Source organism: Schistocerca gregaria, chromosome 1 (genome assembly GCF_023897955.1).
Source record: "Schistocerca gregaria isolate iqSchGreg1 chromosome 1, iqSchGreg1.2, whole genome shotgun sequence".
NCBI lineage: Eukaryota > Metazoa > Arthropoda > Insecta > Orthoptera > Acrididae > Schistocerca > Schistocerca gregaria.
This window is the reverse complement of record NC_064920.1, coordinates 507,060,672-507,204,850: the sequence shown is the minus strand read 5'-3', so window position 1 is coordinate 507,204,850 and position 144,179 is coordinate 507,060,672. Positions and strand designations below refer to the sequence as shown.

General features: G+C 42.5%; 1 protein-coding gene across 1 annotated transcript; it reads left to right on the top strand.

Annotated features, from left to right (window-relative positions):
* Positions 1–71,977: 71,977 nt before the first annotated feature.
* Positions 71,978–126,094, top strand: LOC126355504 (dynein axonemal intermediate chain 4). Its single transcript, XM_050005878.1, has 7 exons — positions 71,978–72,052; positions 72,369–72,450; positions 92,350–92,561; positions 92,640–92,861; positions 96,916–97,418; positions 108,541–108,889; positions 125,074–126,094. Exons 1-7 carry the CDS (start codon positions 71,978–71,980, stop codon positions 125,491–125,493), a joined length of 1,863 nt encoding a protein of 620 aa, XP_049861835.1. The 3' UTR covers positions 125,494–126,094.
* Positions 126,095–144,179: the final 18,085 nt, after the last annotated feature.

Here is a 144,179-nt window from a genome sequence, read left to right as displayed (position 1 = left end):
TTAATTTTGAGGGACCTTTGGCGGGTACTGTCTTGACACTGTAAATTACAGAATTCCCTTCACGATTCAGAAACCTGAATTCGTCTGCTACTGAGGCATGGCACCCACACATTGGGATACATTCGTTTGGGATAAAAATCCAGACGCACTCATTTATGTCTGAATGCTGCTGTATCCGTACTCATGATGAGAAACATACCGGATAGTAATAATTGAAGTGGAGCTACTCAAAGGCGCCGTTATCCTGTAAGCTGATAAGCGTGCTACAAACAGCGTGCAGAGTGGCCTGCAGGTGGCAACATAGTGCAGATGCACACATACCGTCGCAGTATCAGTATAAAAATGTCCGCCTCACTTGCGACTTGCACCAGGTAAGAACAGCTTTCTGTTATTCTGTTTTTGCGTAGTGAAGGTGTGAAACCTATTGAAATTCATCGAAGAATGAAGGTTCAGTACGGTGATGCATGTTTGTCACAGCAGCAAGTCTACGAATGGAGCAGGAAGTTCGCAAATGGTGTGACTTCAGTGGAAGATGGTCCTCCTCCAGGTCAGGCACGAGTTGTGACTCCACAGAACATTGCAGCAGTTGAAACCATAGTGAAGGAAAACAGCCGAGTGACACTGAATGACATTGCAGCATGTTTACAGATTAGTCTTGGGTCAGCACACCACATTGTGCATGATGTGCTCCAGTTTCACAAAGTGTCTGCAAGACGGGTGCCATGGCAGCTGACTCCGGAAATGAGAGAACAACATGTTGACGCTTGTGAAGAACTTCTTCGGAACTTTGAACAAGAAAGTGATGGCTTCCTTGAAAGAATGTTACTGGGGACGAAACCTGGGTTCACTTCCACCAATCGGAAACGAAGAGAGTGAGCAAGGAATGGCGCCATTCCTCAGCACAAAAACCAAAGAAGTTTCGAACAGAACCATCAGCAGGGAAGGTTATGCTGACTCTCTTTTGGGACGAAAAAGGCGTCATTTTGGAGCATTACATGCCTAGAGGGACCACTGTCACCAGCGCATCATACACAGATCTCCTAAAAAATCATCTGCAGCCTGCAATCAAATCAAAGCCATGTGGATTGCTGTCAGCAGGTATCCTTGCACAACAAGACAATGCAAGGCCTCACACTGCCCGTACAACAATTGCAACAATCACAGACCTGCATTTTCAGTGTCTTCCTTATCCACCATACTCACCAGACCTTGCCCCAAGTGTTTCCATATGTTTGGACCACTCAAAGACGCAATGGGATGAAAGAAGTTGCGTTCTAATGAAGAGGTACGCCACACGGTGCATGATGGTTGCGCGGACTACCAAAAGAATTTTTTTCTAAAGGAATTTATGCACTTTGTAAGCGCTGGAGGACTTGCATTGAGTGTGGGGGAGATTATGTTGAAACGTGATACAGCTTTGTACCACTTCTGTACAATAAATAATATTTAAAAAATATTTAAGGTTTTCCTTTGACTCACCTTCATAATTATCGTATGGCAGCGAAACTTGGTAGGTATTCCAATGCATCAATGAGAAACAGATTTATGCTAGGAAAAATTTAGTCCCAATTTTGGCCACCAAGGGCAAATCTGACTCCGTGAATGCAATAAATAGAAATGTTTCCATATGTAATGCATTAAGAGCAGAATGTGGGCAGAAAAGGTCATAGAAGTAAGAAAGGCATAATGTTGATTATATTATTAAGTGCCACTTACACAATTTGTTCAGTATGAGCACTGGAGACATCGACAAGAAGCTGCATCCGTAAAACGACATTATCAACGATTCCTCACAGCAGCTGCAGTGGAAACTGAGGAACAATGTTCCTGTACACTGGCCTTCAGATTGGGTAGAAACCAAACGTGTCACTCGTAAACACCTTATTTTAGATATCACCAGAGCCAAAAGTCAAATGTATTCAAATCAGGCGAACTTGCAGGCCATGCATCTGGAAAATCTCTGGAGATATGTTTTTGGAAATTCGCATTAAGCATGTCTTCCACTGGGCGTGTGACTTGAGGTGTTGCCCCATCTTGTACGAAAACTGTGGTTTCTACGCAGTTGCGCTCTTCCAAAGCAGGAATCACATGGTTTTCAAGGAGGTCTCGATAATGTGTAGATGTTATGGCACACATGACAGATACGGTGGCTGAATTTTCTTCAAAGAAGAACAGAAGTGCCTGTGGATTCACATTGCACAGCGACGTACGGCGAGTGCAATGGCTCTTCGTGCATCACATGTAGTTTAATAGTGCCCCAAATCGGTCGGGTCTGTGTATTCACTGCACCCTCTGGTGTAATACGTACCCCATCATCCCACATAGTATTACTCAGCCCCGTGTCATCATTGATCCATACCAGATCCCAAAATGCAAATTCAGAATGTTGCTGCGGATTGTGAAGTTTCAGTTGCTGCGCTACCTGGATCTTATACGGGTACCAGTGTAAAATACACTCCTGGAAATTGAAATAAGAACACCGTGAATTCATTGTCCCAGGAAGGGGAAACTTTATAGACACATTCCTGGGGTCAGATACATCACATGATCACACTGACAGAACCACACGCACATAGATACAGGCAACAGAGCATGCACAATGTCGGCACTAGTACAGTGTATATCCACCTTTCGCATCAATGTAGGCTACTATTCTCCCATGGAGACGATCGTAGAGATGCTGGATGTAGTCCTGTGGAACGGCTTGCCATGCCATTTCCACCTGGCGCCTCAGTTGGACCAGCGTTCGTGCTGGACGTGCAGACTGCGTGAGACGACGCTTCATCCAGTCCCAAACATGCTCAATGGGGGACAGATCCGGAGATCTTGCTGGCCAGGATAGTTGACTTACACATTCTAGAGCACGTTGGGAGGCACGGGAAACATGCGGACGTGCATTGTCCTGTCCGGTCTAGGAATGGTAGAACGATGGGTTCGATGACGGTTTGGATGTACCGTGCACTATTCAGTGTCCTCTCGACGATCACCAGAGGTGTACGGCCAGTGTAGGAGATCGCTCCCCACACCATGATGCCGGGTGTTGGCCCTGTGTGCCTCGGTCATATGCAGTCCTGATTGTGGCGCTCACCTGCACGGCGCCAAACACGCATACGACCATCATTGGCACCAAGGCAGAAGCTACTCTCATCGCTGAAGACGACACGTCTCCATTCGTCCCTCCATTCACGCCTGTCGTGACACCATTGGAGGCGGGCTGCACGATGTTGGGGCGTGAGCAGAAGACGGCCTAACGGTGTGCGGGACCGTAGCCCAGCTTCATGGAGACGGTTTGCGAATGGTTCTCGCCGATACCCCAGGAGCAACAGTGTCCCTAATTTGCTGGGAAGTGGCGGTGCGGTCCCCTACGGCACTGCGTGGGATCCTACGGTCTTGGCGTGCATCCGTGCGTCGCTGCGGTCCAGTCCCAGGTCGACGGGCACGTGCACCTTCCGCCGACCACTGGCGACAACATCGATGTACTGTGGAGACCTCACGCCCCACGTGTTGAGCAATTCGGCGGTACGTCCACCCGGCCTCCCGCATGCCCACTATACGCCCTCGCTCAAAGTCCGTCAACTGCACATACGGTTCACGTCCACGCTGTCGCGGCATGCTACCAGTGTTAAAGACTGCGATGGAGCTCCGTATGCCACAGCAAACTGGCTGACACTGACGGCGGCGGTGCACAAATGCTGCGCAGCTAGCGCCATTCGACGACCAACACCGCGGTTCCTGGTGTGTCCGCTGTGCCGTGCGTGTGATCATTGCTTGTACAGCCCTCTCGCAGTGTCCGGAGCACGTATGGTGAGTCTGACACACCGGTGTCAATGTGTTCTTTTTTCCATTTCCAGGAGTGTAGTTCGCAGAACTTTTCCTACTGCTGCTCATCGGATGAACAGTTGTCGCGACACCGCACGAGCACTGGCACTGCATCGCGCACGTGCTGCATGGTCATTTACAGCAACAACATTTTCAATAACTGGAATAGGACGCCTTGCTCTTCCAAGTGTCAACCAAATTTAATAGTTTTTCCGAATTGCTTTATCATCTTATTTAAAATATTTTATGACATCCAACCTCTCCTCAGACCTTTCAGTCGGCGATATTCTCCCAATGGAGCACAGTAATTGCTGCCGTTCACATAAAACGGTTTCGCTAACAGCACAAGCTCTTTATTCTCGGTAGACATACCGTTCATTCACATTGTGGCTTTTCAAGTGAGCGTGGATGTCACACCATTACACAATAGTGTCCAAAGCCAGATTTGTTGACACTGGAAGTAATTTTTTCCCAGCGTAAATGGGTTCCACATTAACGCATTAACACATCTACCAAGTTTTGCTGCCATACGATAATTACAGCCCACACTGGACTTCTGTGAGAAGCTACACTTTAATTATAACCACCCAGTATTTTCATTTTCTTTGTTAGGCCATAAAATTCAGGAAACGTCGTTAATAGTATAACACTAACATTTTTCAGGTTAAAACCGAGAGGAAATACGTTTTCTTTCACTGTCAGAAAGAGGTACACTACCGACCATTAAAACTGCAACACCATGAAGGCAGTGTGCATCAAACCCTTAACATAGACAAATGTAGTGTATTGCGAATACATAGAAAGAAGGATCCTTTATTGTATGATTATATGATAGCAGAACAAACACTGGTAGCAGTTACTTCTGTAAAATATCTGGGAGTATGCGTGTGGAACGATTTGAAGTGGAATGGTCATATAAAATTAATTGTTGGTAAGGCGGGTACCAGGTTGAGATTCATTGGGAGAGTCCTTAGAAAATGTAGTCCATCAACAAAGGAGGTGGCTTACAAAACACTCGTTCGACCTATACTTGAGTATTGCTCATCAGTGTGGGATCCGTACCAGATCGGGTTGTTGGAAGAGATAGAGAAGGTCCAAAGAAGAGCGGTTCGTTTAGTCACAGGCTTATTTGGTAAGCGTGATAACGTTACGGAGATGTTTAGCAAACTCAAGTGGCAGACTCTGCAAGAGAGGCGCTCTGCATCGCTGTGTAGCTTGCTGTCCAGGTTTCGAGAGGGTGCGTTTCTGGATGAGGTATCAAATATATGGCTTCCCCCTACTTATACCTCCCGAGGAGATAACGAATGTAAAATTAGAGGGATGCGAGCGCGCACGTAGGCTTTCCGGCTGTCATTCTTCCCGCGAACCATACGCGACTGGAACAGAAAAGGGAGGTGATGACAGTGGCACGTAAAGTGCCCTCCGTCACACACCGTTGGGTGGCTTGCGGACTCTGAACGTAGATATAGATACGTCAAATTAGCATGAAGCGAACTACATGCTTGGATATGTAAATGACTAACACTGCAGTGCTACCATACAAAGTAGTTAGGGGTAAAGCCATTTGCATTCCGTGAATACGGAAAGTGGGTTTCTCATTCAGAAATCACATTTTAATATTGTTTGTTGGTGAGAAGATCGTCCTGCGCCTTGTGTAAAGAGGGGGAACGTCCGCCTGCGAGTGTCTGGATTCGACAGCGCCACAATCGTAGCCTATTGAGACTGCGCTTTATCGTTCCGCAGCTACCCGCGTTGTTGAGGTCCTGCAACTGTCATGCGAATATCGATTCGATGTGTACCGGAGGGCCGTAATCGACATCATATGGAATCGCAGTGGCCGCATACGTATTGTGGCCAAGAGAACAGAATCTCACTCAACCTTAAAGGATCCTGTAGACATGTCACATATCTCATGTCAGAAAATGGACTTACTTGTGACCAGACAAGTATCGACACGGACAGTACGGCAGCGGGTGGAGCTCAACAGGCCGTCAGCATGGTGACAGTTCGTGATGTGGCAGCGTAAAGAGGCACACCGAAAGTGGTGCGCACAGCGACAACTCTGGACACGGGATGGGCACTACATCATCGTTTCAGATGAGCACCGGTTCTGTGTACATAAACGTGATGGGCATTTCTCGGTGTGGGGGCTCTGTGGGCGAACAAGTTCCGTGTGAATTCCCATTGTAATCTTGGAAATGCCATAGGTTTGTGTTGAAATTCTGAACGTACTTTCTCCTAAGACTCCTTGGAGTTCAATTGCAAGAATCCACTGCAAGAATAAATATACAGTGTAGTTAGTTTTAGTTATGTCATCTTCCATAGATAATTTTCCCGATTATTTTATCGATATGATGTGGAGCAGGTCAGATTACTAGATATATATACACACATGACAAGTGCTAATATTAATATTACAGAAATTTTTAGTTCTACACATGCAACTACATTTAGAGGTACAATCTTTTTTTTAATTACCATTTCTGTAACAGAAACTTGACCATGGAGTAGAAGGAGTTGTCCAAAAGAAATGATTTTAAGCTAGATTTAAAGCATGATCTGCTACCTGCCAGACACCTTATGTTGTTGGGCAAATGATCAAAGATTTTTGTTGCTGAATAATGTACTCCTTTTTGAGCAACTGACAGCTTCAATAATGGATAGGAAAGGTCATTTTTCCCTCTAGTGTTGTACGTATGAACATCACTGGTCTTCGCGAATTGACATGGATTATTTGTAACGAATTTCATTAGCAAAATACCTACTCTGATGGCGCAGTTAAAATACATAACTCCTTGAAAAGGTGCCTACACGACGTCCTTGGGTGAACGCCACTAATTATTCTCACTGCTCTCTTTCGTGCAATCAATACTTTGTGTCTAAGTGGTGAGTTACCCCAGAAAACTACTCAATAAGACATTATCGAGTGGAAATACGCAAAGTACTTTAGGAGGCTGATTTGTTTATTACCAAGAATAGCGATTATACGAAGAGTGGAAGAAGCTGAACTTAGTTGTTTGAGAAGCTCAGTAATATTCTTCTTCCAGTTCAATTTGCCATCAATGTGAACACCCAAAAATTTGGAGAAATCTACCCTGTTAACTGAGCCCTGTTCATATGCTACATCAATTGTCGGTATGACTATTCGGTGTACAGAGCTGAATATAGAGAGTTTTTTTTTCAAAATTAAGGGAGAGTCCATTTTCTGAGAACCACTTCATAATTCTTTGAAAGACAACCCGAACAATATCTTCAGCTGCTTTTTCTGGAATGGGATTTATTATAACACTCGTGTCATCTGCAAAAAGTACTAGTTCCGCTTGCTTAACGTTAAGTGGGAGGTCATTCACATGAATAAGGAACAGCGGAGGACCTAAAATTGAACCCTGTGGGTCTCCCTTTGTGATAACTCCCCGTTCGCTAGAATTTACCACCCTCCCAACATTATTTGTGCTATTCAGCACAACTTGTTGCTTTCTGTTCATTAAGTGTGAATCAATATCTATTATATGAGAAATTTTGTCGATTTCCTAATGCAGCAGCAAGAGTTTGCCACTACTGGTACCTGTGCCTTCCTCTAAGTATATAATGGACAGTCAAATGAAAACGAGATTGGTGGAAAGAAGTAAGTAAACTATTCATTATTTCAAAAGTAAGCGCCATAACTATTAAGACGTTTATCCCACTGTGAGCGAAGATGGTCAGAGCTTTCATGGATAAAATTTTTACAATTGCTTGCAGAACCATGGTCGTAACCAGGAGTGCACCTCTTCGTCCAAAACAAATCGACGGCCACGAACGTCTTTCTTCAAGGCTCCAAAAACATGGAAATCACATAAGGAGAGATCAGGTCTGTATGGAGATCTGTAAGGGCTTCCCAGCGGACCTCCTGCAGCGTAGTCGAAACAACCTAGGCAACATGTCTGCCCGCCCACGTGTTCGATTTGTTTTGGACGAAGAGATGTGCTCCTGGGTACAATCACGGTTTCGCAGCAACTGCAAAACATTTTTCCATGAAGGCTTTGACCGTCCTGTCTCACAGTGGGATAAATAATCAACAGTTGTGGCCCTTACTTTTGAAATAATGAACAGTTTGCTTGCTTTTTTCATCCGTCTCGTTTTTATTTGATTGCCCCTTATAGTTGAAAACTTACACCTGACACATTTTTTATTCGCTACATACAACAACAATCATAAAATAACCGAATAAGTTTTCAGTGGGACGCTAATATTTGTAATTAGGCAAGTTTCAGAAGCATCCTCTTTTGATTAGGTTTGCCCACTACAGACGAACATATTATGCGCGTTAAAATGTGTCAGTTTCGCACGTTTTAGACTCCGAAAAGAAACACGAAATAATGACTGAAGTAGAAACTAGATCTGCGTTGTTTCGGGTTTCTGTGTTAAAGATCTGACAATGATTCCTGTAGAAAGCTGGTTAATAAGCATAAGGTATTCACAGAAAGTTCAGAAACATGTAAAGAAAATCGAAACCTCTCAGAAACTTCTATTTGTAATATTCTAAAGGTTGCTTGTCGCATTGTTTCTTAACATTTATACACGGCCCGATAAAAGTAAAATGAGTTCACTGCAAGCAGGACGAGGAGTTACAATAATTTGTATTCTTCAAGTCTGTACAGAGGCACAAAATATTTGTTTCTAACAAAAATGATGACACTGAAAGTTCGTTCTTAAGCGGCGCAAATAACGGATAAGAGTTTAAACAGATGCAGGACAATGCAGTTGACTCCTCTGAAACATGTGCTTCTAGTAAAGATGTGGAAGAAACGACAATTTAAAAAAAAAGGCACATAGCACAATGATTTCTTAACTATTATTCCAAAATAATGGTTGGGTTGTTTTTGGGGGAGGAGACCAAACACCGAGGCCATCGGATTAGGGAGAGACGGGGAAGGAAGTCGACTGTGCCCTTTCAAAGGAACCATCCCGGCATTAGCCTGGAACGATTTAGGGAAATCACGGTAAACCTAAATCAGAATGGCCAGATGCGGGGTTGAACCGTCGTCCAAAATAAGGAATCGCTGCCTTGTAAACAACAGCAGACGGAAGCTACTCATATTTTCAAACTGAATGCAGACTTCTGTGCAGTGGCATGTGCTTTCCTTACTGATCTCGCTACTGTTGCCCTGTACCAGGCGATTTGAAAGCTGCGTTTTTTACACCGGATCAAGCTCCAACGCGCAAATTTCACAAAACCTCGAAACTGACGCGAGTAATTGCTTTGAACGTGAGTTGTGATTACAGTAATATTCCTGAAGAGCCCGGAATGAGATTTTCACTCTGCAGCGGAGTGTGCGCTGATATGAAACTTCCTGGCAGATTAAAACTGTGTGCCCGACCGAGACTCAAACTCGGGACCTTTGCCTTTCGCGGGCAAGTGCTCTACCATCTGAGCTACCGAAGCACGACTCACGCCCAGTACTCACAGCTTTACTTTTGCCAGTCGTTCTTCGGTAGCTCAGATGGTAGAGCACTTGCCCGCGAAAGGCAAAGGTCCCGAGTTCGAGTCTCGGTCGGGCACACAGTTTTAATCTGCCAGGAAGTTTCATTCCTGAAGAACGTTTATAGTTTGCACTCCCGCTTCTCAGTTCCTCTATAGGAATACTTAATATGCATGAAATGCGCAATATATACTATGCAGTCACATTAATGTGGCCACAAGTAGGAATAACCATCTTTTGCAGTGCAGATCGTAGCGAGATGTTCAAGAAGAGGATCAGTGACATCGTGGATGGTATTGACATGGATGTGGAGCCGTTCCGACTCGTGCTGGCCAGCTGCACTAGGTTTCTCGGTTGAAAATCCATGGCACGAACAGCCCGATCCAGCTGTTCGCACAGATTCTCGATTGGGTTTAAATCCGTGGAGTTTGATGGCCAGGGTAGTACGACAAACTCATCCCGGTACTCTTCGAACCACGCACGTTCACCGAAAACTGTGTGACATTTCACTTTGTTCTGCTGGAAGTGCCGTGGTGCCGAGCCAAAACTAACTGTATAGCAATGGACATGGTCTCCACGGAGAGGTGCCTACTTGTGTTGATCCATTGTGCCTTCCAGAATGATGAGATCACCCAGAGAATGCCATGAAAACATTTTCCAGACCGTAACACTCCCTGCTGCAGCCTGGACCCTTCTGACGATTGATACAGATGTTTCACGCTGGACAGGCCAACGGCCATGTGTTCGTTGGAGCATAATATGTGATTCGTCTGAAAAGACCGCCTTCCGCCACTCGTTGGACGTCGTCAATGAACAGCAGTCAGCGTGGGTGCACGAATCAGGCAACTACAGCAGAGGCCCATACACAGCAAAGTCCGCTGGACGGTCGTTGAGCAGTCACTCTTGGTAGCCTCTTGGCTCATCTGGGTGGTCAGCTGCTCAACAGTTGCACGCCCATTCGCCCGTACACATCTCCGCAGCCATCGTTCACCCTTTTTGTCTGCCATCCGTGCTGTACCACAGTTGCCTCGGCCCCGGTTTCGGATAGCAGCATTTTTCCATGCACGGTATAATTTTAACCACGGCGACATGCGAACAGTTCACAGACTTAGCCGTTTTGGAAATGCTTCCACCCTTTGCTCGAAAGCTAATTATCATGCCCTTTTGGACGATACATAAATCGCTCTATTTCCACATTACGACAACGACTGCACTGTTTTCTTCATCGCTATGACATGGTTTATATACCCTCCACTGCTATGGCTGTCATCTGTGAATGATTATTACACGTTGGCGTCGAACATAGGTGGCGTTTATATTAATGTGACTGGAATGTGTATAACAGTTTACACGTTTGCAGTAAAATTTCATTCTGGATTTTGCACCATGATCTTATAGCAGTGGCACACTTGTGGCTGTACCTATCTTCGAGTTTTCCGTTGACTTTATCTTTCAACAAGATAACACAATATCACAAGTTTCCTGTGATATCTTGACGTAACTCTATGCAAAGGATGCCTGATTGTTGCACTGGTCTTCACGTTCTCCAGGTATCTCACACACTGAAAACATCCGGCCATGGTTTACCAAGAGGCTGTCTCACCAGCGCTCTCCAGTCACCAGACTGATGAGTTCTGGCACAGAGCTTAAGTGTAATATCGTGAAGGTAGCTGTCATCCATGGTCAATTAGACTCAGCATCCAGCTGGGTGAGAGCCATTGATGCTGCAGTTCTATGAAATAAATTTCGTACCCTATATACCCACAAATCAGTTGCAATTTTAAACAAATATTCTTCTTCTATAGTGTTTATGCACAAAAATAAAATTTTCGTTATTTACTAATCTTCCTGGTGTTGCAGTTATAGTGTGTTTTGTTTGGATGTATAGCTGTAGCTGTTGCTGGTGTCGCTGTTGTCTCTCTTCATAAGAATCTGAACTAATACAGATTATCGAAAGATGGGAGAAATGGCTTTCGAAGATGTACCAGCTATCATTCTTCCCTAGCAGATCACTCACTTGCTGATCTTCTGTCCCACGTGTCGGACTTCATTTCTTGCAGCAGTTGGTTCGTCGCCTAATGAAGAACTGATTAACAAAAAGGGGCAGCAGGGACGCTACAGACCAATTAAAGTCAGAATAAAAATCTTCCTGGCAGATTAAAACTGTGTGCCGGGCCGAGACTCGAACTCTGCACTTTTGCCTTTCGCTCTGCCAGCTGATCTACCCATGCATGACTCAAGGCCAGTACACGCAGCTTTAATTGCGCCAGTTCCTTATCTCCTACCTTCCAAACTCGAACTGAGGAATTGGGACGTGCGAACGGGACGTGAGTCGTGCTTGGAGCGCTTGCCCGCTAAAGGCAAAGGTCCTGAGTTCGAGTCTCGGTCCGGCACAAAGTTTTAATATGCCAGGAAATTTCGTAGGGGGCACATTCCACTACAGAGTGAAAAATTCGTCCTGGAAAGTCAGTATAGTCTGCCAGCGCTGGTCTCTCGCGATGCAAATATAGCGACAGCACTGTCGTAACCATTGTAGTTTGTTTCCTTCTTAATTCTAAACATCACGAGCAGCTCGCAGATGCAACCATACTGCTCGCAAGGTAGTGAGAAACTATACTTGTCACTAAATGGTGATAATTGCTGCACAATGAACCTCACAGTGTCCACACCTTTAGAAATTGCAATGTAATGGGGTGGAGAGCTGCTCTCTGGAGTAATTAAAGGTTCGGTTGATGAAATACAGTGCAAGGCCACAGTAGCCAACCAAACAGAAGTTGGAGGTGTGCTGTTCTGGGTGGCTGTAACGGCCAAGTTCCTGGGTTCAAGTTGGGTGGCCCGAATTTTCGCGGATTCCCAGAACGCGGGAGAATTGTGTGGGTCTCCACCACCGCGTGGCTTCAGCGACGATTCGAAACAATGGCCAGGAAACCAAGCCAGACTTCGCCACATTTGGCGTTTTCTATATTAAAAAAAGCAGGAAATGCTAAAATTATACTACGCACCCTCAATGATCCTCCTGTAGACAATACCTTGGAGGCGTCTGCGGACCTGGGAAAATTATGTGCATGTCAGGATGTAGCTGTGGGGTCTAAAAAAGAACAAGTGTTAATTTTTCAACTCCGATCGGCAAACTGCCACCCGTTTATTGAGAAAACATTTACTGATTGACCTAGCCGGGATACATTATGTGAGTTTAGCGGCCCTAAGGCGCAAGCAGATTGAGCCGGGGCTTGAAAAGTGCACGGAGGCAACCGGCCAATGCGTCTGATCTCGTCGGGAGCCTGTCAGTAAAAGAGAGTGATCCACAAGCCTCGTCCGCGCACCTCGGCGCGCTGGGCGCTCACACGTGATCTCCTGGACCTTTCTGATTGGCTGCTGTAGGAGCTCTGCCTAGGCAAGCGACGCTTCACTAAGCGTCACCCCGTCAGCAGAAAGGTTGTTTGTTCGTCGAGCACGTAAACAAGCCGTGGGATAGCGGCACATACTGGAAAAATCTGTGTCGCCAACCCAGGACCCGTGCACGGCTTTGTGAAGATCCATTGCCATCCATAGCTCACGCTTTAAAAAAAAAATCCCTTTTCTTTTATTGAAAATAAAGAATTCCCGTACTCAAATTGTCAGCACCTGTTCAATTAATTTAGTAATATTAACTGAGTAATTAAGATTGACAACTTCTCAATTAACTAACAGAGCCGTTTGAGTTTGGTATCAATTCACTCGGAATTATAATGGTAGTTCGAATTGTAATAAAATTAATGGATTAATTTTATTACTCTCTTCCCTTTGTATCGGGTACCGGGCTGGACAGAAGTTGTGGCCTCATCGTATGCATTTACTTGATTACGTCACTGCATTACATAGTTTTAGTGGGCAGCAGTGTAAATTATTCCTACGTAATGCATCGCACAAATCTCTCAACGTCTGTATTACTGTCTATCGCAGCACACACAATTTTCCATGTTGCAAGTGGGTCTTATTTAGCAGATATGGTTTTGTCTACAGAAACCGCTTTGGGGGCATTGCCAATGCCGTTCGAGATATTCACCAGTTTGTTGATACCATCACTGTAGAATGTTTGACTTTCTTGATGGAGCTACAACCTCGCCTTTGGTTGCACCGCCTCATCACTATCAAATTGAAGTCCTCGAAAGTTTTCTTTAAGTTCTGGAAACAGATGAAAATCGGATGGGGCCAAGTTGGGACTGTATGGAGGATGATCGATGACCGTGAAACCAAGGCGTCGGATTGTTGTCGATGTTGCAGCACTCATGAGTGGTTTGGTATTGTCATGGCGAAGAAGAGGATGCTCCATGTGTGGACTAATTCTTCTGAGGCTACAAATTCGATTACAGTACGCCGTTTCTCACGCACCGACATAGTTACGTAACATACCGCCAACTTACAAGCTACAATTCGGAGCCCTATAGTGATAAAGAGCCTCGATTTGCGTCAGCAAAATGGCAGAGTTGATCGAGTAAGATGCATGACATGTAATACATCAACCCTCACGCCCTCGCACATATTCGGCATCTTCTGACAGTTATTATGTTTCACTTTTATAAGAACCTCCGAATGAAGTGGAATTTACTGTTTCTATGGTGCTTTCAGTAGAACGGAACCCACAGTCATTAAAGTTAACTGGCGATCATAACAGATTCGCCGAATATCTGCCCACCATCCTCGCAGATACTGATACCAGTGTTACACGGGTGGTGAAATTTTGTGAACTGCCAGGTCTCATCCCTAAATTGGTGGGAAAGGGTGGCGGGCTTTAATACATTATGAACTGCTCCGCATGTGGGACAGCCTTCGTCCCAACCCACGAGATTTGCATGCTGATGACCATGTTGTCGAGCGGTCCTCACCCCAAATCATCATCATCATAATCGTAACAGATTTTCGACCCCTACTTAATGTGCAACAAAGTCTCGGTGTGCTGAGTAATCTGGAATCTCTTTTACAATCAATCTGCAATTCACACAAATGCGTTTCACTACAAAATGCAAGAATTATTATTAAATTACTAGTTTCATTTTTAAATTTATTTTGGCAGCGTATAGGCCTACCTAATCTGTTCACGCTTAACGCTACATCTGCAGCAATTCATTGACGTAGCAAGTTTCCTTTAGTTGCCTCTTTCTTGGGCCTGACATCACAAACAGAACGTAAACTTATAATAATTATACAGGTACCCCTGAACATCTATCACCAGACTGCAGCACAATCTTCACCTGTCTGCTAAATAAATTCTATGTAATCATAGCGGTGATAGTTTCGTATCAGTCTCAGGCTAATAGTGCTGGCTTTCCGTGACCTGCCAACTTGTTGTTCAGAACAAAAGAAGACCTGTTTGTAAAAGCAACACACAAGGTGCTAAAAGTACGCGACTTAGCACGTTGGCTTTCCGTGACCTGCCAACTTGTTGTTCAGAACAAAAGAAGACATGTTTGTAAAAGCAACACAAAAGGTGCTAAAAGTACGCGACTTAGCACGTGACCAAGTCAAACGTATAGTTTAACAATTTTCCTTTCTTAATCGATGTCCTTTTTATGGTCAGTCAGAGAACAAGACAAATTTGACGGGATATGTGTTTAAAAGAAACGACATGAACTCAAAAAGTAATGTAGACTAATGATGTGCACGCACATATGGGACTGCGGTATGTATGCACACAGACAAAAAATCTGCGCTCTAGTCACGACTATAGAGCTGACGATGATCGCTATACATTAAAAACGCTTATTTTATTTCTTAGTAAATCACAAATGTAACTGTGACGCAGATGAACAACGATTAATACATTAACAATTTCTGAAAAGCTATAGACAATACATAGTCGCTAATTAACTACGTCGAAGTGCAAGGGGTCTCTCAAAGGAAGAGAAACAATCAATTTTATATTCTCTCCGGACTAATCTATTTTAAGAACATTTCTCTGCTTGTTAATATGCTTACTTAAGAGGTGACTGTGACTTTAATTTCGTTGTTAGATACTTCTCATTATCATAACCTTCAATATCGCTAAAATGTACCTCCTTCAAAATTTCCTGAGGATTGACGGCTACAAGGAAAATAGTGGGATGAGGCTTATTCAGGAGGTACGCCACGCAACCGACCAACCCACTGATCTCTAGATCGATCTATTTGCGCGGCAAATTGAAGTCTTGGCACACTCAGCGTTGGTACTTGGTGGGCTGACGTCATTAGCCACGACCCGAGCGAACCCCACGAGAAAGACAGGCCGTGGTGCGTACGTCACGAAAGAAGGGCGAGGTCGCTCAGCTCAGCAGGCAAACTGCTTTCCTACACCTGTTAGCTCGTAACTAGACGTGTGTGTACAAACGAGAATTGCATCTTCTACTGGAAGCCACTGTTATGGAGTCTTACTGTTATTAGTTCCACAATGGTAGGAAGTCCACAAGCCTATTGATAATTTGTTACTGCTGTACCGGGGTATAATAAAATTAAAATCATGCCAAAATGATAATATGTTGCATTCGGCACATGTTGTATGACATGAGGAATGTTAATCAGAAGAGACTAAATGCTCTAAACAAGACGTTATGCCATTTATGTTGAGGATTTATCTTAAATTTTATTGCACGACTAGTAATCAGTACGGGAGGACGACGGTTCAATCCCGTCTCCGGCCATCCTGATTTAGGTTTTCCGTGATTTCCCTAAATCGTTTCAGGCAAATGCCGGGATGGTTCCTTTGAAAAGGGCACGGCCGATTTCCTTCCCAATCCTTCCCTAACCCGAGCTTGCGCTCCGTCTCTAATGACCTCGTTGTCGACGGGACGTTAAACACTAACCACCACCACTAGTAATCAGTAAGACCTCGTAAATAGCAGATTCCAGTAGAAGACGCAATCTCGTTTGTACGTACACACCCATTTGCGAGTTAACAGGTTTAGAAACGCATTTTGTCTGCAGAGTTGAGCGAGCGAGCGAGTTCAGACGTACGTTCGTGACGTACGCGCCGCGGCCTGTCTTTCTCGTGGGCCTCACGACCCCAAGATGTTCAGCATTTAACTTCAAGTTTCTAACGTGGCTGGGCACCGAGTTAAACTGAGCTTGCGTGAAGAAACAGATACGGCATTCCATGTTACTTCATCAACCTAGTGGCTGGGGACTGGTGTAGTGTCCTACCCTGGCCAGATATTTTCATTGAGTGATAGACCTGGAAATGTGCAGGTCAGGACAAGAGTGAAACACCCTCTATATCGACGTAGGCCAGGACAGTCGGACAAACTTGTGACTTTGTGTTATCTTGTTAAAAGACAACGTCAACGGAGCCCTCGAAGACAGGGCACAGGCACAGGCACAGGCCTTAACACGTCGTAACTTTTAAAGCGTCAGATTACAATTATGCGAAACAGGGTTGATACTGTGCACCCATCAGCGCCCCATACGTTTCACGCCAAGTGCTGAGCTCGTATGAGCGTGAGGTAAATTATCACGTAACGTTTGTTCTTCTTGGGGACTACACACACACACACACACACTACCTTCGTGAAAAGAAACAAAAACTAAATGTATAACGTCATCTGATAAAGCCAATAGCATGGTAAAGATGCGTGCCGCTCAGGAAGACGAATTTATGCTCCATCTGTGCATTACGTCACGCGTAACCCAACTGATCGCAGTAGCCAACGTAAGTAACGAGCGTGAAGTTCATTTAAGAACTATTTTTCATGATTTGTACATTGTGAGAATGTTGTTACAATTAAAACACAATATTAGAGGCAACTTATAAAAGTAGCCTACACTAAACTTCAGATCGCGATCATACTAAGAAATTTGACGTTTTTAGTGTTTTAGCATAATTGTGCATTTCCTTTTACAGTACCAGTACATAAATGTTCAAATGTGTGTGAACTCCTAAGGGACCAAACTACTGAGGTCATCGGTCCCTAGACTTACACACTAATTACGCTAAGAACAACACAAACACACACACACCGCCCGAGGGAGGACTCGAACCTCCGCCGGGAGGGGCCGCGAAAGCCGTGACAGGGCGCCTTAAACGACGCGGCCACTAAGCGGGACCAGTACATAAATTTCACACTTACTATACACGAATGTAACATTCTTATTTGCTTCTTTAACTACACTTGTAACACATCGTGTGGCTAGCGCATGAGTGCCCACGCAAGGCCAGAAACAAAGGATGAGTCAAGAAGTAATTAAAGACTGCGAAATTAGGTGACAGATTTGGGACCTTTTGACGAGGAATAAACCGCTGCTCTTCCATTATTTGCATATCAGTTTTCTTTCTAAGTATCTAAAGATTCAACCGCGAATTAAAGCAGTTAAATAATTTCAGAAACGAGGAATCGAAATCTGTAAACAGACCTCAGCTGTCGTCATTTTGATGGGAATTAATAAATTGTTCAAAATGGTGGCGGCCGTTAAAAATCTTATTTTTAGACGGAGTGTCTTCTTCACCTTGGGGCACGCATGAACACAGAACATCCTGCCATCCCAGCGGCCGAAGCTACGCCTGGTTAAGAAACTTCTGGGGCAAAGAGGAAGTGGACAAGTCTTGGGCCCAGCAGGCGACAGCTAGCCGCTTGACCACACAGCTAGTTGGCACCGGAACTACCTTTTCGAGCCGTAGACATACTTGTGTTGGGTGCCGACCATCTAAAAAAAGTTCCTAAGCATCACTGCTCCAGCATATTCTGGAACATATTCTTACCTACTGTCTCTTCTGCGACTGCCTATCGTCCATTAGAATGCTCCACCACACGACAGTAAAGCTTAACAGATCGTGACTCTGGTTACAGTCTCATAATGATGCTCGGATTCGATCACTGTTTCAGTTGTTTGACGATCGCGAGTATTTCTTGGTACTTACGGACAGCAACAGCGCCAGCCATGTGGTGATGGTTCAAATGGCTGTAAGCACTATGAGACTTAACATCTGAGGCCATCAGTCCCCTAGACGTAAAACTACTTCAACCTAAGGACATCGCACACATCCTTGCCCGAGGCAGGATTCCAACCTGCGACCGTAGCAGCACTGCAGTTCGGACTGAAGCGTCTAGAACCACTCGGCCACATCGGCCGGCCATGCGGTGATGTTCACCAAATTCTGCTACCATCCCTTTTGTTTCCAAAACCTTGTTCTCATAGTTCAGTATTCTCTTCCGAAGTGCTTTGAGTTAAACTTGTGTAGCTATAGGTGAATGACATTTCTACATGTCATTCAGTGAATGTGTCAATGTCAGTGGAGGCTGCCCTCAGTTAAGAGTACGTTGTTATGCGCTTATTTCAGAATATATCTTTTTGTGTTACTTTTTAAATCTTTTATTTTCTGTTGCGATTTCTATCATCTTCTCCTAGTACTTAAAAATCAGTGGCTCTCTGCAACTAGGATCGTAGTCCATGCCTTTCTACAATCTGATACTTGGTAGAATAATAACATGAAAACCCAGTAGCCTATTAATATTTACTTCACTTTTCATTCAGGCCACCTGGGATACGAAAACTGTGGCATTCAGTTTAGGTGTAGTAGTTCACTGTTCACTTGGATTAACATGGCACCTGTGAAAAGCTTAAATAACTACCCTTTATAGCGCAGACTGCTGTTAGACGTACAGGAAGAGTTGATGAGTTTCTCAAAGATATCGAAAGGAATGCGGAACCATGCCAACTTCAGTGCTGTGCCGGCTGTGTTACATTTCTCACATCTTTGGTATGAATGGCTCACTCATGGTCGACCCACAGATTCTCGATTGGATTTAAATCTGGGGAGTCTGGTGGGCAGGAGAGTACAGTAAACTCATCCTGGTGCTCTTTAAACTACGCATGTACGCTGTGAACTGTTTGACATGTTGCATTGTCCTGCTGGTAGATGCCATCTTGCGAGGAAAAACAAACTAGTATGGGTGGACATGGTTCTCATGGATAGATGCATACTTCTATTGATTCATTGTGCCTTACAGAATGACGAGATCACCCAGGGAATGCTGTCCGACTGGCCCTTCCGACAATTGTTGCATTGTGTTTGCTTTCTGATATTTCACGCCATAAGTGCCAACAGCCATCATATACCCTAGGGTATATATTCACCACAAAATTGCAGAAATCATAAATTTGGGTGCAGTATATTTGCCTGATATTGGTCCCCACTCCTCACAAGGATGCCTGCTCCCCTTGCTACGCAATGTAATCTCAACAGTAATATACACTACTAGAAATTGAAATAAGAACACCGTGAATTCATTGTCCGAGGAAGGGGAAACTTTATTGACACATTCCTGGGGTCAGATACATCACATGATCACACTGACAGAACCACAGGCACATAGACACAGGCAACAGAGCATGCACAATGTCGGCACTAGTACAGTGTATCTCCACCTTTCGCAGCAATGCAGGCTGCTATTCTCCCATGGAGACGATCGTAGAGATGCTGGATGTAGTCCTGTGGAACGGCTTGCCATGCTATTTCCACCTGGCGCCTCAGTTGGACCAGCGTTCGTGCTGGACGTGCAGACCGCGTGAGACGACGCTTCATCCAGTCCCAAACATGCTCAATGGGGGACAGATCCGGAGATCTTGCTGGCCAGGGTAGTTGACTTACACCTTCTAGAGCACGTTGGGTGGCACGGGATACATGCGGACGTGCACTGTCCTGTTGGAACAGCAAGTTCCCTTACCGGTCTAGGAATGGTAGAACGATGGGTTCGATGACGGTTTGGATGTACCGTGCACTATTCAGAGTCCCCTCGACGATCACCAGAGGTGTACGACCAGTGTAGGAGATCGCTCCCCACACCATGATGCCGGGTGTTGTCCCTGTGTGCCTCGGTCGTATGCAGTCCTGATTGTGGCGCTCACCTGCACAGCGCCAAACACGCATACGACCATCATTGGCACCAAGGCAGAAGCGACTCTCATCGCTGAAGACGACACGTCTCCATTCGTCCCTCCATTCACGCCTGTCGCGACACCACTGGAGGCGGGCTGCACCATGTTAGGGCGTGAGCGGAAGACGGCCTAACGGTGTGCGGGGCCGTAGCCCAGCTTCATGGAGACGGTTGCGAATGGTCCTCGCCGATACCCCAGGAGCAACAGTGTCCCTAATTTGCTGGGAAGTGGCGGTGCTGTCCCCTACGGCACTGCGTAGGATCCTACGGTCTTGGCGTGCATCCGTGCGTCGCTGCGGTCCGGTCCGAGGTCGACGGGCACGTGCACCTTCCGCCGACCACTGGCGACAACATCGATGTACTGTGGAGACCTCACACCCCACGTGTTGAGCAATTCGGCGGTACGTCCACCCGGCTTTCCGTATGCCCACTATATGCCCTCGCTCAAAGTCCATCAACTGCACATACGGTTCACGTCCACGCTGTCGCGGCATGCTACCAGTGTTAAAGACTGCGATGGAGCTCCGTATGCCACGGCAAACTGGCTGACACTGACGGCGGCGGTGCACAAATGCTGCACAGCTAGCGCCATTTGACGGCCAACACCGCGGTTCCTGGTGTGTCCGCTGTGCTGTGCGTGTGATCATTGCTTGTACAGCCCTCTCGCAGTGTCGCGAGCAAGTATGGTGGGTCTGACACACCGGTGTCAATGTGTTCTTTTTTCCATTTCCAGGAGTGTACAAACAAAGTGTATGTGCTACAGTACTGCATAGACAAAGAAGATTTGTGATAGCTTACTGAGTCTTCATTCTGTTTTACATGCCAGAGCTGTTGTAATAGACTCTGAAGAACTTGGTTGAGCTAAACTGTAGGTGTGTTCATTTGTAGGTCCAAATGCACCAGCTGAGAAAGACATAGAGATACAAAATTTAAACAATGAAAATAATGAAATAGGAAAATTTGTTGGCTGTCAAGAGAGCAATGCGTGAAGCCTTCCATGACTACTACAGCAGAACATTGTCGAAGGATCATTCACAAAATCCAGAGAAGTTCTGGTTGTACATAAAGGCTGTTAGTGGCACTGAATTAAGTGTTCAGCCAATCATCGACAAGACAGGAACTGAGACTGAGAGTAGCAAAGCAAAGCAGAAATGCTTAAATCTGTTTTTAAATGTTCTTTTGCAAAAGAAAGCCCAGGAGTATTGCCCTAGTTTAATTGTCATGCCACTGAAAAGATGAATGGCATAGAGAAATAGCTAAAATTGTTAAAACTGAACAAAGCCCCAGCACCCTATTGAATACCTGTCAGATTCTATACCCAATTTAGTCGCACTATTAAGTATAATCCATCATAGATTCCTTGAACCAAAAAACAAGCCCAGGAGTTAGAAGAAAGCACATGCTGGGTGCAGCTGAGATTAGGGCTCCTCAACTTTGTTAAGTGCACTTCTACCAGCTGCCAGAGCATATAAACATGATCCACTCTTGATTAACTTGGAACAATAATTTTATTTATTGAAGAGTAAAATAGTTGTATCCAGTCCATTACACTAGTGAGAAGACATCTTACATGAGCATAATGTCGTCCTCAACACTCTGGCATGGCAAACAGAAAATAATAGTAGAGCTAAAATTGTAACTATGCACAATTACACGGAGAATGAATGAAAGGCGTAGAATAAAAACACTGTTGCTGTAGCATCACATGTGGTGGTGTGCACAATTTCACTTGACTGACAGCCACAAACAGCAGATGACTGCAGATAATGATGTCTTGCTACACACAAGTCACACCCGTATACAAGAAAGGCAGCAGAAGTGGTCCACAAAATCATCATCCAATATCTTTCATATCCACTTTTTTGTAGAATCTTAAAACATATTCTGAGCTAGAATGCAATGAGGTACCTTGCACAGGACTTACATGTCAACCAGAACAGATCCCGAAAACATTGCTTATGTGAAACCTAACTTCCAATATTCCCAATCTCACTGAAGGCCTTAGATCAAGGCAGTCAGGTAGATGCAATACTTCTCGATTTTTGACAAAATCTAACGCAGTACTACACCTATGTTTATTTCCAAAAGTAAGAATGTATTTGTGACTGGACTGGGGACTTCTTGATTGGGATGATGCAGTAAGTTATCTTGGACGGAGAGTGATTGACAGATGCAGGAGTAACTTCAGTGTGTGCAGGGAACTGTGTTGGGTCCATTGCTGTTCATATTGTATATTAATGACCTTATGGACAATTTGAATAATAACTTCAGATTTTGGCAGATGATGCTATTATGAATGAAGTCTGAAAGAAGCTGCTCAAATATTTGGCTAGATCTTGATGGATTTCAAAGTGGTGCAAAGACTACCAACTTGCTTTAAATGTTCAGAAATATAAAACAGTGTGCTTCACAAAGCCTAAATTTATAATATCCTATGACTATGATGTTAATGAGTCACAACTGGAATAACACTGGTAGTACGACAACTGTGTAACACCATGTAGGGACATGAAATGGAGCAGTCACATAGGTTCAGTCATGGGTAAGGCATGTAGCAGACTTCAGTTTATTAGAAGAATACTATAGAAATGCAGTAGGTCTGCAAGGGAGACTGCTTACAAATGACTCATATGACTCTTCTTAAAATATTGCCTTTGTATGTGGGGTCTGTACCAAATAGTACTGTCAGGGGATATTTAAAGTACGAGGGTGGTTTGAAAAGTTCTCATACTCACCAAGAGAGGTCAGTGAAAGTGCAACGAGTTGTTTACATGATATTCATTGGACTGTGGCCTGTAAACATCTGTCATGTAAGTGATCTAGGGAGAGAGCCGTGGCAGTGATGTGGCTCTGTTAATGTTCACGCATAGTGATTTGTGAAGATGGAAAAAAAATCAAGATTCAAACAGTGATTAATTACCTCGTAAAGAAAGGTATGAAACCAAAGGACATTCATGACAATTTCCAGAATACACTGGGCGACCCTGCTCCTTCAACTATTACCAAGTGGACAAACGAATTTAAATTTGGTTGGGAGAGCTTACATGATATCCGCACAGTGTTCGGCCAAGATTTGTCACTACTCCAGAAATCCTGGCAAAAGTGCACAAAACAGTCATGAAAAATCACTGATTGAAAGTGCATGAAATTGCTTAGGCTTGCCAGATGTCATCTGAAACGGTATATCACATTTTAACTGATGAATTAGAAATGAAAAAATTATCTGCAAGATGGGTGCCATGACTCTTGATGATGGATCAAAGACGCATGAGAATGGACATATTGGAACAATGTTTGGCCCATTTTAGGAGAAACAAACAAGCTTTTTTGCATCAGTTTTTGACCACAGATGAAACTTGGGTGCACTACTAAATCCAAGAGACGAAGCAACAGTCACAGCAGTGGAAACATGCTGATTCTCCGCCACCAAAGAAAGCAAGGACAATTCCTTTGGCGAGAAAGGTCATGGCATCAGTGTTCTGGGAAGTGAAGGAAATTCTCTTTGTAGATTATCTCCCGACTGGGCAAACAATTACTGGAGAACACTACACTAACCTCTTGGACAAATTGCAACAAAAGCTATGTGAAAAAAAGGCCAGGTTTAGCAAGAAAGAAAGTAATCTTCCATCAAGACAATGTGTACCGCACACATGGGCCATCACCATGGTAAAATTACATGAACTAAGGTATGAATTGCTGTCACACCCACCTGCTATGGCTCCATCAGACTTCCATCTCTTCCCAAAACTAAAATTTTTTCTTGGTGGATGAAGTTGACAACCATTTTGCAGGCATGGAGGAAACTCATTTTTGAGATGAGATTAAGGCACTGGAACATTGTTGGACAAATTGCATTAATCTACAAGGAGACTATATTGAAAAATATAAAGAACATCAGTTATGTAGGTACTTTTTTTCTATTCCATTCCAAGAACGTTTCAAACCACTCTCGTATACAGAGAAGGGCAGGATGAATGGTCACAGGTCTGTTTGACTCATGGGAGACACGCACAGAGATTTTCAAGAAACTGAACTGGCAGACGTTGAAGACAAACACAAACTATCCCAAAAGTGCTTACTTATGAAGCCTCAAGAAGAAGCTTTAAATGATGGATCTAGGAATAAACTACAACCCCCTACAAATTTCTCTTGTTGGGATCAGAACAAGATTGACCAACTATAGTACCCAAAGAGGTGTTGAAACAATCATTCTTCCTGTGTTCTGTATGTGAATAGAACTGAAGAAAGTCCTAATAATTGGTACCATGGGAAGTTTTTTCTGCCATGCTCTTCACAATGATTTACAGAGGATGGATACAGATGTAGATACAGGCTCTGTGGGAAATGGGACTTTCTCAAACCTTATGGTGTACTACAAAGCACAGTAAGCAGTCACAGAGTTATGAATCTGGTAGTCCAATTGGTATAGCTTTAAAGAACATGTCAAACTGGAGAGATGATGACTGCCATGATTCAGTCTTAGGCTGTTACAGGTTGATTCTACCCTCCAATTACACAGTGATTTTTGGAGATTTTCCACATTTATCTCCTTGAATATTGGTGTTGAGTTATACTTTACCGAAACAACCCCAAAACACATTATTACAAATTTAATTATACTAGTCAACATTAAATAAACAGTAGAAGACAGGAAGATATAGTAATAGACCTATTTACATGGTCAAAGGTGAAAGTTTGTGAACATTCACATTTTTATACACTGCATTATAGTTGAAAATGTATTTTTAGAAAGTTTATTTCCTGTTCCTTCTCTTATGTTGTCAAATAGATGTAGTCTAGGTCATCCAATATATCTTTGTCCTGATGGTGTTCAGTATACCAATGTGTTATGTGTAACAGAACATAATATGATTCCAAGACTTACCAAGCGGGAAAGCGCCGGTAGACAGGCACAATAAAATAACACACACACAAAATTTCGAGCTTTCGCAACCGGCGGTTGCTTCGTCAGGAAAGAGGGAAGGAAAAGGAAAGATGAAAGGATGTGGGTTTTAAGGGAGAGGGTAAGGAGTCATTCCAATCCCGGGATTTTGTGTGTGTGTTTGTGTGTTATTTTATTGTGCCTGTCTACCGGCGCTTTCTCGCTTGGTAAGTCTTGGAATCATTGTTTTTAATATATTTTTCCTATGTGGAAGTTTCTTTCTATTTAAGAACATAATATGATAATCACAGAAATTGAACAGATACACCTAGATGGGTACAATTTGTATTCCATAACTGCAGTCTTACTATAAGAAAAACAGAAGGGACAATATACACAAAAATTTTAATAAATTTCCAGGCCACAGACCTAAGCAAGAACTTCAGAGAGAAACTTTCCGGAACTCTTCAGCAACAGACTTGGAAACATACAAGATGACACTTATGACAGTGTACAGGCTCTCATCAGGAATTTTTTTCCTGTTCTCAGGTTAAAAGAAATAGTACTAATAACCTGCAGTAAAAATAACTGAGAAGTCATTGCATATGGTGATTTCAATATTGATTTTATTTTTTACAGTACTGATTGAGGGCACCTACATTATTTTAGTGATGTCCAAGTTTGTTGAATCTCGTTTTCCTTCACAGGAAAGGTACAATTACAGTGGAAGTGGAAAGAAAGGGTGGCTAACATCAAGGACCAAATTATCTTGTGTCAGGAAGAGTGAGCTTTATTTGGCATTGGAGAGCAGCTCTAACGAAGAATAAAACCTATAATAAAAGCAAGGGCATTTTCACAAATGTGTTAATTTCAAAATTCACAACAAAAACACAGGGTGATTTTGTCAGACATAAGGACACAGCACATAAATTTTCACCACATTTCCTGTCTTAATAACTTTTAAACCTTTTCATAAATGCTTTGATAGATATCACAAGAAATAAGTGTTTCACAAACTTCACCACATACTGAACAAAAACCTTCTGTCTGTCCCAGTGCGCAGCAAACCAATAACAGATTCAAAACAAGGCCTCAGCAAGAAAACAGCTCACTGTGTAACAACTGTCTTAAGATGAATTTGCAAAAAAAAAAAAAAAAAAAAAAAAAAAATAAATAAATAAATAAATAAATATTTAATACAAAACAAACACAATTTCGTGGATTATTAGGCATGAAAGGAATAAACTTGGTTAGATAAATAAAGCTTAATTCCCTGATGGAAAAGCCACAACACAAATAAGGTAGGAGAAATAAACACACCACTAGTTCAGCCAAGGTTTGACAACAGCAGTGATGGCACCGTGCAGCCAGCAGACTTTGACATATACATATTTTTTATCAATGATTATAACAAGAAGAGTGTTGATCATTCTTCTCTTGCCCATGTGATGCCATCACTACACTCCTGGAAATGTCACATGCCACAAGTCAAGTCTCGCACACTCAGTGAAGTAATAAGGTGATGCAATAGTGCTCTCAGCCATTCTCTCTCGACTACATTGTTTTCACCACCTCTTTTTATGCTTGTGTGATGTAATCACACATGACTGGAGTGGACAGTTTTAGGGACTAATAGTACCATTTATTGTGAAAGGATAGGTGGCAGCCTAACATCAAAATTTCTGTGCTAAGTGTAATAAGAGGTATACCAAGGAACATTTAGGATTTCAGGAGGAGTATGTGGGAGTTGATTTGAGTTTGGGCAAAGACAATATAATGAAATCATAGAGTTAGAGTGATCAAACTCTGATGGTGATCCTAGTCGCAGAAATATGTGTGAAGAGATTGTTGTTATAATAAATAGTGAATATTTTGAGACTGTTGATAAAATAGATAGGGCACTGTAGAAGGAACACAATTCAAAAAGAAGTATAAATGTAGTACATAATGATTTATAAATGAGAAGATGGGTACACCATCATATGTGCTGTCAAGAAGTTGGGATGACACCATGAGCTATGAATAAATTTTGTTATGTATGTTGAAAGGGAATAGTAAATATATTAAAGATGAAAACAGTTCAACAGATAATTAATTGCAGGAACAGAAACTGTGATTAAAATAAGTTCTGTGACTAAGAAGTAGGAAGAGGATAGCCATATAGCACTCATTTGCGTGACTGCCCATTACAACAGTAGGTGTTCAAATTGTACACCAATGGATGGTTGTTACATACTGTATCTGGTAAACATGTATGGTGGAGAAAAGGGAAAAAAATTGGAGGTAAGAATGAGCAGAAAATAGACAGTAAGCCTAGACAACAGAAAATAACAATGTATAAAACAAGTGCAGGAATCGAAAGAAGTAAAATTGGAAGAAATATTAAGAAAATGGAATTTTCAGAACAAAAACAATAAGCAGAAATGGAGGGAAAGGAAAATCATGCCCTGTTAATGATAAGGGATGAAGCAGAAAAACACACACACACATACACACACACACACACACACACACACACACACACACACACACACACAGATAGATATGCGCGCGCACATATATACAAATGCACACTGTCAACACGTCAGCGCAACAATGGCCATTTATGAGTGAATGTATCTCTTCCTAAAGTTTCTATAAGAAAATCATCAACAAGAAATTGGTCAAAGGTAAAATAAGTGATGTACTTAAACTGTTTGTGAATGGACTTGAAATAGTTGTATGGACTCATGTAGTGAATATAGTGCCACAAAACAAGCAGCTACAAAGCCAACAGAAGATCGATTCATCACCAATTGGTTGTTCACCATCAACTATTGTGCATTGTGGGGTCAACTACCGGACATTGTTAATGTAAATCCGAAACAGCATTGGATTCAGCACAATCTAACAGGCAGTTATATGTTTACATATTCTGGACCTGAACGGTGTACCACTCTGTATTTTCAGCGACTTGAAGTTGGGCACATGTTATCTACTATATATGATGTATGTGATCTATACAATTTATTTACTACCCCCTTATTTCTGGTGAATCAAGGTTATACAGAAGTATCTCATAATAAAATATGCAAACTGTTCTACTAAAGTCCAGGAAGATGGCTTTTAGAAGTTGTCCTTTATCCAAAGCTTCAAACACTATTGTTATGAATTTTATTGGATTTAGCCTTGTGTTACTGATTTATTGTTTACAGGCGGTCCCTATTGTTTACTGTTTTGTGTTCTGAATCATTTTGAAAATTTTACCAGCAAGCATCATTACACCTTTTTTTTTGTTGAGATAAAACTGTATGAAGGTTAGGTCACTCTGTTTGTCTTTGATGAAGCTGAGGTATTTGAGTTTTTCAGACAAATCTCTAACACCTTTTAGTCACCATTTTCTTATCATTTGATATCCATTGGAATTTTATACTTCAGAAATTCTTCAAATTTTAATTTCAATAAAAATATAAAGTTCCTGAATTTATCAGTCAAATGTGTTTCTGAGTAAGCTTTGTTCCATATCTGGTCCGCTAACTGCATGGTAGACTTGTACCTTTTTTTTATGTTCTTTTAGTTTTATTAATGAATTTTCAGTTTTTAAAAATTCTTCATGGGACAGTGGTAAACAAAGAATGTTATAGCTGTGTAGCTTTATATTAGCTTGTCTACATACTTCTACTTCAGTATGCTGAAAGGTCAGATATCCATCTCCTCCACTCTTTGTTTACACCTATACTCCTTTGTTTCCTTCACCCATTTCTTCCAATAGAATCTTTCTCTCTTACTTTTATTCAGTTACTACATAAGGCAACAATATCCCTGTAGATAACTAGGAAGAAATAAAGAAATACTATTTAACTAATTAATGGAAAATCTCATATAAAGATGTGAAACAATTACTAACAAAGAGATAGAGGGGTTGGCCAGTACTTACCTCGGCTCAGTACAGCCTATAGAAACACAAAAAACAACCGAAAATATAAGTTCCTAGCTTTCGGAATAAATGTTCCTTCATCAGGGAGGAGAGAGGGGAAAGAAAGGGAAGAAGGGAAAGTGGATTTAGTTACTCACAACCCAGGTTATGAAGCAACAGGGAAAGGAAAACAGGGAGGGTAGCAAGTATGGAGACATGGTTGTCAGAGGGAAGCCAAAGATATTCTACTGTAGGTACTGTGCCAGCTTCAAACCAAAGAGGATGCATACAGAAGTAAAGAGGTGTATAGTATAAAGATGTAGGATGAAAAGATGCATGAATGGCTAAAGAGGAAAGGGAAAGAGGAGAAGACTGAAAAGTAAATGGGAGTGAGGTTGTTTAACGTAGGTTCAGTCCAGGGGGATGGTGGGATGAAAGGATGTGCTGGAGTTCCCATATCCGCAGTTCAGAGGAACTGATGTTGGGTGGGAGAAGCCAAATGGCACATACGATGTAGCAGGTTCCTAGGTCCCTAGAATTATGCTGGAGGGCATGCTCCACTACTGGGTATTGGACATCTCCTAGGCGGACAGTTCATCTGTGTCCGTTCATGCGCTCAGCCAGTTTAGTTGTTGTCATACCAATGTAAAAGGCTGTGCAGTGCAGGCATGTCAGCTGATAAATGACATGTGTAGTTTCACACGTGGCCCTGCCTTGAATTGTGTATGTTTTACCAGTAGCAGGGCTGGAGTAGGTGGTTGTGGGGGGATGCATGGGGCAGGTTTTGCAGCGGGGTCGGTTAGAGGGGTAGGAACCGCTGGGTAGAGAAGGTAGTTTGGGAATATTGTAGGGTTTAACAAGGATGTTACGGAGGTTAGGGGGACGACGAAAGGCAACTCTGTGTGGTGTGGGGAGAATTTTGTCAAGGGATGATCTCATTTCAGGGGTTGACTTGAGAAAGTCATATCCCTGGCGGAGTAATTTATTGATGTATTCGAGGCCAGGATAATATTGGGTGACAAGGGGGATGCTTCTGTGTGGTCTGAGGGTAGGAATATTGTTGTTGGACGAGGAGGAATGTATTGCTCGGGAGATCTGTTTGTGGAGAAGGTCTGCAGGATAGTAACGGGAGAGGAAAGCACTGGTCAGCTTATTGGTGTAATTGTTGAGGGATTCGTCACTGGAGCAGATACGTTTGCCACGAATACCTAGGCTGTAGGGAAGGGAGTGTTTGATGTGGAATGGATGGCAGCTATCAAAGTGAAGGTACTGTTGTTTTTTGGTGGGTTTGATATGGACAGAGGTGTGGATGTGAGCTTCAACAAGATGAAGGTCAACATCCAGGAAGGTGGCTTGGGTTTTGGAGAAGGACCAGGTGAAATTCAGATTCGAAAAGGAGTTGGGGTTATGGAGGAAATTAAGGAGTGTTTCTTCACCATGAGTCCAGACCACAAAGATGTCATCTATAAACCTATACCAGGCCAGGGGAAGCAGCTGTTGGGTCTTCAGGAAAGCCTCCTCCATGCGGCCCATGAAGAGGTTGGCATAGGATGGAGCCATCCTGGTTCCCATGGCAGTTCCCCTGATTTGTTTGTAGGTCTGGCCTTCAAAAGTGAAGTAATTATGGGTGAGGATGAAGTTGGTAAGTGTGATAAGGAACGAGGTTTTTGGAAGATCTTCGTGTGGGCGTTGGGAGAGGTAGTGCTCAAGGGCAGAGAGACCATGGGTGTGTGGGATGTTTGTGTAAAGGGATGTAGCATCTATGGTGACAAGAAAGGTTTCAGGTGGGAGAGGAGTGGGAATGGATTTGAGGCATTCTAGGAAGTGGTTTGTGTCCTTGATGTAGGATGGGGGTCTGCGGGTGATAGGTTGGAGGTGTTGGTCTACCAGAGCTGAGATACGTTCTGTTGGGGCTTTGAAGCATGCTACAATGGGACGGCCAGGATGGTTCTCTTTGTGGATTTTGGGTAATAGGTAGAAGGTAGGGGTACGTGGTTCAGGTGGAGTGAGTAAGTCTATGGAAGCCGTTGTGAGGCCTTGTGAGGGACCTTGGATTTTTAGGATTTTGTGCAGCTCAGTCTGGATGGAGGGAATGGGATCCTGGGTAACAGCTTCGTAGGTTGAGGTGTCGGAGAGTTGACGCAGTCCTTCTGCCACATACTCCACATGGTCAAGTACCACTATTTTATAGTTGCTACAAAGATCTGGGATCAAATTTCTGCATACCAATGGGTAACATGCTTTTCAAGATTTTTTGTGTAATTTTCTCTTACTTTTGATTTACTGATTTCTATAAGAGAAGAAGATGTCTTACATGCATATACAAAGCAAAACATGAACATAACTTCTGGATCCTGCTAATAAGTGCAAAAAAGTTAAAGCTGAGAGGGTTTCTATGGATGAATATCAAATGGGGGAAAATACACAGTATTTTGGTGAAGTTGGTTGGTTGATTTGGGGGAGGGGACCAAACAGCAAGGTCAGCAGTCATTTTGGTAAATGGATTTTCATACAAATTTTGTTAGGACAGCTTGTCCATTTACAGTTATCTCAAAACTTAATCATCCCTTAGAAAGGAGATAAATATTCATTAGGACAATGATATTTTGAGGATGAAATATGTCTCTCAAACAGCATTTTATGTTTTCATTTAACTCATTCAATTATCTGAAAAGTAGATGTATTCGGTCATCGACAGGTGCATAAACAAGACTCCCCTCTCTCACTCTACCCAACATAACCACATTCCATTTAGCATGTAGAACTGCTGTCGTAGCATTGTATATTCAGCTTGCACAATCTTTCTGTGACTGGTTTGATTTCTCTTTCATCCTCTTAAATTACATCAGGAATTTTATATCTTTACTGAAATTAAAATTTGAGGAAGCATTTTCTAAAGTATAAAATTGTACTATAATGTAGGGCAATTCAATGAATACAGTATTACATGGGCAAAAAGAGAAGAAAAATAAACAATACTGTAAACAATATAAATTCAAGGTACACAATATTACATCCAAGTTTCAATAAAAACAACAATATTGCATACAACATAATTGCAAGATGTATAGTATTACATACATTAGCATACAAATTACATAATTTACAACATAATACATATTTTACAATACCTGAAGCTCTACAAATTATTTTCAAATATATGCAGTGTGGTTTGTGAGGAATTGTTTTGGTCTACTCTTGAATACATGAGGGTTGTCAATGTGCTTTTTTACATTCAGTGTGAGCATATTTTGAATTCTTATGCCAGACTGGATAATTCCTTTTTGTACTATATTGATAATTACTGCGACTTTGAAAAGCCTTTGCTTCTACCTTGTGTCATGACTGTGAATATCGCAGTTACTTTGTAAATATTTTTTGTTGTTGTTTACAAATAATACCAATAAGTAGTTGTACAGACTTTTGTCTGTCAATATCCCAAAGAGTTGCCTACAGGATGTCTGATATGTAGCATCACAGATCATTATATTTTTAAAAATGTTTTCACTTTTGCAGCATTTCCCCAGATTATTATACCATACAAGATCAGAGAGTGTAAATATGAAAACATTATTATTTCCCAATCAATATATGGCAAAACAGTTCTTACTGAAAAGCATACTGGGCTTAGTTCCTCGAGCAGATAATCAATATGGCCGTTCAATCTTAATTTGTTATTCATTCATGTTCCTAGAAATATTATACACTGATAGGAAAAAATCACAACAACAAAAAATAATTGATGTAGAAAATGAAATTTTGGGAATACACTTGTCTAGGTAACATATGTAAGTGGTTAACTTTGCGAGATTATAGGTTACAGTAGGCGTGAGAAAAGCCATTACAAATGTGAAAAGTTGAACATTAATGACCGGTGTAACTACCAGAATAGTGAATACAAGCATGCAAACATGCATACTTTGTGTTGTATAGGTGCCCAATGTCTGTTTGTGAGATGGAATTCCGTGCCTGTTGCACATGGTCAGTCAATACGGCAATGGTTAATGCTGGTTGTGGATGACGCTAGAGTTGCCATCCAATGATGTCCATATGTGCTCAATGGGAGACAGGTCTGGTGATTGAGCAGGCCAAGAAAAGGTGTCAACACTCTGTAGAGCATGGTGGGCTCTGACAGTGGTATGTGGAGTTTGAATACACCACCTGGAATGCTGTACATCAGTAGAGCACAGTAGGTCATATCATCAGATAGATGTACAAATTTGCAGTGAGGGTGCATTGAATAAGCATGAGAGCACTCCTGTCGTTGTATGAAATCGCACCCCAGACTGTAATTTCAGGTGTAGGTCCAGAGTGTCTAGTATGCAGACAGGTTGGTTGCAAACCCTCAGCTGGCTTCCTTCTAACCAACACATGGCCATCATTGGCACTGAGGCAGAACCCGCTTTCATCAGAAAACAGAACAGAGCTCCACCCTGCCCTCCAATGAGTTCTTGCTTGACTACACTGAAGTTGAAAATGGCCATGATGTAGGGTCAGTGGAATGCACGCTACAGAGCACTTGGCTTGGAACTGTCCTTAAAGTAATGGACTTGTAACAGTTTATTGTGTCAGGGTGGTGCCAACTGCTGCTCGAAATGCAGCTGTAGCTGCAGTAAAATGTGCAAGAGCCATACACTGAATAAGATGGTCTTCCCTCTCGGTAGTGCCACGTAGCCGTCTGGAGCTCATTATTCTTGTGACCATATATTTAATGACCATCACTGCCAGCAATGGCAATGGCTACATTCCTGCCAAATCTTTCTGCAGTTTCGCACAAGGAACATCCAGCTTCTTAAAGCCCTATTACATGACCTTGTTTAAACTCAGTGAGGTGCTGCTGAAGGCATCTTTGTCTTTAAAGCATTCTTGACTAACATCAACTCACCACATCCAATCTGAAAGGTAACTAGTGCTCATGACTGTTATAGCATGTATTTAAAGCAAACTTAATTTACATCATCATAGTGGTGCTGTTAGTGCCTCTCTTTATGTGACTAGCAAGGAATCTGAATAGAAATCATCCTTCAGATGTTGAAACACACATACCAACTTTTGTTTATGTCATACAACTGCTTCTTGGTGTTGCGATTTCATTTCTTTTCAGGCCATTAATATCTCATGAGCTTGTAGCTTGTTAACTGGTGTCTGAAACTCCATCAATTTTTTTCTGAGACTTTACTGATAGACTGTTTGCTGTGAACTATTTATATACTTGTTATGTTATACTTTCAGTTGAGGATTTGACACTCTAATCAAGATACTTGTATCATCAGCAAAAATTACTATGTTTACATTGTTAAAGCCAAAGTGGGAAGGTGTTAGGTGTTCATACAGCCTGCTGAATACTAGACTCTCAAATATTTTTGAAAGAAGTGGAAGCAGAGAGGTAGTACGATGGTTAGATATTACATGTCTCTCATGAACTTTGTGAACTGACATCACTGCAGCATGTTTTTACCTATAGGGAAATACCCCAGTTTTCATAGACTGGTTATGTAAATATTGTGATATGTTGCTGATTAAGTCACCCTGTTGATATTCTACTACACCCAGAAAAGCTGGTGCTTTTTACGAATCTGATTATTTTTATAATTTCATTGGACATTATGGGTTCAAAGTGCAGTGTCATTGTTGGTGTATGTTTGGGAAGAGTAAGTACATTGTTTTAAGGCTTCTGAGGGAGGCTGAATTTTCTGTATTCCTGTGTTTTTAGCTCATGTCAGAGGCTGTCCTTTTCAGATTATTGAGGTCTGTCCCATTTTCTATGAACTGTGTTAGCCATGATAAGTCTGTTATTTTGTCCCTTTTTGTTTCAGAGTTTATGATTTTCCATGGAGTTTTTATTTTATTGTTTAACCTGTTAATTTGCTGTGCACAATGCATGTTTTATTCTGTCCTGATTACACAGCTTAAGATTTTATAGTATCTCTTAGAGAGTATTTTCATTGCTTTGTATGTATTGTTCCCCTTTCCTGGGTAAAATCCCCTTTTTCTGGTATGTGATGCGCTAATCCCAGATGTCATACAGTTCTTCTGCTTGCTTACATTTGATTTGTATTTGGCACAAGATGTGTGTGTGTGTGTGTGTGTGTGTGTGTGTGTGTGTGTGTGTGTGTGTGCCATCTTCATTTAATTCTTCATATCAATAAAATCCTCATTGAGAATAACATGTACTTCTATTGTTTTTTCCAGAAATCTACTTTAGTTCCTCACTGATGCACCCCTTCTACAACATCTTATTATCATATCTTGGTCAGGACAGGCATATTTTCAGAATTTATCTTTGACAAGCAGTTATGAGATGGGATTTGTGAGATTCTTGTTACAAATTCCATGGAGTGATTTCTAAGATGCACTGCACAGTTTTTTAACTACCAACATTAAACTAACAAAATATCGCTTTTAAACATACTAGCAGTTTTTTCTCCGGTGTTATCTGTGTAAAGAACAAAAAGTTATGGTGATTTGTACAGAGCAGATGCACATATAGTTGTTGATCAGATAAACCAAAGATCAGAACTGGAGCAGAATGCAGCAATCGAGATAGGATAACATTGGGTACCATATTATAATACTAAGTTTGAGCATGGCATCAGAGAAAGAAAAATAAATAATTGCAGTTTTGATGAAGATTTTGTTGTTTTGTGTGTTGCTGAAGAGCACTATAATTTACACTTTTATGTTGTGCACCACACTTTCAAACTAATACTGATGAAAAACTGGCATCCTGCACTTCATGTAATATACCACAGTATGTGAAGAATACTTTTTATTCATTTTATTCTTTGGTTTTTTCGCCATGTATTCAAAACTAGATTTGTACTTTGTATGTGCACTTAACAAGCAATATACTGTATATAACTGTTTTGTAGCTCATAATTAGTTACTAATTGCTACAAGTTGATTGTGCATGTTTAAAGTTTAGTATGGGCTTAAAGATTTTTTCTTTCAATTTCTCATTAAATGGACTTGCAGTGCATGTTTGCCATATTCTTCAATTTAAGTAGTGTCTTCTACTTTATTAATGCATCTAATGTCATGACTGTATTGCAGATATATTCTTAGGAGTTAATCACTTCTTGCACTGTTTTTCCTCAGTTCTGGATGTCATTTTTATACCATCACAGTGACAATATCCACTATGTTAGGTGATGTTCAATGAACAAAAATATACAAGAGTTGGAACTTAAATAGTGGCAACAATTTATTCACAACTGAAACAAAAGAGTTACATGTTTGCACCTGTTACTGGCCTTCAAAGTAGTCACCAGTGTTGTGTAGAATCTGTTGCCAGCGATGTGAAAGGCATAGTATACCATTAGCAAGTCTGTTCAGTTGATGGTACAAATGGAGAGCGGTCTACTGCATGTAGAATCTCTGGAATAGTTCTGAAGGGAATGCCACAAAGTGGCTCCTTCATCTTCAGAATCAAATGAAAGTCACAAGGACTTAAGTTGCATTACTGTTCATTTTTGGAGCATCACCTGCAACCAGCTTTGTGAAAGAAGCAGAGACACTTTGTGTGAAACCCACACACAATTTTGAACAACAACGCGTGGGCACATACAGCGCAGGCTGCGGCTGCTCTGTGTGTTCAATGGCACTGGGAAGTACTGTACCATCCACCACTTCAAGGCCTTGTGGCTTTGGTTTGATTCCAAAGATGAAGGAACCACTTCATAGCATTCGCTTCAGAGCTGTTCCAGAGATTCGACAGGCAGCAGACCACTTCATTGCCACCACCAACAGAACAGGCTCTGTGAATAGTATACTACGCCTTCCATATCACTGGCAATGGGTTCTACACAAAGCTTGCTATCACACCTTGCAGTTCCTCGTTACCACAGTGAAAACAACTTCAATCAGTTGAATATCTGATTATGAACTGGTCTGTAAATCATATTGGCTGAGACAATTTCTTTATAGTTTAAATGACTAACATAAAACTATTTATTTCTTAACAAAGTATAGATGAAACATGAAGTTCAAACCAAAAAATGTTGTTTTTGTTTCATTGTTTATTGGAAGTACGTAAAAGCACATTTATTACGCCATAAAAATATTTCTTTTTTAAAACTGAAGCTAATAAACAGATCTAAATTAATAGATTATTTCACATAAACAAGATGGACACAAATCTTATGCATGCATATGCCCTGCTGCCAATGTGTGGCATACTATCGTAAAATATACTGTACTTTTATTCATCACGATGACAGATTAGTCCATTGAAATAATGGGAAGGCTTTTTGAATTGTTTTAACTTGAAGTTTTCTGTGATACATTTGCTGAAGGGAATCTAAGCTGAAAAATTATATTTTTGTATCTGTCTACATCAGGTTGTGGAATTTGATAATTTTATACTTCGCTTGAGAACAACAGGTTTGAAAGTTTTTGGAGAATTCTTGGTAGATACTTTATTAGTTGCAAAGTGTCTGGAAACTAATGGTGCAGAAATGTTTACTTGCAGTGGGTTAACTTCCAACGGTAGCTTATTTTCAGATTTTGCTTGGGGATTTATGTTATTGTTATCTGAAAAGGAAAGAACTACAGACTTCTGTTTTGTAGGGTGCAAACGGTGAGTCATTGTACCTTTCTTCTTCTCTTGCATTTCTCTCCTATTTAGCGATTCTGTATTTGACTTTTTTTGTTTATCAGCTTGAGTGTTTTGGAATTTTATCGCAATTTGTGAGTTGTACAGTGTTGCTGGGTGTGTCATTTTGAGCCTGCTAACGTTTCGATTTGTTTCTTGTATCTTTAATTTTGTACCGCTGTATGATAATCCTGGTGATCTCTTCGCTGAAGAACTTTGTAACACAGTTTGCATTTTTGGCGTACTGACTGAGGGAGTTGACTGAGGCATTGTTAATACTACACTCTGTTCACATGTTTCTGTCTCTCTGTTTTCAAATTCTTCATTCATTTCATATACTGCGTCCTTGAAACGCTGCAGCTCCGTGAGCTCATACGTAATTTTATCCACTTCACAGAGCATTTGAGTGAAGTTACTGTAAAGAAGCTTATTGTCTATGCCTAAGATTTGATTTTGTGTGGCTGTATGCAACGCGCTATCCATATTTTCCTCTTTTCTTACCTCGGAAATCACATTCATCATGTTGACTGCTTCCTTTGATGTATGGCTTACAGCCCCTTTGCATGCATCTGCAGCTGGTGTTATATTTGTTGGTATTTCAATAACCTTTTGCTGTAATTTTCCGTTGTCACCGAACTGTTTTACGTGGTAAGATGGAGGTATTTTGTGCCCCCTATTCGTTTCGGTCACCTCATTTCTGAACGAAGACTGCCGCTGTTGGAAAAGCTCCGTAGGCGTTAATGTTGTACTCTGCGTTCCAGCTATATTTTGACGGTACTTGGAAACACATAGCTCTATATTGGAGGGTATTTTCCTTGGAAGTTGTTCTGTTGTAATCGTACGCGTCTTCTTGTCAACATGCGCGACTTGATTGCGATTTCTGTTTTTGTCGTTAGATTTACGCATGTCAGTAAACCACTGGCTATTGTATAGTGACCGAAGGGACTCTAGTTCACTGTTTATATCCTTCAGTGCCTCCGCAAATGCTTTTTCATCATATATATTCGATTGCCTCGGTTCTCCAGGTTCTTGGGAAGAAAATTCGTGGTCACTAAGAGTGTTTGCTTTTGCTGCTTCCACATTTTCACATTCTACTACTGAAAAGTTATTTTCTGATAGAGTTCGGTACAGTTGTAACTTTCTAGCCGCAATCCTATCGTTGCTAGCGGCGGTGATCTTTGACCATGCTCTTGACCGCGGAGTTTGTAATGACATTGCGGCTTGAGGGCTGATTCGGGTAATTTCTTACATAAAAAACGGCTCACACGCAACACACCACACACTTTAATTGACTGTTACTGCATCTGACACCGAAGAAAAATCGAATGGTTTATCTGTAGACACAACTAAAAATTCATAACATTCACAAAGTGGTACATTATCTCTCAGTAGTTGATTTTATGGTCTACGGTACATATTACCCATTCCGAGAACTCCACATCACCTGCTTTCAGAGAACATCTATAGTTGAGGCAGTGATATGTATACGATATTACCCACAGAGCTAATGTAACTGCGATATGATTCGTCTGTGGAAAGTTTAGAATGTTTATTTTAATCAGCCGGCAGTACATTTTGAAACAATTGGCGTTGTCAGTAAGGAGCTGAATCAATCACAGAATTTGCAGTGAAAGTTTTACGACGCAGTTATGATCAAGAATAATGAAACAGAATTCCAAATTCTATTAATAAATAAGAAAACAGATATGGAAAGAATAATATGAATATTTAGTTTCAGTGATCCAGTGAAAAGAGAGCAATCTAACTTGGACTATTTACCGATTTCCGTGCATCATATTTCTTTTCCAATAAAATGTTTTTGAGGAACTGTTTGTTTGCATTTGTTCACACTAAATGTTGCCTGACTGAAGTTGGGACAGATTTCCGTAGGGGCATATTGCCCTTTACTGTGACCAAATTTTCTCTCTAACACATAACATTTTTGAGTCGGTAAATAGCAAAGTGTCACCTATTGGAATTTTCTGTGACTTTTCAAACGCCTTTGACCTTGTAGACCACAACATAGTCTTAGGAAAGGCCAGTTTTTACGGTGTGAATGGTAGCACTGGTAGATTCTGGAACTTCTCTAGGCTCATTTTATCTAATGGTTTTTGTCTGTAATAACCATTCTCTCTTTACATCTAATAGTGCATGCCATGACCACAACACAAGATCTAAAATGATTTACATAGGGATCTTGCACAAAAAGGTGTCACTGTTCTGCCATAAAAGTTTTCAGTTCTCTTTTGTCAGACATTAAAGCTCACATTAATGACCCACCTGGATTTTAATCTTAAGAAAATGTCTTACGAATAACTCATTTTACTCTGTTGATGAATATATGAAGATTAACCAGTGGTTAATTTTTGTAAACTAGTATTGTCATTTGTATTTACATGTTGAGACTTTCAGTTTCTGATTGCTGGCCATTATTTGTCTTCCGGGTATGTGACAGTTAGTGTGTATATATTTATTTCTGTACCTTAAGATGTTCTCAATAATGAACATTACTTTATTATGCACTGTTTATTGTATCTATATAATAATGTAAACCCCATTCCACATCCTTGTGATTCATGAATTAAAAATTAAAAATAAATAAAAGATAATCCCTTGTGTGAAGTTGGCTCTGACTATGGGTTACAGGAGAATATCCCAACATATTCCCTGAACATTAGTTCTGGAAATGCCTTAAGTACATTTTCAGAGATTAGGCGAACACATCTTTCTTCAAGTGTGTGGCAATTTAATTTTTCAGAATTTCTGTATCCTCATGTTTGAGTTGCTTAAACCAAAGTGTTTTATTTATACATGTAGTAGTAGTAGTAGTAGTAGTTTTATTCATCCGTAGATCTCTTTTTACAAGGATATAGGACATGTCAAAGTATTTACAAGCGTAGATCAATTTACAATAAGCTAATTCGTATACACATATATTTACAGACTTCTAGTTAGAGACAATCATTAGATTTTACTCCTGGTATACAATAATTTATTTACAAATAACTCATTAAATAATGTAATGCCACACTATTCACTCATATTTCACTATCAGTCACTGCACACACTATACACACATTGTTTCATAACACTTCACTCACTACACACACACACACACACACACACACACACACACACACACACAGGTGATCCTTGGGCCATTTTCTGTACTGCAAGTTCCCATTTGCTATCCTGAAAAACTGAGTCAGCATCCCTTCATAATGAGTGAGATGTTGAGCTCAGAAAGAGGAAGAGGTGTTAGTATTGTGCTATGCATAGCTTGAGGGGAGAGTGTCTCTAGAAAGGAAAAAAGAAGAAAAATAATAAAGTGAAGGTGTTATGTGGAATATTGGATGTTTTATAATCATCATTATTATTATTATTTGTTTGTATAACATTTTTTTATCAAACCCCTACTCTGCTTTATCTAAGTAATCCTTCAGTGTATAAAATGTATTGCATAACAGGTACTTTTTAGCTGCCTTCTTAAATAAGTGTATTTTTGAAATTTCTTTAATCTCTTTTGGTAATTTATTGTACAGTTTTATTCCTTGGTAGAAAATGCTGTTTTGAGTTTTATGTTTATTTTTTCTTGGTAAATGTAAGTTGAGTCTATCTCTTGTTGCATGGTCATGGACAGAGCTGTTTGTGCAGTAATTGCCAATGTTACTTTTGATGTGTACAACTGACTGGTAAATGTGTTCACATGGAGCAGTTAAAATTCCCAGTGTTTTGAACAGATCTTTACAATGAGCTCGACTACTATTTCTGGTTATTATTCTTATGGCTCTTTTCTGGAGTTTGAAAATTGTGTTCATATTTTGTGGATTTGTTCCCCAAAAAAGAATGCCATAGCTAAGAATTGAGTGTACATATGAATAATATGTAACTAAAAGACACTGCATGTTACACACAGATGATAGAATTCTAAGGGCATAACATGCTGATGACATTCTGTTTGCAAGTACCTTTGTGTGTTCGCACCACTTCAGCTTTGTAAACTGTGAAATCCATCTCTGCAAATTGATAATCCCATGTATTAGACAACATGACTCTCTACAATTGTGATTAACTATGATTCATCATATAAGCAAAGTTTAATTCTCTTTTTATGTTTCACAGAGTGTACGCAAACATCTATAGCTATAGATGCATGATGATTTAGAGGGATCATCAGTATTTATAAGGTCCTTTTGATTTATTACATACTTCAGGAGTAGGCCTACATCAGACATAAAAGTTAGGGTGTCTGTGACGATCTAAAAATGAGATGTGAAATGTAGATCATTTGAGTTACAACACATTAAAAAAGAACATCATGAGGAATAGATTTTCCAAATAGGATGGAAATCTGTAGCTGTGATGTACATGTAAAGGCACATTTTCAGCCTAGAATCTCATTGACAGGAGTAGAATTGTCAAATTGTCTCTGGTGATAATTCCTGCTTACATTCAAGTCCTGGTTACAACCAAAAACGTTTCTGGAGACACCCTGGGCAGTGGTGGGATATCAGCCTGAATATCTCCCACCATATTGCCCGATAAGCAGGGTGATACTCTGGGATGCCATGTCTTTCCATAGTAGGACTCCTTTGGTTGTCATCCACAGGACCCTTATAACACAGTGGTGTGTTGATGATCATCTGTGCCCCATTTTGTTACCATTAATGGCAAGACATCCAAGGCATACATTTCAACAAGATAATACTCATACTCACATGGTGAGAGTTTCTAGTGGTTGTCTTCGTACTTGCGAAAACCTACCTTGGCCAACAAGGTCACTGGATCTCTCCCCAATTGAGAACCGAGGAGCAATTTTGGCAGGGACCTCCAACCTGCTCAGGAGTGCCAGTTGGACAGAATATAGTACAATGTGTCTCAAGAGGATATACAACAACTTTATCAACCAATGCCAAGCTGAACAACTGCTTCCATAATAGTCAGAGATGGACTAGTGAATTACTGACTTGCTCAGTTTGTGAACCTCTCTCTTTTGAATAAATCATCCAATTTTTCTGAAATCATTATCATCTGTTTGTCTATATGTATGCCTGTACATATATACCACATCTACTGAATTACCCTCATCAGCCAGAACATTGTGATCCCTGACCTGTATCAATATAAACCAGTCCAGGTGATAGTAGAGGAGTGACTGCTAGTCGACACACGTATGGTGCATGTAGTGTCAGAGTGCTTGCTGTCCATGTGTAGAATGGGGAAGGTGCGCGATCTGTCTGAGTTGGTCCTGGGGCATACTGCAATGGCCCAGAAGTTTGGCTTGAGCATTTCAGAAACTGTACGACTTGTCAGGTGTTCAAGAGGTGCTATGGTGGGTGTCTTCAACACATGGCAAAACTACGACCAGGCATGGGGTTGGGTGGTCACCTCTCATTACAGATGTCGGTCATTGTAGGCTAGGCAGACTGGTAAAACAGGGCAGGAGGCAGATGTGGTAGAACTAATGTCAGACTCTAAGGCTGGGCAGAATACAAGTGTGTCTGAAAACAGTGCACTGAGCAGCCCTAACGACATGCCTCTGCAGCTGATGACCATGCATGTGCCAACGTTAAGACTGTGACATTGGCAACTATGACTGAGATGGGTACATGACCATCAGTACTGGACGTTGGTACAGTGGCAAAGTGTTCCTTGGTCTCATGGATCCTGATACCTCCTCCATCATGCCAACAGAAGGACACAAATCTGTCATATTCCAGGGGAACAACCCCTTGACACCGGTACTGCAGGACAGAGACAAGCTCCATTATGATCTGGGGAACATTCATGTGAGCATCCATGGGTCCAGTGGAGTGTGTGCAAGGCACCATGATGACCAAGGAGTATCATACATTTGTTGTTGTAATACCACATTCACCCCTTCATGACGATCATGTTTGGTAGTGCGCCATGTCACAAGATCAGGAGGGTGATGGAGTGGTTTGAGGAACACAGTGGCGAGTTCCAACAGATGCCCCCCCCCTCCCCCCCCCCCCTGCCCCCCAAGCTCTCCAGATCTGAACCCAGTCGAATGCATCTGGGGTGTGACTGAATCTGGTATTGGAGCTCCTTGCCCCCTTCCCTGTCATTTACGAGAATTAGCTGACTTGTGTGTGCAGATGTAGAGCTAACTTCCTTCAACAATCTACCAGGGCCTGATTGCTTCCATGCCACAATGTGTCTCCGCTGTTATCTGTGCTGAAGGTGGAAACAGTGGCTGTTAGTTTGGTGGTTATAATGTTCTGGCTGATCACTGTACATTCCATCCAGATAATTCCTTTGAGGTGAGTCATTTTTTGTTTTGGGTGTGTATTGATCAGACTGTAATGAACTTATTACAGGTTATGATTATATTATAGTTTTATTTAGTGAATAAAAAGAAGTTACTTAAAACACAAGAACACAGAACATTTGCAACTAACAGCAGCAACAAAACTGAAAAAAGATATCACATGCAGTGGAATAAAGGACTTAGTGTTGGTCAGAAGTGCCAAAGAGAAAACTGCATCAAACACATGGCAAATGCACTACACCCACAGAATTTCTACTCTATGACTAAAACTTTAAAGATATTTGTGCTTACATCTAGAACATACATTCACACAGTGTTGAAAGCAATGAAACTTTATGTCTATGTGTTTAGTCCTATTGTGGTGTTTATTGTTTTTCATTCCTAACTGAATGCATGCAGGTTGTCCATAAAAAGTTGTCTTGGTAGCTACATGTTTTGCCCACAAAATGTTGACTTGGTTACTTCATATTGACACCAAGCTCCCATTAAGAACATGATTTTAGCAACTGTCTTGGATGCTACAATGTGTCTGCTTCTGTTGTAAATGTGGTAATACATTTTTGCCAGGTCCACTGGGCAATACAGGGAGAGTTAAAGTTCCATTTTTAAAATGCTTTACCCAGAATGAGGACAAATTTAAACAGAATATTATCGAAAAGAGGTGAAATGTTATGGGAGAAAAAAAAAAAAGGTAACAAAAACTTTCCCAGTGCATCAATACATGGCACTATAAGCTTCATAATGTAAATGGGTTCAGCTACAAGTGGCAGATGAATTGCAATACAATGACAGTGGTGTGAGTTACACAGTAACCAACCACATTGTACAATGTGAATGACCATACAAGCTTGGCAATCAAGGGTTGTTGCACTGTTTGTTAGGTAAACCAATCCACCATAGAAGTTCATACTACATCAAATGTGAAAAATCTGTTTTTAATTGTCCTGAGACCAAAGCTCACATAAAGAGAATGATGTCGGTTTTTAATTGTCCCGAGTCCAAAAACACTATAATGCAAAATGACATCAGTTTTTAACTGTCATGGGACTGGCGCAAGAAATGTTTCAGACAAGGTCCACCCTTCTCTGCAACAAACAGCATGTTCCACATAACATCTAAGAGTTTTAGGTGTCATGTTCAGAATGTGTTGTGCAATACCTGCTTTTAATTTAGCTATGTTTGCAATTAGGGCATTGAACACAGCATATTCCAGATAACTCCAAAAACAGAATCCACATGAATTGAGATAAGATGATCTGGATGGCCAGGCTGTAGGGAAATAACGGCCGATGAATCTAGCATTTCGAAAGTGCCTCTGAAGCAGCTGCTTCACTGGCTGGGCAATGTGCAGAGGAGCCCCAAAAAAAGATCCTAGGGAAACATCCACACTGTTGAAGGGTTTGAATGATGCTGGTGTGCAAAAGGCTCTCATAGCATTAACCAGTGACTGTACAGAAAAGGACTCACCTTGAAAAAATATGGTCCTAGATAAATAATGCCATCAGCCTGCAACATGCAGCATTGCAGAATGAAGCATGACTGTTTTATGTATGAGCGGAGTTTCTGTTGCCCATATTCTGCAATTCTGTATATTGACAGGTCCGTGGAGATGGAAATGGGCTTCATCTGATCACAAAATGTTCTATAGCCATTCATTGCCCACTTCCAAGCAAGCAAGAAATTCTAGAGCAAACATTTGTCTTACTGGCAGGTCAGCATGAAGCAACCTCTGAACTTGGGTAATTTCATATGAATAGCAAAGCAGGATGGTCTGTAGAATTTATGCACTGTGCTCATAGGCATGTCAAAAGTTCAGACAATTCCTTGTGCACTGCATGTTTGTACACCAATGCTCTATCCCTCTTGCAATGCTGTTGCCATGGATCAATTGTTTTCTTTCCTCTGCCACATTCCACTTTGAAAGAACTTGTCTTTCAAATTTTGTAATCATTTTCCCTGGACCCTTGGCAGACATAAGACCAATGCCTTTTCTCATACTGTTGAGTACGAACTTCTGCAGAGCTGCTGGCGCATTGTCACTAGCAGCCCAGCAGATAGTCATGCCGAGCATCTCAGATGCAAACTGAGGAACATGCACGTAACCTGGGTCTTTTATTTTGCATAATCTGCCATTTACAGTGTCATCTAGTGGTAAAATTTTCATTAATTCTTTTCGATTTCCATAAAATTTTCCCCTTCTTTGAAAATATTCCTTTCAAAATTGACGTCATTCTTAGCAGTGGCTCTATTTTTACAGTGTTTTGAAACTGGAACTGTAATTATAATCACCGTGTATACTGCATGGCCCATTGTTGAATGACGTGTATCATTGTCTTCAGAAAAATGAGCATCCAACAATGCTTGAAGTTTATGATTACTACCACTGTACTTAATACCTGTGTTTCTTATACCTTGAAGATGTTTTAGTATGTGTTTAATAAATGTCTAGGGTTGTTGAGAAACAGTTTTACTTGACTAGCAGAAAACAATGTATCAAGTATTCCAACTGCGGCAGCAAACATCAACCACCTACAGCCTCACATTTTCCACGGATTTCATATTGTCATTAGCTGGGCACTGTCCCAAATGCAGTTTAAATTCCAATCAGTAGGTGTTACATAGGACTTACAGTTGTTCGTGCTGAATTTGTGTAAGATATGTCATATAGCCCTATTGGGTTATGAACTGTTCTTTACTTTTACAGTTTTGATTTGATTTCCAGTCATACAAAATAACTGGGATCATCAATCACAATATCAGTATTCCTCAAGTACTCTATTTATGTAGACTGATTCTTTCAAAGAAGAAGACGGCAACCAGCCATTATTGATAATGCTATTTTTTACATATATCATACTGTAAATGATTTTGAACTGACAGATTTGTATTCAGATGTCTGTTCACAAGATGCAGATTTGTTCATGTGCATTTTGTGAACAGTCATCTGAAGATGAACCTATCAGTCCAAAACCAGTTACGACACTTTTACATAAATAAATAGCATTATCAATAGTGGATGGTTGCTATCTTCTTCTTTGAAAGAATCAACCAACATTTTGTACACAGCCACAGTCTCAAAATGTCACTTTTTGACAAACTATTATTTTATTTATGTGGCACATTGTAGTAAGTCTAGTTTAGAAGGAAGTAGAGTGGATACTACAACATGCACACAAATTATGGGTAATAATAAAAACTTAGACATGGTAAATACTCAATTAGGAAACAAGTAGTGTTCACACAGATGACATGAAATTAATGTTGTTCCTGACACTTATGACATTTAGCACTTCTAAGCTTTTCAGCTATCAATGAAAAAGTTGGCACTTCATTACAAAATGATAGATTAATTTCAGGATATAATTGTCTTCAACATGACTTAGTGTAACTGTTTTAGTCACATGCAGATCTACTATGAAGATACGGTACTGTTGTCATAAGCAATGATGACAATTGATTGCTGGTTACATAGAGAAAGAGCTGATCAGCACTGTGCTTGGACATAAATAACTTCCTGGCTGTGGTGGTGTAAGGTGTGTGTCTATGCCTACATATTTGATTTGTTGCTGAATTGGCAGCAAGTGTCTTTACTTTTGGAGTCCATCTTGAGCTACCAACTTTTGCTTGGGACCTTGTTCTGGAGATGATACCACAATTTATATCTGCAGCTGACTTAGAATTAGTCCATCATCAAGAAAAATATCTGAAAGCAGTTCTTAGCCTATCAACTTGAGCACGAAACACACAGTTATCTGAAGAAAGTTGTTTAAATCAAAAGACTTAGTAAAGTGAACAAATTTTTGATTCCAACATTGAGGAGACTGCTTCAGCCCATAAAGGCATTCTTTGTTTTTCACACTAAATTTGCCTTGTCACTGGTGAAATTTTCAAGCTGCATCATGTAATGTATTACATAACATCTATTTATTCACAATAATGCAGGCACTGCAATATCGTATTATTACTTTTAGGCTTTCATGGACAGTGATATAATGTTTAGACTGCCATATTGACAGCTTCTGCTCAAAGTGTTTCTGGAAGGCAAGAATCAAAAAGCACTGTGCAGTCTGTTTCCAATATGGATCTGATTTCACATTCAGCTTTACCATTGTGCTCTGGCATATATGGTGAGCTGGTTTCATAGATGATACCAGTCTCCTTGAAATTATTATGAAGTTAATCATTATGAAATTTTGTCCCATGGAAGCAGCATTACTTTTATCCTTGAGAAAATGTACAAATCTGTGTGAAGTACAATTACCTCTATAAACACTGAAGTCCATCTAATGATGTGTGTGCCATCTTTTCACATACATCAGCATGAATAAATTCTCCTGGACCATAGGCAAGTCTGCAAATTCGATCTCACTGCCTTCTTATTCTCTTTACCATACAAAAAAGATTTACAAAAGAATTTGCTTAAGATTATTTTTAAATTTGGAATTTGATGTCTGCTGTTTTCAGTCTTATTGCAATATATGAGCCAATTGTCTCCATCATCATCATCATCATCATCATGAGGGACTGTCTGTTGTGAAACTGCAAAGGCACTCACTTTTATTCCAGAGGATAGCATCTGTTTGGCAAGATTACGTCTTGGAGATGGTATATGCTGAGGTTCAATTCTCTATGTACATAGATAACACTTGTGCTCACTGTCCTGCATTTGCTTGTAGCCAACTACACCACTCTTTCTTTATCAGCTGCATACATCTCTGCATTCCTAAGTGCGTCACTGATGTCTCTATTAGAGTTGTTATCACAAAGTCTAATTTCCACTGCTTTCTGAAACACAGGGCCCCAAACAGTGCATGAATTCTGATGCTATAGAATGGAAGTGATTTCTTACTCCAAGTGCCTTTTTTTTAAATCCAGGAAGAGCTCAGTCAACTGTTTCCATTTTTTCTTGTAATCAAGTGGATCTAAGTTATTGTCCAGAGAGATACACATGAGAAATACTACAGACTTAGGCTTTTGAAAACCATGTTGAGCATTGGAAAAATATTAATCTTTCCAGAATTGAAATGGTTGGTGGAAAGGAGTGGTAACCATAAATTTAACAAGAATGAGTGTGAACACATTACCTGTTGTGATTACAAATGCAGAATGTGATGGTAACAGATAACTCAATTTGCAGTGCTAGAGGGACCTGTCTGCTATATTTAATTTAATCCACTGGAAAGTGGAAAAATGGCATAATAAAACAAGAAATATGCAGAAAGGAAGCCCTCCTGAAAATGATTTGGAATAACACTAGTGCAGATCTGAAAATATCAGTTGACATTGATGCAAACACATAATATGAATGTAACAACTCATAAGTTGAGCTGTCAACAGACTTACAATCAAACTGAAAATGTGCCTTTTAATTGGACATGATCACATACAGCTGTCCACCCAAGTGTAAGTCCACAGCCAAACTGTGGTCAAGAGCAAAGTTTGTCATCCACTGATAGAACGTGCTGCTCAGCGAAACATGCCCAACTTCATTGACTGCTTCATAACACATGTCATTTGCATCCCCTTCCCCTCAATAACAACTTTTCCTAATTAGTTAGATAGGTTTTGTTCTTAGAACACATCCTTCAATCCTGGCATCAGTGTCTGCTAGCTCCTTTCCCTCATTAATCTTCAACCCTGTTCCCATGCTCCCCTTTTCACACTACTGCTCTACATTCACATTTTTCTCTCTGCCACCTTCCCCTCCCTCTGATATACCTAGCGCATCATTACACCCCTTTCAACCCACTCATCACATTATTACATGCTGCATGCAGCTGCCCTGTCTGTGCCAGGATGGGCCACATTCTTATCCCACATTCTTGTTGTCTTTCCCTCCACCCATTGTGTTACCTCCCTGTGTCCTGGATCCTCTCACTCACACTACGTGACACAGATGCATGGCAACACCAAGACAATGTAGTTGACCTGGAACACATAACTGTGTATGTATGTGTTTTCTTTCTTCTGTTACTTAGCTTTGAAGAAAGCTGTTGTTCAAAAATTCACCACTATTTCAGTTTAGTTTAGGTGTCTGTCAATCATTTAACTGTATGTTCAGTGGTTAACTTTACATCTGCATCCACATCTGTATTCTGCAAAGCACTGCGAGGTGCACTGCATGGAGCAAACGAAGAATGAGTCTTTGACTGCATCCCTGCAAGCAGTAATTATTCTAGTCTTATCCTCACGATCCATATGTGAGTGATACATAAGAGTTTTGGTATTTTCCTGGAGTCATCACTTAAAGCTGGTTCCTGCAATTTTGTTAACAGACTTTCTGGAGATAGTTTACATCTATCTTCAAGAGTCTTCCAGTTCAGTTCCTTCAGTATCTCTGTGACATCTCCCATGGGTCAAACAAACCTATGACTATTTGTGCTGCCCTTTCTGTATACATTCAATATCCCCTGATAGTCCTATTTGGTATGGGTCTCACACACTTGCGCAGTACTCTAGGATGGGTCGCATGAGTGATTTGTAAGACTGATTGCTCTTCCCCAGTATTCTACCAATAAGCCAAAGTCTTCCAGTTAGCTGATTTCAACAGTGACTCATTGATAATACAGTCATAGGATACTATGCTTTTACATTTTTGAAGTGACGATTTTACATTTCTGAACATTTAAAACAAGTTTCTAATCTTTTATTCACTTTGAAATCTTACCAAGATCTTACTGAATATTAGCGCAGTTCCTTTCCTATAGTACGTCATTATAGGTAACTGCATCATCTTCACAAAGCCCGATGTTACTATTAATAATGTGTGCAAGGCTAAAGGATGGGTCCCAACACACTTCCCTGGAGCACATCTGATGTTACTTCTACACCTAATGATGACTCCATCCAAGATACCACAATGTGCATTCTCCCACCAAAAAGTTCTCAATCCAGTTACAAATTTCACTTCACACCCCATATGACTGCACTTTTGACAATAAGAATAGGTGTGGTACTGAGTCAAATGCTTTTTGGAAATACTGCATCTATGTGACTGCCTTGATCCCATGCTGGTTGGCACTGAGGAGAGCATTCTGTTCAATGTGCCTCGTTATGTTTGAGCTGAGAATATGTTCTGCAAGAGGTGACTATTGGAAGGGCATCAGTAGAGTTGGTTCCGTGTCAGGAGGCGTTCTCCCAGTTCACTCCTTGCCAGTTTTCCTCTGAAGGATAGTAGTGACCTGTGGTCCTTGGTAGGCACAGTGAAAGAAGATTCAGAATTAGTTATTTATTTCCATAAAAAAATAAGTGGCATATTGACTAATGATTAGCATCATCTGTCAATGTCTGCTCAGGAATCACATCATGTGGCATTCAGCCCGCTCAAGGCAGCTGACATTGGGGCTTCACTGCTTGCAGTGACCCCAGCAATGGCTGTACCATGACACCTTGGCAGTGAGTGATGGCATCATGCATATTGAACTTGAAGACGATGACTTGAGGAGAAGGTACTCTGTCCTCCCCTCCCGTCCCCCTGCTCATCACTCTTCTTCGTCATCCGTCGTATCCCGATGATGTTTGCGTGTAGCCATTAAGTTCAACGATATTGGCCTGCCATCAAGGCAGACTCTGTTCAGTCTGCAAGAATGTTAGGAATGCTTGTGTCCTGATCCTTGTGGGAACGGAAGACTTCCAGGTCCGCCCACCTGTGACAGAGGTGACTGGTGACTATGGCAAGGTAGCCGTCTCTCCCAGTGGCAGATGTTGTTGTCCATATCTTGCAGGGAAACTACGACAGACTTGTGCCAAATGGCACTTCACTATTAGATTCTGTTGAATAACGATATTATGGTGAAATAATAACATTTAACACCACTTTATCGTAATGATATGTCAACTAATCATAAAATCCGTGGTAAGTGCCACAACTGCTGTTTTGAGGAAATAGCAAAAAACTTCCAGAAAGCATTCCTTATTTTTTATAGCCTAAACAAATGAAGACAGTTAATCTAAAAACATTTTTACAGTTAAGTTACTGTAAAACATTTAACAACAACAAAAATTGTTGATGGAAAAAACAAGAACAGGGCTATGTGCCAACCTCTCTAACACAAAGCCTGGGCTAAGTCTACCACTTAATATGTAAATAAAGGGGTGTGTGAAGCATAATAATAATAATAATAATAATAATAATAATAATAATAATAAATTTACTATTATAAAAATCTGGTAACTACTGTTTACAGTTGTTCTGTAATACTTATATTATTATGAAAAGTAAGTTAGGCCTACAGAAGTGCTGTGTTAGCAAACAAACTACTTAAAGAACAGAGACAAAATCAAGCACATTACTGTGTTCTTACAAGTTTTATTTCAAAATAAATGCCTTTTACAAAGTTTAAAAAGTTAAATTTTGTATTAATCTACCAATATTTTATATGCAAAATATTACAATGTTGCAGTCTATAAACACTGCTGTGTTTACTCAGTCAGATATTGGTAAAACAGTTTTTTTTGTTTGAGATAAGGTATAATCTTTTTAAGTCCTTCTTCTCAGTTTTCAATCTGGCTATTAGTTCAAGCTAGTTTCCATCTTCACACCTTTTTTGAATATATTTGTTTGCATCAATGTTTCAACTTCATTGAATGTTGTTTTTTGTAAGCACTTTTCCTGTGTTGATTTTGGAAACTTTGAGCCAAACAGCCTTGGAAATTTCTAACTTTTTCGGGATGAGGTGTTCTTTGCTACTTTGGAGAAGTCATAAAAATCATCATTGTTCATGATAGTGGTTAGAAAAGGAGTTTTGCTATTGGCATTACACAAAACTCTCACAAGATCCAAAGGAACTTCAAATTTTTCTACTCTTTTTCTTTTTTTCAATTAGAGCAAAGTCTCGATCACAGGTTAGGTATGAGTGTCCAGATTGGTGAACTTCATCAAAGAAATCATCACGGACCAAGTATACCCATAGGAACAATACCATTTGATTTTTGTTTTGGCTGCAGCTGTTGTCAGACCACAATATTAATGGTTTTTTTTTTTTTAGGTAATTTTACTTTTACTCCCCCTTAACACACAGCTCGCTATTTCATTGCCTCCCCTAACACTCATGCCCTCGTGCCAAAGAAACTTAAAACCTTTATTATTATCTGCCATATGCAATCCCAAATTGTAACAAGAAAGTTGATGTAAGTGATACATTTGGCAGTGTGATAATGTTGGCAAACAGAAAACCTGTTGTAAATCTATGGATACTGTGCATGTATCACTTAAGGGAGTGGTAGAATACAGGTGATCGCGCTTCATTTCTGTTATAGCTTTTTAAGCTTGTCTGCAATGAAATTCTAGTGAAGTAGGATGTACAGCACTACTGGTTGACTCATTCAACATTTTACTTTTAAGCAGATCACACGATACGGGTATCTTTCCTTGGCTGGTGAAAAAAAGCTTAATACATTCTGCTGTAATTTAAATCTTGGCTTAAAAATAGCGTTTAGCCCTTGTGTAATGGCTTTTGTCCTTGGGGAAACTTTTGATGTGTTCAGCAATGCATTTTACATCATCAGCTGTATATTTCCTTTGTTTTTATTTCCCCTACGTTCAACGTAGGTAACATCACCATTCTTTTTTGCTTTTAGCAAGGTTTCCACTCTTCACCTGGTAATTTTGTGTATTTCCAGAAAGTTTTTTTGCAAATTTGAAGATGTCCACCTTTGTTATCAGGAACTGTATAAAAAAAACCCTAGCCTGTCTGTGACTCTCCTCGGGTTCTTCATAAGAACCATGGTGTCTTCTTCTAACATTACATACACTTATGTTTCCAATCAAATAAGAGTTTTGCTTAACATTATCACCTAGTTCATAGAACTGATTGAATATGTTTATTTTACATTGGTAGCGCCACTGGCATAAAACCTACAACAAACAAGCACGGAAATTAGAGGCATTAAATAATTTGTGACTGCCACGAATAACCTGTTTGTTTGTTACTCTGCACAGTTAGTAGGACTACTATAACCCAGAAACAAAGTCAAACATGGCGGTCTGCATAATCTAAACACAGGTTAGCTTAAAATGCCACAGAAAAATAACAATCAAGCGAAGTTCTTCAAAACAGCCTTAGTTCTAAGGTGTTAAGTTATTATATACTTTTATCTCATCAGGTGGAGGTTGTTTTTGAAGTACAGTAACTTTCTTATTGATCTTTATGGTTTTACCTCAGCTCTTAGCTTCTTATTTATTTGGGAAACACTACCTTCACCCCTTTTCTGACGTTTTCTTGTTTCACCCATCGCGTAAACAATGATAAACACAAAAGACAGGACTAATCACTGCAACTAGAACATAATCGAAACTCAAACTAAAAACAATAGCACGGACACATAGCCCAGATTTTGTTTCTGAACAGGTGGTACTTAGCACCTGGCACATTCTGGTGGCAATGTTTTACTCCACTTCCACACTGATTAGTAGATAGCCCAGTTTTTACTGATGAAGGTTAGGCACATAGCCCATATTTTGACAATGAATGAATTTTTTTATTTTATTTTTGGCATTTGGACTGGATTTTGTAATTAGTTGACATATACTTTATTCACTTCATGATCACAAAATGTAACAACACAGAACAAAACTAGACATCACGTCAGTTCAAAGATCATCATCAAAAGAGTTCACACAGACCGATGTATTGAACCGTCACAAAGCCCCGCCGCCCCCCTCCCCCCTGGGAGTGTGCAGCATGGTATAGGAACAAAAGGAGAAAGGAATTGTATTGGGGAGGTGATCAGGGAAGACACAACGTAATCTTTCGGCCACGTCAGTTAGCATAGGGGACAACTGGCATGGGAGAGCAGGATCTGAATAGGAGGAGAAGGGAGGGACTGTGGGCAGTTGCATAGAATGACAATTCACAGTATCCCATCCTAGTAAATAAAAGCTAGTTAAGAGCTGTTGACAAAATCTTCGGGTAAGTGAATAGCTCGGACGACTGTGAGGTTAAAATCCTTAGGTTCAAATACATGAGAAGGCACACAAAAAACAAACAAATAGTCATTATGATGTTGCACTGAACTGAAAACTTGTGGTTTATAGTTGAATTTGACAAGGTTATTTGAATCTGCTGGCAAATGGCATCACAGCACACAGAACTGACACTGTCATTTGTAAGTTAGAATTAGAAAGTGTAACAAATGGATTTTGTGACAAAGCAGCATTATCGCATGCACAGAAACCTGCCGATGGAGTGATGTAATGAGAAAATTTTCCTGCCAAATGCTCACAGGGTGTAAGAGAATGTGCAGCAATGTCCATTGTCTGTGCACTTTGTTGAGCCAGTTGTGATGGTGCCAATGAAAATTGGTCACAGTTTTCTATTTTCACATGATTCAAAGAACAGTGGTGGCAAATTGAAGCAGAAGACATATGTGTAAGTGTAGAACTGGTGGACAGAGTCAGTTGCTGCATCTTAACAGTCATTGTTATTGTTGGCTACATTATCCTTTGCTATTTTGATCACAGGAATTGTCCAAATTGCTGGATTCACAAGAAACGTGTAACACTGTGTGATCAGTGTGGCAACTAACGATATTACGGTGAAATAATAACATTTAACGCCACTTTATCATAGTGATGTACTTTATCCACTTTGTGATCACAAAACATGACAACACAGAACAAAACTAGACATTTAGTCAGTTCAAAGATCATCATAACGAGAGAGCAGATGGACTGATGTATCCGACTGCCACAAGGTAATTGAATGTGAACGTCATGTACGCCATTGATCTGTTTGACTGACTGCCTTACCAGCTAAACTGGTGGGGTACTTAAGGAGCAAAGTACTGGATAATGTTTACTTGATATAATTCACCATAACTGCATAGGGCTTGCTATTATGAAGGTATCAGTGATTTCCCTTCTGCTGTGCTTGCTTAATGAGTTTGTTGTAGTATAGAACTGGTTCAAAAAGCTCTTGGTACTGTTTGTTGCATTCACCTTAGCCTTTCTTGTGTCATATAATGAAGGTTTGGCTGCTCTGGCCCACTAAGTTCTACTGAAGAATGCTGCCTGGCTCGCCAGAAACATCACTGTTGTGTTTTGCCCTGACCCAGTCTCGGTGGCAAAATGTTTTCATTGCAGCTGTCTTCTGTCAATACTGTCATACTGTAGTGAGATATCTTCACTCTGAGACTTTTGAAAAGTTACCCATTTTACTGTCCTATACAAGGATGGCATGCAAGAGTTCTTAGATCCTACAGCAAATCAATGTCAAGGATATTGAGTGGTTGTTTTGTGGATCACTTCTACTATCATTTTTGTAGACAGGTGTTACGTGTACTTTTTTCCAAGAATTGTGCTTGGTTTTTGTCTGAGGAAACTATGATAGAGTTTATTTAGAAGAGGGCTAACTCAGCTGCAAATTCAATATAGACACTAGTAGGGGTTCCATCGGGCCCTGGAATTTTCTTCACTTTTAACAATTTCAGCTGTTTCTCAACACCACTGACACTAGTACTTATTTCATTCATCTTTTTAGATATACGAGGAACTAAGTGGGGTAGTTCTCCTGCTTTTTCCTCTGTAAAGGAAAATTTGAAAATGAAGTTAAGCATTTCAGCTTTTGCTTTGGTAGCCTCAGTTTCAGATCCTGTCTTGTTCACTAGGGACTGGACCCTAACTTTACACATGACCAGAATTTCTTTGGTTTCTGTGAAAGGTCATTAGACAAAATTGTGCTACAGTAGTCATTGAGGCATCACACCTTGCTCTCTTAACAGCTAAATGTGTTTCCTTCACCTTATCTCTATTTAATGCATTTCTTCAGCTTATCTCTATGTATAGCCCAACACTTTATTTTACACCTATTATGCATTAGTATCTGTTTCCTTAAAAGTTTCTTTACAATAACTATATACCAAGGAGATTCCCTCTTGTTATGGACTGTTCTGCTGGGTACATACCTATCCAGTGTGTGATCAACTATCTTTTAAACTTGAGCCATAGTTCCTCTACATGCTTCTGCCCTGTGCTTAAAGTTTCAAGTCCCTCAGTGAGATACAGTACTACTGATTTTTTATCTAGTTTACTGAACATATATGTTTCTGCTTGCTTTCATTGTCCTTTGTACTTTGGTAATCATTGTTGCCACAACCTCATCATGGTCACTGATACCAGCTTCGATCTGGATGATCTCAAAGAGGTCAGATCTATCTATTGCCATTAGATCCAATATATTTTTTATCATGGGTGGGGTTTCCAACTATATTTTCAGAGACGGCAGTTAGTACTGTTTCACAAGATGTGTTGTCATGATCTCAGTTAAAAACAGTAATTTTTCCAATTAGTTGTTGGATGATTAAAGTCCCACAAATGATTACAGTATGATTGGGGAACTTATGTACAAGTGAACTGAGTTTTCTGTTACATCAGGAGATGAGTCTGGTGGGCGATAGGAGGATCCAGTTATCATTTTATGCCTGTGCCTGGTACTGAGTCTTGCCAAAACAATCTAACATATCACTTCAGTTTCTATCCTGGTGGATTTGAGTTTCTTGTCTACTGTGAGAAATACACTATCTCCATTTCCCATTTGCCTGTCCTTTCAATATACACTTAAATTTTCTCACAAAATCTCAATGTATCAATTTCAGGGTTCATCCACTACATTATTAATTACTTTTTCTACCTAGAACTTTTCAAATGGCATATCAGCATGATGTGGATGAGTTAGACATGTTTTTAGATGTAGGAGCTACTGTATCTTCAACCACTGCATGGACTGAATAATGATGATTCTTGTAAGGTATAGATGCTGCTTGACTTTGTTTTAAGACTGTTTCAAAATAATGACTTTTAATTTGATAATTCCTTTTTTTTAATTTCTAGACATTAGAAGAAGTGTTAAGAAAGAAATATTATCAATATAATGTCAGTGACATTTCTGTGTCATTATCTCATTTTTTATAGATCGCCTGCTATCATCCATGAGATGTTCAGATGAGTAGTTTATCCATATCATATTTTGAGGAAGATAATTGTATTGCATGATTGTTGGAACTTTGTACCACTTTCACTATTTTACCTGCTATCTGTCAATTGCATTACTGATGTATAATTTATGCCAATCACTTTAAAGAGAATTGGATCATTTTGTTATTAAGGGGATTGACCTAATTCATGTACAGTTTATATTTATCCTCTTATGCTATTTTTTCCTTGGCTCTGAACAAGAATCATCTCATTTTTTGAGTCTATGGAATGAAAACTGAATCTAATTTAATCTAATCTAACCAAATGCACTAAAGCATCTTGGCCATGGGTGAGCACTGTATATGTAATTTACAGAGTGCTGATTTAAAAAAAAGTTAAACAGAAGAAACAAATTTGAAACAAACTGTTGTAAACTTTATGAATGTTCTGGCTTGCAGACAGGACTTCTTTGAACAACTTCAGGTGAATGTAGGATAATTTGATCTCTTGGGTTTTCTTGATGTGATTAGTTGATGGTGTGCTTTCTGATGTTCCCCTGAGTTTTTGTTTCCCTTTTATACACAATACGTATGCACAATATGTTGAGTCTGAAATCTTCTTAATGTGCTATGAGTTTTGCTGTTATGTGTGGGCCTATTCACTGTCTGGATTCCAACCAGTTGTACTCCAGGCAATGAGTACACATGACAGAAAGACTTGGAACACCTTAAGAAAACACCTGGCTTGGTTATCAAAATATTGTGCATGAAGTGGAAACAACAACTCATCACAACTCCTTGAAGCATGTCATTAAGCAAGATGATTTTTCTACATAATGTTGACATTACGTCTTTTTAGAATAAATTAATTGTATTCTGTGGATCATGTTGAAGCAGCCTAAGACAAAGATATACAATTTATTTTAGTGTAAAAGAATAACTGAAAAGTTATGAGTGTTCTTGAACTGCTATTATGAATTGTGACAAGTAACATTTGTTTTAAGAATTCCTACAAAGGTGCTCTTCAGTGGTACGGACAGAGCAGGTTAACAAATCACTCTTGAACTCTGCTGTTACAACCATAAGATTAATATGCTTTGATCAGCTGATGAACACACACATTAGCTCTTGTACAAGTATTTGTCTCTCCCCTGTGCTCTTTGAGTCTTTGTATATGTTTCATTACCATAATATAGGTTTAATTGTGCATACTGGGAACATAATGAAATCACTACAGTTTAGTAAGTCTAGGAAGTGGGTTTCCTAAATCGTATTGTGATCTATGAGGGTAATACATTTTTCAACATCTCAGAATGATGCCACATCCTCAGCTTTATGCTAGAAGACAAAGAATCATGCAACACAAAAAACATCTCATTTGCAATTACTGTTTCCCATTGGACAGCCAACACTTCAATTGAAGCTTGGCTGCAAGCACGTAAACATAGTGTGTACAGTCAGCTCACCTATCAAGTGTGAGTCGTATAGTATTATTAAATTTTTGGAAACAGACACATATAATGTGTCAGGATGACTGTCCGTATACTTCAAATGTGCATGAATTTCTAAGGGACCAAACTGCTGAGGTCATTGGTCCCTAGACTTACACCCTACTTGAACTAACTTACGCTAAGAACAACACACACACCCATGCTTGCGAGAGAACTTGAACCTCCGGCGAGAGAGGCATTATATATAGTCACAGCACAGTGAGTGAAGGTGTGGTCTGAGGAAATTTAGGGAAGGCTGAACAGATCAGATTAGCTAAGTTTTCCGGGGTTGGGAGACAGTAGCAAGTAAACACCTCGGGCAGTGAATGCAACAAGTTGTGTGAGACAGTTGGATGTTTACTATTTATGGAGTGACGAAGGACTTTCTGGAAGAATTCAGGTCAGTACTCTACAGCAATGTTACAGAAACTCTTGGATATTGTAAAGTTAGTGCATATTAGCAACTTAAAATGTTGTGTACCAAACACAAGACTCAGTGAATTGGATAAGCTTTAACATTCTGCTGTGTTGTGAAGGGGAGATCCAGAGTATTTTGAATAAAATTATGAGAAGTGGTGAAACATGGATTTCTATCAACAGCCCCCCCCCCAAAAAAAAAAAAAGAACAGCAGCCACAACATTGGTTGCATGCCCACTTATGAAACAAGACAAGAAAAATCAGTGGAAAAGATTGGTGAAAATTATGACAGAGAGTGAAGTAGTATTTGCTATTCAGAAACATCACAGTATCAGATTGTCCTCAGAAAATTAAATGACTATGTCCTTATTATCCACTGCAAAATATTAATATGACAATCATGTCTGTTTGTTACTCCAACCAGTATACAATAAATGGCGTTATTTAAAATTACTTTTTGCCTGAAGTATATAGAAAGTCATTCCTAAATAAATGTATTATATAACATAAATCTACAATATAAAAAGATTTATTGTGCTGATACATGCCTGAAAGTATTCCTGGCAGTATACCTCCATGTGAGATGGCATTTTGACATATTGCTACAACCTTGAATATCCATTATTTGTGAGAATACATTATTCCTACTAAATTCAGAGAAAAAAAATAGTTTTTACTGCAAAATTTTTGGAAGCATAATGTCTTTATTTAGAGCTGCTATACACTGAGAAAAAATTTTTTTGTGCTTCTCTACAACAATGGTGCACAGTGTAGGTAATTTATCACTTTGCTTGAGCACGTCTTCTTTGGAATTTACTTTGAGAAGTCGTGGAAAGTATATTCTTTCTTGCATAGTGTTTAGAAACAACTGGTGCAGAGGGACTTAAATGCAGCACACCAGTTTCTAGTGGTACAGGTTTCACAAATCCTGCTTGGAAATTTCCATTCTTGATATTTGGGATGGATGTTAAAGACCTAGGTTTTGAGTACAGAAAACCATGATATATTGCTGCTTTTTGTTTGTCTTGTATTTCTCTCCTCACTAGAGGCTCAGCAACTGCTGTTTTCTTTTTATCAGTATGGACATCAAACACTCTTCTTTCAACTTGAGGTTTGTTCATAGTAGATAGCGACTGTAGGCCTACTGTTTTTCCTGCAACACCTTGTCGGTTATATTTTTTCACATCTACTCTCGAAATGGTGGACGATGACCAGACAGGTGTTTTCTCTGTAGCTCCTGCAGATTTTCTGTGCTCTTTTGATGTGTGCGCCAGTCCACTTCTGCGAGCTGCCAACGATTTTGAACTCGTTTTTGCCTCCCTTTCAGTTTCTGCATTCATGGCATTAATTGCGTCTTTGAAAGTCTGGCGTTCAGCATCTGTAAGTGCATTTGCAGTGTCACCTACTTCTGACTGTGCCTCCGTGACTTCATTATGAAGGGATCTGTTGGCCTCTCCAGACGCTTGTGTCTGTGCGATGTTATGTGGCGCAGTTCCTACATTTTCTGTTTGCGTCGCTTGGGTGCTAATTACGCCGGTTGCATTTTTAAAATCTTGGCGCTCATCGTTCATCACGGGTGCTAAAGTCATGTTACTAGTCTTTTTCTGCATTTGTTTTTCGTTTGTGATATATTCTGTGCTTGAAGGAGAAGGAGGCACTGTCTTTTGGTTCAAATTTAACCTGGTTAGCTCATTTTCAAGATCTTTATCCTGTTCCAGGACTTTTACCTTTGAGCTCTGCATGATCGCATCTCGCATTGACGACTTATTCAATACATTCTTCGTAAAATGTGTTTCCTTGCTGGAGCGAACTTGTGGAAATTCATCCAATTCGATGATGTTTGCAAGTGCGTCTGGCTTTGTGCTATGCTGCATAGGATTCAGGACATCTGCGGTTTTACTTTTATTGCTAAACCACTGGTTGTTGTACAGCGCCTGAAAAGATTCTACTTCATTGCCTATATCCTTCATTATACCAGCAAGTGCCTCTTCCTCATTTATACTGGTCTGTTTTTTCCCAGTCTTCTGTGAGGTTTTCCCAGACTTCTGTGAAGAAAATTTCGGCTCCTTAACTGTTTCCTTGAACATTTGCTCTATTTGCAGGCTGAATTCCTTGTGAGGTTTCCCTGCGTCAGCGTGTTTACTTTCTCTGGACGGAATATCGTGTCTTGAAGGAGTTAGATACATGGGCGGTATTCCTTTCCCAGGCCCATCGCCCCTAGCTGCGAAAATCTTTGGCCAGGTTCTTGACTGTGACGTTTGCACTGACATAATGTGACGTCTGCTCAGAATTAATCTGGCGCCGTAATATATTATTAATTCGTTAGTAAACAATTTTAACAACTCACCAACTACTTTTCACCGCATGTCAATGCGCCCCTAGCTGTTTCACTATAGATGCTTGTACAAAGTCATAACAAAGGTAAAAATGTACACCGTAGTGCAGAAAACGTAGATACATCTGCTTTACGTATCGTTCAGTTCCTAGAACATAGAAACTACTCTGGTTTCCAGAGAATATTTATTCATAATTCAGCGAAGAAGTTATAGATCTGCACCCATGGAGACACAAAAACTTTCATATCTGTACCAGAAAGATATGTAGCTGCTCTGTAAATGTTCAGGTGATGGATTACAAAGCAACTGTATTAACGTGTTCAGACAATAAAGAGACCACAGTCTTTGGACTGTGACGAGACTAAGAGGTGTACTATTTTCTGCTAGCTGTCAAATCTACAATCCATTTTAAATTTATTTTCCTCCTTTGTTTTTGGTGCACATATTGCGTCATTAGCTGCTGTTTTCAGTAAAATAAATCTCTCATTTGAAACTAAAAGTATTCACGTTCGCCTCGTCTGTTTAGAGAATATTTCTGAAAATTTGCGGAAGCGTCTGTGTATTCGGCGACAAATATCCTGTTTTTATCAAGGATGTTACTGATTTTATTGTTGTTTAAATTATTTATGGCTGTCTGCTGCCATACGTACTTTTTAGCCATTACAATTTAAAAGCTTTATCAAAATAGAAAAGTAATATTTGACCATATTCAGACAAACATTTTACGCCGCACGTTTTTAAATTTGGCGTCTTGTTTAAAATATTGTAGAAATACAATTATGCAACTAGACATAAATTGATAGCTAACCACTTGTTTGAATAAAAATATGTAGGTCTGGCCTTTCATTACATTCAACGTCCATCTTTCCCTTCCGATTTTTCTGCTTTCATGTGCTACAAATCTGGCTATAGCGTCATTTACACACCTGTTGGTATTTACGATACAAGTATGGGGATAGCGCAAAGCGTCAGGCAGTGGTTATTTCGTGAGTTCGTTTAAAAATTTGACTAACCATTCTCTAAGGCTTGCGCATAAATTGGAATGTGATTTGTGTCACTAAGTGTTACGTCAGCACATTGACAGTAGGGTGCATCCATTACACCGATTTTAAGCAAGTGACCTTGGAACACCCATGATAGAGACACAGTTATTTTCGTTGTTTTTAGAGACTTTTCAAACAAAGGGTATCTTGATACGAAAGTCTGTAAACTTGAATAGCCCTCATCTCTTGCTTTTTGACTTTAAGTCCATTCTTCCTGCCATTAGAGAATCGTTTGTTTGATTTTCAAGAGGAATTTTGTGTATGGAAGTGTTATGGCCACGTGTCTTCCGCTCCAAACTGCATATTTCTCTAGATGTTCTGCTGCTTGATTTTATTTAATCCGGTATGAGATTTAATCCAAACGATTTCTATAATCTGATCATACTTCTTTGTTTGATGATTGTCCTCTACTGATCTACTAGGTCCAGAAGGTTTTAAATTCTTTTGTTCCAATTTATCTAATTGATTGATTTCAGAACGTTTTGTGAGCCGGTGAATATTACCGCTTTGGAAATTCTGAGGGAAATCCTGTATTTTACTGCCTCTATAAGTGCGAATGTTTCAGCTAGAAATATGGAAGTATAATGGGATAGTTGAAGCTTTTCTGTGTTCCGCTTGTGGACAGAAGGAAGCGCCTCTAGTGTGATTCTCCGTATCCAGTTTTGATCCGTATATATATATCTGAGTTGAACTTGCCCACTTTTCTTTGGGGAACGAAGTAACAGGTTTTTACTCATAGTGGATTAAAGCTGCAGTGAATAACCTTAAATTCGCAACAAGGTAAAACAGTATGCTTGCGTGTGACTTCAGCAACAGAGTCTGACGTGAGGCGTAAGTAGCTATCACTCTAATCACTCGAAAGAAACACCTACTGGCTGAATTATAATTGTTACAGTACTGAGGCAGTGTATTTTGTTATCACTATTTTCTTTCTTCCAGACTGAAACATTTTCTCACTTCGATGAAATGGCGTAGTTATTATTGTGTTACGAATAAGTAGAAAAGCGACCAGAAAACGTAATAACTGTTTAATTATATATCTAGCGATCTGTTTGTCTCAATGAAACCAAACTGCCGACCGAAGGGGTTTTGGACGTAGCATCGTGCGTCACATTTAGCTCAAATTATCTTTTGTTAGAGGGTTCCGAAGGAGTTGCGCTTCGGTGCAGATGAAAATATGAAGTATGGCTCTGAACACTATGGGACTTAACATCTGAGGTCATTAGTCCCCTAGAACTTAGAACTACTTAAACCTAAGTAGCCTCAGGACATCACACACATCCATGCCCGAGGCAGGATTCGAACCTGCGACCGTAGCGGTCTCGCGGTTCCAGACTGAAGCGCCTACAACCGCTCAGCGAAAATATGAAGTATACTTAAGATTTAGTTCGCACAATGTGTCCGCCTAAACGCAAACAAAACAGACTTTCCCACATGTCAAAATTTCAATACTGTCATTAGAAAATGCAGTTTTGTTAACTTTCTGTATGCCGTCTTAAAAGTTTGCTACCGCAAATAAAACTAAAATGTAAATACTGTACAACCCTTCCAGAACACAACGATGCCAGTTCCATCATTGTAAGATTACTCGTGTGTCTTGTGTAGGGCGTGACAACTGATCTCTACCCCTCCATGTGTTCCTGCCGATGTGTTAATTCTGAAGTAATTATGAGCGGACTGCTTTCGCGAGCAGTACGTTCCAATTGCTCTGCATCAGGACGCATAATAGACCGACTAACAGTTTTAGCACGTACACTCCTGGAAATGGAAAAAAGAACACATTGACACCGGTGTGTCAGACCCACCATACTTGCTCCGGACACTGCGAGAGGGCTGTACAAGCAATGATCACACGCACGGCACAGCGGACACACCAGGAACCGCGGTGTTGGCCGTCGAATGGCGCTAGCTGCGCAGCATTTGTGCACCGCCGCCGTCAGTGTCAGCCAGTTTTCCGTGGCATACGGAGTTCCATCGCAGTCTTTAACACTGGTAGCATGCCGCGACAGCGTGGACGTGAACCGTATGTGCAGTTGACGGACTTTGAGCGAGGGCGTATAGTGGGCATGCGGGAGGCCGGGTGGACGTACCGCCGAATTGCTCAACACGTGGGGCGTGAGGTCTCCACAGTACATCGATGTTGTCGCCAGTGGTCGGCGGAAGGTGCACGTGCCCGTCGACCTGGGACCGGACCGCAGCGACGCACGGATGCACGCCAAGACCGTAGGATCCTACGCAGTGCCGTAGGGGACCGCACCGCCACTTCCCAGCAAATTAGGTACACTGTTGCTCCTGGGGTATCGGCGAGGACCATTCGCAACCGTCTCCATGAAGCTGGGCTACGGTCCCGCACACCGTTAGGCCGTCTTCCGCTCACGCCCCAACATCGTGCAGCCCGCCTCCAATGGTGTCGCGACAGGCGTGAATGGAGGGACGAATGGAGACGTGTCGTCTTCAGCGATGAGAGTCGCTTCTGCCTTGGTGCCAATGATGGTAGTATGCGTGTTTGGCGCCGTGCAGGTGAGCGCCACAATCAGGACTGCATACGACCGAGGCACACAGGGCCAACACCCGGCATCATGGTGTGGGGAGCGATCTCCTACACTGGCCGTACACCTCTGGTGATCGTCGAGGGGACACTGAATAGTGCACGGTACATCCAAACCGTCATCGAACCCATCGTTCTACCGTTCCTAGACCGGCAAGGGAACTTGCTGTTCCAACAGGACAATGCACGTCCGCATGTATCCCGTGCCACTCAACGTGCTCTAGAAGGTGTAAGTCAACTACCCTGGCCAGCAAGATCTCCGGATCTGCCCCCCTTTGAGCATGTTTGGGACTGGATGAAGCGTCGTCTCACGCGGTCTGCACGTCCAGCACGAACGCTGGTCCAACTGAGGCGCCAGGTGGAAATGGCATGGCAAGCCGTTCCACAGGACTACATCCGGCATCTCTACGATCGTCTCCATGGGAGAATAGCAGCCTGCATTGCTGCGAAAGGTGGATATACACTGTACTAGTGCCGACATTGTGCATGCTCTGTTGCCTGTGTCTATGTGCCTGTGGTTCTGTCAGTGTGATCATGTGTTGTATCTGACCCCAGGAATGTGTCAATAAAGTTTCCCCTTCCTGGGACAATGAATTCACGGTGTTCTTATTTCAATTTCCAGGAGTGTATCAATCCATGAGGCTGCGCTTGAGCTTTTTCCCCCACTACGAGTTCCTACAATACTTTCTAGATTTCTGTTCACTGAAATCGCAACACCAGGTGGCATAACAAATGATGAAATTTAATTTACTGAGGGTGTACAATATAGTAGGAAGAATAGATTGTCACAGTGGTAGGTGATGCAATACTCAGTGCACAGATGTGTCACTTCTGGCAGCAATGATTCTAACTCAGCTGGACATGGAGTCGAACAGAGCTTAGATGACAAACCAGGTATGATAATCCATGCTGCTTCAGCTGCAAGCCAGAGTTCATCAATCGTAGCGGCTGGAGTGTGGTGGCGGGCAAATCTCTCTGTAATCCATGACCACGTGTTGCCAACGTATGAGAGATATGGTGAATGTGCTGGCCAGGGCAGCAGCCAAACACCCTCTGAATCGAGGTAGGACACAATAGCAAGGGCAAAGTGGGTATTGGGTTCTTGTTGTTGTTGTCTTTCTGAATCTGTTTAGTGTATTCATCTCTTGGTCTCCCTCTTCGATTTTTACCCTCCACGCTGCCCTCCAGTACTAAATTGGTGATCCCTTGATGCCTCAGAACATGTCCTAACAACCAATCCCGTCTTATAGTCAAGTTGTGCCACAAATTTCTCTTCTCCCCAACTCAATTCAATACCTCCTCATTAGTTATGTGATCTACCCATCTAATCTTCAGCATTCTTCTGTAGCACCACATTTCGAAAGATTCAATTCTCTTCTTGTCCAAACTATTTATCGTCCATGTTTCACTTACATACATGGCCACACTCCATACAAATACTTTCAGAAACGACTTCCTGACACTTAAATCAATACTCGATGTTAACAAATTTCTCTTCTTCAGAAATGCTTTCCTTGCCTTTGCCAGTCTACATTTCATATCCACTCTACTTCGACCATCATCAGTTATTTTGCTCCCCAAATAGAAAAACTCCTTTACTACTTTAAGTGTCTCATTTCCTAATCTGATTCCCTCAGAATCACCCGACTTAATTCGACTACATTCCATTATCCTGTTTTTGATTTTGTTGATGTTCATTTTATACCCTCCTTTCAAGACACTGTCCATTCCGTTCAACTGCTCTTCCAAGTTCTTGGCTGTCTCTGACAGAATTACAATGAAAACGGCGAACCTCAAAGTTTTTATTTCTTGTCCATGGATTTTAATACCTACTCCGAACTTTTCTTATGTTTCCTTTACTGCTTGCTCAATATACAGATTGAATAGCATCGGGGAGAGGCTACAACCGTGTCTCACTCCCTTCACAACCTCTGCTTCCCTTTCATGTCCCTCGACTCTTATAACTGCCATCTGGTTTCTGTACAAATTGTAAATGGCCTTTCGCTCCCTGTATTTTACCTCTGCCACCTTCAGAATTTGAAAGAGAGTATTCCAGTCAACATTGTCAAAATCTTTCTCTTAGTCTACAAATACTAGAAACGTAGGTTTGCCTTTCCTTAATCTTTCTTCTAAGATAAGTCGTAGGGTCAGTATTGCCTCACGTGTTCCTACATTTCTACGGAATCCAAAATGATCTTCCCCGAGGTCGGCTTCTACCAGTTTTTCCATTCGTCTGTTAAGAATTCGCGTTAATATTTTGCAGCTGTGACTTATTAAACTGATAGTTCGGTAATTTTCACATCTGTCAACGCCTGCTTTCTTTGGGATTGGAATTATTATATTCTGCTTGAAGTCTGAGGGTATTTCGCCTGTCTCATACATCTTGCTCACCAGGACTGGTCTCCCAAGGCTGTCAGTAGTTCTAATGGACTTAGGTCTTTCAGTGCTCTGTCAACTCTTCACGCAGTATCATATCTCCTATTTTATCTTCATCTACCTCCTCTTCCATTTCCATAATATTGTCCTCGAGAACATCGCCCCTGTATAGACCCTCTATATACTACTTCCACCTTTCTGCTTTCCCTTCTTTGCTGAGAACTGGGTTTCCACCTGAGCTCTTGATATTCATGCAAGTCGTTCTCTTTTCTCCAAAGGTCACTTTAATTTTCCTGTAGGCAGTATTTACCCCTCATGAGATAAGCCTCTACATCCTTACATTTGTCCTCTAGCCATCCCTGCTTAGCCATTTTGCACTTTTCTGTTGATCTCATTTTTGAGAAGTTTGTATTCCATTTTGCGTGCTTCAGTTACTGCATTTTTATATTTTCTCCTTTCATCAATTAAATTCAGTATCTCTTCTGTTACCCAAGGATTTCTACTAGCTCTCGTCTTTTTACCTGCTATTTCATTCCTCAAAGCTACCCATTCTTCTTCTACTGTATTTATTTCCCCCATTCCTGTCAATTGTTCCCTAATGCTCTACCTAAAACTCTGTACAACCTCTGGTTCCTTCAGTTTATCCAGGTCCCATCTCCTTAAATTCCCACCTTTTTGCAGTTTCTTCAGTTTTAGTCCATAGTTCATAACCCATAGATTGTGGTCAGAGTCCACATCTGCCCCTGGAAATATCTTACAATTTAAAATCTGGTTCCTAAATCTCTGTCTTACTATTATATAATCTATCTGAAACCTTTTAGTATCTCCAGGGTTCTTACATGTATACAACTTTTTTTCATGATTCTTGAACCAAGTGTTAGCTATGATTAAGTTATGCTCTGTGCAAAATTCTACCAGGCGGCTTCCTCTTTCATTTCTTAGCACCAATCCATATTCACCTACTATGTTTCATTCTCTACCTTTTCCTTCTGTCGAATTCCAGTCACCCATGACTATTAAATTTTCATCTCCCGTCACTACCTAAATAATTTCTTTTATCTTCATCATCTGCAGAGCTAGTTGGCATATAAACTTGTACTACTGTAGTAGGCGTGGGCTTCGTGTCTATCTTGGCCACAATAATGCGTTCACTATGCTGTTTGTAGTAGCTTACGCGCACTCCTCTTTTTTTATTTATTATTAAACCTACTCCTGCATTACCCCTATTTGATTTTTTTATTTATAACCCTGTATTCACCTGACCAAAAGTCTTGTTCCTCCTGCCACCGAACTTCAATAATTCCCACTATATCTAACTTTAATCTACCCATTTCCCTTTTTAAATTTTCTAACCTACTTGCCTGATTAAGGGATCTGACATTTCACGCTCCGATCCGTAGAACGATGTCCTCTTGAGTAGTCTCCGCCCGGAGATCCGAATGAGGGACTATTTTACCTCGGGAATATTTTAGCCAAGAGGACGCCATCATCATTTAATCATACAGTAAAGCTGCATGCCCTCGGGAAAAATTACGGCTGTAGTTTCCCCTTGCTTCGCAGTACCAGCACAGCAAAAAAAATTTTCATTCAGAGAAGAAAGCTCGTGATTGAAATGTCGCGAAAAGGTCTCGCTGCAACGAAAAACGGCTTGGTGTTAATGATTGCCACCCCATCTGCCTTATTGTATCCATGATACTCTCTCTCCTATTCAGCGATAATACGAAACTTGCTTCCCTTCTTGAACTTTTCCGATATCGTCCGTCAATAGTATCTGGTAAAGATCCCATACTGTGCAGCAATACTCTAGCAGAGGATGAATAAGCTAGCGTACACAGTCTCTTTAGTAGACTTGTTGCATCTTCCAAGTGTTCTGGCAATATAACGCAATCTTTGTTTTGCCTTCCCCGCATCATTATCAACTGAGTCGTTCTTTTATCAGTTTTTCATATTTGTAATTCCTAGGTATTTTGTTCCATTGACAACCATTAGATTTGTATGATTTATCGTGTAACCGCAATTTAGCGTGTTCCTTTTAGTATTGCCACTTATTGTACCATACATGTATCGTGTCTAAGTCATGCTGACCTTCCAATGAGTTTAGCAGAGAGCAAATGACAGCATAATCTGCGAATGATACTTTGCAAATCCGTGTGAATAGAGCATTTTCATCAAGGCAATTCACAACTTCCGAACACAGCATGTGTTCCAAAATTCTACTGCGAATCGACGTTAGCGATATGGGTCTGCAATTCATAGGATTGTTCCTGATTCATTTCTTGGGTATTGGTGTGATCTGTGCAACTTGCCATTCGTTTGGTACGAATGTTTAGTCGAGCGAGCAGCTGTATGTGATTGCTAAGTACGGAGCTATTGTGTCACCGTACTTTGAAAGAGGCCTAATTGGCATACAATCTGGAACGGAAGTCTAGGATTTATTAAGTGATTTAAGCTATTTCGTTACACTGAGGATATCTACTTCTAAGTTACTTATGTTGGCAGCTGTTCCTGAATCGAATTTTAGATTATTTACTTCGTCAAATTTGGTGAAGGTATTCCAGAAAACTGTGTGTAGTAATTCCGCTTTAGTGGCATTTTCGTCGGTGGTATTAGCATTGGTATCGTGCAGTGAAGCTGTAAATTGCGTATACTTTATGTATGACCAGAATCTCTTTGGATTTTCCACCAGAATTTGAGACCGAGTTTTGTTGTGAAAACAGTTAAAAGTATCTAAATTTCGAGCTTAACCGTTGCTAGTCTTGCAGATTTTGCGTTCTTTTAAATTTGGCATGTTTTTTTCGTTGCATCTGCAACTGTGGTCTGGTCTGTTTTGTGTACCCTGGGGATCAGTGCGATCTTTAATATATTGGATATAAATATATCAATCGCCGCAGACACTATCTATTTGAATTTTAACCACATCTAGTCTACGCTTACTTGGTTTGGAAGGAATGGAGATCATCTCGTAGGAATGCGTTGCGAATTTTTATTAGTCTTTTTTGAATAGATATATTACGCGTTTATTTTTTGAGGATTTGGATGATACAGACTCGCTACAACGACCGTGTGGTCACTAACCCCTCTATCCGTCACGATGCTGTCTATTCGCTCAGGATTATTTGTTGCTGACATATAAAATACGTTTTCGCTCCTGAATTAACTGTTCAAAATAATTTTCAGAGAAAGCATTTAATTCCACTTCGGACGATGTTTTACGCTCACCATCGACTTTCGTCACGTATTTCTGTCAGATTCATTGAAACTTTTCAGTCACTACACAGCTCCTTCAATAAATTCATAACTCCTTTGACAAACGTCCCCTTTTTTCTTCGAAAACGTGTGATATTGTTGAGAAGCAATCAGACTGGAGGTCATGAAAATTGCCCAAATCTCTGTCTTTCCCTTGAAACCAAGATTGTTTTCAAAAGCTGTAAAATGATTTACTTGCTTCCCTTGAAGGGGAAAATAAAGTACCTTGACCTTCCTAAAAACTTCGTTTGGATACGCAATTCAGAGCAGCTAATTTCTGTCAAATTAAACAGCTTTTATTTCGAAATTCTGTTCTAAGAAGAAAATGCACAGGTCATTCCTTAGCTCAAAACCTGGTTCAGTATCTTTCCTTCGTGATAATCATCAGACAACAGCAAGCAAAACAAGAGGTGTACGCACACTTCCCACGAACTCACACAGTGTTTTCAAGAAACAATTGTTTAATGGGCATCATTTTCTGACAATGAATTTGGTCACCGTTTTGGTTATTGTTACAGGGTCAGATCAGTCAATCATCCAGACTGTTGCCCCTGCAACTACTGAAAAAGCTGCTGCGCCTCTTCAGTTACGTTCTTGGAATATAGTGTGGCATCTGCTTCCCAGGTAACCTCTTATATGAGCCAAAGAGATCGTGTTGTGTACCCAGCAGCACCTCAAACTATCACTACTATAACAACAGGTGCTGGTGCCATACGAAGATGACCAATACAAACTGGCAACATTCTTATTCCTCGGACTCTCCACATACCAATGGACACGTCCACCATGATCCCGTTCGTAGAACCGGGGCTCACAGACATGCAGACAGTCTATGCAGAAGTAGACGTTGTTGCACTCAAGGTATTTAGAGAAAGGAGCCAAAAAACTCCCTTGTGCACTTTAACGTTAATTTGAGGACTGTCGTGGCTGTGCGTTCAGCATTACACGGAAATCATTGTGTACATCCAAAGATAACAACTCGTCTTGTGTCAATCATGAGCAAGGGTCTTTGTAATTGCACCTTGGCACAATTCACTAATACTGCTTGACAGATGGCAAATATCATTTATAATAGTTTTCCCGAAAGTGATCACCGCAGCGTGAATGGATGGTTCGATGCAAATGCGCTAGCGAAGCAAATGTGAAAACTGCACGTATGTGTTCAGTTCATTTCTAGGCTGAAGATTATGAAGAAGATTTGAAAAATGAACTTATAGGATTACCTTCGAGAAAGAAGCTACTGCGCACAACAGTGTCCAGTGCAAACATTACAAACTGGCTTGGGGAATACATTACAGAAAGCAGGGATGTAAGCAAAAAGGCGTGAAATCAAAATAATTATAACTAAAAAATTACCATAAAATAAATTCATTCGTGAAAATGTAATGCTTTCTTCGCGCGGTAGTGGATTACTCTGCCGGCCGGAGTGGCCGAGCGGTTCTAGGCGCTACAGTCTGGAACTGTGCGACCGCTAGGATCGCAGGTTCGAATCCTGCCTCAGGCATGGATGTGTGTGATATCCTTAGGGTTAGTTAGGTTTAAGTAGTTTTAAGTTCTAGGGGACTGAAGACCTCTGAAGTTAAGTCCCACAGTGCTCAGAGCCATTTGATTACACTACCGCAGTGAACGATTCACTACGTTGTACAGGAAAGTAATAAATTATGTTGCTCAGGTTTATTAGCTTTTACTCCTGGATATTACAGCTTCATTTCTCGTGAAAATAGCTCTTATTTTTTCGTATTCTTGAGATGTAGCTATTAGCTATTTCAATGTAAGAATACAGTACGTCTTCCGACTGAGCTCTTACATCTACACGTTTTGTATGGCGCTCTGTGGTTTTAATAATAATAGTGTTATAGCTCGCGTCATGTAGTAAGGCCGCCCTACTTTCAGCCGTTCTGCGCATCCCCCACCATTAACTGCTAGCAGCCAATAAGATTGTCTCTCTCGCAGCGGCTAGCCGCGAGTTACGAAATGGACTGCGAGAATCTCTCTCCCGCGTGTTATGCTGTTGCCGTATTTCGCGACAAAGCAGTTTCTTTCACAGAGCGACCGAACTATTCATACAGATGTCGATGCTGCTTTTCTGTATCAGTATAGCTGTGAATGTCTATGTGTAAACGTCTTAGTGTGATTTCCAAATGAATATGTCAGTTGACGGCAATAAACGCAAAGTTCCTCACAAGCAACCGTAATTAAATTGCGTGCCTATGGAGTATCGTCTTAGTTGTGCGACTGGATTCGTGATTTCCTGTCGGAAAGGCCACACTATGTAGTAATCCACGGAAAAACATCGAGTAAAACAGAAGTGCTATTTGGCATTTGCAAAGAAGTGTTGTAGGTCTTCTGCTATTACTGATTTACTAAATGATTTAGGAGGCAATCTCAGCAGCCCTCTTAGACTGTTTGCAGATGATGCTGTGGTTTACCGCCTTATAACGTCATCAGATGATTAAAACAAATTACAAAACTGTTTATATAAGAGACGTCTGTATGATCAGAGAGGTGGCAACTGACACTAATTAATGAAAAATCTGAAGTCATCCACATGAGTACTAAAAGGAATCCACTAGATTTCTGTTTACAGTATAAAACGCACATATCTAAAGGCTGTAAATTCAACTATATACAGGATGTTCCAGGCTGTTACAAAAAGGTACGGCCAAACTTTCAGTAAACATTCCTCACACACAAAGAAATAAAATATGTTATGTGGACATTTGTCCGGAAAGGCTTACTTTCCATGTTAGAGTTCATTTTATTACTTCTCTTCAAATCACATTAATTATGGAATGGAAACACGCAGCAACAGAACGTACCAGCGTGACTTCAAACACTTTGTTACAGGAAATGTTCAAAATGTCCTCCGTTAGCGAGGATACATGCATCCACCCTCCGTCACATGGAATCCCTGATGCGCTGATGCAGCCCTGGAGAACGGCGTATCGTATCACAGCCGTCCACGATAAGAGCACGAAGAGTCTCTACATTTGGTACAGGGGTTGCGTAGACAAGAGCTTTCAGATACCCCCATAAATGAAAGTCAAGAGGGTTGAGGTCAGGAGAGCGTGGAGGCCATGGAATTGGTCCGCCTCTACCAATCCATCGGTCACCGAATCTGTTGTTGAGAAGCGTACGAACACTTTGACTGAAATGTGCAGGAGCTCCATGGTGCATGAACCACATGTTGTGTCGTATTTGTAAAGGCACATGTTCTAGCAGCACAGGTAGAGTATCCCGTATGAAATCATGGCAGTGAATCGAGGAAGTACAGTACATACTGACTAAACTAAAATGAACTCTAACATGGAAATTAAGCGATTCCGGACACATGTCCACATAACATCTTTTCTTTATTTGTTTGCGAGGCATGTTTCCTGAAAGTCTGGCCGTACCTTTTTGTAACACCCTGTACTTAGGTATTGCAATTACGAATAAGCTAAGTTGCAACGATCACATGAATAATGTTGTATGGGGAGCAAACCAACGACTGTGATTTCCTGGTAGGGCACTTAGAAAATGCAACAGATCTAACAAAGAGACAATTTACACCATGCTTTTCCACCCTCTCCTGGAATACTGCTGTCCAGTCTAGGATCCACAGCAGACAGGATTGATCGAAGAAGTTCAAAGATAGGCAGCTCGTTTTATGTTATGGCGAAATAGGCTAGAGGCTGCCACAGATATGATACGCGAATTGTGGTGGCAGTCATCAAAACAAAGACTTTTTTGTTGTTGCAAGATCTTCTCATGAAATATTAGTCGCCAGCTTTCTCCTCAGAGTATGAAAATACTTTGTTGGCGCCCACCTACATATCGAGGAATGATCATCACAATAAAATAAGAGAAATTAGAGCTCTCACAGAAAGATTAAAGTATTCGTGTTTCCCGCGCACTGTTTGAGAGTGGATCCGTAGAGAAATAGCGTGAAGGTGGTTCGATGAACCGTCTGCCAGGCGCTTAACTGTGAACTGCAGAGTGATCTTGTAGGTGCAGATGTAGATTACTCCAGACGCAGTCGAGGAGGTTTATGCCCCGCATTTATAACTTATTCAAATATGAACTTGAAAGCGAGACTTCTGTTTTTTGACATTTTGAAGACTCAAGAACGAGATGCAGAAGCACGTTTCCGCAAGAGAATTGAACAGAAATAGTAAACAAAGTGTTGGAGCTGTCGATACCTCAGGAAAACGTGTTTTCGAATCGCTGGGAAAGCATCGAAATCGCAAGAAATCTGTAAAACAAGTACGTGATTTTGACAACGATATTTTAAAGCGCGCCATGTTTGAAATGTATATAAGAAGGGAATCCCCGAGATCACAAAAACTTGTTACAATTATGTCTGAGCAAATTGGCTTCAAAGGTAGTGCTTCGTCAGTGCAAAGAATTTTAAAAGACATTGTGTTCAGAACCGGTAAGAAGAGAGTTTTTAAATGAAAGAAGTGACATGGAAGCAGCACGCACTACGTACCTTATAAAGAAGCACGATACAAGGGGAAAGGTAGTTCTACAGTGTATTACCTTGATGAAACATTTGTGAATCAGAATCATTCCTTGAATACCTGCTGGGAAAATGAGTGATGGTACTGACGGTTTTATAGTTCCCATAGGGAAAGGTTCTCAGATGCTTATTCTGCATGCTGACTCTTCTTCTGGTTTGTTTCCTGAGAGTAAACATGTATTTATCTGTATGAAAGAAAATAGTGACTACCTTTCAAGAAGTGGTTCACTGCACAAATTTTGCCATACCTTGCTTCGAAGTCAGTCACCGTAATTGGGTTGGGTTGTTTGGGGGAGGAGACCAGACAGCGAGGTCATCGGTCTCATCGGATTAGGGAAGGACGAGGAAGGAAGTCGGCCGTGCCCTTTCAAAGGAACCATCCCGCCATTTGCCTGGGGCGATTTAGGGAAATCACGGAGGCGGGATTGAACCGTCGTGCTCCCGAGTGCGAGTCCAGTGTGCTAACCACTGCGCCACCTCGCTCGGTAGTCATCGTAATTACCATGCTAGTTATCATTCAGCTGTTGTAGAGAAAAGACCAACTACGAGCGCCAGGAAAGGGGATATTGCGTCCTGGCTGAAAAACAAAAATATTCCGGACAATATAAGCCACACTCGTGCTGGAATCATGCAGCTCCTTAATTTATAAAAGTCACGCGACAGAATATACAAATTTGTCTTTCTTGCATGCGAATGGCATCACGGTGTTTTCGTTGTACCCACATATCGGTGGCAGTATAACCCGACAGAATTAATTTGCGCACAGGTTACAAGCTATGTGAAGAAAAAAAAAAAAAAAAAAAACATTCAAGATAATAGACACTGAAACGCTTGTGCATAAAGCAACAGACTGCATCACCGTTCAGCGAGGGCACAAGACTGACAGGGAGGTGAAGACGAATAAAAGCCTAGAAGCCATCATCCTAAATTTACAGTCACATGGTTCGGACATGGACTCGGATAGCAGATGGCATTACGACGTAGACTTTGAAACAAAATAAAGTTATAATCTTTCTTGGTTTTAAAGGCTCATGGTTTAAAAATGTTTTTGTCAACGTATCAGTTGTGTACATAGTGCATGAGAACTTCCTAGCTTTTACTGATAGCGAATATCTCGCCTATGAAGTATCAACACATTGCCCAAAGAGAAATTAGGCTTCTCCCACCGTGTTGTATGCTCTAATTACTCGTGAGAATGCTGCCGGATAAATTCACCAAAACTCCAATATTTCGACAAAGTAAACCCCTGTCATGATCAAGGCAGGAACTGGAAAATGCATTAAAATAAAAGGGAGGGTTACTTGTCTAGATATTGGTGGTCTTCGAGGTTGTCAGTCAGCATTCCGTCGGGTTCTTCACAGAAAATGGTTAATTGTTTCCTTGTTCAGTGGATCATAAATCCATTCTCCCACTGTAATGTCGAAGGAAGTAGCTTAAACTTATAATTTCTGTTGACACTGAAAAATATGATAACTTTCTGACAGTTTTTACGATAGTCTTTTGCACTAGTCTTTGCTGCCAGTAATTCTTTTTTACACTGAACTGCAGTGAAAGACGCCCACATAAGCGCAATACGCATATTAAAAAGAAGTTATATCGAGTAGAAGCAGTTACCAAACAAATACAGGGTGTACATAAAGTCCAGGAACACTTTCAATTATTTATTGCACAAGAAATAAACATTGTACAGATGTCACACATATTGCATTTTGAAGAGAAACTCCGAAAGTTCTTTATACAAATATTCGATATGCGAACCATGAGTGACCCGACAGACGTCAGTACTGTCATTGAATTCTTGCCATACCCGTCCCATCATGGCATCGTTGACTGTGACTGTCGCTTCCCGTATTCTCTCCCGGAGTTCCGCTACATCACGTGGTAGGGGCAGCAAATACACCAGATCTTTAATGTGTCGCCACAGAGAAAAGTCATACGGTGTGAGATCTGGTGATCGGGGGGGGGGGGGGGGGGGGGGTCATTTCATGAACTCTTAAAACGCAGGAAGCACGCTCCGTTACCTGAACTCGCCATGTTTGCGGCTAGCGCTGACTATTGGCAAATTACCGAACTACACTGCGGCGCTATACACAAAAAAAAAGACCAGGGTTTCTCTTCAAAATGACACATGTGTGACATCTGTACAATGTTTGAATCTTGTGCAATGAGTAATTGAAAGTGTTCCCGTACTTTATGTTGTTGTTGTTGTGGTCTTCAGTCCTGAGACTGGTTTGATGCAGCTCTCCATGCCACTCTATCCTGTGCAAGCCTCTTCATCTCCCAGTACCTACTGCAACCTACATCCTTCTGAATCTGCTTAGTGTATTCATCTCTTGGTCTCCCTCTACGATTTTTACCCTCCATGCTGCCCTCCAATACTAAACTGGTGATCCATTGCTGCCTCAGAACATGTCCTACCAACCGATCCCTTCTTCTCGTCAAAGTGTGCCACAAACTTCTCTTCTCTCCAATCCTATTCAATACCTCCTCGTTAGTTATGTGATCTACCCATCTAATCTTCAGCATTCTTCTGTAGCACCACATTTCGAAAGCTTCTATTCTCTTCTTGTCCAAACTATTTATTGTCCATGTTTCACTTCCATACATGGCTACACTCCATACAAATACTTTCACGAATGACTTCCTGACACTTAAATCTATACTCGATGTTAACAAATTTCTCTTCTTCAGAAACGCTTTCCTTGCCATTGCCAGTCTACATTTTATATCCTCTCTACTTCGACCATCATCAGTTATTTTGCTCCCCAAATAGCAAAACTCCTTTACTACTTTAAGTGCCTCATTTTCTAATTTAATTCCCTCAGCATCACCCGACTTAATTCGACTACATTCTATTATCCTCGTTTTGATTTTGTTTATGTTCGTCTTATACCCTCCTTTCAAGACACTGTCCATTCCGTTCAACTGCTCTTCCAAGTCCTTTGCTGTCTCTGACAGAATTACAATGAAAATGGCGAACCTCAAAGTTTTTCTTTCTTCTCCATGGATTTTAATATCTACTCCAAATTTTTCTTTTGTTTCCTTTACTGCTTGCTCAATATACAGAATGAATAACATCGGGGAGAGGCTACAACCCTGTCTTACTCCCTTCCCAACAACTGCTTCCCTTTCATGTCCCTCGACTCTTATAACTGCCATCTGGTTTCTGTACAAATTGTAAATGGCCTTTCGCTCCCTGTATTTTACCCCTGCCACCTTTAGAATTTGAAAGAGAGTATTCCAGTCAACATTGTCAAAAGCTTTCTCTAAGTCTACAAATGCTAGAAACGTAGGTTTGCCTTTCCTTAATCTTTCTTCTAAGATAAGTCGTAACGTCAGTATTGACTCACGTGTTCCAGTATTTCTACGGAATCCAAACTGATCTTCCCCGAGGTCGGCTTCTACTAGTTTTTCCATTCGTCTGTAAAGAATTCGTGTTTTGCAGCTGTGGCTTATTAGACTGATTGTTCGGTAATTTTCACTTCTGTCAACACCTGCTTTCTTTGGGATTGGAATTATTATATTCTTCTTGAAGTCTGAGGGTATTTCGCCTGTTTCATACACCTTGCTCACCAGAAGGTAGAGTTTTGTCAGGACTGGCTCTCCCAAGGCCGTCAGTAGTTCTAATGGAATGTTGTCTACTCCGGGCGCCTTGTTTCGACTCAGGTCTTTCAGTGCTCTGTCAAACTATTCCCGCAGTATTGTATCTCCCATTTCATCTTCATCTACTTCCCCTTCCATTTCCATAATATTGTCCTCAGGTACATCACCCTTGTATAGACCCTCTATATACTCCTTCCAACTTTCTGCTTTCCCTTCTTTGCTTAGAACTGGGTTTCCATCTGAGCTCTTGATGTTCATACAAGTGGGTCTCTTATCTCCAAAGATATTTTTAATTTTCCTGTAGGCAGTATCTATCTTACCCCTAGTGAGATAATCCTCAACATCCTTACATTTGTCCTCTAGCCATTCCTGCTTTATGTACACACTGTATAATGATTTCTGTTTGAATTTGCAGTTTATTTTGTTGTGTATTACATTTTTCTTATAATATAGTCCAAATCGCAATAAATGGCAATTATTCCAACCATTTTTGATGATCTTGTCGTTAGACAACCGTCGTTTTGAGAAAAATTGTACTTGACGTCTTCACAAAGCTGCATTAGATGTTCTCATCACACAGACAATTGCTGTGCATCTGTGGACACAACCACAAGACGTGAAGTAAGGTTTCTCTTGTGTAGACAAGTAATCTAAATCGGTTTTAAAATGTATTATTCCCTCATAGATTGGAGAGGATAATACGATGTGCCGAAGGCAAAAGATCCTGATTGTTGTCCGCAGTAACACAGTTCGGCAACGCGGAGTTTGTTTATATATATCACCAAGTGGCTGTATAGCCTAGGCCGCAGTGGATACAATCCCTGCCTGACATGCCGAAGGTTATGAGATCGTATCCCGTTAACGGTATGAGCATTTAAAATAATTCTGTCGAAATAAGGTATTGTAACGACTCATGTGACCATTATTTTATCGCTTTTGCCTATTATTTATCTCATTAATAATGAGAAATTAAAGTGTTTGTATAGTGATCGGTAAATAATTCCAAGAACAATAAAAGCAGATTCATTCTTTAGAGATCTTGAGGTCGTGCACAACGCTGCGAAGCAATAAGTATGCAATAACGAGCTTTGACGACTTTAGAACCTGTGAAAAAAAAAAAAAATGTGGCCCAAACGGAAGCTACAGATCCTGTTCATGGGCTCGGTGAAACAGTGAATAAGCATGTAGGAATTAAGGAACTAAGGGCTGAGATTGAAAAAAAAAAAAAAAAAACTTTGTGCAGAGGAAGAAGCAGCAGTAAAAATGTGATGTAGCGTTACGAAGTAAAACAAATGATTTTCGCTACGTTCTTTAGTTAAGGCGGGCATGAAGGTCATCTGACATGGAAGAAAAGAAATATTACACAAAAGTGAATGCAATGCGTGTTTTAAACCGGCGCAAATGCGATGTCTGTTGATTGAAAGGTAAAGTGGGACTCGGAGTACGTTGCCCGTGCTCTGACTTAAAGAGCCCTGTGGCAAAATGCACATGCTTATTTGCGAAAGCAAAAAATACCTTTGGTGTGCAGGGCAACACTTCAGAAACGAAGGAAGGAATTTAAATGGAGACCGGGTATTCTCGAAGATATCCTGTGTTTAGCGAAAGCTAAGTCAAACATTTTACTACCCAAGAGAGATCCGCAGTTTTGATATTTGACGCAATGAATATTAATGGTCGCGCATGTTACGACTCGTCGGAGGATATAGTAGTCGATTCACATTCCAATGTTCAAGTCTGCATGATCCGTGGGTTGTGTAGACAGTGGAGGCAACCCGTTTAATTATGATTTCGACACAGTTATGACTAATAGTTTGCTTCAGAGTATCATTACGGCAGTTGAGGGATGATTATACGTTTGTTGTAGCTGTGACGTGTGATATGGATGGGAAAAAATATGAAAGTTTGGAAGGAATTCTGTCTTGATAGAGATAAAACATGTTTTGTAAATATATAACGCAGAACAACTTCTGAGTGAACTGTTCTACGTCCCTGTATTTCACTACCAGTGAGCTCTGTCTAATGTTGTTTATGCATCGCCAGTACGAGAACTCCCAGAAGCTGTGAACGTCTAAGAAAATTTATTACCAGATTTGCAGATTAACAGATTTTGCGATGACTGTGTGTTCTCGGACGTTCTTCTAGATGGGGTGAAATACATTCCAGGCTATATTGCATGCAAGTTCCAAAACCTTGATAAAACATTAGGTTTCCAGGAACAAATAGTGAAGACGAGAGTCTGACGTGGACGGGATATCAGTATATCTCGTGGTGATCTTTACTCCCCAATGCCAGCAAGGACAAACAAAGTGTTACAGTGTAAGAATAATGTGTTGCTTTTCACCGATACAGTGTGCAAACAAAAAAGTCTCATAATATCGCTGTGCTATTTTTCGAAACAAAATTTTGTTCTTACGTAAGGCCGGTATTACACTATCAAATTTCTTTGTCAAAGATTTGGTCAAAGATGTGATCCAATATTCCGTCCAATATATTTGACAAAGATCTTTGACGTAGCGCTAGACGGGGTATTACACTGTCATCAAAGTTTTCGTCAAAGTTCAAGATGGCTGACAAAAACAAATTGTTATTTTTAACCGCAGTAGCGGCTGCTTGTGCCACAAATACTGTGTGTGCACAAGTGATACAGAAGCGGGGGAAAAAAAGGAAACGTACCTGGGTGAAGCCGTGGGTTTCACGACGAGACGAAAAAAGCATTCAGCAAAACTTGTTACGTGAGCTAATAGTGGAAGACGTCAAATCATACATCAATTTCTTGCGAATGGATGAGCATACTTTTCAGTATGTTCTCAGTGAAGAGATTCCTCATATCTCAAAACACAATACTCACCTAAGAACTGCTATATTTGCAGAAGACAGGCTCACTGTAACACTTCGATTCCTTGCTACAGGAGAAAGTTACTCTAGCTTACAGTACAGCACTCGAATTCCACAATGCACATTAAGTAAAATAATACCTGAAACGTGTGAAGCAATTTACAAAGCACTAAAGGAGCATTGTCTGAAGGTAAATAAATGTTCGATACACTTTATGTCCATGAAGATAAATTGTTATTTTTTATTTATTTTATTTTAGTTACATATCAAATTACAATTGATGTGTGATACCACAAAATTAAGAGAGATGTATGAAGCGGATGAAATGCTTTACAATGTGAGGCACCCTGATTATAAAAACAGATTACGAAGATTGAAGAGATACAAAAATTATATGCATACATATTTAAAGAATAGAATCCTCTTCCCCTCTTCCAGTCTGTTGCAAGGCAGCCTGGATATATCCAGAGGTGGACGGTTGTGCACGGGCTGTCGCATGCAGAAAATCCCACCTGTCCATTAATGTCCGCTCCAGACCGTGCATAGTGGCAGTGGTGTATTCCCCGCAGCCCACTTTCTCCATTTCACGCATTTCTGCTCCGATGTGGGCGCCAAGAGTGCTGTAGCGGTCTTCATGGACAGGCATGGTTCTGGCAGCATCAGCCATAGCCTTAAGTGTTCTGCTGGCCTCCTCCATGACGTTTGTTGCCACGTCTGGTGTGACTTTCCTCCTTTTAGTGGGAGGCCGCTCTTCACGCAGGGGCTGTGGCTGTGGCTGTGCCTCGCTATATGCGACAGGCTCTTGCATCTCATGCTATAAATAAAAGATAAAAGCCATTAGTTACGTACTTCCTTGCACATACATAAATCTTATTTATTTACAGGTACCCACAAGCAGAGGGGAGTGGGAGCAAATTGCAGAGGATTTCGAGAAGAAGTGGAACTGTTATAACACTATAGGAACAATGGACGGAAAGCACATAAGTATCAAATGTCCACAAGCTAGTGGATCTCACTTTTTCAATTATAAATCCTTCAACAGTATCATTTTATTTGCCATGGTAGATGCTTCCCACAAATTTTTGTATGTAGATGTAGGAACTAATGGGCGTGTTGGTGATGCTGGAGTGTTTTCAAAAAGCAAGCTACGTGAGTGTCTCATTGACCGATCTATGCTCAACATTCCTGAAGGCAGGAAGCTTGGGAACACAAACATTACAACTCCAATGGTAGTACTGGCAGATGACGCTTTTCCTCTCAGTTATAACATTCTGGGAGATGAAGAAGCTTGCGCAGGATAGAGTAGCATGGAGAGCTGCATCAAACCAGTCTCAGGACTGAAGACCACCACACACACACACACACACACACACACACACACACACACACACACACACACACACACACACCTTAAAAGGGATCACAAAAGAAGAAAAGGTTTTCAATTAGTGACTGTCACGAGGGAGAAGATTAGAGGAGAGCAGCTTTGGTATTCTTGCAAAGTCGTTTCAGGATTTTTCTTACTACCATTAATCTGCCTCCTCAAAAAGTTACCACTATAACACTGGCTGCCTGCACATTGCACAACTTGTTAACTGAGAGAAGAAAACACTTGTACACTCGTCGGGAAATAGTGTCTGCCACAGTAGGAGACTGCACTTATCTTGAGACACAAAGCACTGAGGACCTACAGCGAATGGAACCAATAGCTTGCCAAGCTGCTTCTGCACGTTCAGTACACGGGAGAGCATTTAGGGAATACTTTAAGACATTTTATAATGGCGCTGGGAAAGAGCCCTGGCAAGACAATCACATTTAGTAACGTAAAATGTAAACAAATGTATATACCTCAAACATTTCCTCAAACGTCGGTGTGGCACGTTCACTCTCACTTTTCGTGCTCTCTGTATTACACACACTCTCGTCTGCCTCTGTTGCTTGGTCGAGAAATTTGAGCATTTGAAACCAGTACACTTGTGGTGTGTACGCCGCCTGCGCACTGGCTCCACTTTTGCTTTTATGCATCTGCAATATTAGTAATGAAAATAATTTAAACTACTTGTAGGTTACGTAAACATTATTGTATGCTTCAAGTCGCTGCAGTGAACAAATTAATGCTAATCATTTGTATGACATGTAAACTTTACTTGCATAAATAAATATAAATGAATATGTCAATACGTACTTTCGCTTTCTCGTACGAGTAGCTAGTGCGGAGGCTATATCTTCCTCTGTATGTCCTCGGCCGTACATCCACGCCGTATGTCACGGCTAATGATCTCTGCTATATTTTTATAACTCGCCAATATTCTTAATCTGTTTTTGTAATCAGGGTGCCTCACATTGCAAAGCGCCTCATACATTTCCATTAATTTTGTTGTAGACGCCACACACCAACTGTATTTAGCAGCCATGTTTACAAACACAAAAGATGACAGAACGCTCCAGCGATGCTGGCGCTCCGCGTGGTAACATATCGCATTGCAGTGAACAGAAGACAGGCGATGTCTTTGATCAAATATACGGCCTCGCCCTAGATTTGATCAAATATTGGACGACATTTGTCAAAGTTCCCTATTACACTATCAAATATCTTTGACAAAGATATTGGACAAAGAAATTTGATAGTGTAATACCGGCCTAAGAAACTGAAATTTATAAGGATAAAATATCCGAATCAGTAAGCAAAGCTGCAAACCATAAAGATATGTGATACAGGGAGGAAGTAGTTATGGATTCCGTCTTCACCTGGTAAATGGCAATAGAAATCTGGAACAGGGTGTGTTAGCATCTGTTTCTTCATCAAATGAGTGCTTTTTTCAACTTCATATCATTTATTTAGTCCTGATGTGTAAGATTATCTGGGTACGGTAACCGGGGAGCGGGAAACTTCTTCCACATCTGTAACGCTTCCAGGCAATATTCAGGAGGTAGGCGTGTTTCGAGAATCAGCTGGCAGTGCTTTTGGCTGCATCTGACATGTCACTTGTTTTGATTTATCCAACTGTATAGCGAACCAACCGAAAGTCAGATGAGCGACTAACACGCCACAGCATGTGTGGTGCGGTGCATTTGGCGTATAATCACATTGCTGCACTACGCTACGCAGCCTCCATGACACTAAATATCTAGTCGCCCGTTCCAGCCTCATTGTGACATCAACGGGCTCTAGCCAATACCGAGCAGAATGCTCACCCTCCCTGTGGGGGTTATAGCCCTCCCTCCTCCCCCCAATGGAGCATCATATTACACTGGATAAAATGACTTCAGAAATCAGCGAATGTATCACTCCAACAGATTCAATTTTTTTGATATAATTATGTAGCAATATAGGTTGCAATGTATTTCAAGCACATTTTAACAAAAGAATAAGAACGTCAAATAGCTTACTATCTAAACCAATAAATATCATTTAACTTAAAATGGGCGTCTTATTATTTATTAATACTCATTTTTTACCCTGAGCTCGAAAACAGTTACCAAAAACTGCTTTAAGCAGCACAAAATTTTACCAATTTGTAAGTAGAGGACCCCAAATCTCCTTTTGTTAAGCGATATTCCATTCCCCCAAACCTCCTCCCCCCCCCCCCCCCCAGATTGACCGACTTCTAGAATCGCCCCTGCCGACGTGGCATGTCATTGGACGTCCCCTGCAGAAATATTCAGCCATGCTGCGTCTGCCGGTGCAGGACTTTGTGGACGAACTGGTCTCTCGATTACGTCCCATAAATGTTCGGTGGGATTCTTCTAAGGCGATCTGGTGGCCAAATCATTCGCTCGAACTCTCGAGAATGTTCTTCAAATCAATCGCGAAGAACTGTGGACCAATGACGTGGCGTATTGTCATGCATAAAAATTCCGTCGTTGTTTGGAAACATGACGCTCATGAGTAGCTGCATATGGTCTCCTAGTAACCGAACATAATCATTTTCAGTCAACGATCGGTTCAGTTGGTTCAGAGGGCCCAATCCATTCCACGTAGACGTAGCCCACACCGTTTTGGAGCCACTACCAGCTTACACATTACCTTGTTAACATGGATCCACAGCTTCGTGGGCTCTGCGCCACACTCAAAGCTACCATCAGCTCTTACCAACTGAAATCGGACTCATCTGACCAGGCTACGGTTTTCCAGTCGTCTAGGATCCAACCGAAATGGTCACGAGCCCAGGAGAGGCGCTGCAGGCGATGTGCTGCTAACAAAAACACTCGCATCGGTCGCCTGCTGCCATAGCCCATTAGCGCTAGATTTCGCCGCACTCTCCTAACGGATACGTTCTTCGTATTTCCCATATTGATTTCTGCGGTTATTTCACGCAGTATTGCTTGTTTGATAGCACTGACAACTCTACGCAAACGCCGCCGTTCTTGTTCGCTAAGTGAAGGGAGTCGGCCCGGCGTTGGTCACGGTGAGAGGTAATGCTTCAAAGTTGGTGCTCTCGGCACACTCTTGACACTGTGAATATGAGAATATTGAATTCCCTAACGCTTTCCGGAAAGAAATGTCCCATGCGTCTGGCTCCAACCACCATTCTCCGTTCAAAGTCTGTTAATTTCCGTCGCGCGGCCATAATCGCTGTCGGAAAACCTTTTCACGGAATCGCATGAGTAAGAATGACATCTCCGCTAACGCAGTATCCTTCTATACCTTGTGTACGCGATACTACCGCCATCTGTATATCAGTCCAGGATCTACGATATTTCCGAACAACGGCAGAAACTTAATAGTGGCGCTCATGTCGCTCTGTGAAATTCAGACGTGCATATTTTGTAATGGAAGCCCTCAAGCCTCTATTCAGGACAGTGGAAACTAAAATGTCCTGTAGGGCTTCTCCTACTCCTAGTCGGACAGTTTGCATCCTACCTCCCTTAAATGTACTGGGTGGGTTTATTTGTGACCAGGAGAATAAGAACTCTTTAGAAAATATGCACTCTTTATTGTCTATTAGCCAATAACTTTCTCTTTTTTGTGACATAAAATTAAATATAGGACACATAAAAGCAGCAAAGGCAAGAGACAAGCAAGGCAGTTCATATTTCTTCAATCCTTAGGTCCCAGCATTTTTTTCTCTGTAATCTTGCTATAGGTTTTCTTTCTCTCTGCGAGAGAAGCAATGTTCGTCAATTGTCAATTGTTTTGCTACATGAAAAATCAAAATGTCGTTGTCTAATTATGAGAAAGCTGTTAAAACGAATGGTACCCAAGAATGGTTTGGTTTCTCGATTTGATTACGTCTATTTTACAACTGTCTTCTAGATAAAATGAAATAGGTCTTTCTAATATTGCAGCAACTGTAACACATGCCAAATAAGTGAGACTATTTTGGCACAAATAGTCAATTTTTGTCTACCTCATTTACATAAATAACACGACAGAATATAATTCACGAAGTACCGATGAGATCGAAAAGTAGTACTAGTAGCCGAAGTTTTTATATAAATTTGGAATCGTTATTTTCTTCCATATAATTTGTGTGATATCCCCGTTTGTTCTCCTTCCTTGTTCTAACAAAAAAAATCTTATCGTCACTAATTCTATAACTATTCCTGCCATTGTGGTTCTATGAACCGTCTGCCAGGCACCTAAATGTGATTTGCAGAGTATCCATGTAGATGTAAATTGTCAAAACTTATTCTCCGGTTACCTTCACTAATCTTGCAAGAATCACCGGTTCAGTTATCCCGCGTTTATTCTCTGCTTAGGTGTTATTATGTGTTCGTACAACGCGTTATCCGCGCTGTTCCGAAGACAGAACTGAAGGCGTTGTTAACCAGGGTCTGTACAACTGGCCCTCAGTAGTGTGACGATCTAGCAAAAAATTTCTGATAAAATTTCATTTTCTTGGGTACACCGAAAAGATAATACCTAATCTTTCTTACCTATTAGTCATTTATTTCCACTCTGGTCGTCTGAATCCATGGATTTCGCTTATGATTATAATAACGCTTATCACTCGCACACTCAATCAACCACGTAAACAAACAACTGTTGGCATTTACCCTTTCGGGTTTATTCGCCTCAGCTCGTATAGCCGCGTCCCCTTTTGTCTGTGAGTAAGCTTTTTGTTTCTAGATGCGACGGGGTTTTCTCTGGCAGAGACATCACGTTCACTATGCACACATTCAAAAATCGACTTATGATTCGCTCAGAGATCAACTTAGAATGTACTCAGAGATCGACTTAGAATGTATTAAAAAATGCTGAAATTCCAACACGGACGCGTTTTAGAATCATATGAACAATCGATAGACCAACGTGCGCTAGATGATAGGCGATTCCTGGAAGAAGGTTTTTCCTTCGAGAATATAATTTTGGTACCGCCCTGACATTGCTGCCCGGGGCAGATACCCCGTTTGCTCCCCCCCCCCCCCCCCAAAAAAAGGGAAATTCGTCATAACGTCTTTATTTCTTAATATTTTTACTTTTACACCAAATTTTAATCACCTACAAAGTATTCTCCATTGACCACAACGCAGATCTTCAAAGGATCCTTCCATATTTCTAAATAGTTTTTTAATTCACTTATCGGGAATGTTCTTTATGCCTTCCAGCGACCGAGCGAGGTAGCGCCGTCGTTAGCACACTGGACTCGCGTTCGGGAGGACGACGCTTCAATCCCGCGTCCGGCCATCCTGATTTAGGTTTTCCGTGATTTCCCTAAATCGCTCCAGGCAAATGCCGGGATGGTCCCTTTGAAAGGGCACGGCCGACTTCCTCCCCTAATCCGATGAGATCGATGACCTCGCTGTTTGGTCTCTTCCCCCAAACAACTCAACCCCCAACATTCCAGCGATTTTTGTTTTACTTCCTCCACAGTAGCAAAACGCTTTCCTTTTAGTCCCAATTGAGTCTGGAGAACAAAAAGAAATCACAGGGGACTAGATGCGGTGAGTAGAGGGGGGGGGGGGGGAGAGGGTGGACAATCAGTGTCATGTCGTTTTGGTCAAAATCTGCGTAAAGGAGAAGGCGGTGTAGGGCGGTGCGTTGTCGTGATGGAAGTATCAGTCGCCTGTACGCCAAAAATCTTTTCAGAACTTCAAAGTATAACTCCTTGTTGACAGTGTGATCCAGGGTAACGAACTCCATGTGCACAACACTTCTGTAATCGAAGAAACAAAAGAGCATTCTCCTGGTGTTTGACCTCATTTGGCAAGCATTTTTTGGGATGAGGAGAGCCTCTTGTCTTCCACTGGCTTGATTGCTGCTTTGTTTCGAGGTCGTAACCATAGCACCACGACTGATCACCAGTAATCATCTTGGTAGAAAATTCAGGGTCCTCTTTGAGCTGATTCTGAAGCTGAAAACATGCCTGAAGTCGACGCTCCCTTTGCTCGTCAGTGACAAGGCGAGGGACAAATTTGGCTGCAACTTTTCTCATGTGCAAATCTTCGGATAAAATCCTCTGGATTGAGTTTCATAATATTCCAGACATTTCACAGAGTTGACCAATGCTTCAGCGACGGTTTTTGCGAATGAGGGCATTGATTTTTGTCGACGTTTTCGTCTCTTCTTGATGTTAAAGGGCTTCCTGAACGGGATTGGTCTTCATTTGACATTTATCCATTTTTAAAACATGAAAACGACTAGTTTTACTTAGGGCAGTATCCCCATAAGCAGTCTTAAAGAGCATTACAATAGTTTCCGCGACCGATTTCCCCAACAGGAAACAAAATTTGACAGTCGTGGTTTGCTCTCGACAATCTGCCATCATGTTTTCGCCGAAATGGAAAAAGTTGTTTTACTAAAAAGCTCTAACGGGCGAACCGATGCACTCAGATCGACACAATCTCGCACAATGCATCACGTGGCGTGACCGTAACGGGTGCCCTCCCCACCGCAGCTCAATTTCTGTTACTTTTGGATCCCCCCTCGTACATCATAACGCAATATTGGACTTACGGTACGGTGTAAAGTATGATGTGCGTGTTGTGTGTACAATTTCTCTTTATGGTAGGGTGTTCAAATGTTCAAATGTGTGTGAAATCTAATGGGACTGAACTGCTAAGGTCATCAGTCCCTAAGCTGTAAAATTTTTATTGCCATATAACCAGAAAAGCAGAAGGGAAAAACAGAAAAGCGTTAATTTTCGAGAACATGTCTCTCTGGAGTACAGCGGTTTATTTGTTATTTAAAACTGGATATAAACAGTCACAACGGCAATAAACATTTTAAATGGCAGGTTACCAATTTCGAACTGTTTTAGACCATCTTCAGACCCACGCTGTGATAGTGGATGGTGGGTGTAAAAGAGCGTACACTGCACCCCCACGAACGCTAACTGCACCAGTGGAGGTGTAGCGCCTGCTCCGTTCACATCCACCATCTACCATCACTGTAAGGGGCGGAGCCGCACAGCATGGCCGAGCAGTTTGAGGCGCCATATACCGGACTGCGCGGCCCTCCCGCCGAAGGTTCGAGTCCTCCCTTGGGCATGGGTGTGTGCCTGTTGTGAGTTTAAGTAGAGTGTAAGTCTAGGGGCAGATGACGACAGCAGTTTGGTCCCTTAGTAAGTCAAACATATGTGAACATTTTTTACAGGCCTGAAGATGGTCTAAAACAGAGCGAAACCTATAACCTTATATACAACTGGCCATTAAAATTGCTACACAAAGAAGAAATGCAGACGATAAACGGGTATTCATTGGACAAATATATTACACTAGAACTGATATGTGAGTACAATTTCACGCAATTTGGGTGCATAGATACTGAGAAATCAGTACCCAGAAAACCATTGATGGCGTATACAGGTTCAGCTGCCCATGCAGCTTCAAGACGATACCACAGTTCATCAAGAGTAGTGACTGGCGTATTGTGACGAGTCAGTTGCTCGGCCACAATTGACCAGACGTTTTCAATTGATGAGAGATCTGGAGAATGTGCGGGCCATTGCAGCAGTCGAGCATTTTCTGTATACAGAAATGCCCGTACAGGACCTGCAACATGCTGTCGTGCATTATCCTGCTGAAATGTAGGGTTTCGCAGGGATCGAATGAAGGGTACAGCCACGGGTCGTAACGCATCTGAAATGTAACGTCCACCGTTCAAAGTGCCGTCAATGCGAACAAGAGGTGACCGAGACGTGTAACCAATTGCACCCCATACCATCGCGCCGGGTTCAAAATGGTTCAAATGTCTCTGAGCACGATGGGACTCAACTGCTGAGGTCATAAGCCCCCTAGAACTTAGAAGAACTTAAACCTAACTAAACTAAGGACATCACACACATCCATGCCCGAGGCAGGATTCGAACCTGCGACCGTAGCAGTCGCACAGCTCCGGACTGAGCGCCTAGAACCGCTAGACCACCGCAACCGGCTCGCGCCGGGTCATACGCCAGTATGAAGATGTCTAATACAAGCTTCCAATGTGCGTTCACCGCGATGTCGCCAAACACGGATGCGACCATCGCGATGCTGTAAACAGAACCTGAATTCATCCAAAAAAATGACGTTTTGCCATTCGTGTACCCACGTTCGTCGTCGAGTAGACAATCGCTGGCGCTCCTGTCTGTGATACAGCGTCAGCCATGGTCTCCGAGCTGATAGTCCATGCTGGTGCAAAGTCGTCGAACTGTTCGTGCAGATGGTTATTGTCTTGCAAACGTCTCCATCTGTTGACTCAGGAATCGAGACGTGGGTGCACGATCCGTTACAGCCATGCGGATAAGATGCCTGTCATCTTGACTGCTAATGATACGAGGCCGTTGGGATCCAGCACGGCGTTCCGTATTCCCCTCCTGAACTCACTGATTCCATATTCTGCTAACAGTCATTGGATCTCTACCAATGCGAGCTGCAATGTCGCTATACGAAAAACCGCAATCGCGATAGGCTACAATCCGACCTTTATCAAAGTCTGATACGTGGTGGTACGCATTTCTCCTTACACGAGGCATTACAACAACGTTTCACCAGGCAACGCCGGTCAACTGCTGTTTGTGTATGAGAAATCGGTTGGAAACTTTCCTCATGTCAGCACGTTGTAGGTGTCTCCACCGGCGCCAACCTTGTTTGAATGCTCTGAAAAGCTAATCATTTGCATCGTCTTCTTCCTGTCGATTTAATTTCGCATCTGCAGCACGTCATCTTCGTGGTGTAGCAATTTCAATGGGCAGTAGTGTATAAAAGTTTATTGCTGTTGTGACTGTTTACATTCAGTTTTAGAAAAGCGTTAAGTTATACCTTTGCCCCCACCTACCCTAATGTCTGCTTGAAGAAAGCGAAGTTTCTCGTCCGTACGATGAACTGAGAAAGAGCCGCCAGCGAGGGTGGACGGGCGGGCTGCGGCCACGCGCGCGCTGCGACGCCTGCGCAGGTCGCGCGGGTGGCAGTGGCCGCGACGCAGCGGGAGGCGGCGAGTCGGTGGCCGCCGCGGCCGCCGGGCGGATGGAGGGCCAGCTGCCGGGCGAGGGGGCGGCGGAGGCGGCGGTGGCGGCGGCGGCGGCGGCGGCGGCGGCAGCGGCCAGGCCCCGCGGCCGGCCGTCGCTCACCTCCCGCCGCTCGCAGCTGTCGCGCCGCAGCAGGAGCTCCGAGCAGGAGGCGCAGGCGGACGACACCCGGCCCTCGGCCACGTCTTCCTCCTCCGCCGCGGAGGCCGCGCGGCTGCTGGCAGACCACCGCCGGCAGCTGGAGGCGCTCGCGGCCAAGCCGGCATTCGCCGCCGCCTGCGCCACCGTAGAGCGCGTCCTGGCCAGCAACGTCTTCCGTGCCCAGCAGAAGATTTTCAAGGTACGCCTCGCTCTTATAAATAAACAGTACGAAGTCCTCCACACGATCGCTAAAATCCTTTCGTTAAATTTCGGTTACACGATAAACATGCAATGATGAGCCAAAGCATTATGACCACCTGCTTTACAGCCCTTTGTCCGTCTTTGGGACAAAATAGATCACTGATTCTGCGTATCAGCTACTCGACAGTGGAGGTATGTAGCATTAGATGTGTCCGCACAGGTCATGTAATTCGTGTAAATAGCGGGCCACTGATTTGGGTGCCCTGTGGTGGCATTCGTCCGATAGCAACCCACATGGTTTCCATAGGATTTACATCAGGCGAATTCGGTGGCTCAGAAATCAACATGAGTTCACTCTATTGCTCCTGAAACCACTATAATGCGGTTATGGCTCCGAGACACGGACTGTTATACTGCTGAAGAACGACGTAGCCGTCGCAGAAGCATCAAGCGTGAAGGGAGGCAGGTGGTTCTTCCATTACTACCACAGTTCCCATGCCAATGCAGGAGAATATCTCCCATAGCACAGTACTCCTCCCACCAGCCTGCATCCGTCGCGCTGCCCCTTTCGACCCGCTGTTCACTTCGAAGATGCCGTGTTTGGAGAAGACCGTGGTCCTAGTGTGGCAAAAATACAATTCACCCGAAGAGCTGACACGTTTACGTTGACCGCCATGGTTCCGTGCCCTCTACAATCGTAATTGACGATGTCGTTGCGTCAACACTTAGGGAGGATCTGCTGCGGAGCTCCACGTTCAACAGTGTTCGATGAACGGTGTGCTCCGAATCAATTTTGTAGAGATGCCACTGATCATTTATCCTACTTTACAGAGCAGACAAGTCTCCGAACCACACGTTCTGTGCAGAGTCGTGGGCGTCCAACCATTTAGAATCTAGTGGCAGTTTCATTATTCTATCTCTCTCCGTGTATCCTGACGACACTAGCGCGTAACTTTCGATGAGCTTCTCCGTTTTCGAGATACGTACTCGTTGACAGACTCTACGTAATAATAATGTGACCTTTGTTAAAGCCGCTTATCTGGATGGTTTTCTCCATTTGCAGCCCATATCATCGCCAGAGTGATCCCCCGTCTGTGTTTGCTCCGCCTACATACTTTCGTTATCGCGTCACGTGCCCGCATAACCACCAAGTGGCATCCACCGTCGTTTTGGGCCATCGTCATAATGCTTATCAGTGTGAAAATGTCACTATTCCATTCAGCTAAATACCTAGAAAATACATTACAATCTCGTCGTCAACTAGTTTTCCGCTGTGCGGCATTTGCCAATAAATGTTACTGTGTGATATTTTTTATTGTATCTGACGTCGTACAAAGACAGAATTTAGGAATAAGACTGAGGGAGTAGACCTAACGACGTACGTCTTTTCTAACATACTGTTTTACCTCCATATCATTACGTATGTCCTTTTTGATTTTAGAAAGTATTTTAGTTTCCACCAGCTACCTAAATAATTTTCTAATTGTATATATATATATATATATATATATATATATATATATATATATATATATATATATATAATACTGCATATTTATATTTGCAATTGACTATGAAATGAACACATAAGCTCTCTCTCAGTTTCATCGTCAAATAGATGCCAGCCATGCAGGCATATTGTTAATAAAAGTTACTGTCCTATTATTTTGTCTTATACGTGACGTTTTGCAAAGATAGGATTTTGTAATATGACTTACGTTGCAGTCCTAACGACATGCTGTCTATTTTAACCTACTGTTTTGTTTTACCTCCATACGATTACTACGTTCTTTCTGTTTTTTTAGAAAATGTTTTTACTTCTTCCTGCAAAACACACACACACACACACACACACACACACACACACACACACACACACACACACACACACGTATATATATATATATATATATATATATATATATATATATATATATTCAGAAATCAAACATTCATGGGTGCTGGAGAAAAATAAACGCATCAGTTTGAGGCAACGGTCCCTGTACCGGAAACGAGCGAGTCGAAAGCTATAAGCGAAAACCGTTCTGAGATCTCTAAAATACATGCCTGAGGAGCTACGAGCACTTGTTCATCTTCGCTACTGTGAAACACATATCCTTTACTGATTAAGTGCTCATAGTCTTAAGGTTTGCATTTTAAAGCCCATGTTTACGAGACCATTTTTCTTGTTTTGGTCCATACTGCCATGTCTGAAAGCAGCCTACTCTACAATCTTAGCGACATCAGCACCAGTACAGAATTCCACTGTCAGAGATATCAAACTGATTTTCGTTTATAACTGTCGACTCGCTCGTTTATGGTTCAAATGGCTCTGAGCACTATGAGTCTTAACATCTGAGGTCATCAGTCCCCTAGAACTTAGGACTACTTAAACTTAACTGAGGTAAGGACATCACACACGTCCATGCCCGAGGCAGGATTCGAACCTGCGACCGTAGCGGTCGCGCGGTTCCAGACTGAAGCGTGTAGAACCTCTCTGCCACTCCGGTCGGCGCTCGTTTATGTATAATAATTATGACGTGTACGCTAGTTTTCATAAAGTAAAATATTTTACAGTTGATAAGCACTAATCACAGATCACGTGATGGCAACTCTATTTACCGAAACCAGTCATCCTAAATAAAAGTTTTACAACGCGATCGTAGCTGAGAAGTTGTCTCTCTTCAAGTTGAATACTTTCAGACCGCCCATTATCTCTCACCATAAGGAAGTTAAACAAACATCTAGGGATTAAAATAACGATGCACTTAATCTGAAATCAATACATAAAAAAATGCTGCGAATAAAGCGAGCCAAAGACCGCATTTTATTGGCAGAAAGGAGAAGCATCAGATCTGCTAAAGATACTGCCTACACCACGCTTGTCCACCGTCTTCTGGAGTATTGCTGCGCGGGATGAATTCCTTGTCAGATTGAATTCACGGAGGACACTGAAAAAAAATTCAAAGGAAGCCAGTTCGTTTTGTATCGTCGGAAGTAGGGGAGAGAGTGGCATGGATATGATGCGAGTTGCGCTTGAAAATCATTAATTAAAACATAGGCGTTTCTCGTTGCAGCGAGATCTTTCCACGTAATTGCAACACCAACTTTCTCCTCCGAATGCAAAATATTTTGTTGACTTCGATATATGAAGAAGAGTCAAATAAAAAAAAAAGAAACAGGTAGAAAAAAGTAACTAAACTGTTGCCAAAATGAGATTTTCACTCTGCAGCGGAGTGTGCGCTGATATGAAACTTCCTGGCAGATTAAAACTGTGTACGCTACCGAGGCTCGAACTCAGGACCTTTGCCTTTCACGGGCAAGTGCTCTACCAAATGAGCTAACCAAGCACGACTCACGAGCCGTCCTCACAGCTTCACTTCTGCCAGTACCTCGTCTCTTACTTTCCAAGCTTTACAGAAGCTTTCCTGCGAACCTTGCAGAACTAGCACTCCTGAAAGAAAGGATAATGGAGAGACATGGCTTAGCCACAGCCTGGCAGAAGTGAAGCTCTGAGTCGTGCTTGGGTAGCTCAGTCGGTAGAGCACTTGCCCGCGAAAGGCAAAGGTCCCGAGTTCGAGTCTCGGTCCGGCACACATTGTTAATCTGCCAGGAAGTTTCAACTAAACTGTTCATTAATACATTTATTCCACTGTGGGACAAGACGATCAAAAGCATCAAGGAAAAAAGTTTTTATTTGGCAACAGAACCATAATTGTACCCAGGCCTGCACCTCTGCGTCCGAATAAGATTGACGGCCACGATTGTCTTTCTTCAAGGATCCAAAAATATCAGAATCTCATGTTGGACGGCCCCACATGTTGCTACGCTGCAGAAATTTCGCGAAATTTGACTAGAAACTATTTTGCAGATGTAGAACCACGCCTACGAACTTTCGTATAGGTTGCACAACTACTTCTCGGTGTTGCGACTTTTATTTCGTCAGTGTAGTATACGGGGAAGGGACAGTTCAGTATCATGACAGAAGTTTCCGTCACTATTTTGTGTCTCGCTTCTGCCCGCCTGAACGCAACGTTGCTGCGCCCGTGCAGGGCCTGACGGAGGCGGACGCAGAGGGCGGCGGCCCGCGCTTCCGCTACCACGTGCGGCCGCTGTGGGTGTTCGAGTGCGAGCGTGCGAGCGGGCGCAGCGTGTCGGCGCTGTGCTGGAGCGCGGCGTGCGGCGACCTGCTGGCGGCGGCCTACGGCAAGTTCCACTACGGCGGCGGCGGCGGCCGGGGGCGCGGCGCCGTCTGCGTCTGGTGCGTCAAGAACCCCGCCGAGCCGGAGCGCGCCTACGTCTTCGGCGCGGAGGTGTCGTCGCTGCGCTTCTGCCCGGCGGCGCCCAACCTGCTGGCCGTCGGCTTCTACGACGGCGCCGTCGCCCTGGTGGACGTGTCGGCCGCCGGCAGCGCCTGCAGGGTGGTGGCGCGCGGGGCGGCGCCCGTGAGGGCCCCCGTCTGGCACGTCGAGTGGCTGCCGCGCCCAGACGCCGAGGAGGGCGGCCAGCAGCTGCAGGATCTCCTCGCCGCCGACCAGGAGGGCCGCATCTCCAGGTTCGCTCTCGTACACCACTAGCATCTTCTGCTGGTATCCGACTCAATTTCCAGCTAATTACCGAACTTGGTGCCGGTTTTGTAGATCCCCACCTCATTTTAGCCCAACACCAAAAGACGTGGAGCGCATCTTCTTCATACTCTACTGGCCATTAACATTCCCACACCAAGAAGAAAGGCAGATGATAAACGGGTACTCATTGGGCAAGTATATTATACTCGAACTGACATGTGATTACATTCTCACGCAAATTGGGTGCATAGATCCTGAGAAATCAGTACCCAGAACAACTACCTATGGCCGTAATGACGGCCTTGATACGCCTGGGCATTGAGTCACACAGAGTTTGGATGGCGTGTACAGGCACAGCTGCCCATGCAGCTTCAACGTGATACCACAGTTCGTCAAGAGTAGTGACTGGCGTACTGCGACGAGTCAGTTGCTCGGCCACCATTGACCAGACGTTTTCAATTGGTGAGAAATCTGGAGAATGTGCTGACCAGGGCAGCAGTCGAACATTTTCTGTATCCAGAAAGGCCCGTACAGCGTACAGGACCTGCAACATGCGGTCGTGCATTATCAAATGTAGGGTTTGGCACGGTCGTAACACATCTGAAATGTAACGTCCACTGTTCAAAGTGCCGTCAATGCGAAGAAGAGGGGACTGAGACGTGTAACCAGTGGCACCTCATACCATCACGCCGGGTCATACGCCAGTATGGCGATGACGAATACACGCTTCGAATGTGCGTCCACCGCGATGTCACCAAACACGGATGCGACCATCATGATGCTGTAAACAGAACCTATATTCATCCGAAAAAATGACGTTTTTCCATTCATGCACCCAGGTTCGTCCTTGAGTACACCATCGCAGGCGCTCCTGTCTGTGATGCAGCGTCAAGGGTAACCGCAGCTATGGTCTTCGAGCTGATAGTCCATGGTGCTGCAAACGTCGTCGAACTGTTCGTGTAGATGGTTGTTGTCTTGCAAACGTCGCCATCTGTTGACTCAGGGATCGAGACGTGACTGCACGATCCGTTACAGCCAAGCAGATAAGATGCCTGTCATCTCGACTGCTAGTGATACGAGGCCGTTGGGATCCAGCACGGCGTTCCGTATTACCCTCCTGAACCCACCGATCCCATATTCTGCTAACAGTCATTGGATCTGGACCAACGCGAGCAGAAATGTCGCATCACACCAACGTTTCACCAGGCAACGCCGGTTAACTGCTGTTTGTGTGTGAGAAATCGGTTGGAAACTTTCCTCATGTCAGCACGTTCTATGTGCCGCCACCGGCGCCAACCTTGTGTGAATGGCCTGAAAAGCTAATCATTTGCATATCACAGCATCTTCTTCCTGTCGGTTAAATTTCGCGTCTGTAGCACGCCACCTTCGTGGTGTAGCAATTTTAATGGCCAGTAGTGTAATTTCATGTATTAAGTCAGTGTTTTCCAAGTTTTATGAGACCATTATCCCTGAGTGCAACCCTTATCATTATCAACATTTGGGCGTAAGCAAACTTTAGAATAAAAAATAATTTTCTTTGTTACTTTTAAAATGACGAACAGTAAATCATACTTAGTTTTTTTTGGTGTCTAATTAAACCGTAAACTAATAAGTCAATGAGGCAATTGGTATTGCTTATTTCTAACAACCATTTTGATACAACGATGAAGCAATTCTTAGAGCCTCGTGAATGCTATCTAAAGCCCCTTATCATAGAACAAAGCTGATTATCCGCAGTGAGAATAGACACTTGCTACCAACCACGCCTCCTCTATGGCACTGGTCCCCCTAGTGTCACTTGCCTCACTCATATCCTGCACCCCAATTAAAATCAACCACATTAAAATGTGTGCGCTATACTTAGGCATGCTGATTGTAAATTACTTGACTGCTGGGCTCTTTACTTCTATCTTGGACTTCTTCACGATGCGATCGCTTTGTGTTTCACAACTAGCCCTAATAATAATAATATAATGTAGGTTCTACTGCAGTGCGGTACCCATTGCATACATAGTTACTGTTGTGTTGTGATGTCTGTTAGTTCTTTTACTGCTGCAAAGTGAGTAATGAAGCACTTTTCGGTCAATTGCATCAACTGCTAAGCTTAGCCAGCCATGTACACGATATATTGAAGGATATGTCTACATCTACATCTACATGAGTACTCTGCAGTTCACCCTTAAGTGACTGGCAGTGGATTCCAGACAGACTTTCACTTTCTTTCTGTACCGTTCCACTATCGAACAGCCTCCGGGAAAAACAAACACTTAAAGATTTATGTTCGAGCAAAATGGCTCTGAGCACTATGGGACTTAACTTCTGAGGCCATCAGTCCCCTAGAACTTAGAACTACTTAAACCTAACTAACCTAAGGACGTCACACACATCCATGTCCGAGGCAGGATTCACACCTGCGACCGTAGCGGTGGCGCGGTTCCAGACTGTAACGCCTAGAACTGCTCGGCCACTCTGGTCGGCTCTTTATGTTCGACCGCTGATATATCTTATTTTATTACAATGATCATTTCTCCCTATATAGGCGATTGCCGACAAAATATTTTCGCGTTCGGAGGACAAAGTTGGAGATTGACATTTAGTGGCTGGCTACTGTGGCCGAGCGGCTCTAGGCGCTTCAGTCGGAACAGCGCTGCTGCTACTGTCGCAGGTTAGAATCCTGCCTCGGTCATGGATTTGTGTGATGTCCTTACGTTAGTTAGGTTTAAGTAGTTCTAAGTTTAAGGGACTGACGACCTCAGATGTTAAGTCTCATAGTGCTTAGAGCCATTTTAATTTTGATATTTCGCGAAAGGAACTTACCCGTAACAACCAACGCTTTTGAGAACGATGTCTTTCGCGACGGCACTGAGGTGTAAAACATTCTCGTTTTTCTTTCCGCGCCAATTCAGGATAAAATCTCGAGCTTTTGGCGATAGCCTCCATCGTCATCGTCAGGAGCAACTGACTGATTTCACTGCAACTGTGTTGGCCATATATAGCCCGTGGACGGCTTCTGATTGGTCGGCGATTCCGTACTGATGTCGCAGACGGTTTCAGTGTCTGTGCTGGTGGCACCACCGCTTCCGTGGGAACGTAAATATTGCAAAGAATGTCTCTGCCGCTTCTCTACATCGAGTGCTCGTTTCCGTGCACCGCTCAGATAATATTCTTTATCAAGGTTAAAGTTTTCTCGCTCATTCTTATTTCAACAGCCTCCTTAATAACAGAATCCCAATATGTGGACACCCATCCATAACACAGATTCCTACACCTTTTTTCCCTCCGCCGGTGTGGCCGTCCAATCGCCCTCACCCCGACTCTCAAGTACCTTGGCGTCACCCTCGACCGTCGCCTCTCCTGGACCCCCCATCTCCGGACAATCCAAGCCAAGGCACACTCCCGACTCCGCCTCCTCAAGCTCCTTTCAGGCCGTACGTGGGGTCTGGACTCCTCCACCATCCTCCACACCTATAAATCCCTCATCCGCCCTATCCTCTGCTACGCCCATCCGGCCTGGATCTCCGCCCCCCCTACCTTTTATTAATCCCTTCAAATCCTTGAACGCCATGCTCTTCGCCTCGCCTATCGCATCTGTCTCTCCTCCCCCACGCGGATCCTGTACGATCTCATTCCTTTCCCCCACCTCCTCCTTTTCCTTGAAAGGATACGGATCCTGTACACCTCCCGCAAACTTGACCCTCCTCACCCTCTTTTCTCGCCCATCCTCTCCCACCCCCGCCTGCTGCCGCGCCTGTATTCCCACGTACCACCCAGTCTCCATCTCTCCACCCTCCTTACCCTCTCCCAAGGTGGCTTCCGGCAGCTCCCCCTCCCTGATGAAGTCCTCCTCCCCTCCATCTACCCCTCCTATCAACTTTGTTCCTACCCGCCCCCACTTCCTGTGGCCTCTCCACTTGGCACCCACCCTCCCTTCTCTCTCCTTTTCTCCCGTCCCCTTCCTCCACCCCTCTTCCCCCGGGCTCCCCCCTTTTTCCCTCCCCTCCCCCTGTCTCCCTTGCCCATGGCATCTGCCCTCCCCTCTCCCTGTCCCACTCCCCTTCCTCCTCCCCCTCCCTTGGCAGGTCCCCGGACTCGCGCACGCTCAGTGAACATTCGAGCGCCGGAGATCATCGCCATCAGTGTCTCGTGTGTGTGTGCCTTCGTTTTGTGTTCAGTGTCCTTTCGCCTTCACGCCACCACCGTTCACGTGTGCCGTCGCAGTCATCCGTGTTACGTGCACTGTGTCACCAAGTGTTAAGTGTTTTTCTCATCCAGCGTGAACGGCTTCATGTCTACTGTTTTTTTGTATCTACATTTTTTTGCCCGCCGTTTTTATTGTATTGTCTGTGCCACCTATATGTTATGTTATTGTACCACTCAAGGCTGAAGAGCAGGGTGATATGCTGCTGCCAGCCCACCTTGTATTGAGGTGATTAAAATTACGATAAAGAAAAAAATATATGTGGACACATGGGACAAAATTTTTGTTTCATCAGTCAGTATTTTATGTTTGTTAGTGGGCCTGTGCTCCGCAATTGCCGATTTCTCTAGCTATTTTTAACATGCCGTTGATGTTCTGAACAGTCCTCCTAAGAAAACTGAGGAGATGATGCGCCCTGTTAAGGATGTCTCGACCTCAGGGTCCCTGCAATTTATGACATCCTCTGTGAGTGTGGAAGCAGTTATACAGGGTATTACAAAAAGGTACGGCCAAACTTTCAGGAAACATTCCTCACACACAAAGAAAGAAAATATGTTATGTTGACATGTGTCCGGAAACGCTTACTTTCCATGTTACAGCTCATTTTATTACTTCTCTTCAAATCACATTAATCACGGAATGGAAACACACAGCAGCAGAACGTACCAGCGTGACTTCAAACACTTTGTTACAGGAAATGTTCAAAATGTGCTCCGTTAGCGAGGATACATGCATCCACCCTCCGTCGCATGGAATCCCTGATGCGCTGATGCAGCCCTGGAGAATGGCGTATTGTATCACAGCCGTCGACAATATGAGTACGAATAGACTCTACATTTGGTACCGGGATTGCGTAGACAAGAGCTTTCAAATGCCCCCATAATTGAAAGTCAAGAGGGTTGAGGTCAGGAGAGCGTGGAGGCCATGGAATTGGTCCGCCTCTACCAATCCATCGGTCACCGAATCTGTTGTTGAGAAGCGTACGAACACTTCGACTGAAATGTGCAGGAGCTCCATCGTGCATGAACCACATGTTGTGTCGTACTTGTAAAGGCACATGCTCTAGCAGCACAGGTAGAGTATCCCGTATGAAATCATGGCAGTGAATCGAGGAAGTACAGTACATACTGACTAAACTAAAATGAACTCTAACATGGAAATTAAGCGTTTCCGGACACATGTCAACATAACATCTTTTCTTTATTTGTGTGTGAGGAATGTTTCCTGAAAGATTGGCCGTACCTTTTTGTAACACCCTGTATAGGTCAGACCATTCGTACCGTTTCCAACCGCTGTGCAGAACGCCAACGGCGTATGAATAATAAAGAACTACAGAAATCGGCAGTTGCGGAGCACAGATTACCTACATTATATTTTCTCATTCTTTATTTACATCGTCATTAGTGGATGGTTCGCTTAAGTACTTTATAATTTTATTTTCATTAGAAGTTTTTATATATTCTTCTTGTAGAAGGTACGCCTTGTACACTTCCTCATTTTCTCGTATGTGGTTCGGGTGTTTTTCCTTCGTCTTGCAATGACGAGGGTTGGAACTTAAATAGTGGCAACTATGTAGTCACGACCGATACAAAAGAGTTACTTGTTTGCACCTGTTACTGTCCTTCAAAGTAGTCACCAGCGTTGTGTGGTACCCGTTGCCAGCGATGTGGAAGGCGTAGTATACCGTTATCAGAGTCTGTTCTATTGATGGTGCGAATGGAGCGGTCTACTGCCTGTCAAATCTCTTTAACAGTTCTGAAGCGAATGCCACGAAGTGGTTTCTTCATCTTCGGAATCAAATCAATGTCACAAGGACTTAAGTCCGGGGAGTATGATGGATGGTACTGTACTTCCCAGTCCCATCGGCCTAACAGAGCAGCCACAGCTTGTGCTGTATGCGCCCCCACATTGTTGTGCAAAATGATGGGTGTGTTGCGCAGGAAGTGTCGCCGCTTCTTCCGTAGAGCTGGTCGCAGGTGATGTTCCAAAAACGAACAGTAATACTGTGCATTCACGGTCTGTCGTGGAGGAACATAATGCTTTAGGATAACACCATCATTACAGTCGTAGACGAGAATCACCATAGCTTTCACCATACTGGTGCTCTGATGCACTTTCGACTTTCTCGGCGACCCACTATGACACCATTCGTTGGAGTCGCGTTTCAGTTTTGGCTCGTGCGATGTGGCGCATGTCTCATCCAGTGGTACGATACGGCGTAAGAAAGCCTTGCCTTCGCGCTCATAGCACTCCAAGTGCGTCTAAGGAGCGTCGTAACGAATCCATTTCTGCATTTCCTCCAAGTCATGCGGAACCCATCGTGATGCAATTTTTCGCATGCCCAGGCGTTCCTTCAGGAAGCGAAGCACAGTCGTATGCGCTATCCGGTGTCGTGGGCGAGCTCACGAATCGTATGGCGCCGATCACTGTCCATTAACACGGCAACAGCAAGCACTTTTCTTTAGAGACGCTAGGACGCCCTGCTCGATGCATGTCTCCCATTGCCTGCCGACCTTCGTTGAAGGCTTTTACCCAACGTGCCACTGTTCTGCACGGCAATGCCAATTCCCCGCACGCCTCTAGAAGGCCTTGATGACACTGACGTGCTGTTACGAACGACCTCTGGCACATTCAGTCTTGATCCAACTCTGTTGTTCCTGTTTCGAAAACAGGACACCGTTACGTTAGACCTCCGCTCACAAGTGACTGTTTTTGCTTCGATTGTGCGCATGCCTTTGATATGGGACGGGCGAGTCCATTTGCTCGGTGGCAAGGTAGGTATGTCAACAACGTGGCTATCAGTGACAACAGTAGATTCCATTGCATAATGTCTCCACAGCAGTATTGCCACTATTTAATCTTAAAAATTATGAAATAATGATCCGAATATATATCACTGCCTCCGTGTTCTGTAATATCCTGCACCATATGATTAACGTATTATCGACTATTAGATAATCGATTAATGATCTGTAGCCTCGACTACTCCATATAAACTTACGAATATCTTTCTTGAGGTAATAGGTATTTGTTAATTTCAGCTGGTTGAACGTTGTAAATTGTCAAAGTTCCTCTCCACTTTCATGTACTGTTACTTCTCTGAAAGTTCGAACAACATTTGGAATAGGTATTTTGTGTACCCGAGCCTTTAAATCTACGCATACGATAAGTTGGTCACTCTTAATATATTTATCTATTACAGATGGCCGTATTTTAAAAAATTGATTTGTTTCGACTTTTTGCCCTTTTTCACGAGCATAACACGGCTATCATTATCATTTGTCGCTGTTCGGTTTTAAATCGTACTGTTGCCATTCTTTCATTGATTATAGGAACTCTTAATAATTCCCTGTTACCCACATAGATAACGGCGAGTGTTAGCAGGCCGCTTTCTGGATTCTGGTGTGATCGTAACCGCCCGGTGGATTAACTCCGTGGACCGGTGTACTGGCCCGGCCAGATGTGGCTTTTGGCGGTTTCCTACATCCGCGTGGGTGAATACTGAGATGGTACCGACGTCCCGCATCATTTACACCTTTATACATGCAGTCAGTTACGGCACTGAAATTCCATCCATCATGCGATGGGGGAGGGGGGGGGGGGGGTAAAGGGTTGGTGATAGGGAAAGGCATTCGGCCACCCTCTAATACGAACAATGCCGAATCGGACAATAACCATGCCAGCCCCGTGAAGATACAAGAGAAAGGAGAAGAAATTACTTGATGATTAAAATTCTTCTGGGTGTAGTACCGCGTCAAAGTATGAAATACCAACCGAAGTAAAACGAACCAACCTCCTCTCCTAGTCAATGAGATCCGTCCTGGTATTTATCCCTCTTACTAACTGTAACTCTTCCCCACCAATCCCAGTCCACATGAGGGCTCCTCTTCCTCTCCCTCTCTATCCATCCCCACCACTTTCCTCTTGCAACCCCACTGCCCTACCCATACGACACAGTACTCCTCACCCTCTGTCTTTCCCACCGACTGTATTTCCCACTATCCACCTCATCTCCTGCCTCTTTTTTTCCATACTTTTTACTGACTAACTGACGCCTATCGTTCTACCCACACCTTTCAACCCTAGAGCACATTCTCTCTGTCAATACCTCTCGCCATAGTGCAGGTTCTTCAGTTTTTAAGTGAAAGTACAGCTTTTCAGTGTTTAATCAGAAGAATTTCACTTTCCCGAGATATTTTTAAAATGTACATATTTCCGTTTTTTTAACTTTCCATCTTTGATGTTTAATTTAAAAGAAAACCCAGCGCCCAATTTTGTTTATATTTCTCATTGTAATTTTGTTTAATTCACTTGGCTGAAAAGTGGAGAATTGTACTGCTGACAGAGCACCATCCACACATACTGGGCGAAGTATGAGATTACAATAAAGCGAAAAAAACTCCGCCAAAACCAGTCTTGTCCTGTGGTAGGCCGTTGTGATACCGTCGGAACGTTGGTTTATGTTTATAATCATTTATACTATGACGCAGTACTACACCAAGAAAACTTTTATGATCATGACACCGGCCGCGGAAGCCTACGTACTTATTTCGTGGCCGTCAATCGGTAAACTGCTAAGAAGCTAGTACGTTAAGGCGCGTGTCCACTAGCAAGTAACTTCCGCAAGTAACTTCTGTAAGTACTTACTGAGGTGTTTACATTAGTAAGAAAACTTGCTCATGTTGACTTCTGCAAGTCGCTTCGGCAAGTTAATTTCACGAACTTGCTGCAAGTACTTGCGGTAGTGTATCCACTACAAAATAATGGTTCAAATGGCTCTGAGCACTATGGGACTTAACATTTGTGGTCATCAGTCCCCTAGACTTAGAATTACTTAAACCTAAGGACATCACACACATCCATGCCCGTGGCAGGATTCGAACCTGCGACCGTAGCAGCTACGCGGTTCCGAACTGAAGCGCCTAGAACCGCACGGTCACAACGGCCGGCGTATACACTACAGTTCTCGTTGTGAGACAGGCAAGTTGTAGATTAGAATATCATGTGCACAAATCAGAGCAGCCGTCAGTGTTGCTGTACTGTTATTGTTAAAGAATACTTCGAGTATTGCCTTTTGTATTATCCTCCTTAATTTTTTTCGAATGAAATTTGTGTTATTAACCTTAATTCCGATGCCACATAGTCTCCAGACACCTGATGTTCATCAACAGGATTGTGCAATTTCTACTGCCTTGTTTAGAATAGTATCTGAATTTTCCTCGGTATTTTTTTTCTTTTCAAAATTCTTCTTTCCTGTGCTTTTTCCTGGACTGTATCTGTCTCACACTCATTATCTTCCCCGTCGTTTTCTGATCCTTAAAATAAACACTGTAATGTAATATTTGTCTTCAAAGCAATAAATTTCAGATAAAATTTTGTTTTATATAATTTTAGATACCTTCAACAGAAGAAGAATGGTTACAAATCGCTACTAGTTTTGAGAATAGATGGGATTTTCCAAACTGTATTGGCGCTATAGATGGAAAACATATAGTCATACAGACTCCCAAGAAAGAAGGCAGAGTGTACTTTAATTATAAAGGGAACTACAGTATTGTGCTATTGGCACTGAATGGACCTGACTACAGAATTATATACTTCGATGTGGGCAGTAATGGTAGAATATCTGATGGAGTTTTTAATAATTGTAGACTGTCAGAACGTCTTGAGTCTAATTCTTTGAATGTACCAGTTCCTCGAAATTTACCTGATAGAACTGTGCAGATATATACGTTATTGTTGCTGACGGTGCATTTTCTCTAAAAAAATTAAATTGTGAAGCCATACCCTTTTAGAGGCCAACCAGTGCAAATTCGTGTGTTTAACTACCGGCTCTCTAGAGCAAGAAATGTGTCTGAAAAGTTTTTGGGGGTTGTATGCACACGTTTTCGAGTATTACGAAAGCAAATTCTTCTAAACCCAGAGAAATCGAGGCAAATTCTCTAAGCGATTTGTGCTCTTCACAACTTTTTACTCACAGAAGTGAGAAGAAATTCCGTTTATGCCGCACCTGGCACATGTGATTCTCAAGATTTACAGACACAAGGAGAATGGCGCAAAGACATGGACAGAAACGAATATACCGCTGGAACCAATAAACATACATAATTGGCCACAGATGGCCAAGGAAGTCAGAAATGAATTCACTGTCTACTTTTTTCACCAGAAGGGGAAGTAGCCTGGCAATACAGACGCCTTTAAATTTCAATTGATTTCTGATGAGAGTGTAAACCTTAAATACGTCTGTAATAGAATTAATAAATACTATATGCAGAATATTAAATTTGTTTCTCTTACCATATTATCTTCAGTTTCTTTCGGCGTGTAGGAACGAAATATAAATTTCATGGCATCAAAGAATTACCATTTACTTTTATATAAGTCGTCTCAACTTTGTCCACTTATTTAGTTCTTGATTATACTGCGTACGCAAATTGTGGATTTTTTTTGGTATTTCTGGTTCTGTAGTGTTGAAGTCTGACGCAATAATTTCCAATGCGTCTTGTTTTTTAACCTATTTTTTAAAGTCCTCGTGTTGTGTGTCCCACAACACGGGAAAACATCCCACTCGCTGAATAAGCCATGGTTTTTCACTCGTCCACACGAACTTCAGGACTGACATTTCGTACTGTATACACTTCCGAAAAAGCTTCCCGCAACTGGCAAGTCCAGGAAGTGTTTTCAGCAAGCTCTGGAGAACCGTTTACACCAGCTTCCGGAAGCTACTTCTCCAAGTTGACGAAACTTGCGGAAGTCAGCTTGCTGCGGGTATTTCCACATGCAAAGAACTTGCAGAAGTAGGTTCTGCAAGTGACTTGCGGAAATTTCCTTGCCAGTTGACACTCTCCTTTATGTGTTACGCAAGCCGCTAGCGAGGCTGTGCTGTTCCAACAGCGCGGCGCCGTTGACAGGTACCGGCGCAGCGGCGCGCGGCTGGAGCATACGCAGGTGATGCGCGTGCCGTGGCCAGAGGGCGCCGTGCGCGGCGTGGCGCCTCCCCCTGGCGCGCGGGCGCCGCGGCGCTCGGCCGGGGAACCCCCGCCGGCCGGGGAACCCCCGCCGGCCGGGGAGCCGGTGTCGTGCTTCGCGGCGGCGCTGGTGCTGGCGCTGCGGCCGGGCGGCGCGGACGACTACCTGGTGGGCACCGACGCGGGCTGCGTGCACGTCTGCTCGACGCGCAGCCTGCACCGACACCTCGACCACTTCCGCGCGCATCGCGGGCCCGTCTACTCCCTGCAGTACTCGCCCTTCTGCCCGCAGGTGACTACTGGCCTCCTCTAGCTCTCCTCTTCCGCCTTCCGCTTTGAGGATTCTTACGGACCAAAATTCGACGGGTCAGCCCTCTTCACTATAGAACAATTTCAGAAGGGTGATTATAAAGTTCCAGGTGTCCTAAATTGTGGTTTTCTTAACTGAAAACACAACTAGTCTTGAGAAGACATGATCTCGTTATCAAGTTCTATGAACAAGCAAAAGACAAATCATTAATTTCACTCGCTACATTCTTGTATTGGAAATACAGAGATGGACAAAAATATGGAAGCACAAAAACGCAACACATTTCCATGCCTTATACAATGTTGGAAACGTGCTGGCATTCAAAACAGCTTCCAGTCGTCTCAGAATGGGTAGATACAAGCCCTGTAGGTTTTCAAAGGAACAGTGGCAAGTTCAGGTAACGATGCTGGAGGTGGATAGAGATCATGCACCCTCTTCTCTAAAGTAGACCACAAAGGATCAGTAACAGTGCAAAATGGAAATGAGCGTTGGCGTCATTGGTCGGGAGGCCCCTTGCAGGGTAGGTCCGGCCTCCGTGATGTCTTATTACATTCGACGCCACATTGGGCGACCTGCGCGCCAGATCGGGATGAAATGGTGATGAAGAAAACACAACATCCAGCCCCTGAGCGGAGAAAATTCCCCAACTAGCCGGGAATCGAACTCGGGCCCATAGGAAGGCAATCCGTCGCCCTGACCACTCAGCTAACGGAGCGGACAATAACAATGAGATCTGGTGAAAGTGTTGGCGAGGTTCAAATGGTTCAAATGGCTCTGAGCACTATGGGACAAAACTTCTGAGGTCATCAGTCCGCAAGAACTTATAACTACTTAAACCTAACTAACCTAAAGACATCACATACATCCATGGCCGAGGCAGGATTCGAAACTGCGACCGTAGCGGTCGCGGGGTTCTAGACTGAAGCGCCTAGAACCGCTCGTGTTCGAAAGGGGAGATGCGACAATTCATCCTCGTCACACAATGTAGGTTTTCACGGCAGGTGGTGTCTTCAGTTGAAACTCCCGGGCTGAGAGGCCGTGTTCGATGTATAAAATTTCCACCTAACATTTCGTCTCCGTCTGCGCGAGACATCTTCTGAGTTCGTCCGGCTACTGCCACTGAGGCTCCAGGCATTCTCGCATTTATAGAACACATAGAGGGCACCACCATTCGTCACTTGATGCCGACGGTATGCCTATCTTTTGGAAGACGTCATCATTCTCGATTAAGGGTAATCGATTGTTATTCTGCTGGCGCAACGTCGACATCCATATTTTGTTAAACTTCAAAACTTCTTCTTTGCTTTTAAAATTATTGTGGTGTTTGTGAATCTCTATTGCTTCTCTATACATGCGCGCATGATAATGGGATGCTCGTGCTAGAACGCTTGTCTCATTAAATTTAATTTCGTGGTTCCCATCTCGAAAAACACGCTGAGCTACGGCCGATTTGTCGATGTGTCCTAAGCCACAGTTTCTTTAATGTTCGGCTAAGCGGGTGTTTACACTTCTTTTCGTTGTTCCAATATATACTTGTCCACAACTGCATGGAATTTTGTAGACCCCAAGTGTTGTTAGGGGGTGACGGACGTCTTTTGCAGTTCTTAAATATTCCTTAATCTTCTTGGTGGGTCTGAAGATTGTTTCGGTCCAATACCTGGCCAGAACATTCCCGATACGGTCCGTGACTTTATTTGTGAAAGGTAGGAAAACTTTTCCAGTAGGTGACCGTCATTCCTCTTGACTTCTGGCTTCTTCTCTTCTTTGATGGAGGGCTCGATCAATTTTCTTGCTGGTATATCCGCTTTTCGTGAAGGCTGACCATAATTGATTTAATTTATCTGACAAGTAAGCAGGGTCGCAGATTTTGTTGGCTCTGTCCACCAAGGTCTTCATGACGCCTCTTATTTGCCTAGGATGAGGGTTTGATTCCTTGTGGAGGTATCGATCCGTGTGAGTGTTCTTTGTATATACCCTGTGGCCCAGCGTCCCATCCTCCCGTTTAATTACCAACACATCTAGGAAATTGAGTTGACCGTTGCTTTCTTTCTCGATCGTAAGCTGTATCTTCGGGTTAATACTCTTCAGATTAACCAAGAAGACATCCAGCTCTTCTTCACCATGAGCCCACACTAAAAATGTGTCATCAACATAACGGTACCATTTAGCAGGCTTTTTACTCGCAGTCTGCAGCACTCGCTGTTCGAAGATCTCCATAAATAAATTGGTAACAGCTGGGCTGAGAGGGTATCCCATCGCCACCCCGTCGATCTGTTCGTAAAACTCGTTGTTGTACTGCAAATAAGTTGTCGTCAGGCAGTGTTTAAATAAAGCGACTATGTCAGTCAGTCTCCCGCAGACGGAGACGAGATGTTAGGTGGAAATTTTAAACATCGACCACGGCCTCTCAGCCCGGAAGTTTCAACTGAAGAGTTCATCCTCGTGTTCGCAAAACAAGTCCTAGGCGATGCGATCTGTTTGAATAGGTGCGCCGTCGTCATGGAACACAATATCACAATCGGGGAATAAATATTGCGCAATGGGATGGACCTGATCAGCCAAAATGTCCATATAATGCTTGGCCGTAATGCCGTATTGCAGAGTGACCATGAGACCCATGGAATACCACGATATGGTTGCCCAAATCATAACCAAACACCCGCCATGTTTCACACTTGGGACGTGTACTCGCCTGAAGCTGCAAACATTGTGAAACAGACTCGTCCGACCGAATGACATTCTTCTACCGTTCTTCAGTCCAGGTTTTATGGCTTCGCCACCACGGTTTCCTGTCACGAGCATTTGCATCACTAATGAGTGGTCTTGGAATTCCAGCTCGCCCAGCTCCCTTCAAGTTGTTTTGGTACTGAGTAGGACTTTGGCAGCCGTGGTGCTCTTGTTTTTTTCAATGGCCGTCCACCACAATCACTAAACACATACTGTCGTCTATGTTGTGACTTATCAGATGATGTTTTTCCGCTTTTCTTTTTTGCAGTATAAATCTTCGATACGGTGCCTCTTCAAACACGAAACACTTCGGCTGCCTTGTTTACGGAAGGACACATCATGCGGACATCAACAATGTACTCAAGTTGGACTTCACTTAGCTCCCACATAATGCACTCACAACTACACAGAACACTGGTCTGACAATTTGTTGACGATGTTGCAGAGATACTATTCGTGATCAAACACAACAGTGACACCTGCAGGCTTGTGTAGCTCTTGCATTTATGTTCAACTATGCATGTCTCGCAGTATTTTCATAATTTTTTTGCCCAATCTCTGTATGTCTGCATTGTCCATGTAATATTAAGGACGTTGAAACTATTAAGCTATTAAGCACATTCAAAAATAACCAGTCAGCAAACAGAGACAGTCAAAGATAAACTGATGTGGGAATCATCGTGGGATAGGGATATGCACATATACAGATGGCGGTAGCATAGTGTACAGAAGATATAAAAGGGCAGCGCGTTGGCGGAGCTACCGTTTGTACTCAGGTGATTCATATGAAAAGGTTTCCGACGGCATTATGACCTATCGATAGGAATGAACAGACTTTGAACGAGGAATGATAGTTGGAGCTATACACATGAGGCATTCCATTCCGGAAATCTTTTGCGAATTCAAAATTCCGAGATCCACAGAGTCAAGAGTGTGCCGAGAATACCAAATTTCAGGTATTATCTCTTACCACGACCAACACAGTGGCCGACGGCCTTCACATAACGACCGAGAGCAGCGGCTTTTGCGTAGAGTTGTCAGTTCTATCAGACAAGCAATATTGCTTGAAATAACCGCAGAAATCAATGTGGGGCGTACGAAGAACGTATCTATTAGGACAGTGCGGCGAAATTTGACGCTAATAGGTTGTGGAAGCAGACGACCGACGCTAGTGCCTTTGCTAACCGCGCGCCATCGCCTGTAGCGCCTCTCTTGCGCTCGTGACCATATCGGTTTGACCCTAGACAGCTGGAAAATCATGGCCTTGTCAGATGAGTACCGATTTCAGTTGGTAAGACCTGACGGTAGGGTTCGAGTGTGGTGCAGACACAACGAAACTGAGGACCCAAGTTGTCAACAAGTCACTGTGCAAGCTGGTGACGGTTCTATAATGGCGTGGGCCGTGTTTACATGTAATGGAATGCATCTTCTGGTCCAAATGAACCGATCATTGGTTGGACATGATTATGTTCGGCTACTTGGAGACCGTTTGGAGCCATTCGTGGATTTCATGTTCCCAAACAATAACGGAATTTTTTTGGACGACAAAGCGCCTTGTCACTGGGCCACAATTGTTGGCGATTGGTTTGAAGAACATCCTGGACAGTTTGATCCAATGGTTTGGCCACCCAGATCTACCAGCCTGAATCCCATCGAAAATTTATGGGACGTTACTGAGAGATCAGTTAGTGCACAAAATCATGTGCTGGCAACACTTTCACAATAATGGACGGGTATAGAGGAGGGCAGCATGGCTCAATATTTCTGCAGTGGGCTTGCAACGAGTCGCTGATACCATGCCACGTTCATTCGCTGCACTACGTCGGGCAATAGGAGGCGCGACACCATATTAGGAGGCACCCTGTGACTACTGTGACGTCAGTGTATAAGATTCTCAAATTACACATATGATGGCAACTTTTTCTTCTTTTCATTAGTGATTATCTCGTCTACTCAAGTTTTCAGATTTGTATGTTTATTTGACTGTGCGGCCTGATATCCTTCCTGTCACCGCAGCCATCAGCTATCTAGGAAGGGAACTCGTGCGCGCCACCGGACTGTGATTATGAAACTTTGTTGTGTGTGTGTGTGTGTGTGTGTGATCATATTTTAACTGTTGGAATTTCATAAAAAAAAACACACATTCAGGCTGGCTGTGGTCGCAGCCACGGTCGTTGATCCGTCAAATGTATTCGATCCCAGTGTGGCTCAGCATCGATTATATGATCATTTTTAACACTAGCGGGAATTTTAAATGAAAAATTGGACATTTTTATATTAATTTCGAATATAAGACGCGCGTGAATTTTGGAAGAATTTTTCGAAGAAAATAGTGCGTCTTACAGCTCGTAAAATACGGTACACAAAGATACTCTCGACCCCTATTCATATGTAATAAACCGCCAGAGCAGCCGCACGGAAATATCAGTCAACCCATGCAACGGCGCCCTCCAATTTGGAAGTCTAGTATGCAAGCGTTCTCCAGTACCGGCCACAACCGGTATACGAAATAACATTAATGTCTCATGGTAACTGTCATTGACACGGACCAAGTAACGGCTGTGCATTGGTACGGCGAGCAGCGTCCTGCATGGAGAGCGAGTTCTTGGTTGTTTCAAGCCGAAGACTGCATGCAAGAGCTCCAGAAATGTACCCGATAAGCCACAGCTGCAACTACGCGGCGCCACAGTCGCGTCTCTCTCACAAGGGAACCTCCCCATCGCACCCCCCTCAGATTTAGTTATAAGTTGGCACAGTGGATATGCCTTGAAAGACTGAACACAGACCAATCGAGAAAACAGGAAGAAGTTGTGTGGAACTATGAAAAAATTAAGCAAAATATACAAACAGGAGCGCCGTGGTCTCGTGGTTAGCATTAGCAGCTGCGAAACGAAAAGTACTTGGTTCAAGTCTTCCCTCGAGTGAAAAGTTTACTTTTTTTATGTTCGCAAAGTTATGATCTGTCCGTTCGTTCATTGACGTCTCTGTTCACTCTAATAAGTTTAGTATCTGTGTTTTGCGACGCACCGCAAAACCGTGTGATTAGTAGACGAAAGGACGTCCCTCTCCAATGGGAACCGAAAACATTTGATCGCAAGGTCATAGGTCAACCTGTTCCTCCACAAGAAAACACGCCTGATATATTCTATACGACACTGGTGACGGCATGTGCGTCACACGACAGGAATATGTTGTCGACCCAACTAACTTGTACACTTGCAAATGAGTAAAAAGATTCTTCTACCTTGTCCGATTTAGGTTTTCTTGTGGATGTGATAATCACTCCCAAAAAAGTGATGAAAACATAAGAGTTTGTCAGATAATAATTCTCTGAAAATAAAAAATTAAACATTTCACTCGAGAGAAGACTTAAACCAAGGACCTCTCGTGCCGCAGCTGCTCACACTATCCTTGATGTGCTTATCTTGCGCATGGACTACTCAGTTTGTATATTTTGCTTATTTTTTCATAGTTCCACACAACCTCTTCCTGTTTTATCGATTGATCTGTGTTCAGTTTTTCGGGGCCTATCCACTGTGCCAACTTATAACTAAATCTGAGGGGCGTGCGATGGGGAGGTTTCCTTGTCAGTATCGCGCTGCAGCGAGAGGCACGCGCGGGAATTCCAACCAGCGCAACTTGTGGTGCGTTGTCCGCACAGAATCACTTGTGCGTTGCACAATGAATGCGCGTAGCGTGTTAGAAAGCATGAGGGTCATAAGCAACACATTTATGTAGGCACTGCTAAGCGACGTTTCAGGTGGTGGACTGAGGATCACTGGATACGAACGATTTGGAGTGATTCATCACGTCACACCAGGTGGCAATCCGATGGAGTGGTATGGGTTTGGGGAATGTATGGAGAACTTTACCTCTGATCATTTGTAGTGGCAACACTGAATTATAGAGGAGGTGGTGGTACGGTATGGGGATGTTTTTTGTTGCTGCGGTCTGGTCCCGTTATTGCGCCCAAGAAAACTCTAAACATGGATGGGTATGAGCACATATAACAGCATTGTCTGCTGCGTATAGTAGAGGAAGGATTCGAACAAATCACCCTGTTATAAAATAGCATGTGTGAGGCAACGGTTGGTTGGTTTGGCGGATGAGACCAAACAGCAAGGTCATCGGCCGCATACGATTAGGGAAGAATGAGGAAGGGAGGCGGCCGTGCCCTTTCAAAGGAACCGTCCCGGCATTTGCCTGAAGTGATTTAGGGAAATCACGTGAGGCAGTGGTTTGTGGACAACATGCTTGAAATGGACTAATTTACCGAGAGTCCCGACCTGAACGAATTGGAATATTTTTGGGATTAGACGACTTCGCTCCAGATTCCATCGTCCAACATCGCTATAGTCTGTTCAAAATTACTTTAGGATTGACAGCTACGACGGAACTAGTAGAGGGCGCGAAAAAAGCTAATTTTACCCTCCGAGACGATTTTGAAATTTTAACCGCGCATGTGTCTATTGGGAAAAGGTATCTATCGGACTATAATTTTGAATATGGTGAAGTTAACAGAAAAACTAAACAGACTTTAACCTTGGGAGTTAACGAAAATTGTAAAATTCATATGTAAATGAAAAAAAAAAGAAATGAACGATCGCAAGCCAAGTGGGCACATTAATTTGGAAAGATATGTTTAAGGAGATTGAATTTGATTATTGAAGTTACTTTCATTAATATTTCCCTTTGAATAGCAGGCAGGATATAAACTGATGCAGGGCACTCAGAGCTGGGTGTCGCAGCAGATACCAATAATGCACACACCAGTAATCATAGAAAGCAAATTTGCACCAACCTCATACTAACAATAGCTACACTCAAGATCATTACTTAAACCAATACTGAAATATTACTGCATGAAATGTAGAACTAAATTTGGATATGAGGGGCTTCTATCTTAACTGTCATGCAAAAACACAAATAAAGATAAATTGAATCATTATTACACTATTTACTCTCTCTCTCTCTCTCTCTCTCTCTCTCTCACCCACCCACACACACACACACACACACACACACACACACACACACACACACACACACACACATATATATATATATATATATATAAGATTTCCTTAGTAGCAATAATGGTCCAATTATCTTTATAATATGTGAAGAATATGATGGGGACCCATAAACTAGTATAGTGTTACTAGTCAAGCTCTATGATTATTTCAGTAGAAAATACTAATTCAAACCAAGCTAGTCCTTACCTGCACTTAGAATAGTTTATATTTTACTTTGTAAGGTAAAATATTCAACACTGGGTTCAATTAACTTAAAAAAAGAATCATTTATGATAATAACCAAGACCATATTATGTTTAAAATGAACTTAACTTATTTGCCTTTTTTATCACCTGTGAACCAGGCATTTTAGACAGTAACATTTACATAATCTGCCACTGTATTCTTGCAAAACTGTGCTTTGCAATAAACTGAAAGTACTTCAGCACAATCCTATCTGACTTCACTTTTGTGGTTTTAGCTTTAATTTTTGTACCCCTTTCACATTTGACAAACAAATTGAAACCACTTTGAATCACTTGACAGCTATAATTCTTCATTTAATACAGGATACTCGGTTTTAGCCATACCATTAAATAAATACTTCCGTTGCAGAGGGGCTTCACTACATCTTTTACATTTTACAAGTGCCTTAAGCATGAACCAGCTTCCAATAAACATTGCCTTTCTTATAAACATACACATATTATAAAATTTCATTATTTTAACAAATCATTTTGCACTTTTCTTATATACTTTACAAAACTCTAAATTTTCTGTCACAAATCAATGACCTTAACTAATAAAGAATACACTCTTCATGATTACAGATACACTGTTCCAGAATAAAAATCTACTTCTAATCGTTGTAGGTGTTATAGGCGAGCCCACGCGAGAGGCACGTACCTCATTCCGCCAAGCCCACAGTCTCTACAGCCGCAGCAGCCACCGGAAGTTGCCGAACCCTCAGCATCCCCCAGCACCCACCCCCTCCCCCCACCATCCCCCTGCACAACATTTGCCGTTTGCACCGTATTCGAGTTTCTGGCAGACTGATGTCAAAATGGCTCTGAGCACTATGGGACTCAGCTGCTGTGGTCATTAGTTCCCTAGAACTTAGAACTACTTAAACCTAACTAACCTAAAGACATCACACACATCCATGCCCGAGGCAGAATTCGAACCTGCGACCGTAGCGGTCGCACGGTTCCGGACTGCGCGCCTAGAACCGCGAGACCACCGCGGCCGGCTGACTGATGTCTTGTGTGATCGTTGCAGCCTGTGATTTTGTTTTGCTGTCGTTTCTGCTGTTGCAGGAGTTCTTATCCTGTTTGTTGTTGTTGTAATCTGTCGTGTGAAGCAGAACAGTATCGGAAAGAAGTTCTGGGAAAGGTATGAGCGGAAAAGATCGCGTCCTTCTCTTGGTCAGGTGACAGCCATACAAGATCAGTCGAGAAAACTGCTTAGCGCCTAATTTGAGACTGAGAAACTTAATGGCGGCCCGCTGCTCTCAGTTAACAATGTAATGGATAGAATGTAGCTCCGAACATAAACAAAAACGCTATTATGTGAGTGGACAAGTAAATGTTCGATAAATGAAAGGAAGCTGGAAAAATATCGAAGTTTGCAAGTCTTGGGGGAAAGCATTCTATCGGTAAGCGGATTACCAATATAGGTTCACCTTCTGATGATGAGGTTTGTCATTATGTTTGAAATTATTATCACAGACAAAAAAGTCCGACACTCAGCAAATTATTGGTCCTTTTTGAAGAGTGGTTTTCTTTTTCAAGGTAGTCGCATATGGTTTATGTTATTAAATTTACAATAGTTACAGTAAGAACGATACTTCAGGTATCTGTCATAGCGACGAAAGTGATAGTGGAGTTTTTCGATTTTCGCTATAGAAATGAAGTAATGGAGCATTCCATTGCTTGTGTAAAGTGCTGAATTTGCAATGTTTAAATAGTTACATTATAAAATCAAATTTTCGTAAGTTTTGACATTTTAATAAAAAGGGCTCCTCAGCAACAAACTCCAAATGAAGTTTGTGTTAGAAAATCAGTCTATACGACACAAAATAAATGTTTCTGTTTACACTTTAGCGGCTGCAATACCGAAGTAACGTTGTCTTGTATCGCTTTTGTTTCCCTCCAAATGCTGGTTGGCCTATTTAAGACACGTTTTCTCACTGCGATACACATGCATAAATCTTATGTTTTGTTATGTAGTAAATAAGTAGATGGATAAGAAAAATTCATAACAGGTTAACTATAAACGTAGCGATCCGCTTCTCGTAACAAAACCATACGGGTGAGGCTTAGTGCTTGACGCGCTAGCAGACCATAGTGCGTCATATTTAACTGAAAGTATCTCGTGTTAGAAAAGTCTGAGTTCCGGTTTCGAGCAGATGAAAATTTGATGTATTTTTAAGATTTCATTCAGTTAATGATTTCACTTAAATTTAATAACGAAAAAGTTTCCCGTATGTCGAAAATTCGGTAACGTCGTTAGAAACTTCGTTTTCGTGAAGTGTCCGTACGTCGTCTTAATAATTTGTTGCCGCAAATAAAACTAAAATGAAAGCGTGGTGCAGCTTTTGCAGAACACATTGATAGAAGTTCCATATTTCTAAAGTGAGCAGTTCGCGAATTTGAGCTGCGCCCCCGTGTGCTCCTGCCAGACAGTCAATCCTAAACTAGAGTCCGCGCGAGATACGGTAGCCGTTGCGCAGCGTCCGATTTTCGTCCTAAGTCCAGATCAGTTGCCCGCTTTCGGCCAGTTGTAGATGCGCAGTGATGACAGAATAGAGGCGGACGCCCTGCAGTCTTTCTCAAACGATTTTACAGAAACTATTCGGGAAATAAATTCGTTTTTGCGTTCCTTATATCTTTGCATGCCGCTTCAACATGACGTGCCCATCATTTTGTTAATGGCCACAGAGGAAGAACAGAAGAGTAGGGGAAGAGTTCAGAAGCGATGTTGTTTGTGCCAGCATGACAAAGTATCCTGTCATAAAACAGCATCTATGAGGCAACGGTTTGTGGACAATAAACTTCCTGAAATGGACTGGTCTGTCAAGAGCCCCGACGTGAAGCCAATGGAACACTTTTGTGACACTGACACTGGTCAGTAGGGACAGTATTATGACGTGGGAGACATTCACCTGGGCTTCCATGGGATCTTCAGTAGCAAAAGAAGCCACAATGGCAGTTGTGGACTATTTGAACGTTATTGTGGATGACCAGCATCGCTCCAGTGCTTGATGTCTTTGCCAATGATGGTAGGGTCTTGTTCCACGGACATTATGACTCTTAATTGAAAATGTCCCCAGCACAGTTTAAGCAATCAGAGAGGTGAAAAGCGGACACACCTCGTATTAATCTCCGCTAATAGATGTCCAGATGCTTTTGATCAGATAGTGTAGTTTCCATTGCATAATGCTGTAGTTGCGCCCTGGGTTCGGTAATGGCTGGTTTCTGGCCGAGTGCTCATACCAATGTAGGATCCTCACGGAATACCACGGGCAGTAGTTGCACAGCTGACACGGTAGGCTTATGGAGAGTGGTTGTGTTGCGGGCTGCGGACAGACACTGTAGGGGAAATACCGAGTGCTGAAGGGAAAGCTTGTAGTCACTTGTTTTGTGAATATAAAGTTGTGCCCCTGGAAGCCCAAATTTGCATGGTTAGCATCCAAAACGATTTGTCGCCTCTGTTTCGGCTAGTATCTGAAAAGAATTCGGCCGAAATATTTTCCCTTAGCCTGTTAACCACTTGTAACTTTCAGAAAAGTGTCACGAGTGGCTAATTTTGAGTAAAACCAACACGATCCACTTCTCGCCATGTTAAAATTTGCATATTTTGCCAAAACACAGCGGAGTTCACGCAGTTTCACCTCAATAACACGTTGTGCAGACGCAGCTGCGAGAGGATTCTGAAACAGTGGTTTATTAAGAGAAAAACTGAGGAAAAGTAAGGTCAGTATCTACATCTACATCTACATGACTACTCTGCAATTCACATTTAAGTGCTTGGCAGAGGGTTCATCGAACCACAATCATACTATCTCTCTACTATTCCACTCCCGAACAGCGAGCGGGAAAAACGAACACCTAAACCTTTCTGTTCGAGCTCTGATTTCTCTTATTTTATTTTGATGATCATTCCTACCTATGTAGGTTGGGCTCAACAAAATATTTTCGCATTCGGAAGAGAAAGTTGGTGACTGAAATTTCGTAGAAAGGTCTCGCCGCGACGAAAAACGTCTATGCTGTAATGACTTCCATCCCAACTCGTGTATCATATCTGCCACACTCTCTCCCCTATAACGTGATATTACAAAACGAGCTGCCTTTTTTTTTGCACCCTTTCGATGTCCTCCGTCAATCCCACCTGGTAAGGATCCCACACTGCGCAGCAATATTCTAACAGAGGACGAACGAGTGTAGTGTAAGCTGTCTCTTTAGTGGACTTGTTGCATCTTCTAAGTGTCCTGCCAATGAAACGCAACCTTTGGCTCGCCTTCCCGACAATATTATCTATGTGGTCCTTCCAACTGAAGTTGTTCATAATTTTAACACCCAGGTACTTAGTTGAATTGACAGCCTTGAGAATTGTACTATTGATCGAGTAATCGAATTCCAACGGATTTCTTTTGGAACTCATGTGGATCATCTCACACTTTTCGTTATTTAGCGTCAACTGCCACATGACACACCATACAGCAATCTTTTCTAAATCGCTTTGCAACTGATACTGGTCTTCGGATGACCTTACTAGACGGTAAATTACAGCATCATCTGCGAACAGTCTAAGAGAACTGCTCAGATTGTCACCCAGGTCATTTATATAGATCAGGAACAGTAGAGGTCCCAGGACGCTTCCCTGGGGAACACCTGATATCACTTCAGTTTTACTCGATGATTTGCCGTCTATTACTACGAACTGCGACCTTCCTGACAGGAAATCACGAATCCAGTCGCACAACTGAGACGATACCCCATAGCTCCGCAGCTTGATTAGAAGTCGCTTGTGAGGAACGGTGTCAAAAGCTTTCCGGAAATCTAGAAATACGGAATCAACTTGAGATCCCCTGTCGATAGCGGCCATTACTTCGTGCGAATAAAGAGCTAGCTGCGTTGCACAAGAGCGATGTTTTGTGAAGCCATGCTGATTACGTGTCAATAGATCGTTCCCTTCGAGGTGATTCATAATGTTTGAATACAGTATATGCTCCAAAACCCTACTGCAAACCGACGTCAATGATATAGGTCTGTAGTTAAATGGATTACTCCTACTACCCTTCTTGAACACTGGTGCGACCTGCGCAATTTTCCAATCTGTAGGTACAGATCTATCGGTGAGCGAGCGGTTGTATATGAGTGCTAAGTAGGGAGCTATAGTATCAGCGTAATCTGAAAGGAACCTAATCGGTATACAATCTGGACCTGAAGACTTGCCGGTATCAAGCGATTTGAGTTGCTTCGCAACCCCTAAGGTATCTACTTGTAAGAGACTCATGCTAGCAGATGTTCGTGTTTCAAATTCTGGAATATTCCATTCTTCTTCCCTGGTGAAGGAATTTCGGAAAACTGCGTTCAATAACTCCGCTTTAGCGGCACAGTCGTCGATAACAGTACCATCGGCACTGCGCAGCGAAGGTATTGACTGCGTCTTGCCGCTTGTGTACTTTACATACGACCAGAATTTCTTCGGGTTTTCTACCAAATTTCGAGACAATGTTTCGTTATGGAACCTATTAAAGGCATCTCGCATTGAAGTCCGTGCCAAATTTCGCGTCTCTGTAAATTTTAGCCAATATTCGAGATTTCGCTTTCTGCTGAACTTCACATGCTTTTTCCGTTGCCTCTGCAACAGCGTTCGAACCTGTTTTGTGTACAACGGGGGATCAGTTCCATCTCTTACCAATTTATGAGGTATGAATATCTCAATTGCTGTTGCTACTATATCTTTGAATTTGAGCCACATCTCGCCTACATTCGCATTGTCAGTTCGGAAGGAATGGAAATTGTCTTTTAGGAAGGCTTCTAGTGGCACTTTATCCGCTTTTTTAAATAAAATTATCTTATGAAAAAGCTCATCCTCAGTGCAAAATAAACGTTTAATTTCTTCACTTGTATTGTTCCAAAACGCATAGCATTTCTCGTTTCACCAGGTATGGATAGCCCGTAGCAATTACATTCTTTCATGGAAAAAGTCTGTAGTTAGTCGAATAGCTCGGTAGATAACGAAGTTTTGCATAACAATGATACTGCAAAATACGCTAGTCTTTGTGTGCTATCATTTTCAGAAATATCATTTCTACGTCTCTAGCTGTAATGTATAAGTCGCTGAACCGCGCAGTTGAGCGCCCCACAAACTTAACACCTAACTGTGTGTGAAATATGAGGAATGTTACGGATGTTTCGCTCTGGTTTTATCGCTAACGCGGTGCGATCGCAAATGAGTGTGCTACATCAGATCAATTTTCTCGAGATTGGCGACAGATAGAGACCTCCACCCAAGTCTAAAGAAACATTCAGTATGTTAGGTAAATTTGATACGCAGCAACTTATTATATAATGTGCATCAAGCGCAAGATTTTTTCATTGAAAACGTTTTCGACTTTCGCAAAGTGTCTTACTGCCACGTAAATATTACAATACCTACGATCACTAACGAAATGATGGGCACATCATCATGAAGCTGACATATAAAGCTACATGTAAAGGTTCAAAAATGGTTCAAATGGCTCTGAGCACTATGGGACTCAACTGCTGTGGTTATCAGTCCCCTAGAACTTAGAACTACTTAAACCTAACTAACCTAAGGACATCACACACATCCATGCCCGAGGCAGGATTCGAACCTGCGACCGTAGCAGTCTCACGGTTCCGGACTGCGCGCCTAGAACCGCGAGACCACCGCGGCCGGCTACATGTAAAGGAAAAACGAAATTTATTTACGGAATAATTTCTGTGAAATTGTTTGAGAAAGGTTCTGTCATCGCCGACTTCCGCTTCCGAAGAAACGAAAGAACTTGCCCCGCAACTTGGACGAAAACTGGTCACACCACGCCGGCCACCGTATCCTGCTCGATGCAGCGGCAGCTACACTGTCCTGGTTGGCCGGCCGTTGTGACCGTGCGGTTCTAGGCGCTTCAGTCTGGAACGGCAAGACCGCTACGGTCGCTGGTTCGAATCCTGCCTCGGGCATGGATGTGTGTGATGTCCTTATGTTAGTTAGGTCTAAGTACACTACTGGCCATTAAAATTGCTACACCACGAACATGACGTGCTATAGACGTGATATTTAACCGACAGGAAGAAGATGCTGTGATATGCAAATGATTAGCTTTTCAGTGCATTCACACAAGATTGGCGCCGGTGGCGACAGCTACAACGTGCGGACATGAGGAAAGCTTCCAACCGATTTCTCATACGCAAACAGCAGCTGACCGGCGTTGCCTGGTGAAACGTTGTGATGGCTCGTGTAAGTAGGAGAAATGGCTACTATCACGTTTCCGACTTTGATAAAGGTGGGATTGTAGCCTATCGCGATTGCGGTTTATCGTATCGCGACAATTATGCTCGCGTTGGTCGAGATCCAATGACTGTTAGTGCCTGGGTGCACGAATGGCAGAACATCATTTTTTCGGATGAATATAGGTTCTGTTTACAGCATCATGATGGTCGCATCCGTGTTTGGTGACATCGCGGTGAACGTACATTGGAAGCGTGTATTCGTCATCGCCATACTAGCGTATGACCCGGGTTGATGGTATGGGGTGCCATTGGTTACACGTCTCGGTCACCTCTTGTTCGCATTGATGGCACTTTGAACAGTGGACGTTAAATTTCAGATGTGCTACGACCTGTGGTTCTACCCTTCACTCGATCCCTACGAAACCCTACATTTCAGCAGGATAATGCAAGATCCCATGTTGCAGGTCCTGTACGGGCCTTTCTGGATACAGAATATGTTCGACTGCTGCTCTGGCCAGCACATTCTCCAGATCTCTCACCAATTGAAAACGTCTGGTCAATGGTGGCCGAGCAACTGGGTCGTCAGAATACGCCAGTCACTACTCTTGATGAACTGTGGTAATGTGTTGAAGCTGCATAGGCAGCTTACCTCTTCACGGCATCCGAGCTCTGTTTGACTCAATGCCCAGGCGTATCAAGGCCGTTATAACGGCCAGAGGTGGTTGTTCTGGGTACTGATTTCTCAGGATTTATGCACCCAAATTGTGTGAAAATGTAATGGCATGTCAGTTCTAGTATAATATATCTGCCCAATGAATACCCGTTTATCATCTGCATTTCTTCTTGGTGCAGCAATTTGAATGGCCAGTAGTGTAGTTATAAGTTGTAGGGGACTGATGTCAAGTGCGATAGCGCTCAGAGCCATGGTTGTGGCCGGTGCCAGGTGCTGCTGACGGCGGGCGGGGACGGGTGCGTGCGCGTGTGGCGGCAGGGCGCGTGGCAGGCGCTGGCCACGCTGCGGCACGGCGCGCCGCTGCAGGCGGCCTGCTGGTCGCCGTCGCACGCCACGCTGCTGGCGGCCGCCGGCGCGCCCGGCCTCTTCCTGTGGGACCTGCGCCGCGCCGCGCCCAGCCCCGCCTCCGCCACGGCCGCCGGCCTCTGCACGCAGCTGCTCTTCACGCCGTCGGGCCGCGGGCTCGTCGCCGGCGACGCCGCGGGCCGCGTGCACGTGCTCGCCCTCGAGGACGCGCCCTTCCCGCCCTTCTTCCAGGCCGACGCCCTCGCGGACGCCCTGCGCGCCGCCGTCCTCACCAGGCCGCAGCTGGCGCGCCGACTGCGAGAACTCGGGCCGCCCTTCGGATGACCTCCCACTGCTAGCAATGTGTGTATTGTGGCTGAAGTTTCTCGCGGACCTGTCACGACGCCGCGACACTGGGTAGGGCAGCGCAGGAAAAACTGCGCAGCGTAGCCTCGACGCACGTTGGGAGATGTTCTGTGCCAGCGTCGCGCTGTGTGTTCTCGTGAAGCACTAGCTGATCTTATGAATCTTACCTTCCAAACGAGTCCTTCGATATTCTTCATCCTTCTACGACTTGAAGCTCGTCACCGGGCCATCACTTGCTTCAGGCTACGACACACTTCTCCAAAAACTCCAAAAGATCTCCTTTTAAGATCTGAATGTTTCCGAGCGATGTTATCTACAAACCATTCCAAGAATTTTACACAGACACCTGTACCTAGGTACGTGTCCATAAATCATCTAGTAACAAAGTCTCAGTGTCGATTCTCTCCAGCACCAACTTTATCGACTTTTATTTGCATTCTTTTTCTTATCAAATCAGAATGTTAAATAACAAACATTTGTAAGCTCCCACACCTTAGGCCGGTCTTCCCTTCGTTCTACCCTCGTTGCCACAGTAGATAAACGCATTTAATTAACACATTCCGGGTCAGAAAGTAACCTTGTTGACATATGGTTTGCGGGACAGAGCAGATCAGATTATAGTTCTGGAAAGGGGCCAAAATCAGTTACTGTCAGTTGCATAAAACATAAAAACTTTATTTTCCTAAAACACTTAATCACACAAGCCATTAAAAGCATTCAAAAACAATACGGCTGAAGGCCCGAGCACAAGTTATTAAATTGCTTTAAGGAATACACAGGGCTGAAGACCTTAGTTACAAAATTTTGCATATAAACTCCGCTGAAGACCACACACTGGAGATAGAAGAACTGAGGGCTTAAGGCCTGGATGAGAGAATTTCAGATAGACAAAATTTTAAAGGGTTTTAAACAAGTGACTTTTCAAATTTTACTTTAAGACAGCTGAAGGCCTTATCTTAATTATTTCATGTAAAGTTCAGCTGAAGGCCACATACTGAACGTAGAACAACTCAAGGCTTACGGCCTGGATAATAATAACGATTTCCAATGGGCAAACTCCCCTTTTTTAAAAAAATAAATAAATAGTGTACGCAAGATCTTCAAAGTTTTAATTTCAGACAGCTGAAGGCCTTATCTTAACATTAAAACAAACTAAATTAATAGATGGCTGAAGGCCTCGCACAGTACTTGAGACTAAAAGAAAAGCACAATCTAAAACAACAGAACAGTGTTGCTCAGAAGTGCTCTAAGGGTCGGCCTGAGGAGGTAACTGTAACATAAGTTTAGGTGAGACAGGCAGCCAAGTGTAATACTAAATAATCGGATGGCAAACCGACCCAGTGATGGCTGAAGGACCGACCAACAACCTACTCATTCCTTTTCGCCAGACCAACAGAACGGCAACGGAAAAATCAGCGAGGACGAAGATATCAGCAACACTACGTCTTGAAAATTGGCGTGTAAATACAGTCAAGACACAACAACCACTCAAAAATATGAACAACACCAAAGGCTGTCGAACTACACACCATGCCAGACAGCATCAACACGGTGAGGAAAAACACACTGCCGAGAAACTACGCTAATGACCAGGGCAGGTAACTGGAACGTTAACGGCCACAAGGCAGAAGATACCGCTGGTGCACTTCACTAATAAGTATCTACCAATTCAGTAGTTAAACACCATACAGGAAGACGGCTGCAGAATTTCGCTGACTCCAACACATCATACGTTGCTGCTTGCGGGAACTGCCCAGAAAGCAACAACCGGCAATGAACGAAGACATGTCACAGCAGTGAGGTTTCATAACAGGTTAACTGATCACTCAACTTCAGTGTCCACGTTCGGTGGGCGACGAACTTTGTAGCTCTCACAGCTAGCGCCTCACAAATCCAACCGCACGTGCACGCCACCAGTGTTCCCGGCCTGACCGCGCGCCACAGAGACATCCTCGCTACTCTGTCCCAACTGACCGACTCAATCCAGCATGCAGACAACATTAAAATAACTGCTGAGTCAAAACCACACTAGCTACACACAGTTCCACGAAATACTTCCACAAAGAACTTGAACAGTACCAAAACCACTGTGGAACAACTAGGAGGAATCACAAGTCGACACACTGGGAACCCGGAAGCAGTTGGCGACCAAATACACGTCGTCAAATGAAACGACGGACCGAACGACCAACCAAGGTCGCCCCCACTCAAGTCATGTGGTCGGCAACGGACGGGTGAGTCATGGCTGTGTGGAACTCACTGCTGCTCCGTCCCAGCTCCCTTGATGTCCTTTCACAACTCAGACACACGACAACCCGGAGACACTGGCTCGGACCCTACTACGCAGACGGAACACTTGCCCATTGGCCAACCGACATCTCTGCACAAGGAAGGAACCGACCCACGTCCCACAAGATGACCAACTGAAGAGGTCCAGAAACGGTCGGGCGAGTACTGGCTGTCAGGACGTTACTGGAGCCCCATCCTGACTGAACTCTCTACACGCCACGACCCGGAAATACTAGCAGTCGGTCCAAAGATAGTATGACAGTGCTCTTATTGATACCGTTGCTGCTGCCACTCACGAGCAGGCAGGCCAGCAACTTAGTGACGCCAGTAAATCGAATAAGAAACGGAACTGCGGTACCGCAAAGACAAGATTTCAAGTAATAAACGGCACGAACACGAGTCGCGCATGGCTCACTTGTCGTCAGTTTATAGGACGGGTACTTGGCACAATTGTGCAGGGTTCTCACTGATAACGAATTGGGTGTGGTTCTCACTGATAGCGATAAATGTGATGAGTCACAAATTTGATAGACAATAACAAATAGCACTCAATCACAAACTTCCAAATTATAGTATTTGACAAAAATATACCATTAACAGTGTGATCTCTGCCATTCGATTTTTAATGTAACGCGCACACAGGCGCACATACGCTTTACGCCGAAGCTAGCATACCAGGCACTACTTAGAGACGTTTAAACAATGCTACTTCAGCGATTACCGTGATGCATATTGTTACGTCAGACTATATCAAGCCTTACCCATAGAAGCATTAGTTTTAGTAAGAATAACATTTTTTATTTGTAATTGGTAATAACGTGAATTTCAATTCAAATTTGATGCAGATATACGAACTGCCTTACTCTTAACATAACAGTATAGTGTATTAGTGACCTGCCCTGGCTTCACAAGGCTAGCACTGTCTACAGCCGGATGACTAACCTGGCGTAGTGGAGATCTTAAGCATGGAGGACTGTGTAGACTTGTGATTATAATTCAGAGAACCACATTAGTGATTGTATTGTATTGAATCGGGGACCTAGAAGCGACGGAGAGGCTTCGTGCCGTCGTAGACCTCATTGTATCACAACCCCACAACAGGCCACAGCATTCCACTTACCCCACCGCCGCCCCACGCCGAACCCAGGGTCATTGTGCGGTTCAGCTGCCAGTGGAAGGAAGTCAGCTGTAGCTTTTGCCGCCCTGCACGTAGTGGCAGTTCGTGTCAGCCCGTCAGAGGTCGCTTCCCAGTAGTGGTAGCTCACACCGTCGTACCACTGCATTCGGGCAGCCTTATGCGGCTCCAAGGAGTTCTGACATTCTGCTGTTACAGCCCTTCTTCTTCTTTCACTTCCCGTTTAACAGGTGCTATTACAATATTACTAACAGACCGAAACCTAAACATATCGTTCTGTGACCCTGCCGGATGCTAGATGGCAATGGCATCGTTTTCACAGTGCCACTGGACTTTTTAATTCATCATATTTCATCTAATTAGCACGAAACACTTTCTTAAAAGTTGTATGTAGAAATGCTCCTTGTGACTGAGGCTGTCTGTTGGTGAAAACCATATCACAATCCCTACAGTAGTACATGAGATTTCACCGAACATACTGGCAGAAAGTGCGGGGGTAACTTTCATTTATGTATTTACAGATAGAAGAAAAAGAGGTTAGAAAATAGGGACATACACAAGGTGGCCAGAAACAGCCTGGAAAGCTTGTAAGGGTGATTCAGGCTACGTTGTGCTGAGTTAATTAGCACTGGATTTAGCAGTTAGGTCGCTGTGCGCACAAATTAAGCGGCCCGCCGAGGCGGTGTCGCCAAACGTGTTCTTCGTTTGGTTTCCTAAATACAAACGAGAGAGCGGTGCGAAAACTGGACATTGGACGGTAGAAAGGATAGAACGCGAGCCAAAGGATGAGCAGTCTCGTGGACTGTCTTCTACGCTATGAGAAAAATTGACACTAATTGTATCTGAAGGCCCACTTGAATGTTCGCAGGTAACGACCTGGTTAGCTAACTTCAATGCTAATTAACTCGGAAGCCAACGAACGAATTTTAAAACTGCACTGAAGAGTTTTTGACCACCACCCACTGCGAGAACTAATGGCGCCTGGTGGCGTTTCTGGCATGTGATGCGGTAAAGGAAGTATGTAAGCGGAGCAGAGACGAATGGGAAATCATTGTAGCGATCATGCGGGCTGCAAATTGGGAAACCCACTGACGTAAGTGACTTTGACAAAGACGAGATTTTATGGCTTGGTGCCTAAGAACGAACGTCTGGGAAATAGCGATGCTGGTCGGCTGTTCGCGTGCTACTGTCACGAGCGTCAACTACAGTAAAAGCGCGAGAGGCGACAAGATGATGGATGGCAACATTCATCACAGAACGTGGAGATCGAAGGCGTGCCAACTCTCTAAACAGCACAGGCGCCGAACTGTCCTAGATATGACAATGCTGGTGCAGGCACAAATGACAACTGTTTCAACGCCAGCGTTCAGCAATCATCGTTAAACTCTGAGCTCCACAGAAGATGGTCCCTACGTGTTCCCAGGTTGACCCAGCGACAACGTCAGTTACGGTTGATTGCAGCGGCCCCGTGATCACCAAGATCTGAATGCGGATCAGTGGAGTCATCTGGCTGGATGAATCCGTTTCCTGTTGCACCAGATCGATGGTGGTGATGGGGTTGGTCGTCGTACAGGTGAACGGCTGCTCGAAGCACGAACAGTGGGGATAGTATTATACATTAAATTTTATATTTGATAGTAAATACAGAATTGAGACAGACGTTTAAGGTCTAGTGTTAGCGAGAGTCGAACCAGGGACTTCACGTTTACAAGACTCATACGCTGGGAAGCTTGAGGCCGATGAAAATGTTGAAATACTTGGGCTGGTTTGTACATAACAGATTTCAGAAACCTTGAAATCTTCAAAGGCAGTTTCTCTGAGGTGCAAGACGTACTACTTCTACTTAAAAAACTTCATCTCCGAGCACTGAGCTTCAAATCCTACAATAATGACAAAAATGGAACAGTGTCAATTCTTCAGGCCGCCTCCTTTATATGTACTCTCATTCTGACGAGTAAATGGACATAGTGATCGGATTGCACAGCACTTCAAAACGGAAAAAACTCAGAGAGTAAAGGCGGATGGATATACGAATAGTACAGAAACTCTCCGCAAATTCGCTTTCACATTTGAGTTTTCTTATTAACTATTCACCAACTACTTCCGGTTAGTCCAAGGTCAGTTCCACAAGTTCCCGAAGTCGTGCGGAAATTTATTTTTTCTGATCTTTGTAGTACACAAATCTAGTTGACAGAGAAGAAAAGCTTGTTGTTTTCTTGAGATAAGTTTTGTTCTATTTTTTCAAATAAATAAACAAAATGTAAATTTAGCTATTCTGACGTCTTGGCACAAAAAAACCACAAGAATTACGTATGTGGCTTTGGAAAACTCAGGAAAATTGTTGCAATGTTTATGGGTTACACGTGAAGTGCAGCGGTTCCAATCGAAGGGGGCTATACTGATTTAGATACTTCAGGCTGCGAAACAACTTCGAATATATTACTTCACGTGAAAAACTTATGTCTCGAACACTACGTGGCGCAGATACAGGGCATGGACAAAAATGTAGAAACACCAAAGATACAACACGTGTACGATACAGGAAACTCACTGGCATTCAGAACTGCTTCCAATCGTCTCGGAACGGATAAGTACGGTATAGTTTTCAAGGGTCTCCTATATCATTCTTCTTGCAAAATATGGACATGTTCAGTTAACGATATCGAGCGAGATGGCGCAGTGGTTAGCACACTGCACTCACATTCGGGAGGATGTCCGATTTAGGTTTTTCGTGATTTCCCTAAATTCCGGGATGTTGTTGTTGTTGTCTTCAGTCCTGAGACTGGTTTGAAAGGGCACGGCCGACTTCCTCCCCCGTTCTTCCCTAATCCAATGAGACCGATGACCTCGCTGTTTGGTCTCTCCCCCCCCCCCCCCCCTCCCCACAACAACCCAACCCTACTACCTACTAAACACTTCATTTAACGATGATGTAGATGAACAGCGATCACGCACCGTCTTCTCCAACGTAGACCACAAAGGCTCAATAATATTTAGATCTTTGTGATGGTGAGGTGAGATGTGACAATTCGCCATCGTGCTCGCAAAACCAGTCCTGGACGATGAGAGCTGTGTGGACAGGGGCCCTGTCGTCTTGGAATATAGCATCACCAGTGGGAAATGGAATGAGGCTAATCAGCCAAAAAGGCCACATAATCCATAATACTTTCAACCTTGCAGAGTACCCGACGGGCCCATGGAATACCACATGGCTGCCCAAATCGTCACCAAACCACCACCATATTTCACTTTTGTGACATAAAATGAGCAAGAAGTGGGAAACAGTGTGCAGTAAGACTCATTCGACCGAATGACTTTTTTACACTGGTCCAAAGTCAGTGTTTTATGGTTTCAGCGCCACGTTTTCCTGTTACGGGCATTCGCACCACTAATGAGTTATTGTGGAATGCTAGATAGCCTTACAATTCGAAGCTTACGGAGCTCCTTTCGTGCTGTGCTGACAGGGTTCGCGAGAGCGACATTCATCCCACAAGCTTTTTCTATAATCCTCTGTCCCTTTCACTCAACACACATTTCCATCCGTTTTGTGATTTAGCGGATGAAGTTTTCCCGCGATCCCTGTATACAGTATAAATCTTCGATACGGTGCCTCTTAAAACACCAAACTTGATTACGGAAGCATACAACATACGAGTACCAACAATTTGCCCATGTTCGAATTCACTTAGCTGCTACATAACGCACTCACAACTGCAGAGAACACCGTTTTCACTACAACTGACACTTGCAACGCATTGTGGACATTGCACAGGTGATGTCCGTGGTCAAATACAACAGTCTTGGGCTAGCACACGTTTCTCGCGGTGTTCCGTATTTTTGTCCGCCCCCCCGTACAAATAGGCGCACTGTTGTTGGTGTCTTGGTTTCCAAACGCGCCGCCGTGCCGAACCCTGTGAATCACGGAACGTCTTCTCTGTACTATCCCACACTCTGTCGTCACCTGCGTCCGAATGTGCGCCTGACTTTATATGAGGGTTGTCCAGAAAGTAAGTTCCGATAGGTCGCGAAATGGAAACCACAATGAAAACCAGAAAAGTTTTATTTGCAACAGTTAGGTACACCTTCCACCTACTTCTCTACACAGTCGCCACTCCAACTACGAGTTTTATCGTAGTGTTGCATCAACTTTCCAATATTCTCGCCATAGAAAGCAGCCACCTGTGCTTTCGGCCAATTATCTGCACTGGTCTGCAGCTCGTTGTCTGTGGAAAAAAATTGTCTTCATAGCCAGCAGTTCTTGTGAGCAGAGATGAGACTCAGGAGGAGCCAATTACGGACTCCATTGTGGGTGATCAAACACTTCTCATCGGAAACGCTGCAGGAGCGTCTTCATTGCCCCTGCAGTGTTCCACCGAGAATTGGCATGCAGAAGGAACTGCTCGACAGTTGTGTTATGTGGGATGCATGACACAGGCAAAATCTCTAACCAGGCCCTCATACTTGGAGGGAGACGCTATTCCCTACGCATCTTTACGTGATCACTGTTCACTCAAAACAGGAAAGAGAGGCGCGACACCATCGATGGGCATACTAGAGACACTGCCCAACACATCTGTGCAAAGCTTTACCGGATTTTCCCAATGGTTTCCATTTCGCGACCGATCTGAACTTACGTTCTGGACAACCCTCGTATTTCAATTTCCTGTGGTAAATGTTCAAGATATTTATGGCTACAAATAACTGAATGTCAAGCACTCAGTTTTCTTCGCATTGTATCATCTTTATGGTACGAAAAGCTGAAAGAGAAAATTAGGGCATCCACTGTAACTGACCGTGACGGAATGGCAGCAGACGGGGATAGGCTCTCCGTTATGAACAGGCACATTTTTCAAAAATGATAAAAAATAACGCATTACTATCTAAGTACTGTTAAGGACGTAAGGTAAAAATTCCTCACAAATGTATCACACTATATTCACGTCGGCACTCACTGATAGACAGGGAAGTCTTTCTCGCCCTTTCGTCTTATGCCACTTAGACATGACGCCTTTTGCAGAAGCGTCATCTTCAGCATCTTTGGTATAAAAATGCCACGTGAATGATCTGTTTATTCAACGTTAAGTAACATGAAATCCTAGCGTTTATTAGGCCGTACATGGTCCACTGTTTTTTACGATCTCGAAAATTAATTTTATTTAACTCGATAGGTAAACTAAAGGAAGTAAGTCGTGAACGGCATCTGTCTCTGAATAGTGTAATCTTTGCGTATTGTAGTTTCTCAGATGCAAAATGGAGACCAGCCCACTATTCGACTAAACAACTAAACAAGGGTCGAAAACTGCCTAAAACCAGACGCAGGCTGCCTGGTGTACCAAACCAACGGTCGTCAATCCGCTTCTCGGATTAGATCCGAGTGTGGCTTATATCCGTGTCTCGTAAACCGAGCGAGGTGACATAGGGGTCAGCAGATTGGCCTCGCATTCGACAGGACGATGGTTCAAATAAGCGTCCAGCGACCATCACTTAGGTTTTCCGTGATTTCCCTAAATCGCTCCAGGCAAAAGACAGGATGGTTCCGTTGAAACTCCACTGCCGGTTTCCTTCCACATCCTTGAAACAATCCGAGCTTGTGCTCCGTCTCTAATGACTTCGTTGTCGACGGGATGTTGAACCCTAATCTTCCTCCGTTTTGTCTCGCAGTCTAGAGCTCTGCTAGTTAAACTATACCACGAGGTCAATAGATGACAATCTACAATGAAAAAATTGCTGACATTAGGTCCCCATGCACGTTTCGTGTTAAATAACTTTGTGAAGTTAGTGTTTTAAGCCGTTCGTCTTTTTGTAATTGTTCATTTTTATGATTTTGCTCAGTGTGTCCCATTTCCGTTAGGACTGCTTGTGTGAAATTCCAAATTGCAAGTTGTGGGATTACGATGCTTGATGTTTGAACAACTATACATAATGTCCTATCATCGCTGCAGCAGGCGTCCTGACCGCTTAAGTAACAGTACGTGTCTGACACTCATCGGAAAATGGTGCTGAAGCAGCGAGGCAACATTATCTTTTGTTTTAAGCTTTGTGTTTGTGGGCGAGAATTCGTCTAATTCGACCCGAATACCGAGAGACAGATTCCTGGTCGCTCCTCCACGATAACACCGTAGCCCATGAAGCAAAGATCATGCAGGAATATGTGGCCAGCAAGCAGATCACAATCCTGAATCACCCCCGTCTTATTATCCAGCCGACTTCTGGTGCTTCCTCTAATTGAATCAGACAATGAAACGACACCGTTACGATGCAACGATGGACATCCTAGAAAACTGTACTGCACTACTAAATTCATTTCCAAAATAGGACTGTTGTGTCTGTTTCAAAATTTTTTAAAACGATTTTAGGTGTGTGCTGATCCAGGGGCAGACTATTTGGAACGAATAGAGTGATTTTGTAAACATAATCCATGACTATTACTTTTCATAGCCACAGCCCTTACGGAACTGGTACACACTGTGTAATACTTTTCTCGTGCGTGTGCGCACCTATTGCCTGATTTCAACTTACGCGAAATATGTGTCTATTTGGTATCTTGTGCTTTTCATTCCTCTCCCTATGCTGCTCTACCACTTTTCTCCTTCTCTCTTCTTCTTTCTCTGGCCCTTTTTTTCCTTCATTTTATGCTCTTGCCGTCACATCCAACTACTCTTCCCTTCCTGGGTCTCCATCATCCACTCCTCCTCCATCAATACTACGCATCAGCCCTCCATCCTTATATCCACAACCTCCAGTCCTATTAAACACCTAACCTTTTTTCCTTCGACAACAGACTATACTTCTCAGCGCAGGTCTTTTAACTTTTAGCGACAGTGTGGTACTTCATTTTTAAGACCACTGTGTTACAGATCGTGTTTTAAATGTAATCTTATTGTTTTAGTGTTACATTTCTGTATTCATTTTTTCAAAATTAAAAACAAAAATGTCTCTTTTATATAGAACCTTACAAAAATTTATCTCCACACTTGTTAAAATCGCTGATCTTTCAATTTCTTGTCATTCGGCTTTGTGTTTTACATGTCCTTTCGCTGAAGTGCGGGCGGATTGTTTCGCTAACAGCCTACCAGCCCGACCCCCCCCCCCCCCCCCCGCCCCTCCAATGGGCGAGGGTAATGAAATATAAAGAAAAACATATCCCAAGCTTATACCATAGATTCTGAAGATGATGGTTCCTGAAACGCTTCATGACTTCGGAACATAATACAGTACAAAGCTGCGATCCAGATCTTCTCATTTACATGGAGAGCTAAGCTCAATACTTCTCTGTCGTGTTTACACTCTCGATGCTAGTAGAGTGTTAATCCTTGGTGAAGTTTACGATGGACTTTCATAAAGACGCCAATTACATGTTGTTTTTAGGAGTACATCTTGATCAAGGTCAGACAAAGAGCTTTGAATGTACCACAAAATGTTGCAGGAGACAGTTCAGGGACACAGTAAATATTATCATAAGGAGACGCAAGGTGTACCAACAGAGTCCTCAACAAAATCGATAACTGATCGCACTTGCACCACGGAAGAGAGTAGTCTGTAGCAGAGCTCACATATGCCTCAGGATTTGTAATGTGTCGACAAGCTGTATATCAGAGACTTGGATCAGCTGTTACTTAAGCCATATTTTGGTAGACTGTGTTGCGCTCACGTTGGATCGGAGACGAGACGGCGACTGAAGAGTCAGAAGTGGGGAGCTTTTGTTATAAATGCAGAAACATGCTCTTTACAGATCGAACTCATTTCAGTCTGTACAACTTTTCAGATGTGCGTAGGCATCTTGGGCTGGGTAGAACCTGTCGATAACAGACGTCGCCTTGAGCCGTGACACTACAATATTATGTTGCGTATAGTCATACGTGCTCAGACGTAGATGTACCGGAATACTGATAACAATGAAGGTTATGGTGACACTCATCTCTTGTATATCCCGAGTCTAAGTTACATTGAAAGGTAATAGTTTGGCTGTGATGTGTCGAAGCGGCCGAATGCAATTACGAATTCTTTATTGAGGTGAATGTAGATTTTGAGGACTGATTTGTATCTGTAATTCTGATGATGTCACGGATCAAAGCATTAAGTTGGTGGTCGGAGGAATTAGTTAACATCCTCGGCACATAGTGAGGTACTGAAGCTACATGTACTACTTTTCTGAGCTGCAACTGATCTAGATTTCCTCTTCCTAAACGGAAATATTCGTCCGCATCGAGTAGGTATAGTGGGTTAATTTTTCGCAGGTCAAAGCACCCTTTGTCCAGCGTTGTCTCCGGATCAGAACTGTTGACATCTCTGCGCAGCTCTTTTCAAACTTGAGAAGCTTTTAGAGTGTTTCTCCCAAGTGTGTATGGTGTCTAGAAATAAATATATCCATTACTTATTTTTATAAATGTTTATATTCGATTTAAGGACTTTTCTAATGATATATTTCGTAGACTATGGCATGTCAAGTGTCTTGTGATCGGCTTTACGTCGATCTGTAAAATTTTCATCTTCCTCAGTAAACGTGCTTTCATTCTTGTATTATGCGTAACTCTGAGGGTTTTCAGCGCTTAATACCTTCATACTGGTGGCTGTCGCCTTTGAAAGCTTGAAAGTTCCTGACAATTGAGCAGTTGCTATAATCAGACCATTCTTAAGATCAATGAATCTAAAGTGTACTTCCCAATTTTGTAAATCGTCACCGTTCAGTAGTCAGTGCAACTGACCAGTTTGGATTCTCCATGCACATATGTATTAAAACTGTCTCCAGACACAACTCTGCATGTATCTGAAAAGGTAAACATATGTACATAAAACATATAACATCATTGGAAATAAAGATATATATTTTTGAAGTTAGTATGGAGTGTTTATTTTCTGTCTTTTTTTTCGACCTCGGCAGATTTCCCCTCTACTTTTGCTCATTTATTTAATTTTTTTTAGACATCGTGTAGTGATAAAGTCTCATAGAATGTGTCGCAGTTTACACAGAACATACTGAAAGAAACCAACACAACATGAAAAGTCAAGGAATTGTAGAGTGCCAGAATGAAAATAACACTGACAACAATAAAGATGGTAACAATGAGCGTGCAGTATAGGAATTTGTTTCAGTTTACAATTTTTAAGTACTGAGAAGGAAAGGGGAGGGTATCGATTATGGCTTACTCGATGGAACCATTCCACGATTAGCACGGCTGAACTGGGAAAATGACAGAAAACGGAAACCATGATGGCTGGATGTGATAAACAAGCCTATATTCTGTGACTCTTCAAGCTTTCCCGGTGGATGTGTTGTAAACATAGTCTTCACGGGTTTGCCGCTGTATCACGTTGTTGCTAATTCCACAATATTTCTTCCGAGCAATTGTCCGACATCTTCAGGTGGTTCAACCTTCCTGGTGGCTAGGTTCTACTTGCACAACGTGATCCGGCGGCAAACCCGTGAAGACTATTTACAAGCCTTTATTCTCTTTACCCAAGCTTCTTTCTACTTTCCGCGGCTTTTCAGTGACTTTTATTGTAATAATACGATTGCGCAAGGCTAAAGTACCCATATGTGAACATATATATTGTTCTTTTTTTGCGTTCCCTTCGTATCGATGGATTAGACACCCAAAAGACTATTTCGTGTATTACCTACACTACTGGCCATTACAATTGCTTCAACAAGAAGAAACGCACATGACAAACGGATATTCATTGGACAAATATATTATACTAGAACTGACATGTGATTACATTTTGCCGGCCGCGGTGGTCTAGCGGTTCTAGGCGCGCAGTCCGGAACCGCGCGACTGCTACGGTCGCAGGTTCGAATCCTGCCTCGGGCATGGCCGTGTGTGATGTCCTTAGGTTAGTTAGGTTTAAGTAGTTCTAAGTTCTAGGGGACTGATGACCACAGCCGTTGAGTCCCATAGTGCTCAGAGCCATTTGAACCATTTTTTGATTACATTTTCACACAATTTGGGTGCATAAATCCTGAGAAATCAGAACCCAGAACAAACACCTCTGGCCGTAATAACGGCCTTGATACGCCTGGGCATTGAGTCAGAGCTAGGATGGTGTGTATAGGTACAGCTGCCCATGCAGATTCAACACGATACCACAGTTCATCAAGACTAGCGACTGGCGTATTGTGATGAGCCAGTTGCTCGGCCAACATTGACCAAACGTTTTCAGTTGATGAGAGAACTGGAGAATGTGCTGGCCAGGGCAGCAGTCCAACATTTTCTGTATCCAGAAAGGCCCGTACAGGACCTGCAACATTCGGTCGTGCATTATCCTTCTGAAATGTAGGGTTTCGCAGGGATCGAATGAAGGGTAGAGCCATGGGTCGCAACACATCTGAAATGTTACGTCCACTGTTCAAAGTGCCGTCAATGCGAACAAAAGGTGACCGAGACGTGTAACCAATGGCACCCCATACCATAACGCCGGGTGATACGCCAGTATGGCGGTGACGAATACACGCTTCCAATGTGCATTCACTGCAATGTCGCCAAACACGGATGCGACCATTATGATGCTGTAAACAGAACCTGCACCCAGGTTCGTCGTTGAGTACACCATCGCAGGCGCTCCTGTCTGTGATGCAGCGTCAAGGGTAACCGCGGCCATAGTATCTGAGATGATAGTCCATGCTGCTGCAAACGTCGTCAAACTGTTCGTGCAGATGGTTGTTGTCTTGCAAACGTCCCCATCTGTTGACTCAGGGATCGAGACGTGGCTGCCGATCCGTTACAGCCAAGCGGATAAGATGCCTGCCATCTCGACTGCTAGTGATTCGAGGCCGTTGGGATCCAGCACGGCGTTCCGTATTACCCTCCTGAACCCACCGATTGCATATTCTGCTGACAGTCATTGGATCTCGACCAACGCGAGCAGCAATGTCGCGATACGATAAACTGCAATCAGGATAGGCTACAATCCGACCTTTATCAAAGTTGGAAACATGATGGTACGCATTCCTCCTCCTTACACGAGGCATCACAACAACGTTTCAACAGGCAACGCCGGTCAACTGCTGTTTGTGTATGAGAAATCGGTTGGAAACTTTCCTAATGTCAGCACGTTGTAGGTGTCGCCACCGGCACCAACCCAGCCTTGTGTGAATGCTCTAATCATTTGCATATCACAGCATCTTCTTCCTGTCGGTTAAATTTTGCGTCTGTAGCACGTCATCTTCGTGGTGTAGCAATTTTAATGGCCATTGGTGTACATTCTTGCTGGTAACAGAAGGAATTTGTCGCGAGAAGTGTGTGTTCCAGAGAGGTGTCCACATGTTGGAACAGTAGTTAAGGATACGTTCACGACAGGAATATCGTTTCATCGTCTTGTGTTCGTTGAATGGATGTTGCTGTACCTTTTAAACAACTTCGTGCTGTCAGACACAAATCTCGTAAGCGTGTGACGTCAGTAAAAGAATTTCCAGATCGGTAAGTAGAGGCGTACATGAGCTTCATGAAATAACGCTGTGCATCGTCCTGATAAGTCGCAATTTGGTCTAAAATATTCTTTCTGCTTGAACTGCATTGTTCCCAAACAGTACTCCGCGTATCATCACGAAAGCGCACATGTCCACTGTGGACAGTATTTTAATCGTACAGACAGTATTGTTAAGCTACTGTAGAGGTGGCCGTGAAAATGTGCCTTCCACGAGGGTATTCTCAACCCCAAAAAGACTTGACGACTTGTGCTTCTCTAATTGGACAAAAATAGTACGAAAGATGAATTTTAGCGTGAACTGAATTGTGTGTAAGAAATAGGATGCACTGTACTTTACTTCACTTAAGAGTCAGCTTATTTGCTATCGACGAAGAATTGCTTCTCTTCAGGAATCGTTACTTGTTCATCCAATTTCTGACTCATCTCTACAACGGTTATAAATGTATCAGACGGTTCAAAAGCACTTTTTAATTATCTCCTGCAGTTAAAGGTAAGTCATTAATTATATAAAGAAAATAATTAGCCCTAGTATTCAAACTTATAACATTTTAGAATCTTAGTCGAATGCCAACTCATTGCCTTGTTCGTGGGGAGAGTGTGAAACATCCTTCTGCTACCTTTTGCTTGAATCAGAGTGAAACAAGTTGTGAACCTTACACTTAATTCTACATTTCGTAAAAATATATTTAGAAATGTTCTGTGGTCTCCCCAGTCAAAAGGCGTAACAAAGGCTTTGATTACTATTTACCGAAAATTTTAGATACACGTTGCATGTCTAGAGAAAGGCACACATTTAGCGGGCAACTCCTCCATCAAAACCTTTGGGCATTTATTGGAATTCCGATGAGAGTAAATAACGGCGACCTCCAGTTGCGCCGTGTGTGTGAATTTCCACAGCCTTCGCCTTTTTCGGCCGCAGGCGCTGTCGATACGCGGTACCACGCGCCGCGCCGCGTCGTTAAGACTTTGCAAATTACTTCCGTGTCTGGCTCGGCGCCACTTAATCGATATTCGGTGGAAAAAGTTTCACTGTAGCCGCCTCTAGCTGAGCTGCCGTTGTCGGGCGACGCTACCTGAAAGGCAGCATTCCTGCACAACCTCAACTCCATATCTTGCATTGCTTACTTAGGACTGACACCTTCCTTCATATGATGAGACATCAGAAAGTGAATTACACATTATTATGACAGGACAAGTCAGTCTTACTGATTGCTGCACTGCACTCCAAAGTGAGACAGGTACCTGACACTATTTATCGACGTAATCAACAAGTCTCTGTAGACAATAGTCGGAACATTCTACCAATCTTTGAGTCCCACGACGATAGAAACCAGCTGGTTGGTCAGGGAGCCGTTCGAGAACCCTTGTAAACGTTATCATCGGAAAATCTCTCCCCCCTACCCTCCGCCCATCCGATGTTCTTCCTTGATTGGTTCTATGGTCGATGTTGATGACCTACTTTCCCGGTAACATCCACGACTGTGTGGCCTTGGTCGAATTTTAGTAATAGTTTAGGACCGAAATGCTGCTATAATTGATGTTGTTTTATTGCTGTAGATTATACAATAGCAACAGGCCTATTTCAGCTCTATGGCCATCTTCAGGGTATCTGGAGGCGAATACATTTTGTTAACAGTTGCAGAATTATAACAAATAACAAATTTGTTTCATTGTGTGTTGGTACTTACATACATATTGCATCGTGACGCTGTCAATGCCTTTTAATCTTACTGCTGCATAATGAACTTTAATTGCAGCCTAATTTTATTTGTTAACCATTTACTATAATTACAACTGCTGTTTATGGAAAGTGTCAGTTTAGGTCTTTTATCAGTGGTATATATTGTTCTTCTGACAGGTACGATTGACAGTAAGTCCGGCGATACGGTGTGGTTACAATTTATTTATTTGCCTATGTATCGTAATTACGTGTAGCGTGACAGTATGATCTCTGTTATGTTTTCGTAGTGTGTATCTTTATTTTTATTTTGCTTCGATTACCCGGAATCCAACTTATGATTTCAGTAAAGTTTTATATATAATTTTTATGTTTCAGGTCAGTTTGTTCATTGTATGTTTGATCAGTGTCTGTTCGTGAGTGTATATAGATTTCGATCTCTTCCAAAATGTCCATTTTAAATTGCTTTGGCACCATTCCGATACGGATGGACGCATCATTGAATTTGATCCATACATCATTAAATCCGGCGATTAATCTATGTTATCTGCGTTATTTAGACATTTTGTCCACAAGAATCGCACTGTCTCTCGTACTTCAACTCTGGAGTACGTTTCCAGTTACTGCACGATTTCACACCTACACTGTAACGTAGGTGTTATCCGTCTCGCAAAGCAACTGCAGGAAACCCGGAACGTGTTCAGTTCAAATGGTTCAAATGACTCTGAGCACTATGGGACTTAACTGCTGAGGTCATCAGTCCCCTAGACCTAGAACTACTTAAACCTAACTAACCTAAGGACATCACACACATCCATGCCAGAGGCAGTATTCGAACCTGCGACCGTAGCAGTCGCGCGGCTCCGGACTGAGTGCCTAGAACCGCGAGACCATCGCGGCCGGCTCTATTTCTTGATTAAACTTCATAATCAGATCAGCAACAGTAGAACTGAGCAGCTTTAGAAGGGTTCAAATGTCCGTGATGGATTTATTGTTCAGTTGACTTCCAATGGTTACTCAACGGGACGAAGTTATAGTTTAACCCCACGGCGACAACGTGGTCATTAGACACGGACCACAAACTCAGATTTACGTAAGGTTGAGGAAGGAATTTGGGCATCAAAAATCACGGAAAACATAAAAGTGGATAGCCGGACGGGGGCTGCAACGTCATCCTGCCGAATACGAGTCCACTGCGCCACCTCGCTTGGTTGATCAGATAGTTTACTTCAAAAATGGTTCAAATGGCTCTAAGCACTATAGGATTTAACATCTATGGTCATCAGTTCCCTAGAACTTAGAACTACTTAAACCTAACTAACCTAAGGGCATCACACAACACCCAGTCATCACGAGGTAGAGAAAATCCCTGACCCCGCCTGGAATCGAACCCTGGAACCCGGGCGCGGGAAAGGAGAACGCTACCAAGATATAGTTTAGTTGCTGGGAGCTGAGGGCATAGCGACAGTCTTCTAATGGCGAAAGTCACTGATTCGTTCCCCATTGCTGCAATTTATTTTTCAACATCTAAAAGTGTTCTATATTTATTATCAAATGGATATGTTAATTAACATATACTGAAACATAACTTCATAATATACTTACATGTTTCTATTGTCATCTATTAATCACACGAAAGAAAACACAGAAATGCGAAATATATTATTGCTGAATGTAAAAAGTTGTATACATTAACAATACTGTTCAATCTCTGGTAATAAAAATATATTTTACTTGATGTTTCGCGTTTTTGTACCAAAATTCAATTTTGCATTTTCAAGTGACTAGTAATAAAAAATAAATACATTTCATTTTTATTAAAACATTATTATTCAGTATTAATTAACTAACATTTTCATTGACGTCTTGGGTTATCGGGTGTTCTGCCGGATATCAGGGTCGTACTTGCACGTTATTTCAGCAGCATAACTCGTTACCTTCATCAGGTTTCGACCTGAGACTACTCCTCGAGTGGACCTGGTCCAGTATTTATGCTTGTGGCCTTCCCGTTCACCAGGCGCTCCCTCTGCGGTCCGCGCCCGCTCCGCTGCAGCGGACGGAAAATGGAAGGGCAATGCTCCATAAGATCGCAGCGAGGGATCGCCTGGTTAAGGGGGAAGGCCACAAGCATAAATA

Bases quoted from the DNA above. Each gene is read 5' to 3' on its own strand.
- LOC126355504 (XM_050005878.1), top strand. From the start codon at position 71,978: ATGATCCCGTTCGTAGAACCGGGGCTCACAGACATGCAGACAGTCTAT. The intron at 72,451-92,349 runs GTGCAAACATTA...GTCTGCTTGAAG, and splicing joins ACTGCGCACAACAGTGTCCA to AAAGCGAAGTTTCTCGTCCG. The intron at 92,862-96,915 runs GTACGCCTCGCT...GCGCCCGTGCAG, and splicing joins CCCAGCAGAAGATTTTCAAG to GGCCTGACGGAGGCGGACGC.